Source organism: Primulina tabacum, chromosome 18 (genome assembly GCF_025594145.1).
Source record: "Primulina tabacum isolate GXHZ01 chromosome 18, ASM2559414v2, whole genome shotgun sequence".
In the NCBI taxonomy this organism is placed as follows: Eukaryota; Viridiplantae; Streptophyta; class Magnoliopsida; order Lamiales; family Gesneriaceae; genus Primulina; species Primulina tabacum.
This window is the reverse complement of record NC_134567.1, coordinates 31,587,479-31,696,930: the sequence shown is the minus strand read 5'-3', so window position 1 is coordinate 31,696,930 and position 109,452 is coordinate 31,587,479. Positions and strand designations below refer to the sequence as shown.

Here is a 109,452-nt window from a genome sequence, read left to right as displayed (position 1 = left end):
TAAATTCTACACTCATGTCCAAAATTCTTCACTTTATCTGTGCATGGCCAGCACGAGACACGGACTTTTTGCTGATATACTCATATACATATTTTCAGACTAACATTTTCAAAGTTTATTCCAAGTTGTATTCTTCGAATGTAAACTTCTTATCCTTAGTCTGGCTAGTCCCGCCGACTCAATATTAGAAATCGCCAAACCTTGTGGTCAAGCATCCGTATTTAGACTTTGCTCTGTGCGACAGAATTTTTATATTATTGAAAAAGGACAGAAAAGAGAATAGGAGAAAACATATTATTATTATTATTTTATTTTATCAGCTTCCACTAACTTAATTTTGATATTCTTTAATGTTCTTATTTTGATATAATCTCTAGATTTTTAAAATAAAAATCCACTGAACACGAAAAATAACGCACAGAAAGTTACTTATATGGTCACAATGTTTACTGACTAATTTTACTTGTAAAACATGGTATGTTTTGCTCGACTTTATTTTGCCTTTGGGACGAAGCAAGTAATTTTGTAGATGGGAGGCACTTTAAGTACAAAATCTACGTGAATGAAGTTATACTGTGGAAACCATATTTCACCCCTTTGGTAATATAATGTTATCTTCTTGTCCACGTACTACTTCGAGCCTTTCTTCACATGTTGAGGTAGGTGAGGGTCACCTCAAAGCTGTGTTTATATAAGTGAGTATAGTGGATTGATAATATATCCAGATTATATATATATATTAAGAATAGCTATTTAATTTTACAATCAAATCTCCTAAAATATTCAATAATAATTGTGTTGTACTAACACAAAATTCATATATCTAACAAGTCAATGTCAATTCATTGAAATAAACACAATTATTATTGAATATTTTAGGAGATTTGATTGTTATATATATATAAATTTTTATTTAATTATATTTGATAAATGAGTGTCGTATAATCGATGTTCAGTATAACATAGCTTAGAGCATGTCTCTTGTGATATGATCTCACAAATTTTTATCTGTGAGACGGGTCAACTCTATCGATATTCACAATAAAAAGTAATAATTTTAGCATAAAAAGTAATATTTTTTCATAGATGACTCAATTAAGATATATATATTATAAAATACGACCCGTAAAACCGTCTCACGTAGCTTTTTTATCATAAGTTTTATATAGAGATGTATGTTATTTATTTTTTTAAAAAAAATAACTATTTTCCAGCCCACCTTTTCCTTCTATTTAACAACTACTACCCCTCACAGCAAAACCTCTCTCTCTCTCTTCTCTCTTCTCTCTCTCAATCAGTTACTCTGTTTCTACGCTTCTTGCCCATTCGTTCTGTGTTTCTTCAATTATGCTCTTGGAGAGGTTTTGCTGATTCTTCTGCTGTCTCATTTTGTGTTATTTCTGGCTGTTACTCTGCCCACAAGGAAGAAATATCTTATGCCTGTTATCTTTTTGTACGAAGAAGAGTAAATCTTGATGCTGCAGGTATTATTCTCGATGTTTAAGATTCATGTTTCCAGTACTCAGTGAGATCCTCAGGTCCGGTTATATGATCGATTCCTCACTCGGACGCAGGACTCATCTTGTTCAGTCTTTCTCTGTTGTATTCCTTTACTGGTTCTACGTTTTCTCATGAAGAATTGTTGAATGTTGGTAATAAATAAAGACATCGCTAATTCTTATCGTAAACTATCACTCACGAAACGATTAAAATCAAAGACCCTTTTGTGGAAAAACACAAAAAAAATGGCTTCCTCAAGTGGGAACTCCTCCGGTTCACCCCCGATCCAAACGTCGGGTTCAGAGGGAGATTTCGTGCAGGTAATTGATCAGAAGAAGAGGAAGAGAATGGAATCGAACCGGGAATCTGCCAGGCGGTCTAGGATGAGAAAACAGAAGCATCTGGATGAACTGTTGGCTCTGGTGGCTCAGATCACGAAAGAAAATAACCAGATTTTGAGCGATATAAATTCCACCACACAACACTACTTGAATGTTGAGTCTGAAAACTCTGTCTTGAGAGCTCAAATGTTGGAGCTCAGCCAAAGACTTCATTCATTGAACGAAATTCTCAGTCACATAAATTCCTACACCGCCGGCGCATCCGTCTTCTCGGCCGCCCCCGCCGCCTCACGGAGCTGCATGTTTGAGACCGAGGAGTTTCAGCATCTGGACTTGGCTGATAATTTCTTGGGCAATTCTTGGAACTCAATGGCACTTATAAATCAACACCCCGTTATGTCCTCCGCTGATATCTTTTATTATTGAGAAGGAAAAAAAAATTAATGTATCTTTAAATTTCTAGTATATTTTCATCTTATAGTGATGGTGATAAATTTGATAATGGGATTGTTATTGGTTACTTTTTGTTAACATGTCAAAAAAAGATTTAAGACTGGCTTTTTGAGACGTTCAGGGTCCTCTGAATTGATATTATAAGTACCAAAAAAAAAAAAAAAAAAATAATAATAAACGTATGGTTGTAGCTGTATCTGCCCCTCAAAATTAGATAAAGTTGTTTGTATAATCTCTCATTTCTCCACCTATGTAATTGTTGACCCCATTTTTATTTATGCAAAAATTTGTGTGAAACGATCTCACGGGTGATATTTTGTGAGATCTTTTATTTGGATCATCTATGAATACATATTACTTTTTATGCTAGGAGTATTATTTTTTTATTGTGAATATCGATATGATTGACCCGTCTTAGAGATAAAGATTCATAAAATCGTCTCACAAAAGATCTATTTTTTTATTTATAACATACAGAGAGTTACACAAATCATTTTTTTATGTAGAATTTATAAAATTATTATTTTTTATGTTTAAAATATTATTTTTAATTGAAAAATTATTGTTGTTTATTTTTATGATGCATTTGAATTCTACTCGAGGGCAATAAAAGACGAAAGCAATATACTTTGATAAGGTGATAAGCTTTTTGAAAATTTGTGAGATAGGTAAAGTTGTGCAGTATAGTTTGGGGGTAAAAAAAAAAGGAAAGAAAAGTGGTGGATTTTGATAGTAAAACGGGCATATGTTAAAAGAAAGCAGCCAGCTTTTTAGAACAAGATTTTTGTTTTAAATCAAGATTGCATTAAACATATACAAAAATTTTAGAGTTTCCAAACCAACGTTGATTCAAAACCTCTAGCCTTACATTGTGCAAAAGTTCAAAAACAAATTAAAAATTTATACCGTCGAACTATTTAATTACACACTCGAATCACATCCGGAAAGGGCGATGATATGTACTCGTCCGGCGTATGCTTTCTATATTTGGAATTAGATTGCATGTCAAAGCTATGAGAAGACAAGAGAATGCATGTGGGAAGCCATCAAAATTAAGCTTTTCTTTTAGTGAAGGGTAAATGGTACCGGCAACAATCTTGTTATTTATCGTCCTTGAATAAGCAGTGGTTCACTTTCCTGCATAGAAACGAGAATCTAACATGCGTCCATTTTCTTCTATATGAATAAATGCACTACAGTTTGTGACCTTTATTACTAAAGCATACTTTAGCAGCTTTCATTATTTTATTGAGTGGTGTACCATTGACTCGAAATATGAATCGTCTGACAAAATTACATATAAATTAATTAAATGGGCAAGCATTTACAACTCAATAAACTTGATAGAATGGAAGTAGGCTGTAGTGTAGAGCTTCAAGGTTGAAATTTTGGCCAAAAAAATTGAACATATTTACACGTGTTATAAATGAATTTGAGAATGGTCGTGGCTTTCACCTAGTTGTCTCGTGCTTTTGCTCTTTTGTTGCATAATTTGTTGGCAAATTAAGCAATCCATCACAAGAGACAATTGTTTTGAAATTTCAAAATATACTTCCAAATTGAAAGTAAAAAAAAAAAAAGAGACGGATACAAAAGAGGTGATTAATGGGAGGGGGGTTATGTAACTGCAAAACACACAACCAAAAAGTGAAACAAAGGTATACGAGTAGTATAAATTTTTTAACCACATATTTGCATGCTAAGTTCTTCATGTTACCTGAATCGTACCTCCTAACTATTTGCCTTCCGCAAAACTTCCTTCGGAACCAAGGATATTCTGTAAGACATGTGATGTTCAAGAAACATTTCTTTGACCCGTGTGTAACCCTTCTTCCCCATTGTTGTCCTCGTCTCCACGTGTCTGGCTAGTTGAACGATATTTGCTGCAAGTGGTGTGATGCCATCTTTTCCAGCTGGATGTAACCGACCAGTGGTGCCGTTCACGACAATTTCCTTCGTACCCCCAGCTGCTGTACCCTAATATACAAGAAATTCGTATTTAGAGGTGCTCGGGGGATATTGAAAGTTGAGATGGATTCTGGGTAAGTCAAGACAAAGAAGGTTTAACAACCAGTTTTCCAAATGAAAAATTCATCCAAATTATGTACCAAGCAAGCCTAGTTGACAAAGTACACATTGATCAATAAATTATTGAGGCCTCTTAAAACTTAAATCCGATCCTAGGTTGAAATTCCAATTTTACAAGAGCACAAAACCGAGTCATTGCATTGCAATCTCAAAAATTCAAGACAATTGTCATGAGCAATAAGGACAGAGCTCCAAGAGGAGTTCAGGTCCCAGACAAGTTGTTCTATAGTCGGGACCAGATTGTACCTACATGGAGATATCATCTTCCAAAGCATACAAGTTTAATGAATTCCAATGAAATTGAATATGAGACAGGTGACAACCAGAAATTTACCAATACAGGGAGCTGAAAAGCCATGGCTTCAATAGTTATCCTTCCAAAACACTCTCCACGTGCCTACATGTTAACAAAATGTTATTCTCTGGTCTGCGTGATGAACAAGAACTAGATTCACATATATGCCAGCAACAATATTTATACAGCCACATCAACATTTTGAAGCCAAAGTAAGAATGCTAGTTTATATGGGATAATATCGAAAGAACTGTTGATCCAATCCTAATTGCCATATGCCTTGAAAATTATGATAGAATTAGAAGAGTTTTATCTCTTGAAGGTAGACAGATTCCTACACATGTCACTTTGCACTTGTCAGTTTGCAATTTTTTCTTTTATCTCACAGTTTTTAGCTGAACTTTGACACAACCATTGGCTTGTTTAACCAACACCTGAAGGATGTCAACATGTGGGGTCTAAATTGAATAAAACTAAAAGTAATAGCATGAAGCCAGAAACGGAAGGCATCCATTATATGACAATATGATCTCCATTACTTAACTTCAACATCACCCACTTAACAAGCTGGCCTGAGACCATAAAACTAAGCCAGCAGTTCAAAGTCCACTTCGATTTTAAAAGTTCAAGATTAAAGAGAACAAAAATCCCCTTCTGCTTAAACCTATACAGTCAATATATTTTCAAACGAAATCACACACAGAAAACAAAAATCCCCTTCTGCTTGAACCTATACAGTCGATATATTTTCAAAAGAAATCACAAAAAACAGAAAACTCAAATAAAGTTTTAGAATATACCCCGTCAGGATTTTCATTTGGTTTCACCTTAAAAAAAAATACTCTTACAAGTAAGATACCTTAGAAAAAGAAGCAAGCACAGATTAGGAGCACAAAAAGGAAAATATGCAACAGAGATATCTGACCGATAGTGTTGTCTGGTGTCTTACAGTCCAGAATGATACTAAAGTACCATATCTTGCTCAAGAAAGGATATAAATGACATTAAAACAGGAAAAAAACCCTTAACTTTTGAGTGTGAGCAGAACAAAACTAGGCATTGACAGGAGGTACCTGAGAGTTTTGGACAAGCCCATCAATGGAAGATAGATACGGGTTCAGAGTTTTGTTTATGAATCGCACTCTGCTGAATCTTTTTGTCAGCCACGAAGTTGCGCAGTTCCGTTTTAAATTTTGTCTGAGCGCTCATGTCACTTCCCACTATTACCGCATATACCGGAGGTACGTGCAATTTCTTCTCTGGGATAAGTTGTAGAGCTTCATAGAAAGATTTAAGAAATAGATCCTGTCCTTTATCGCGGGAAACACCTGAAGCAATAGTTAGCTTAGGAACTATTCATTTATGTTACCAAGATAACGGCTGCCATATAAGTAATCGGTTTAAGGAAAGCACAATGCATAAATTCACAACTTCTTTGTTAGTAAAGCATACTGTTGATAATGGTAAACAGAATATCATCTTTTCGGACTCCAAGAGATTCCCTTATATGCTCTTGAAGGACCCTTCTCGCCACACTGTCTTCAGCTACGTCCATCAAGTCTTTGCTATTCCCAAGGTGCACAACATAGGTCACAGGCATCTTAATCCTAAAACACTGAAAGTGGAAAACAACATACTAATTTTACATGACGAACCAAACAAAGAGAAAGGTATAATACAGACAAATAATAAGCCTTGACCCCAGGTACCCTTTTCTCATACTTGCTTTTATCCATTTTTATTTCCATCTATGCCGCTGCAGGCTTGACCCCATATTCCCTCTCTTTCGAATTTTCTCAGATAAGATAAGAACATCACCCAAATCCAGAGATACTCAACCATACTCTATACTAGCTTTCACAAAGCTTAGAACAATTCGTCGCCGTTCCTTGAGCTTAGAAGATACATGTCTCATCACTTAAATAAACTATTTTTCGTAAAGATATCCAAAATTATTCATGAATCTCGTACACAAAATGAATCGCGTATGTAAAGTAGCATACCCCAATCTCTCATGAGTCCTGTTCTTCCAATAGTCAGCAGTGGTATGTGAATCAATCATGGCACCTGCAACAAAAGGGAGGTGCATAACATACTCCAGGTTAAAGTAATGCCCTCTCATTTCATGAATGCACCACAAAACCTTTGGGAGCACACGAGGCACATTATCCTTGAGCACAGCATCCAGCCATTTCCCAGCCACGGCTGTACGGCTGTATTTAAAATGACTAAATCAGCTTTGAGAGCTGTGTCAACAGCTTCCTGCCCCTTTGCAGGCAAAACCTTCATGAACGAGAAACTTTATTCAGATGATTCTGATCCATTAGTGTAAAATGAGATTCAAACCAAAACTGCCTTAGCCATATCCCACTATATGAACCTCAACATACCTTCACTCCTCGGTCCGCCATTCTTTGCTCCAAAGTCCAAACTATGGATCACTTCATCGAGTTCCGTAGGCTTTTGATTGGTGATCCCGACAATTCTCGCGCCAACAGCTCTTAACAAAAACGCAAGTTCCATCAACAGTAAAGGCCCACCTGCGAAAAACCATCTCCATATTAAAATGGTTACCCTGCATTCTCTTACTCACAGAATCTTTGAAAATTATTAAACGTAATTTCAGTCTCAAATTCAAGAGAAAAAAACTCTTTAAGCAAAATTTTTAGAAAAAGAAATTACGATATTCCCAACTGAATCCTACTTGATATAACGACCGTCATATTTTTCATTAGAAAGGAAAAAAATGTGTTTTTTTCAAAGAAGAAAAGAATTTAACCAATCACACTTCAAACAAAAAGCCGGAACAAGTATTAAATCGATCAGTTCTAACCGGAAAGCGAGAGTTCGTGGCTTCGTGCGAAACCAGAAGAACAAGCTTCGAATTAATGAAACTGAAGGGATTTTCTCCTTTCTTAGCGCCGCCGCCACTCTCCGGTTCGACTGTGTCGACTCCAGGGCTAAAATTCCGTACTCGGCGGAATTTCAAGAATTGAACGAGGATCCGATGAAGAAGGCAATGGCGGTGGAGAGGGCGACGCAGATCAATATCATCAATGGCCATCTCTTCTGGACCGAAATCATCCCCGTTGTGGAATGCTTCAGCATACTGCTGTCCCAATTCCGGTGGACAACTGGAATTACAGCATTTTTTTGGGGGGGCCAAATTCGATGGCTAGGAATTAGAGAAGCTGGAGTCTCATCACTCACTGATTGATTTTGGATAAAACGACTCACACAAGGTATTCCAAATATAAATCTGTTTTTAGTTTTTATTTTATTTTTATTTAAAAAAACAATGCTAAAAATTCTATTTGGTAAATTATCTTACGAACTAGACCTTGTCACACGAAAATTCACATGTACGTGTCCAAAACTCAACCAAAAGGTATTGGTTGTCTGCAAACGGTTTGGGAAATGGGAATACAAACAATATTTTCAGTACAAAGTTTTTAAAGTAGCTTATAATTGTTTCTTTCATGAGAATTTCAATACGTTTAATTTTAGTCCAAATACAACTTACTTTTTAAATATTTTTGTTAAGAATCCGACCAATATCTAATATTAAAAATATATTAAAAAGATTATTAGTTGATAAGTTACGTAAAACCACACACACAACAGCCATGCACATGTTAAACCATACATATTCCAAAACTTACTCGAACCACAATCATGTCAAACTTTAATTTTAGTTGACTTTACGACATTTTTTTCTGGCTTCCCCATTGACACCCACGAGAGGGCTAACGTTACCCGCGAATGTCATGAAATAATGCTCTGTTGAGTTCTTCGATGTGGCCAATATATATCACTACAAATTTATATATATTAAATTGAAATAAAAAAAAAATTAAAATTTGTATATAAATTTTTAAAATTTATACATTACTATAACCTTCTTTGATCTGATCATGGCCCATTTTATCAACAATATTGTCATTTTAACTTAAATGTTGTATAATTTGTAACAGTGACACAATAATTTTCATTGAGCCAAATTTTTGACAAGTTAACCACTATGGTAGGCAGAGGCGAAGTATAACTTAGAATCCGAGTTATTAATACTTACCAAATACACAGATTAAGTTATATATATTCAACAGAAATCCCCTGTTCCCTCGGCTGTAGAAGTCAGCAATTCATCTGATTCAATGGAAGAGTCACCAAATTCCTCATTGTACATTTGTTCTATCATGGGCTTCCACAGACGGACTCTGGCATTTACGAACCAGTTGGAAACCTGAACCACAATCATTTCAAGACAATTCCTTATATTAGATTACAAAGATCGATCAATCATCAACAGTTCAACACGTTGTACTCAGAATTTTAGCTACTTTAACCACCAACTGGTAAAGGCACATAAAACGGAGATTTCTATTGCAAAATCTATAAGCTGCTAAAAAATTTCCCAATGTAAAGCTGCGCATAAGTGCCATTGGAATTTAAAGGAGTTCACCTGGTTCTTTGACAAGCCCGTTTGAGATGCCAACACAAGCTTTTCAGAATCATTAGGATACCTGGAAACAAAAATATAAACTATTCACAAATATTGTCACTGAAAATGTACGTCACTTTCGATGTGCAATATTTAAGGTGTTGAGATGCTTACGGATGAAGGAAGTGTTCGAAAAGCCAAGCACGTAGAATCATCACAGAGCTCTCCGGCAATCCCCGAATCAGCCTCCAACTCTGCGTAATTCCAAGCTGCTGCTGCAGTGTAGTTCTGTTATGTCTACTTTCTTGATCCAGCAGACTTAGTTGACCTAATCTTGAACTGAATCTTGGCATGTCTGCTTCCATCTTACATTTCGTGTCACGGATTTGAGACAATATTGAGTTTCTTAGGATGCAGAAGTGTTTGGACATGGCTTGAAGAGCAAGAGCAGTGTAAGATTTTCCAGCTCCTACCCCTGCTATTGCCTCAAAACTTGACACCAATTCCTCCATATGCTTATAGTATTCCTCGTATCTTCTTTCCACCTTAGTTTCATGGAAGAAGGATAAGAAAATGGAGGGTATATACTAGTCCCAAAATTTTAACTATATTTATATGTAAGTTCTCCCTCTGTAATACAAATGCTAGAGTTGATTACCACAGGTGTACAAAAACTAGTTTGGAACATTTGTGCACATTATCTATTTTATCACATATTTGAGACAAAATCAAGGCAAATATCTTAGAGGAAATAAAATTTGTTAAAAAGCTCTTTAACTGAAGTTATAACTAGAGCTTTGGCTCCTATATCCCGACATCAAGTTCAAACTAGACGAACCAAACTCTAATTTCAGCCGATATCAGCATAAAATAGTTTATCTTTTGAGCTTTGATTGAGAAGTCAGCTCTTTCTTGTCGAAGGAGAAAAATCATGCAATTAATTGTTTGAAGAATGTTTCAGTTCTAGCTCGAACACATGAACATGGCACGTGGAATGGCCAAGATGTTTAAAATTTAGCCGGACTAAAAATGCTTAAAAGGTTGGATTAACCTCTTGTAGTAATGCAAGAAGCTTTAGAAGATGAACACAAGATCCAGGTTTCTGAGACAGTTCTTCATTGTACCCGAAAGATCCACTTTTGCTGCGGCGGGATAATTTCTCCACATATTTCTTGTTGCTAATATCAATATCCTTGCTTCCAATATTAACCATTTCTTCAAGGAGGGTCTGAGCTGGTTTCAAGTACTTTGAGCTTCCAATTGCAGCGGATGGGATAAAAGCACATCCAGTTCCAGCAAAACAATAATCACTTGCGGTTCTGTGGAGCCCGGCATTATTATAAATGATGTAACCGGGATCCATGACTGAACCTAAAGAAAGTGAAAGCCCCTGAGCTTGGTGGGCTGCTGTTGTTTCAAGAAGATTCACAGACCTTGTACCATGTCTTAAATCAGATTCATTTGATAATTGTGGGGCATGGAGAAGGTCTACATGTCTAGGCATTCTTTCATCAAGAAATTGAATGTTTAAAGGTAGAGAGTGAGATTGTGTTCCACAAGCAACAAAATGCTGGTTTTCAAACTGATTTTGATCTGCCATGGAGTTTGAAAAAAAAAATTGATGCAGAATACTCGAATTTGAGTTTGAAGGTGAGTCTTCTGACACCGTTTCCAAACATTTACAGGATTATGCAGTTTGATTATTGTTGGTTTTGAAAATAATATGGATCTTGATCAGAAAACTTGCACGAAAAATAATGCAGACATTCCTTGGGATATGAAAGTGAAGAAATGGGTTGGCAAAATGTGAAGAACAAAAATACCTATTTCAGACTTTAGTTCATTCCATAGGAAAGCAATGATTCTCTCTATTGCTGCAATATTTTCTTTTTCTTTCTTTCTTTTTTTCCTGATGTCCACGGTACACTATACCAGCAAGCTGTAAGCTATAAAAGCTTGATCAACAGACCTCTGTCAGGACTTGATAAAAGAAGCATAGCTTTTAAACAAGTAAACATGCAGGGAAAAGTTTCAAAAAAATAATTTTTCTATCCTACTCCCTGTAGTTTCTCACCGTTAGATATGAAATTTTAGACTTTGGATGATCAACACATGATGTGAATTTTCATTAAAATGCGAGGTCCTCTAATGATGCTGAGACATGACAGATGTATTTGAGATCAAACATAGATTTAGCGGAAAACCGTCCCTTTTATCCAATCTCAGCGCTTTAATGGGCTTTAATGGCTGCTGTTACATTCTTTGGGACAATAAAAAAGCACTGCCATACCCTAATCTTATCTCTCATACGACAAACCGCACAGCAGAAAATAGCCAATATGGTAAATTTGTTTCTGCTGAGAAAAAGTAATCTGTCTTTTGCACCCTCCTAGTTTTAACAGTCTGGTTTGTGGATCTTTTTAACATGTTGGAATATCTAGCATGAAGATTGGAAACTCTTATTTGATTATTTATTTTTCGAAATTTCAGAACCATACTTAGTATACAAACTTGGAACTGACTTGGACTCCAGAGAAACGCACTCTGCGTTAATCGTTTAAATCTTATTCAAGGACAACTTAAGATCCTTGGCGCTCAAACTAAGGAGGCTGATGAAAACCCTTCTTTATTTGTTGTACTGATGAGATTGGAATTTGCTGGATAAAATGGTTGGATAGTTTTAGTACAAAAATAGTTTCCATTTTTGTATCTTTGTCTGTACCGTGGCCAGCCTCTGTTTTGTTGTTTTCTTTCTTAATTAAATTCCGAGGCCCACTCACTGATTAAAGTGTCTGAACAATCTGAATGGCCTTGTGATGTTCAAAAGGAAAGTTCATAACGCACAGGCACGATTCATTCTCCACCACAAGAATCAAGATTTCGGTGACAATGAGAAATTTTTACAGGAGTAAAAGAGATCCCGTGGGGTTATTATATCCATATCCTATAGATACTGAGATCAAAATCTTCACAAAAACTAAAGAACTCGTATTATGTCAAATTTCCACATTCTGAATGAGAAATTTTTACTTTCTGCAGAGACACAAGCACTGCACACGGACTGTGGTTCTATCGAGAAACTGCACAAGACATTTAACTATTCATGGCAATAATTATTAAGGTAACAAAGTTAAGAGAAACAACTTTGCAGCGATCACTGACAATGTTAAGAAACAGTCATATAATTGAATGGTTGCATGCCCTTTTTATTTTCTACAGTTCTTACTCTGCTGTATATAATGCATATTCGTCAGCTGTTCCATGTCTTATCGTAACAACCAAATAAAAGCTGTGAATTGTCGGAAAATGAAGCGACATACTCCACCCACGCACTATTTTAGCCCATGAAAAGAAATAACAAAATCAGTTACTTCCTCACCATCACTTCAATATAATATTTGTCTCTAATCTTGTATAAACAGAATATACAAAAAAAGGTATAATATTTGCTTTACAAACAATGTTGGTTGGACCATGCTATACAATGGAGCATCCAGTATCAACACAAGATACACACACGGAGCTTTTCTTTATTATATTTTACTCAAAATTATTGAAAAAGCCAAATACCTCTATATTTCCTGTATGTGTGCGCTGTCTTTGAAATAATATCTAATCCACCTAAAAGGTATCATAATACAAAATCAGACAACGGGTTCGGATTAACAAACCCGGGCTGATGATTTATGGTATCCTCATCATAGTATTCCAATCTGTCCACTCCCATAGAAGAAGATTCAGCACCGTTACCTTTCCATTTATTTTCAACCGATATTGGCTGAAAATCTCTCTCACTATGAGTATACCCGAGGGCAAGGGACATATGATTTCTCTTTGAACCACACAAGATCATATCATTGTGTCTTGAATCTTCATTAATGTGTTGTTTCTGCAAATGAGTTAACCCATAATTAATCTCATTTTCTTGAAAAACTCCTGCCTCATAGCACAACTCTGCTCTAGAAAAAACGGTGTGCCTCGACTCAATGGAGTGCGCCCAGCTTTTGCCATCTGAAGCAGCCGATATTAAGCTTTCTTGAAGCCCTTCCTCCGTGTCTTTAAGTGCAGAGACCTCTTGAGTTACCCGTGCATGTTCTGGTGAAGATTTGGGTTCAGTTTCTGCATCCCCAAACTCCTCCTTGTATATATCCTCAATCATCGGTTTCCAAAGTCGAACCCTAGCATTGATAAACCAGTTTGCGACCTGATTTAAGAAAGCTTATGAAAACTGATACTTTGATAAAATACCATTCATGCTAAGGCATTCATTAGTCTCTAGACTATGGCACCTTTTGCTGGCGCATGTGTATTTACCTGGCTTCTGGTTAATCCTGTCTGCCTTGCAAGAATGCTTTTCTCCGTGTCTTTCGGATAACTGTGCAAGCGTTGACCAAACATTAGAGTTAGGAGCAGCCTTCAGGGAGTCGTTCCCAATGCCAATAAGAAGTAACAAGAGGAAAAACATACGGGTGAAGAAAATGCTCGAAAAGCCATGCACGAAGTACTGAAACGGCAGTTTCAGGCAAGCCTCTCTGTGGCCTCCAAGGTTGTCTCATTACACCGAACTGCTGAACTATCTTTTGTTGCCTGAGTTTCTGGTCCACATAGCGTAGGCGGGATAATACTCCTGGACCATGTGAATCAGCATCTTGCTCCCCTAAGTTATTTTGTGTATCTTGAATTTGCTTCTTGATTGCATCACGCAAGCTACGGAACTGTCTGGATATTGTTCGAAGGGCAAGAGCCAAGTATTGTTTGGCGACACCACGCCCAACCACCATGTCAAATGATGAAATCACGGCTTGCATTTGATGGCTGTATTGTTTGTATCTTTTGTCAACCTACAACAGAAACAAATAACAAAGAAATTCCCAAACTAGTGTTCCTCGTAGGACAATAATGAGCAAGAAAACAGCTTATACAAAACAAACTTATGCCAAGGTCGATATGAAATCTAACTAGAAGATGTTCAAGTACACGTCACAACAAACATAAACAACATAGATTATGGCCATACCTCTTCTAACATGGAGACAAGTTTCATCATCTTATTCTGCAGATTATTGAGCTCAGAAGGTGAAAGTGAAATATCAGGTGCCTTTGTGGTTGATTCATGAAATTCAGCAGAAGTTTCACCCACTCTTGCACCTGTCTCTTTTGAGCCATCTGGACCAAGTAATTTTTCATCCTTACCTTTTCCTGATGTTTCTAGAGCTCTATGAACATTCACCACTTCATCTAGTAAATCTTGAGCTGCCTTCAGATACTTGGAGTTGCACAATGTTCCCGAAGATTCTGATGTCTGATGTAGAAATGGCAAAGAAATTGTGTCTTTGGAGCTAATCAAGTTCTGAAAATTGTTCACTTCGTATTTGACTGCATCTTGGTTCCCTTGAGACAAATCAAATGACAGGTATTCGACATTCTTAAGGTTGATTCTTTGAGAAAGATGGACCTCTGATTGCAAAACATGGGAACTTAACAGGGAACAGAGACTCGAGTTTGCGTACCGATTCATATTCGAAGTCATCTGATCCAGTGACTGTTCCTGAGATCCCAAACTAAGACATAAGCCATGGCTTAATGATTTTTGTTTAGGGCCATGGCCGTGCTCTAGTTCGTTAGAAAATGCACAGGGATTTACCGCTACTGTATCACAATCTGAAAATCGGCACATGAAATTCAGTTGTGTATCAACTTGCCGCACATCTGTGTGAAAACCCGTTGGAGGTATGATTGTCATTTCACCACTACTTCGTATATAATTGTTTTCAGCATGGTCATGAGCCAATATAGTGCTAGCGGACAACAAATTCAAGCAGGATTCCGAAACAGAAGGCTGGCTTACATATGCTTTACTATTAGGAAGACCTGATGAAGGATAAGAAATGAGCTTCTGACTTAGTGAATACGTGGTTGGTAGTATGTCTTCTTCATTGCTTGCATTTGAATAAAAGGAAGCCATGTTTTTCCAGTGAAGCTTCAAAAATTTCCCGTGCCAGTTGATGAACACCGAGCGGAATGCAAACCATCACAGCTGAGCAAACAAACTACAGAGAGGAAATTGATGAAAACCTCCGAAAGAGCGTGACAGAAAAAAACTGTGGCAGCTGTAATAATGTCATATAACCTTTACCAGACAGTCAAAAATTGAAAATTTGAAGGAAACATGCTTAGAGAAGACAGAAAAAGAACACAAACTACAGTTAAAAGAAATAAATACAATATCTTAACTCAGTTTCATATAAGAGGTACCTAAAAGAGCAAGAGTTCATCTTTGTTTGATCGAATATAAGAGGCCACCATGAATTAATTTTTAACATGCAATTCAGGCAACCGACAACAACCCACATAAGAAACATTTCCTTCATATACTCAGATCATCGCAAAATAGTATCAAGAAACAGGAAAAATAAATAAGAAAAAGCCCAGATACTCAAATACCTGAAAAAAGTTTTCGTGAGCCTTATATTTGGAAGGAGGGAATTCCCTACAGTGTGATCGAAAAAAGAGCTCAAATTGGCTCACAAAGGCCAAGTCTTCTCAACAAAAGGAGACAAAACTTACAACAGGGCAAATACACCAACCCTCCTTATCATTGAAACTATGAAACCAACCAAATATAAATAATCAGAAGAGATATCATTCAATAAAAAGAAAGGATAATAATTATGACACTCCAACCCCAATATGAAATTCATACAAAAACAATAACTTCCTTTTCAATCATGCCCCCTTTCTCACGTGAAGACAAGTTACCAGCCCAAGATTGCCTCGTAACTTTTCTCAAAAAATAATCAATCTTGTCAAACTGCCAAAATGGTTGGTCTGCAGTTGTTTGTAGATGCTGTTAGCCGCACAATAGGCTGTTAGCTTAGAGTTTAAAGGCATAACCACCTGTTGTTGGACCTAAAAATGGGTCTTAAATCTCCATTAGAAGAAGCACAGGTTTTTCAATAGTTGGTAAAGTTTATTTTATAACATGGGATTTGGCTGTATTTTGGTATTAGAAAGAGAACAGGTGCACACGATGAATATTTTGTTATTTTTTCATGAATTCTGTTGACTTCATTTTTTCTGCAATTACATTTCGTTGGTTATTTCTAATAATAATTTGGTGCAAAAAATGAACGTCACGCAAAAGAAAACCGAGAAGACAAGATTGGAGCTGCATTTTATTTTTATATGACAACAAACAAGTAGAAAAAAATAGGTTTTCTTTGCGTAGGTGGCTGCCAAAGGAATCTTAACACGTAGTCATGCATAAAAACATTGTCAATTGCAGACCAATGTACGATACTATCAACACAATCTTCCAATGTTTTAAATTTTCAGTCACTTTCTGGTGCCACCCCAGACATATAAAGACAACAAAAGCCAAAATTCCCTACTAGGAAATGGGTAACGTCCATTCAATGCCTCTATCGTTAAGAAAAAATAATTGACAACACGAAACAACAAGATATACCAGCTTTATAATGTCCTAAATAAATGTGGGTCTAACATAAAAATTTACTTGAAATCTTTATGTTCTACAATATTATTCTCCTCCAGGTGGGTCATAGTTAATACTACAATACAATCCATGAAAAACCACCATGAAATTTGCATCAATGTTGGCTGTTTAAAATGGTAAAGATTCAAGATTTATCCCACTTATCCATTAAAATGAATTTTCAAAAGCATAAAGCTCGAGGTACTGAGAGACAGGTTGAATCCAAACTAAGCTAAGATTTATCTACCCCGTGAGTTTTACAATGCCATATAGAGGCAGATCAGCAATCAACATTGATAATTAAATTGCTTTTATAAACTGGCAATTTCTGTCTCTATCTCTTCAGGTTCAAAACGGCCCAGAATCAAAGCCCACAATTTGGCAACCTTTTGCGTTGAGGCAGCAGGTCAAAAGCCATATACTCTGCTGGTGGTGCATCAAAGCAAATAAATTAGTCCAAAACTTTTCCTCGTGATTGAAGGAAAAAATGGAAGTGGAGATAAAATACAGTGGACGAAGCAAATATTCTTTCCAAGTTGCATCTAATAATCTATAGCTAGTTTGAAACTCACGTCTGAAAATATATCAAACTCAATTTATATCGTCTGAACCAAGTTGTTTCCCGAATTTCTCAAGTGCGAGAGAATATATTGCTTTCCTTTTCATTGATGTTTCTGAAGCCACCAAATTGACCGCCTGCATAGCATAAACTATACTATAATAAATAATCATCATCAAAATGCATTTCCATTCCCTATCTTTGCCGTTAATTGATAGGGTAATTTGTAAGGCAAGCATGCCCATACAATTGAATTGATTACTTCATTAACAACAGAGTATGGTACTCCAACATGCCCCATCAATTTGGTGAATCTTAGAAGTTCAGACAAGGTATTTAGTCTATAGGAGACTCCAAAAGAGCCATTTAAATGGAGCAAATATCAATATCCGTTCATAGTTTTTTCGAGTCTATCTGATCACATGAGAAAGCTACATAGAATCCCAATCCTTGATGAAACAAAACTGATAACTATAAGAATTTTCCCCAAGATAGTTCTGTTACCGCAGAAAGACTGACATTTGGACGTTAATTCTCCCAACTCATTCCCTAGTTGAGACTCAGAGAGAAGTTTGGCCTTTCTATTAGTAGTCCCTTCAATCATGAGTGTAATTTCATACTTTGGCTGGTGGGCTGAGAACGCTTCTTTGGCTTCTTCAAGTGTTCCCCGCCAGAACTAGTACACAGAATATATCTTCTTCATAGTAGTTAAACAAAACCTTTTTTTAAAAAAAAGGTGTGCAATGGAATTAATTTGCAAAATATACCCAGTCGTAAAGACAAAACCACTTGGGTCAATAACATATTCACACATTAACAGTTGGAAATCATACCACTTCATGCAGTTTGGTGATTTCCCGAGCAATGACACATTGCCTGTAAAAACAAAAATGCATGGTTCAATATAAAAAGGATCCCATATATTGTATTTCTTTAGTTTCATTTTCTATAATGGTTGTGTGAAGAATGCACAAGCATATGTTTCCTTTATGTGCTGATAACAGTGTCAATAACAGAAGCCAGTAGGCAAAGCAGCAGATGAATTGTTAAAGACTTTCAAAATATGTCGCTTCCTAACAAACAAAACTTAGAGATAGTCCATAGAATGTCAAGGTACAAGTTTCAAAAGCAGCAAATGTATATTTGCCTGTAAATTATTAAAAAAATATTCCTCTGTCATTAATTACCTAGATAGGCCAAAGATTAAAGAGGTATCTTCTAAAATCTGACAGAGATTGTGAGGAGGAACGAAGAATACTTGAGTGGCAGCACTATTTGCTGAGACCAACAGCCTCTCTCTTCTAGTTCCAGCATGTTTAGAAAGAAAGCCAACTGCACAATATTGCACACGATTAGTCTTTATAATTGAGCAGTTAAAAAAGAACCATGGTAATCAAATATTACCAAATGTGAACTCATTAGTAGGTAAACCGGATGCCAAAATAGCTGCCACTACTGCAGATGGCCCAGGAACTGGAATAACGGGTATATCTTTATCCACACACAGCTTGGCCTACACCACATGCAAAAGGAACATACGTGCACGAAGTCAATAAAAATAAATCAGCTTGATGAGTTTTTAATCTCTTGCAGCACATGTAGGCATTCCAAAGGAAGACTATGAATAAACAGTTGTGCATGTGTGTATAAGTACATGGATATGCAAACAAGCATGTCACACTTGAACAAGTGACTCACCAGCTCCACACCAGGATCGCTAATGCTTGGAGTTCCAGCATCACTAATCAGTGACGCAATTTCTCCATCTTGCAATCTCCTAAGATCTACTTGTTCTCGTTGAGATTCATTAAATTTGTGATAACTCAACTCAAAATCTAAATAATAGAATCAGAAAATATCTCATGTACAAGTATAATAATTCGTTTGAAAAGAACTTTCTAAAAGAAAAAGAAAGAAACGGGAGGGAATTCTGATAGTATAGCATTTGTGAAATTCAAATTTTTTTAAAGTGATTTTTGGGTCATCCATAGTCATAGCTAGAGAGAATGGATTGGAGAAAAAGGATAACGAAAGGGTGTGAGAGTGTGTGGTAGATGTTCCAGATAAATTGAATTAAGTTATTGAGAGTCTCACGTCTACAAAATAATTCGTTGCAGGAATGGATTGGCTAGAATACCATTGATTCTGTTAGTTGGATATTACCCTGGATATGTTGGATGTCTTGATTCACGAACAAAGGCAGCAACTTGAATCTCGAACCAACCGCAGCAACAATAAGATCAAGTCGAGGCAAGGAGTATCCTTTCTCCGCAAGACGAAATTGCCCGTATCAAAGTGCTATACGTTGCAGGCAATCGTCCCCAAAATACAACGACTTCAAGTCAAAACTTTGCAGCACTACAAAGTCCTGATAGCAGCGAACAATATATATGCAAGAGCTTTCAAATGGCAAACGAAAATATGCAGCAAGATGGTATGATAATCAGCAGAAAATTGCAAGAACAAGTGTAGTGATTTTTCCAGCAATTTTCGAAAATGATGGGAGGAATTATTTATAGATGATCACCGGATGTGTTGAAGAGTTACGTCTTTCCGGATCGGATGCATTGAAGGGCCACAATTCTAGCCAAAAAACACATTGTTTGGTGCAAAAGAAGCCAAGAACAGATGCTTCGAAGCCAAGGGACGCGCGTGCTTTTCTGAAACAGCGCAGCGCGCGCAGCCGCGCGCAAGGTACTGTCCCAGCGCACTGCGCGCACATTAGGGCGCGCGCGGCCGCGCGAGAAGCTGCGCGGCCGCGGTCCTGTTCTGGCCGGTGCTCGAATTCCAGCACAGGCGCGCATCCGCGCGGGATGTGGCGCCCCTGCGCGCATACCTCTGCAGGGCAAGGACATGACACAGGTAGGAAGTGCTATCATCATTCATCCCCTTTTTTATGCTTCACTTCTACTTGATTCAACTGCAGCGAGCTATCTCACCTTGGCATGGTTTTAACTTATAAGGATTCAACATTCGAAATAACCGGACAGATATGGTAGGAATGTGATAGAGAACACTCTGGTCTCTGAAGGCCATCAAGAAAATTGATAAAGTCGGAGTTGATCGGGAGGCAAGGCACCATGCCAAGAGGTTCTTCTTCCTCCCTGATTATTGCTAGCTTTGAAACGTTTTGTTTCGTAATATGTCGGTTTATATTCAACAGTGACTGACCCATATTACAATATTGGACAGAATGAAGGGAAAGAAGGCCAAGTTATAGGGAGAAGCAGCAAAGGAGCTGGAACAGAGCATTCACATAGTCAGAGTTCTCCACCAAGATCCCTCACTGCCAAAGATCAAGGTCCAAGTTTCCCAGCAGCAAACCAAGACCAACCGCACGGAGGAATAATTCGATGCAGTTGTGCTATTTTTTATATTTTATTTTACTTTCCCGGTTTCCTTTTACGACGAGTATAATGAAATTGAATTTTACATTGAACTCCTACTAATTCTGTCGAAATTGAAGACAGTCATCACAAGTTCATATAGCTGAACAAGTACACACGATTGATATTTCGTTGCTTTTAAACTTATGGTACACGTTTATGCTTGATAATGTATCTCAATGGCTGTCTATGGTTATATGTATATAACTTTCAATTATTTGGTCACGATGAAATCGCCACCCTCTAATTCTTGAACTTGTAAAGAGAAGACAAGAACACAAATACCAAGAAGATTCCATTACACAACAAGTATCATCCAAGTAATAACGACGTATTACAAGATTATTATAATTATGGAATCGAACTTATTAAAAAGATTATTATAATTATGAAATCAAATCAAAATTATTAAAAGTGCCAACAAGCCACATTTAACTGTAATCTTGATGCAACTCCCTCAAGCCGTAACGAAGGAGCCATACTTGTTGATTTTTTCCTGCAGCTCTTCCTTCTTTGCTCCCACGAGCCTGTCCACCTCCTTCCCCTCTTCGAAGAACAGAAAAGTTGGCATTGCCTCTACTTGGAATTCCTTTGCAACATCCTGAAGAAATTTGTACCAAATTAGCAATCTAATGATTATGGATGTTCAGAATGCAATTAGACGAAGTTGAAATTGAACAACGTATATTTCTGGAACCAGCAACATTCAAAAAGAAGCCGAATAACAATGCAAATTGCACGCAAAGTAGATATTACCTCAAGTTCATCAACATCAACCTTCAAGAATAAAACATGGGTTGTTTTCTTCGCAATCTCTGCCAAGATCGGGGCTATAAAACGGCACGGTCCACACCATGAAGCTGTAAAATCGACAACAACCTGAACAGAACATTTTTGTTTCCGGCGTTAAGAGCTTGAAACAACCTTAATATATAGAATGTCAGTGCCAAAACAGCTAAAAAGTTTTAACAAGGAGTTTCGATCATGCTCTCTAGTTCTTGCCAATGCAGCAATTTTTTGAGACCTAAACTCTCTGATCAAACGTACTGCAAAAGCCAAACTTATCCTGCTGATACTTAAACCAATACATAATTTTCGAAAACCAACATAATCCATGGACTGAAATCTTTGTTAAATCAGTGTAATGTTTTTGGCCATTTAAACATTGATTTCATATCATCATTAAAAAAAAAACTTCAATCAAACAATTCAGTTATACCACCCAAAAAAGAAGGATATATAAAAATACGAAAGAGTCTGTGACAAATCTTTCACCAAATTATGATTATCATCAAAGATAATGAATCAATAAAAAGCGAATAATGAATCATCTTCAAATAAGCAATCCAAAAGATCAAAAAACGTACGAGCTTTTTACTATCGAGACCCTTCCGAAACTGATCCTTCCACTGCTGGACGGAGTGACATCCGATCACTTGTCCCTCTACTTCCGAAGCCATTTCGCAGGTTTTCTTCCTCAAAAAGTGAAACCCAAATTCAGAATAATTGCGAGCTAACCGGTTTGTATGAATGAACAAAGAGAAGCGAAACTGTCCTTTATATAGGGGTAAACGAGACGATGTGGATTGACCAAAAGTCAACATTTATTAAACTTGATCACGAGGCCTCTCGGCTGCGTGACGTGTGGTGGGACGTAATCTTAACATTTCTTGGAGATTCCTCGTGAACGGACTAGATTCACCGACACAATTCACACGTCAAGTGGTTATAACTCTTACCTTCTTACTTTAAAAAAAATTCTTTAACTTCTACTTTTATAATTAGTTTTAAACTTAGAATTATATTGGTTCTAAATCATCGACTCAAAATCCCAATTTTATTTTATTGTATCAGATTTAGTTTTTTCTATGAACTCGTGTAATCAAATTAATTACGTATAAAGCTATCAAAAAAATTTAATTACGAATAAATAATATTTATGTGTGTAAATGTTTAATTAATTTATATATTGCTCGTCTTTTAAAAAACAGTATGATTCGTTTATACTTATCTATCTCTTGCCATTAGACAAGGTTCCAAGGAAATTTAGGATATTTGCAACTAGCATTCGAGCATTTAAAAGTTATTGTTTGTGTGGTTTTGAGTTCAAATTTTACTTATATAGATAGTAGTTATGTTAATCATTGTTCTAAAAAGCGGTAAGCAGATGACCATCTAAGCTATGTCTAGGCGGTTTTTTTACCTAATATATATATTTTTTGTTTATCTCCGTATTTCTCCAATAATTTATATATATATGTGATTCAAACTCAAAATTAATGACTTATTTTTCCTCTTTGTACGAGTAACGACTTTTAGAACACTGATATTAATTGGATAGAAAATTCTCTCAACCTCGTTGTTTAAAAAAAATACTACATGATTTTAATTAAATCATACACGAACTAACCCCTTTAATTTTATGTAGCATCAATGTAATACAATTTGAATCAGATGCACTCAACGCAATTAGAACCACTGCTCTTTTCTACATGGATGATAGAACATATTCGCCATCTCTGCGCTAATACACCGGGTGTTGTCTTCATGCATTGCCAGAGAACCGCACGTCAAGTGGCTCATGTATTGGCTACTAGAAGTTTGCTTACTGGATGTCCGTTGGTGTTTTTGATCGTGGTTCCCCACTTTATTACCAATGATGTAAATCAGGATTTGTTATCTTGTCAAACGAATTGTCTTTTTTATTTTAAAAAAAAATGGAATACACCTTTTGAAATGGCCAATTATTCCGTTTATATGTGATGCAAAGTAGAAACTTTACCGTGATGCAAAGCGCGCGTGTTCAGAATATTACATTTGCGGATATAAAATGATCGAAGTAAAAGTTGCAAGTAGTTGTCTTTCGCAGCTATATGGACGGTTTAATTCTTTGTTGCTTCCGGTTTTGAAATTCCCAATTATTTGCAAGCGACATTTGAGAATTGGGATGAAAATTTCACACGTGGTTCACCCGAAAGGTTCACAGCTATTTATCGGGTACGGTTTGAGGAAAACTCAAATTTCTCGAAATGGATATAGGGTGAGGATAGGATTGCGATCCCCATCTCCGAACCTCCTGAATATATATATATCGGGCCAATCTGGATTGGACCCAACGAGTTAGGGAAATCCCGACCCTTAAACGTATCCCATCTAGGATGGTTACGGTCCCGTTTCCAGGTCTGATTAAGTCGTTTTGTTTTTTAAAAAATTATTATTTGTTCATAAACATTTAAAGAATAAAAAAGATTATAAAAAATGGCTTACACTTATATAGCTATAACTATATAAGTTACCGACGTATCTTTTTTTAATGTAGAGAAATCAAAGCTCATGTAATTAGCTTATCTTTACATGTTTATCTTTAGGATTGATATTACTCAATCACTCACATTTTCTCTCGTTGTTCTGAATGTTCCCCTCGGTTTTGTCTTCTTCTTCTTACCACTTTTAATATCTTGTGTTCGGGTTACAGCTTTTGATCAATCATTGAGCAAACATTGGGCTTCCAAATTTTTCGTTCTTAAGCTAGAGCGTCTCTCATCTAATTTATTTACTCAGATACTAAAATTTTGCTCCACTACCACAGTTGAAACAAAGCAAGATTAATATTTTTTGTCATGATAGACAAAATTGGATATACTTGTGTTTTTTGCGACCACCATCGCAATATGTCAAAAATATCCTCATATGCAGCTCTAAAATCAAATGCAGCGGTAAGATATAACTCTTAAGTTCATGATTGAAACTTGAGGATCCTCCAGACGTTTTATATGTTCTTTAATAAAAGTTGTGTTTTAGTAAGTTTAGAAGTGATATTACTGGTGATAGTTGATTGTGCTTTATGTTGAACAATTTATGTATCATATTTGGTGTTATAAATATCATATAAATAATTAGTTCTGATATTAAACAAATCATGAGGTAAATGAAACTTTTTCCGTAATATGGTCTGCAGAATTATAATATAAAATTATCATTTCTTGTAAACCATCCAATTTAAACGTAGAATCTAAAACAAAAGAACATAAAAATATTTGAGGAATTTTTAAAATATATTTTTCTCATTTTGCTTCCGTGACATAAATACAAAAAATTAAAACATCATCACTAGATTTAATATGTTAAATAAAAATATATGCAATGTAGCGAAAAAATGTTAAAACTAAATGAGAAATAAGATAATAAACACTTGATGATTGATCACTAACATTATTAAACACTTTTAAAATTTCACAAAAACTCGTGCATATGTTTCATTGATTTGAAAATAAATAAATACAACTGGGCAGGTTTAATACGAAGTCGAGTTTAAACCTGGAAATGACTAGATCCGTTGTTATCCCTACATACCAAAATTTACATAATGGAAAGGATATTATTATTCCGAGTTTAAACTTGGCAATGACCCGACCCGTTGTCACCCCTAATTGCTATTAGGGATGACAATTTCCACCAACCCGACCCGAATGGAGGAGGGTGTGGATAGGATTTTTTACTCGATTAAATAAACGAGTAATAGACTATGAAGATTGAGGCGGATGTAGTAATATCGTTCTCATATTTTATATATATATATATATATTGTATTTATTTATATTAAAAATATTAATTCTAATTTGCTTTTGTTGAAAGATGGTAGTTGGATGGAACAAATAAAATTATTAGTATAAAGAATTGTAGGATAATGGATTTTGTTATTTTTTATATGATGTTTAGTTTGCTACGTTTTTATCTTAAACTTTTTCTTATTATTCTTTTAAAAATTTGATAATAAGTATAGTTTATCGAAATAATAGGCGAATCCACAAATATCCCAATATATTGGGAAATAGATCTCCAATTAAAAAACATAATATAAGAAGTAAATATTTCCGTTCACTTTTTGGATTACTCAATAAGGAAATCAGTTGAAGAAGTAAATATTTCCTTACACAATTAACTGTATCTTATCATATCTTCCATAAGTATAATAACACATTTTAAATGACAATAAATTAAAAACCTTCCCCGATATTTTTTATTTAATTAATCTTTTCGAGTTCTCTCCCAAGAAAGAATCCATTAACGCCTGCATACAGGTATGTCTTTATCATTGTTTTACCATCGGTTGCCTTTTTAGCTTTTTCAATGCTTCGCGAATTTATTCATATCAGAGGCTAGCAAATTAAGTGAAAGGGTTTCTGTAAATTTTCTTATGGTTTTTCTATGTATATAAATAAAAATATAACACACATACACGAAAATATGATTTTATCTGTATTATGTATTGTTTCAAGATTTAATTTTGATCCTCCCGTCGGCTACGCTACTGATATACAGTGTGATTTTTTTAAAATTTTTTTGCGAACAATACAGTGTGATTTGAATACATGACTTCTTGTGAATGCAGATCCAGATATGGGGAGAGCGAAATTAAACATGGAATTAATATGCAATGAAAAGTCGAGAAACGTAACTTTCAAGAAACGAAAAGAGGGGTTGGTGAAAAAAATACAACAATTGACCGTCCTTTGCGATATCGACGCGTGCATGATAATCTACGCTTCGGGACAAGAAACGGGTTTCTTTGAGCCCGAAATATGGCCCGAAAACACTGAAAAAATTCGACGTATGATCGACATTTACAAAGCCAAGAACAAGGATTCAATCAAGAGTTTTGGCTTGTCTGATTTCTTGCATGATAGGGCGAAAAAGATCGAGGATGAGCTTTCGAAACTTCGAAAAAAGAACATGGAAGCAAGGTATCCCACTTGGATGGATTTCTTGAATGGTTTTACAGAAGTGCAGTTGAGAGAATTTGCTGCGAATTTGAGGGTTAAATTAGAGGACGTTAGATCAAGAGCTAATAATCTGAAGAAAAGTCAAGAGGTTTTGGATGTGAATTTGACTGATTTTGGGAGAATAAACCCATTCCAAAACCAAAGTTTTTTCAATCCAGGAATGATTCAAAGAGGGAATATTGAATTTGAAGTTATAAACCAGCAAGCAATGTCCTCAATCATGCATTTCCCTAGTTTGGATCATAATCAAGAATTGCATTCTGTGAACCAGAATTCAATTGTGTACCATAATTCAATGATGATGCCTATGTGGAATGATGATGATCATTGTATGCAGTTCGGGGGTGCATCGACTAGTGGGAATATTTCGTGTCAGAATCAGGGTTTCTACGAGTCAACATCATTGGATCCTACGTTATATTACAGCCCCAGGTCGTTGGCGCGATTTTACACACCACCAGAGGCTCCAACACAATATATGATGTCGATGATGCTGCCAGAGCAAATTCCGATGGCTATGCCACCACTGCCGCCGCTGCCAGGTTTTTCAAAGCAGAATTGAGGAGGATCTTGTGCAGTATCAGATCAAGGACAGCAGCCCAATGTGAAATTTTTTCTGTAGATGGATTTTGTCTCTTTTTTGTTATGTTTATACATGGGATTTTGATTGAGTTTCTTTGTTCCATTTAAGGATGTTGATTGTTTTGTTAAAGATTATAATCAAATTCAACAGTATTATGGCTTTATATTCTTTCCTTTTATCCTTGGATTGAGTTATCGTATGGATTGTGATTTTATATATTTAATGGCACCTTTTGGTGCAAATGATGAATTTCTTGTCTTTGTGTCACCCGCCATTGACTCGAATTCTACAATTATTATAATTAATATTGATTGTATGATCGAACTTATCTTTCAATTTATTATTCTCACATTAAATATTTTCATAATCTCATCAGTAAAATGAAGCCTAAGATAAACTGAATAGTTTTTCATTTAGTCATAATTATAAAAATTTTAATTAGATCGACAAAAAGTTTTGAATGTGGTTGAGGTTTTAACCAAATAGTGTATGTATTCCACCATGATCTCAATGGCGGATCAACTAGATTTATTAATTTTTTATTTGTTATTGCATAAGAATATATTGTAAGAAAGACGAATTAATTATGAATAATCATTAATTACTTGAACTGAAATATTTACATATATCTATAATTGATTTCCTTGTCATTTTGAAATCATGGATCGCATATTTTATGCCAGAAAAAATCTTTTACGATAAATTCACTACGATTCTTTCGAGGGAAAAATTATTACACATTTTAATTATGGTTAACTTAGATTTTCTTTAGCATCTAATTTGATAAAACTTTATTGAGAAGTTGACTTATAAAACGTTAATATACATAAGTAGTATTCATTAAATTTGATAATAAATACATTCTGTTTATGAATAAATTTGACACATATTAACTATTAATTGAATTATTTAATAAGTGAAAAAAAAATTATTGATAACTATTTTCAGATATTGATATGCATGTAGTAATTGTTTGCATATATTATGTAATTAAGTATAAATTATGGTGTTATTGAAAATTAACATGAATATAAAATCTATACTATTTTATTAAGTTTGAGACTTTTAGAGTAACTAATTTTGGTATCATGGTCTGTTTTAATAATTATATATATTAATAAAATGTTAAAATTTGATTGTAAGTTATATGTAGTTCAGTGGATAGAGTCATTGTTTTTTGGGATTTAGATCATAGGGTCAATTCTTATTGATGTTATTTTTTTATTTTTTATTTAATTTATATATTAAAATTACAATGTAGTCCCTCAGTATTTCTTATAATTATATTTTGATCTTCATTTAAATATAAATCAAATGAATTATAAAAAATATTATATAAATACGCAACGCGTGCGTCAGCGTACTAATGCATGTAAAGCTCGAGTGGTAGCAGGATAAGGATTCGAATTCCTCTCCCAAAGCAACGGAAGCCGTGATGATCACAACGAGCGTCTGAACAGGCTGATACACCGCTACGAACACGTGCGGGACCGCCCTATGGATGCACCATATCGTCACGGCAATTGCTATCCATGATGCCACCGTGCCCTGCATCGCCATCATCGATTCAATTCCTTTTAGTTTTCCGGGGCAAAGGAAATTAATAAAGGTTTTTTGCTGAAGGCAATTACTTATAGCATAAAAAACACTGAAGAGCTCGGCGGGGGAATGCACGAGCCAAGCCTGAGGATCCCTCTCCACAAAGGCAGCAATCTCCAGAAACTGGTTCAACCCAAAGAAACACTGGTAATTAGAAGTGAAGGAGATCGTCGAACTGGGTATTTTTTGAGAACCGGAGCTTGTAACACGAGCCAACCGGACCAAGACAGTCGGTGACCGAGCAAGAATATTTCAACCCAGTGTCAAGTTCTTGCCCTTTGCATCGCCCAAATGAAGCACCGCCGGCGGAGCGGGCTGTAGATGGTGGGGCCTTTATATAGTGTGATGACGGATGCTCCCGCCACCTTTGAGATGCCATCTTTTCTATCAAGCCTCGCTTTCTCTATCATGAAATTTAACATTGATTTTGAAATATAAAACTAGGATATCGTCACTAATCACTAATGTATTAAAGTACTTTCCTGTTGAAATTGGTTGATTTTAACTTGCCTGAGCAGAGCAGCCAAGATAAATGTTATGGCTGGCACTGAATTTTGTATAGCTGAAGCAGAAGTTGGTGACATATTATCCAATCCTTTATATCAAATCCCTTAGAATTATTTAGATAAACAAAATTTAAGTAGATTTTTAAATTCACTTTATATCAAATAAACCAATTCCAACTGCATTTGTGTTTGATTTTAAATTAATAAACCTAATTAACACGTGTCATTTGAAATTCATTTCCCAAATCAAATTAATTCCTTTCAAATCAAATTCTGTATTTACACGGTTAAGACTAAGTCATGAAAATGACAAATGATTAATGAAATCGAATGTCATAATGTTAATTATTACTATCACTATATCAACTAACTCGATTAATTAGCACCATGCGTGTTTTAATATTTTCGGTGGACCGGTATCAATCTTTTTTAATGTTTGAATGCTGCAACTATTTGGGGCCGGGCCAAGAATTTCGCCTTCCGGAGTCCAGCCCGAGAGGGTGAAATGTTGATCTTTTTAAAAATAATTTTTTAAAAAAAACAAAGAATCATGCATGGAATATCAAAAGGAATTCCAATGCAATTCTTCAATGGATTTGGCCCAGAATTTTCGACATCTCTTTTTTTAAAAAAAAAAAGAAAAAGAAAAGGCATTAATATTGGAATATTGGCTTCATTGTCCAATGGCGTACAAAACAAAATTGGTTAATTAGACAGATTAATTTCATTGTCCAATGGCGTACAAGAACAATGTACGAATCAGTTATCATATGCTAAAATTAACTGTAGTTCATTAAAGTTCAGTATACAAATAATGCATTAATATTGGAATATTGGCTTAAACTCATGAATCATCTGCTAAAACTTCGTTTCATAATCGATGCTCGAAAAAACTCTCAATAACTCATGTTCATCCATAAAATATTGATGACAGAGAATTTATTTCATTCTAGTATAACCACCATACCAAAAAAGAAATAGATTCCTCACTTTGCTAGTTAGCCCAGTTTGATAGTATCCTTGTAGCAGGTTCTAATTGCAGCAAACATCTACTGGCTACTGCACATACATTTTTTTTTAAAAAAAAAGAGTAATGCGGAATGGGGGACAATCAGAGAAAAACGATCATACGAAAACTACAAGAAGTTTGTGTTGTTTCTTGATTAAGAACCGAAACATACTCGTACAAATATATATAAATATAATTTATATGTATATATGTGTGTTTATTTATATACAAGTCTCTCGATATTATTTTAATTTCGGTAAGGTGCATAAATTTCAAATACAGTGAAAGTTCAAAATTTTCTCTGTTTATTTTCACGTGTCTCAATACCTACGTGCCTTTTAAAAAATCAACTTTAATCTTACCATATTGTGTGTACTTCACAGGACTACAGAAGTATTTACATCCTTCCTATTTATATCATGCATTTATATGTATGCTAGCTGAAACATAAGCATCAGCATTTAAAATCCGCAGCTTCGAATTACTTTTCTTTTATAATTCAAATACATGTGTGTCAAGTATTAAGGCAAGTTTATTTCTTTTCTTTTTTATGTTGGTATCATTCGGTAATTTAGTAAATATGTCTTTTGTTTGTCGGAATGCATGATGACACAGTATGATACATGTCAGCAATATCCGAAGTTATGCATGTCACCAATATTCATTAATGAGTCAACACTTTAATGACATATGGTTAAAAGGCGGTTAAAAAAACTTATAAGACGAATATCAAATTTGGGCAATTTAACACATCGAAACAAGACATATATGAATTTACAGGAACAATGTTAATATTTTACCCCAGGATGAGCGTGGTTAAAGTTTTCTCAAAGAGAAATATTCATACTTTACTTAAAAAAAATTGAAAAAAATGAGACATTTGCATTCAACTGAATGAATGAAATTAAAAGATTCGTAGGCTGGACAAGTGGATTGTGAAGTTCATTTTGCTTTTAGGTTTTTAGCTGAAACGAGTGACCAAGTGCATCAGCTAGCCGATGCATGCAAGATCCTAGCTAGCACTGCAGTCCTACACGCCCATACTATACATTATTTTTTACTCGTACAAAATTCTGTAAATGGCTCATCACCAAGTTAGAATAACTACTCAATATTATGCCATCTATATAAAAGTTATAAAACATTTAAAAATATGATAAAGTTATGCAGTAAAAAATAAATTAACTTCATATCATCTAGAATTTATCAAGGTAGGCTCATTAAATATAATCCAAATTCTATTATAATAATATAATTCATGTATACATATGTAGTATGCGTGGTAATAAAAATATACATAAATGATCAGCGCTTTATTACTCAATTATTTTACGAAATAGTAGGGAAAATGATTATATGGGTAGAAAACGTAGGATGAGGGGAAAAGGCTTCATCGAGTTCAAAACCAACATAAAAACAAGCCTAGAGAAGAATAAAAAACAACACAAAGAATGATGCAAAAACATGGAACATGCGAAATGCACACATCCAGATGTTGCACAAAATAACAAACAAATGGTTATCGATAAAATAATATTTAATGAACCATAGATAGCACAAAATCATAATAGAAATTCGAACAACTAATAAACGTGATTCGAATTAACGGGCAGAATCCATACATTCAATGCTCAGACACTCGCTTGTAGTTTAGTTAGATAGAAAACAATAAATCTTTAGGATTATTGTCAAAGGAGGGGCAAATTCAACTTCTCAAGGTCTCGGTGGCGAGAAGAATTGCGTACCCGCCATAAAAGCATTCATTGGCGTAGGGTAAATGGAAGGATCAAGCATGGTGACATTTGATTGGCTGGCCGTGGTTGCCTCCGCCATGAGATGAAGCGGATGTTGCCCGGAGGATCCCGCCTGATCCCTACCACCACGAGGGTACCGGATTTCGCGGCCTTGATCGTAAAGAATTCCTTTAAAAACATGGCCTCCGATGTTAACAGAGGTCTGATAAGCAAAATGCTCCTCCGCATCATCCATTGCACTCACTCTTACGCAACGAAAGACAGCTGGGGAATTCACTTCTGGTGGAAAGTGTCCAAATTCAAACCCTAGCACAGGCGAAGTTAAGAAATAAATTATCAGAACATAAGAAAGCCATTAAAAATTACCAAAAGCAAAGCAACGATAATCCTGTACAAATATGATCAAACTGTATTTCTTGACTAACTTCTATAGCCATATTCTTCTCGCGTAATTTTTACTCAGCAACAGTAGAGAGGTAAAGTGGTGGTTGGATTTCATTCATGACACGCAAATAATATATACGTATATAGCTAGATGTTTTATTCGGGTATTTATATAGTTTGTCATTAATATAGATATGTAGCACTTGTACCAAGAGTATTTTTAATGTAATTTTCCTGTCATTTTGCAGATATTATAATAGAGTGTTACACTTACAGTTCTTTGGTAAACCCTGCATCGATTTCTACTCAACTTTCACACACGTTAAGCTATTCTTCAGTAGTTCAAAATATAAATGGAGCTCTTTTTCAGGAAAAACACACACGCACATTCCATTCCATCACCTAAAAAGAATAACATCACCTGATGTGGAAGCCGGAAAACGTGAAGTAGTAGCACAAGCAAGAGTGGAACCTCCTCCAAAACTACCCCCACCGTCGCCGCCGACTGGGTTCTCTCGAAACCGTTTGGGATTCTCCCCTTTTACAGTCAGCAATTGCCGATCCTGCTGCAACTCCGCGAGCTGATGTTGCCTCTCTCGACGTTGAGCCGCAGAAACCCAAGTGCTTTTCAAATGGGTTTGGCACGAAAACCCACGGCTCTTGCAGCAAGTCCTACATCTCAAATGCGAGCAATCTTTCTTAGCTTGGTTCCCACAATCTTGACAGTTCATTCCCGCGTTCGCACCTTTACCCAGCCTCGTCACCCTAAACCTTGATGCTGATCTGTAACTATAACTCGAAGAATCATCTCGAATATCACCGGAAATGACAATATTACTGTTCCTTCTGATGTTACTACCACTAGGACCAACAGAGAAGTCCACATCTTGAGAATTGTGATGCAGATTTTGCTGCTGAAGTCTGTGTTGATGCTGATGATGATACTGTTGCCATAGCTCGAAACCCTTGTTGTAGATCTCTTCGTTTTTGAACAATAAAAAGCTATCCTTTTGCTGTAATCCTTGGTCCTTACCACCTAACGAGAAAAACCCAGACATTTTCCACCCCTATAAGCTAATTCTAAACTCAATTTCGAAGAACAATCCATAGCAATGATAAGAAAACCACCTCGGGCTTCGGGGGTAGTGAGGAGGGTTACTACTTTACCATCAAAAAGTAAAGAAAATATCCATGTCAATGAGTGTGTTTTTGGGTGGGTTAATTTGTAAATTTACGTTAATGTAGTTAATGGGGTTCACTTCACTAAGTTGCTTCTCCTGTGCATAAAAACTCGTAGCGCGGAGAATGGGGGCATTGGACGAGTGTTTTGTGCTGACACACTTCGTGATTTCTGTGCGTGTGAGTGCGCGTTTGTGATTTCAGAAGGTTTTTTCCACTGTCTGCAGCTATTTCCCAGACCAAAAAAATTCGGGACACAGGAATGGAGAATTTAAATATAAAATTACAATTCAAATATTTTTGTTATGCTTGATATTTTTTTAAAAAAAAATATTTGTACGTATCAAAATAGCTATATTTCGAATCTTGCGAACATAAAATCTTATAATAATTTTTTAAACACATGCACGGTCATTATCGATCTTAATTTGATGCATTGTACATGATTAAAAATATCAATTTGATCATTCTAAAAAAAAAGAATTTAATATGTGTTGTCATCGTTGTTTATCCAGTGTGCAACGAAAGATAGCTAACAGTTGCAGGTTTTATCTTCGTAAATATGTGTGAGTGTGTGTTTTAGAATTTTTTATGATTAACAATTGCGGGTTATCATCGTTGTTTATCCAGTATTTATTTTTTACATATTTCAAATATGCTAAAATGTCATTCTAAATTTTTTTCTGATACATATAAGCCGCAGCTCTGCAAACGCCACCGCCAGCCACTGCAACCTCAATTTAAGACACACACAATTACCACTTCCCCTCAACGTTTAAATCAAAGTTCAGAAATTTAAAAAAAAAAAGAATATGACAAAAGATTCAATCCCAGCCCTTCACTACTCATCCAACGGCTTGTATACATTCGCTTTTATTTCCTCGTCGTGTTCTTTTACCGGAAAACACGAAGCTCTTTTTTCTTATTTCTCGTTTCTGTAACAATTGTTTCAAATAATGATTAAAAAAAATAATGTTTGATATTTGAGACTAAAATACATTATTTTTTGTAAATTAAATCTTGAATCCGAATTTCTAAAACCATAAAAAATTATATGCAGAAAAGTGCCATGAATCTGCCTAAATTTCCATTAATTTCAGTTAATTAAATACTATCGGCCTGACAACTGAAATATTAATAATAATAATTGAGGTGCAGAGTCTCAAATAAATAGAATAGAAGGCAATTAACCAAATGAGGAAAAAAAGGTTACAGCTATATTTAGTAGCCAAATCTTTCATCACCGACTAATCAGCATGTATAATTAAGTTTTTTTTTCCTGTTCTAAATGTGACACTCAATCACATTAATATCTTACATATGGAAATCTATGACTATTTATTACATGCTTGATTTATAATATGTTATATAATTTATTAAATATATCTGTATTAGATTAAATGAATTATAATATTATTTGTTATAAAGTTAATTCATATATTTAAATTTACGAAATTCCTTATAATAATATATAGGTCCTATTCAGTGGTCAACCCCTCCGATCCATCGGATAGAACATTTGAACGTAACTGATGTAACGTGAAAGAAGCAATAATATATAATAACAATAATAAATTACAACAACTAAACAAAAGAAATATTTTATAATATATCTACAGCATTTTTTATACTATATTATTATTATTATTATTATTAGCACATATATGCAGTGGTTCTAGAATATTTATTATCACGTTAATAAAAATGCGTGACTAATTAATGCACATTAAATTACAAAATATAAAACCAAATGCAAATATTTTCGAACAAAAGAATCTCACTCTCTATTAAAATTTTTTTTACTAGATAAGCAAATATAGTAACTCATGCTCTTTCTAGAGCCGCTTATTTTCATGCTAGTCTTTCGATTTATGTTGAGACTTCTGCCTTGTTTGATTGAACGTTTGGATATTATTGTAATTATATGCCTGATTAAAGAAATTTCCTTTAAAAAATCCTTAAATGTTGTCATAGAAGATTGATTAACTCAAGGTACAGTCCCAGGTAAGGCACGCACGACCAAAAAGAGTAAGAAGAAGATATAGGCCAGTGAAGTGCGCTTCGCGCAATTTTTTTTGCAATTGGTGAAAATTTGTAAATTCGTTTATCAAATATAACGAAAATTGATCTCGCAGCACCATATATATTTCGTTTAGCTCTAATGGTCTTCTCACTTTGCTTCTCCATTATAGTAACTTTCGAGTCCTCCCACCCTCTAGAATATGATTTAAATAAAAAAAGAAAAAAAAAAGGTATTTGTGGCCGTCTGAAAAGATATTTCCTAGAGAATGGAGATGCAAAAGAAAGAAACATAGATCGAAAAGGTATTAACTCTGCTATGGGCTTGGACCATTCTTAATCCAGACAAAAATTTGTATGAGACGATCTCACGGGTTGTATTTTGTGAGACACATCTCTTATTTGTGTCATCAATGAAAAAATATTACTTTTTATGCTAAGAGTATTACTTTTTATTGTGAATATAGGTAAGATTGGCCCGTCTCACAGATAAATATTCGTGAGACCGTCTCATAAAAAACCTACTCCTTGATCTAATCCCCCGACTTTATTAAATCATGACCTAATATTAAGTACGTTTGTTTTAGGGGCCCGAGGAGCTTCTTCTTTTCTTCTTCTTTTTTATTTTATTTTTTTACTATTTGACTCTTTATATATACATATTAAGTTGATTTTCTCTACTGTTTTACAGATACATAAATGAATCAAAATCTTTAGCATATGATTGGTTTAAACCCCGGAAACAAAACTACAATAAATGGTATTTGAGTCAAGTCCTTTGAAATTAAATATATATTTGATTTAAACTATTTTTAAATTTAATTCAGATTCACTCCATAAATAATTTTAAATTCAACCCTACTAGCTAGAATTAAGTGGATGATGCGTCGAAAATGATTAAAACATGAGAAATTACCCCAGACTGAATGAATAATTGAATGTGCGACAGTACTTTCATCGATCCCATCCTCGAGCCCTGCGTACGATTACCCCCTCTGATGCCGGGTTGACCCTCACCAATCCATCACTTCAATGAATAATTTTGTAATAATAAAACCAAAAAACGTCTATTCTACTAAACCATAGCTAAATTTAATTATTCTACTGTATGTATCTCTAGTGTATGTAATTTAAGTTATCTAACTATTACAAATCAAGATCGATTCTCACGACATAAAATATAAACAAAATTAAAATATTATTGATGCATAACCAAATGTTTCATTAAATCGAATCGGTCACCAACAGTCACAAAGGTGGAGCGGAGCCATGTTTTAATGCAGCATTTACAAATATTAATATATCTTCTGTGAGACGATCTTACGAATTTTTAAAAAAAATCCAAAAGACGTATCAAATACGCTGATATATATAATAATATGTCTATCAAAATTGACTCGTGAGATATTCTTACCTAACATGCACATGCACGTATGCAAATCAATAAATTAAAACAAAACAAGAAAAACGAAAAAGAATAAACAATTACTTTCGATTAAAATTAAATTAAAAACAATTATTTAAAAGTAGTTTGATATTGGGACGTATCAATCAAAACCTTTATTTGAATACAAAGTCGTAATTGAAATAGTTGAAGAGTAAATTCTATTATTTAAAATGATACATACAAAAATTAAGAATATATTTGTCTTCATCTTAGATTCTTTACTTGCGAATCTGAGTCGGTGTGGGGACTTATTTCACATGTTATCCGTACTGAATTATGAGGCAACCAAATAAATAATAAATTTTAGACTCAGCTTGCACCCTTTTTACTTATCTAATAATAAAAAAAATATTTGATATATTTTTATGCATTAATGGTTGGAAATTGATTTAACGCCTTTATATAAAAATCTCAGAGCCCACACCGAGATAGAAAGTTGGGCCAGGCAGGTTGGAACAGCCCAAAAAGTGTTCATGATTTTAGCAGGCCTTCATTGGATTTCAATCAGACTGAACTAGAAAAGTGAGCCACTCATTTGGGCTTATACCAAGGCCCTGTTAATTAATGCGTCTAGACCTTGTAATAAATCGAGAAATGAATGAATTGTTATTCTGAACTTTGAAATACAGTAGATTTGTAGTGACTGATGACGAAAAGTGACTGATTCTTAAATTACTTTATCGACTTCTGCCAACCCTTTTCACCATTTTAGCAAATATTTCCATTTTTAGCAACATCAAACTTCAATACCCCCTCGCCTTTCCTAACATATTCCATTCATTCTCACAGAATTTTAATTTCCCATCTCTTCCAAAATCAGCAGGAAAAGAAAAGATGGCTCGTGGTAAGATCCAGATCAAGAGAATAGAGAACCAAACAAACAGGCAGGTGACCTATTCCAAGAGAAGAAATGGGCTTTTCAAGAAGGCGCAGGAGCTTACTGTTCTTTGTGATGCTAAGGTTTCCATTATCATGATCTCCAGTACTCAAAAGCTTCACGAGTACATCAGCCCCTCTTTCACGTACGTAAGATTTGCTCGGATTTTGTTTCTTGAAAGGAATTCTTGTTTTATATATGTTTTTTTGTGGGCTCCGCTTTTTTTTTTTTTTTTTTTGGTTTTAGAACAAAGCAGTTGTTCGATCAGTATCAGAAGGCTGTTGGGGTTGATCTCTGGAGCTCTCAATATGAGGTATTTTTTTATGTTGTAAAAATGATTCCATCCTATATTTCTACTTATTTTTAAAACTTTAGGTTACTATCCAAATTTCGTTTGTGCAGAAAATGCAACAACAGTTGAATAAGCTCAAGGATGTTAACAGAAACCTTAAATCCGAGATTAGGTAAAATTCCCTCTTTTTTTTGGCAACTTATAAAAATTGGACTATTTTCTTGGATAAATTTTTAAACATTTTTTTTTAACTTCTTATTTAATCTATAATCAGGCGAAGAATTGGGGAGAGCGTGAACGATCTGGGGTACGATGAAACAGTAAACCTTATTGAAGATATTCATAACTCTTTGCACGTCATTCGCGAGAGAAAGGTAGAACAAATTCCCATTTCTCTCTGTCTTGTACTTTTATTTTTATGAAGAGAGAATAAAATTTAAAATCTAGGGTTTGCGTTTTTCAAATTTTTAGATCCCCAAATGAACGAGATTACTGGAACTAAATCTTGATGGAAGATGGAAATTAAATCCGAAATTTGGCCTAAAAAATGTAAAATATTTGCACCATTTCGAGAAGCAATACCTGCTGGCTACGACCTATAGTCAGTCTTCAACTACTTTTGATTTCAGAATAATAGATAGTACTTTGGACATGAAAAATTAATAAATAGAGTATAGTTATGTCATGCACACAGTTGATTATTGGTGTAGCCCGTGTTGTTCATCTCTACAAAACTCCATATTTGTTTAAAACTCAAGTGTACTTACTTCATTTAAATCAATTTATAGTATAATAAAGATAGCAGAAGTGGAGATATATATTTGGAAATGTATGTCTATATATGAACACACACACAAATATTCCAAGACATTTATGAAATCTTTCAATTTTCCATTTCATGTATGTTAAAATAGATGTCCTCATAATTTACCCGTGTAGCGCGAACAAATACGCTTATATGTTGTTAAACATATATAGTAGAAGCATTGTATATCACATATTTTTCATTTATTAAGGGTCCTAACCCTGTCGTAACGATGTTCGATAGATCGGAATATACTTTACATATCGATAGAAGAGTGGATCGATGTATATATTTAACCGTGTCTAATTGAGAATTTCTTTAACCAATATCACAGTACAAAGTTATCGGCAACCAGATTGAGACTGGCAAAAAAAAGGTACCTCATAATGTACATATTGCATAATTTTCACTTATTCGTCTTCTGATCATACGAAGGATTTTGTTGATCGGAGTCCTCTTTTATTTTTCTTTTGGGTGATTCTTTTTTTTTTTTTTTTGGATCAATAATATATATTATTATCATTTGTTTATTTTCAGTTGAGGAATGTGGAAGATATTCATAGAAACCTACTTCTTGAATTTGTGAGAACCATTACATTTACTTTCTCTATTTATTGTGGTACTTAACTATTATTACTTAGATATTATACACCAATATATATGTTTTTTTTAAAAAAAATAAGATTATATAATTATTTGACTGTGCTGATGTACGTATACAAGGATGCAAGACAAGACGATCCACACTACGGATTAGTTGAAAATGAAGGGGACTATAATTCTGTTCTTGGATTTACAAATGGAGGTCATCAAATTGTCGCGTTACGCTTCCCGGCTAACCAACATCCTTATATTCATAGCGGCGGCGGGGGATCAGGCCTCACCACGTTTGATTTGCTCGATTGAATTTCTAGAATTTTATTATATATATATGCTTGAAAACGGAGTTTGAATTTGCGTGGTTGTGGGTCGGTTTACTCGATCTGTTGGCCGACCCAGTCCGTTTGAACGTCTATGAATGAATGTTATGCTTGTATTTGGGATGAAGACATGTATAAGATATCTAAAATACTCTTTCGGGATAGACTATTTTAACTTTTAATTAGCTGATCCTATTTGTGAAGCATGCATGAGTATCCTTTTCTTGTGGCTTGACTGATTAGTTGCAAGAAAAGAGAGACGGATTTCATATGCATGGGCTTGTGAGTTTCATGGGCTCACAGGCCCAAACTGTCTCTTGGTCGAGTCGAGATCAGTTTGTTCAATAAAATATAATACATAGATTAATTATTATGTAGTTCTACATCTGTTACATTAGCCTCGACTTTTCGATTTAAATTCAAATAATTTTTATATCAAAAATCAATAATTTATAAATGGGTGAAACTATTTAAATTTGAAAATCCCTTAACGTGAAACATGGTATGAATTGCCACTCAAAGAGTCTCCCTCTCGTGAATTAATATTAAGTTTGCAAGAATTAATTTTACCTGCTGACGATGAATATGATATATTATTAATATAATAATAATATTATATAATGAAAATAATTAATCATGAATCAATATAATTTGAGGAATGATTTTCGATTCTCATCTTTCGTTATTCTCCGAGAAGAGAGAAATATGGGACTTCAAAAAGTATTATTTGTCTTCTAGCGTTTGATAAGTTGTCACATTTTCCTTTATTTGTTAATTAATGAGTCTTAAATAAGTATTAAAAATGGTACCTCGTTGACACGAAAAATTCATATTAATTTTAAAGGTCGTTTTGTTAGAAAGATTCTGTTTTTATATTGAAATTTTATAATATTTTAAATTTAGCTTATATATATATATATATATATATATATATTATATTAGTAAATGCAAGTTAGGCCACTCATTATGTTATGTACTATGTAACGGCATTTTTCATCAAATATTTTGAAATTTTCTCCTCAGCTTTGAAGTCAAATTTGCACAGCTTTCTAAATTATTCGTGCTTATTAATGACTCCACAATATTTCCTTTAAATCCGTCTATCACGTTTTACACATAATTTTCAAACTTTATTATAATTCACACCAAACTTTATTATAATTCGTTTCCCAGGTTGCTTCTTCAGTGCCATGACGAGTCCATTGAACTTTCACAAGTGGAATGGTCTTCGTTCTGAGCTGTTTTTCTATACGATCAATAATCTGAATCGGTTTTTCAATATAGCTCAACGTCTCATCCAATTCGGCCTCGTCTGGCTGAATAGCATGTCTTCCATCAGTAAGGTATTTCCTTAATAACGATACATGAAAGACATCATGTATCCTGGATAATGAAGGCGGTAACGCGAGTCGATATGCACGATCTCCTATCTTTTCGAGAATCTCATAAGGCCCAATATATTGTGGAGACAATTTCGCTTTCTTGCCAAATCTGACAACTCCTCTGAAAGGTGAATTCTTTAAAAATACTCGGTCTCCTGCCTCAAATACTAACGGTCTACGTCGAACATTGGCATATTTGGCATGTCTGTCTTGTGCTGCCTTCATTTTCTTTTGAATTAGCTTCATTTTTTCTGTCATATCTCTGATCATATCAGGTCCAGTCTCCGGAACTTCAAAGATATCATCCCAATAAAGAGGGGATCGACAATTCTTTCCGTACAACGCTTCAAATGGTGCCATCTCAATACTCGTCTGATAGCTGTTGTTGTATGAAAACTCACAAAGTGGCAATGCATCTTGCCAATTAGTGCTAAAATCAAGCACCACTGCTCTTAGCATATCTTCCAGTGTCTGGATAGTCCGCTCTGACTGTCTGTCGGTATGCGGATGATATGCGGTACTCAGATGTAACTTCGTACCGAGAGCCTGCTGTAAACTCTGCCAAAAGTGCGAAGTAAATCGAGGATCACGATCTGATACGATTGACTTCGGCATTTGTGTGAATTCATATCCTATACTGTGAATTAATGGTTTTTTGGTGCATAAAATTTTATTGAAATTTTGTGGGATTTGGAATCGGTTCTTTGCATTGAGGTCTCTTAGATTTAATTTATGGACACTTATATATATGTTATATGGAATGACAAAAACTTGTGTGAGACGGTTTCACAGGTCGTATTTGTGAGACGGATCTCTTATTTGGGTCATCCATGAAAAAATATTACTTTTTATGCTAAGAGTATTACTTTTTATTGTGAATATCGATAGATTTGATCCGTCTCACGGATAAAGATCCGTGAGATCGTCTCACAAAAGATGTACTCGTATGTTATTTATTTACAATTGAAAATGGAGGTAATTGACAAATATGTTAATTAAAAGGAAGATGAGCGTGCCGATTTGGAACTGCAAATCTTATTTTAAATGTTTTTAAACTAAGATGAGATTTCGATTTTTATTTTATGATATTTGATTTAGCTAAATGAAATAATTATGAAATTGAAGGAATTTGAATAATGGAATAAATTAAATTATTTATAATTATTAAATTTTTATAACTTAGTCATAAAATTTTAGTCTATTTTTCAAATTTTAAAAAAATTCAAATAAATAAAATAGAAAAAGTCAAAAGCAATTCATCAAGAATAAGCGAACTGATTATGATGAATCCAGTTATTTATTTATTTAATTTTAAGAAATTAAGATTTGCATCCTTCAAATATAATCACAAATATTCTTACATAATAATAATAATAATAATAATAAGTACTTTGGATATTTATTGATTTATTATTATTATTATTATTATACTATATAATAATAATAATAATAATAATAATAATAATAATAAGTACTTTGGATATTTATTGATTTATTATTATTATTATTATTATTATTATTATATAGTATAATAATAATAATAATAAGTACTTTGGATATTTATTGATTTATTATTATTATTATTATTAAACATTATTTTGTTAAATAAATTAACTAATCCCAGCTCCATTCCATCGCCATCCCCTCCTGGCTTTCATTTGTCCCTTCCAATTCCAAAAGCCCCTTCAATTTTCATTTCACTCCGGGAAACAAGAAACGATCTTCACACAAATCAAAGCAAAAATAACTAAAGAATAGGCCAAATGAAGATCCAGTGTGAAGCATCAGTCTTCTGCGTGGCGGATGAGGATGAGGCCGCGCTCTGTGCCGCCTGCGACCACCGTGTCCACCATGCCAACAAACTCGCCGGAAAACACCACCGCTTCTCCCTTCACCACCCGAGACAAGTTCCCCTCTGTGATATTTGTCAGGTTTTACGAAATCCATATATGTTCCTCCTCCTTTCCACCACCATTTTTCTTGATTTGCCACGAACTCTTGTTTTTTTGCCCTCCAATTTTTGGGTTGAATTAACATCTTTTTTCCTATTTACAGGAGAGAAGGGCTTTCTTGTTTTGTCAGCAAGATCGAGCAATTCTGTGCAAAGAGTGTGATATCTCAATACACAAAGCAAACGAGCACACTCAGAAGCACGCCAGATTTCTCCTCACAGGTGTAAAGCTTTCTGCAACGTCGACCCTTTATTCCGACTCACCATCTTCATCAGAATCTTCTGCGATAGCCCTCAAGATTTCAGATTCTGATCCAAAAGTCAAGTCCAAAGAATCCAAAAACAAGCCTGTTTCTGCAGGACCAACCCCTGGTACACCATTCACTGAGAAGCGTACAACGGTCCAAAGCACACCCGTAGTGGCAACAGAATTTTGTGATAAAAGTCATGGCCATTTGATGTGTGGAGGGAATTTGAATGGGTCAATTCCAACGAGTAACATATCGGAATATCTTATGGAAACTCTTCCTGGTTGGCATGTGGAAGACTTTCTCGATTCTTCTCCTCTTCCTCATGGTTTCTGTAAGGTTTGCTTTGCTGCCCCTTTTCATATTCACATCATAGAAATTTAAAGTACTTTCTTCATGAATTTGCATAGTTGGGAAAATAGTTAAACTTTGTTGAAATTTCAGACCGGGGAAAACGATGTGCTGTCATTCTTGGATACTGATTTTGAGGGCAGCATGTGTGCTTTTCCAGCAGGAAAAATGGGATTTTGGGTCCTTCCTCAAGTGTCCCAATCTTTGCATCAGACGCAAAGTCAATCGTATCAATCAATTGATATTTCATTCGGAGCCCCAAATGGGAATGTATTAAAGGAGCAAGCGATGGAATTTACTAAAAATAGCATCAAAGTCAGCAGAAGATTGAGCGAAGACAACTCTTTTGCTGTGCCACAGATCAGTCCACCTTCAACTACCTCCAAGAGACAAAAAAAAATTTGGTAAAAAAAAAAACAAAAGAAAAATCAAATTTCAAATATCCCCATTATTTTGAATCCACTGATCTGGTTTCCCTATTTTTAATGTATTTTTGTAGCTTTTTAGTTGAGTTTTTTTATTGATGTAGTTATTAGGCAAGTTGCTAATAACAAAATGAGAGAAGCAAGGAACAAAAGCAATATCGTGAAGATACAAATAGAGCGCATATTTAGGAGTCATCTTTATCTAATTTTATCCAATATAGCAATCTATAAATGAAAAGTTTTCGAATCACTGTCGGTGAGTAAGTATATTCATGTTCGGCAGAAGGAATTCATCCTTTGGGCATGCCTTGTTGAGGTCTCGGTAGTCGACAATAAAAAGCAGTATACGAAAATAAGCATACTATTGAAATTATGAATATCGTGTATAAAAGAACAATAAGAAAACAGTAAATCAAACCGAAACTTGTACGAAGTAAGATTTGTCCCTTCCGACAGTGATTCAAGGATCTGGACGGACAACTGCTTTTCCTAGAATACGACGACAAAAACTTGCAGCAACTTAGCACGAAATCACTACACCGGCGAACTGAAAAAAATACTCTCACTTTATCACTGAAATTTAACGGATGCCAAATGAAAGCTAACAATATGAAATATAAGAGAATGCTTGAAAGAGATCTTAAGTGTTTGTAAGAATCCTTTTCATGTGTATGAAACGAGGAAATGAATGCACTATTTATAAGCCCCAAAATACACACAAAGAGTCATGCAAGATTAATCCAATTAACTCAAGAATATGAATATCCAAAAATTTTCAATTAATGTGAAAAGTCAGAATATACTTCCACAATCATGAGCTACAACTAACTCAAAAATATGGATAGCAAAAAGACGCTATGACATTCAAGAGTCATAACTTTCATTCAAACTCTAAATTTGATTCAAATTTTCAACAGTAATATGATCCTTTTTTTCACCCACTTCGTTCACAAAGTCAGCTACTCAACTTGCCCTTTTTTCCTCCATGTTCTTTGCTGTAGTTGCATGGATCTTTTTGTCCGTAAATATCTTCTGTTGTATCCAATGAAAATAGAAGCGGGGTGTAGGTCTCATACTCACTTCTCTCCCTTTCTTTCCAAGGATCCATAGCATTTGTCAAAATAATTATTCTCAAATTCAAATAGAAATATACATATATCCATATATATATATATATATATATATATATCCATATTAGATATTTTAATTTTAGGAGAATGCCTTAAAATGAGAACGTGATAGAGCTACCCTCGTGCTAGCAAGGGTTGTCAGGCCCTCCGTCTCTCATCTCAGATATAAAAATTACATTTTCTTTTTCGTTTATCTCAAATATATGAGCAAATTTCTAGATTTAGTATTATCTCACTATTTAAATTCTAGTTATTTGAATGATTTTACCTGAAACAAATTCAAATTCATCCTCTTTTTTTTTTCAATTAACGTTTTCACCCCCCAAAATAAATCGATCCATTCACATCTAAAGCTGCTATTTATTTACACTTTGCTGGTAATTCTCAAATTCCGAAGGGTCGTTTTAATTAGGCCAATTTGCCATCGCTTTACATATTGTGGTGCAAAAGGTGTAAGATAACGTGGGAATGGCAGAGAGGTGACTGACCAAAAAGAGAGACAAAAGAGGCCTCCCTCAATGCGCGGGCCTTGATTTCTTCGCATCTTTTTTACCACGGTTTAATTAATTTGCTAATTACGTTACAGGGTAATTTTTATTTCTTTTTCTTAGTTGATTAAAAGTTGTCTAACTAGCTAGGTCGGAATGTGTGAATGTTGAAAAAAAAGGAAGTTAAAAAGTAAGATTGTGTCATCTTGTGCAAGTATTCAAAGTTTGAAATTCTTTGATTATGATATGGTTGACGTTTCCGCTAATCGAGCATGGAAAATGGATTAAATTTCTGCCAAAATATCCCGATGTATCCTATGGTGCAAACAACATTAATGACTTCTCAGCGTTTGCAGTGAGCTTTGCACGTACGTTTGTATACCTGCAATCATAGAAACAAGGGCCTCCGAACCTCATGCCTCGACACCTTCCACTAACCATGCATTTAGCAAATTCACCTATCAAATACTCTTTTTACTTTTTGAGACCTTCACCTATCAAGCTTGCGAGAAAAGGACGATTTTTTTATTGGCTGACGACGAATCCAACCATTTTCATTGACATTAGTTATTTAAGTTTTGATATAAAATTCCATATGCACTTTGTGACAACTTGAAAAGAGAATATATACAACACTCGAACTTTTATGGAAAAACTATTCATAAATACTGACTTTTTTTCTATTGATCAAACCAATTATCGATCCACTACTAGTGAACCAACAACCATAAAAAATCAATAATTTCAAGAAAAGTGCAGTGCAGCAGTTGCAGTTTGTTAACAGTGGGGCATGCATGCATAATGATATGAAAGAGGGCGTCTGGTCCATCATGTTCGGTAAATTTTAAAATATCTGTTTACGTTGTATATCACAACGAATGAAAAAACAAATTAATGATTAGTTTAGTCTAGTGTTTAAAGGACTCGTGGGCTTGCTAGGATGGCATATTATATCACAATCAATCAATAGCAATAGGAGTGAAATGTCCGACGAGATATTATGACCGATTCTTGAATTATGTCACGCTGCGCGATGATCAAAGAAGCAACTCTCACTTTCAGAGAAGGCTCGTACTTGATCAGATTCTCGACATGCATTAACATTTCTTGTCTAAATCGAAATCGATATGATGGCCTGGTAGCTTCTTTGATAACCAATATATGTATTCAAATGATTCACGTTCTTGATGAGTTTAACTAACCAAGAGAGTGATTGGTGGTGCTAACTTCCAATTACAACCCACTGTATATTATAACAAGTGGAAGAGTATCCATCACAATATATTTTTTGTTGGCCTGAATAATTCAAAGCGAATCATGAAAATTAGCAGGAAACCTGATGTTTGTACATACTATTACCCCAATCCGACATGCTCCAAATTAGTAACTCAATAGCCTAGGGTAATATAGAAATAATGGATTAAGTAATAATGTTTTTTTCCCAATTTCCATTTTATATTATTAATCTTATATCTATACTATATAAAAGTTTTCTTTTAATTTATGCTGTTAATGGAACTCACGAAAATTGATTAAAAAAACTATATAAACTGCAGGTTGAGTGAATATGATAACTAGTATTAGAATAATCGATTTTTAGTTCAAACTATTTGTGCACTGAATATATAAATATATATTCCTTAGAAACGGAGGTGAAAGCACAATTTATCAGGGTAACAATATTTTGGATCAATGTAAAATTTGAACTTCGACCTTATTATACTTCCACTTTCTCAGAATTAAAAACAAACAAAAATTGTAACCTACACAATACAATAGATGTCACGAGCTCATTTTACTTGATAAGGAACCAAATAAAAAAATTGTCTCCCATAATCAGGAAAATTTTGACGAGTCTCGAAAATAAGGTTATTTCTCAAAATTTTCGAATTGCACACAGGTTCTATTTATGTGAAAATAAAATATCGATACATAGTGGAAAAAGGATCCTCGAAACATTTCACGAATTATGTGATCACATGCAGCTAACAACTAAACTTAGTCGTTATATGACTTATGTCATCTTTGTAAGAGTTCATGTGTTGAAAGTTGCAAGAGTTCGACTTTTAAAAACACGTTTTTCATTTTATTTCTTCATTCTTCAAGGTGGATACGGTTTATTCCGTTGTGCTTGGCGGTTTATTTCGTGAGTCACGTGTTTTCCTGTTTCTCTTCACACATTTAACCACGTTTTCTCCTATCCTTTTGTGAACCCTTAGAATCTTACGTCTTACCATAATTTAAGGTTTGCCACATTCTTAAAAGAGCCCCTCTTTCTCTCTGCTATCTTATTATTGTCAACACTTCAGCTAGCCATTTCCATTGGCATTTAAAATTCTTGATTTGCTATATCTTCATTTGGAAGATTTTTCCTTGTGGGTTTTCCTACGAAAGATACATTTTGTCTCTACATTTTATTACGGTGAGCCAATTTGTTCATCATGCATCGCAATCCGAGCTTCATCGATGTGTCATTTTTATTCTTTCATACAAACAATAACAGATTCAGCTTTGAAAAAATTCTTTAATATGACTTTACTTTTAACGATAATTGTAGCACTTCTTCTTTATGGGCCTGTCATTGCTAAGGTTCGTGCAAATGTTGCCATTTTGGTTATTTTGTTGTACCATTTACCTGATGACGTTAACTTGGACGAGGAAGATTTTTTACAGTGCGAGATTTTTAAGAATTTGTATTGTATTTAATTTCAAATATGAGTAGTTGTTCTGTTGTACACGAGATTTATTGTCAAATTAATGAATTTACCTATTTAAATACCCATTTCTGAATATTTATCTGTTGCAGAGTTAAACCTTTGTCCTGCAAAGGAAGTCCCTCTCTTTTCAGAAAGAGAGGGAATACATGAAAGCCGATAGCTTGTTGATTCTCTTCAAGTGCATTAGGGGGGCGAAAATAAAAGGGGAGTTCGAGTATTCAAAATGGGGTCGATTAGTGGAGATTCGTCGGTAGATTGGGATCATGATTCAAGTGCACATGAGGAGAAAATTTTTGTTTCGGTTAGGTTGAGACCAATGAATGAAAGAGAACTTGGAAATAATGATGTTTTGGATTGGGAATGCATCAACAACACCACCATCATTTTCAAGAATAGTTTTCAAGAACGATCTATGCATCCGGCTGCCTATAATTTTGGTAAGCCCAATTTTTCTTTGAAAACAATACATGTATCTCGTGTGATTCCTTCCGTATAAGTTTCATCATATGTTGAAAACCAATAGCTCCTAGACTCGTATTATATTAGATATGTTTGTCCTAAGAATCATTTGCATAATTTATCTTCTTAGTAATCCTAATATGTTCGATTCCATGCAAATGCTATGTCTTTCAAATTTATTTTTTCTCGTTCATCTTTTTTCTTGGGGCAGACAGGGTATTTGGCTTCGACAGTTCCACGAGGGAAGTATACGATGAAGCAGCAAAAAAGGTTGCTCTTTCTGTTTTAAGTGGAATGAATTGTGAGTACAACACCAGCCGTTACCATATCCGTAAATTTCATTTTCATACATATGTTTGATCGTGTCTGAATTCCTTTTCCAGCAAGTATTTTTGCATACGGGCAGACAAGTAGTGGAAAAACATATACAATGGCTGGCATTACTGAAAACACCATAGAAGATATATACGACTATATAGACAATGTATTTCCAATCCAAATACTTCAAATCTTTTTCTTGATTTGATTTATAATATGTTGTCTAAAAGTCATCTTACTACATTACAACCGAAAAAATACAGCATCGTGAAAGAGAATTCGTGTTGAAGTTTTCTGCAATGGAGATTTACAATGAATCTGTCAAAGACCTCCTCAGCACCGATGGGGCTCCACTTAGACTTTTAGATGATCCAGAGGTAAACATAAAACTTAAAGATTTAACTTTAAAGGCGACCGATTTCGTCAAACATACATCCACGTAATTTTTCATTGACTCTAATGATATAGAGAGGGACTATTGTGGAGAAACTCACAGAGGTGACCTTGAGAGACATAAACCATCTAAAAGAGCTTTTATCGATATGTGAAGGCAAGATCAATCATACGCATCTCATATTTTTTGTGTATGCAAACAACAAGAATTACCCTTGATAGGAGTTCGTACATTTTACAGCCCAAAGGCAGATAGGAGAGACTACCCTCAATGAAATGAGTTCTAGATCTCATCAAATTCTACGCCTAGTATGTTTTCTTTTACTAGTGTTTTGGAAAGTACCTATTTCCTGTGTCCAGTTTCTCACATAATTGATGTTACTGTAGAGTGTTGACAGTGAAGCACGTGAATCCTTTGGTGCACTAAATTCAAGCACGCTAACAGCTTCTGTGGTATGAATTCTAATGTATTTGATTCTGCAGTATACTTAGAAAATATATGACAAAAAAGTAACATATTTTCATGTTCTCAAGTGCAGAATTTTGTTGATCTTGCTGGGAGCGAACGTGCTTCTCAAACATTATCAGCTGGCACTAGACTAAAAGAAGGTTGCCATATAAACAGAAGTTTGCTTACGCTCGGGACAGTGATCCGGAAGCTAAGGTACATTTCCTATTCACTCTCACCTGTCTAACAATAGTTCGTTCTCTCTATAACACAGTCAGCTAATTCGAAACCAATTGATTTTTGCGTTTTTATGCAGCAAAGGAAGAAATGGGCACATCCCATATAGAGATTCGAAGCTGACACGTATACTACAGAACTCATTAGGAGGCAATGCCAAGACAGCCATTATATGTACGATGAGCCCTTCTCACAGCCACGTTGAGCAATCAAGAAACACGCTCTTGTTCGCTAGCTGCGCCAAGCAAGTTAGTACCAACGCACAGGTTAATGTGGTTATGTCTGAGAAAGCACTAGTGAAGCAGCTGCAGAAAGAACTAGCAAGACTTGAGAACGAGTTGAGGAACTTGAGCTCTCTTGCTGGTCCGTGTGATTCTGCAGCAGCACTAAAAGAGAAAGAACAACTTATTGAAAAGGTGATATTTCATAGAGAAATGACTAAGTTTCATAAAACACATATTTTTTGGAAGAAATGTCACTTTTTCTATCACTTGAATTCTGCAGATGGATAAAGAGATTCGTGATTTAACTTATCAACGGGATCAAGCTCAATCACATATTGAGAATATGTTAAAGTCTGAAGGGGAATATCAAGCATCAAAATCATGGGTTTGTAGACATGTTAATTTAAACTCAAATTTAACATGAATTTCAACCCTTTAAATCCTTATTCGGGATGATTCTGGTGTGTTCTTAAGGTTGATATGAATGGCCACGAAAAAGGATCCTGGAGGAATGAGTATTCGGCATATGAAGCATCAGAGATAATCGATCCCTTTCGCTCTGATGGAGCTTCCATTACATCTCGTTTTTCAGATAGATACGAAGGTGTTAATTCCAGAAGAATTGAAGATCAGTTCGTTGAGAGTTCTGAGGAGCAGTTTCTGTCAGATGACACATCGCCAAGACTATACATAGACAAGTACTTTGGTCCTGATCCATGTCAAGGATGGGAGAAGATTAGTCAAGAAACTGATAAGACTCTAGAAGAAAACTGCAAGGAGGTTCAATGTATTGAAATCAATTTCACCAGAAGAAATAAAGTTTCCCATGTGACGTCTGAACAAAATGGAGATCTGGTTCCAGGTTATATTCGTTCAGAAGTTATGCTTTATAGGCGGATGAAAATAATGAACTGATTTTCTTGTTTCACACGTAGGGAAACATAAAAGTTCACCTGACACGGATGTATCGGATTTCAGTGCCAATGTATCAAGAAGTGTAAGCTGTGAAAAATTACTAACTACTATAACAAAATCTTCGAGTTTTGAAGGTGAAAAAGAACCCGAAAATACATCACCAATTGCAGAAGATACTCAAGGAAGGATCTCTATCGTTGAGCCAATGACGTCTACAGAGATATTGAGTACAAAAAATGACCGAAGTTCAAAGAAGAGTGACAACATGAATGAAAATGATCACAACATTAAAAATTTGGATAAAGACTTCCCAGCCAAGAAACAAGAAGTTTATGTCACAGAAATCAGTGAAGTGATCCGGTCCGAGTCACTGAAGCAGTTGGTGGATGATGTGGTATGAATAAATTCTTCCCTCAGACGAGTGACCTAATCACATTTATGCTACTTCCAACTCCTTTTCTAGTTTCTAATCAAACTAATTCTCTAAGAACTGATCTATTTGTATTCTTTAGCATATACTTCAATAGAATTCTTGCAAAGATTGTTCTTTTCCATATATCTATCTTTTCTCATAATGTAACTTTGCTAGCAGGGTATAAAGGAGGCAAAAACAATCAAGAATTTTGAAAACAATGCAGATGATGAACCCAATAAGTCTCAGAATATAATGCAGTCTCCGTCCGATTGGACAACCGAATTTGAGAGGCAAAAAAGAGACATAGTTGAACTTTGGAACACTTGCAACATTCCGTTGTTTCATAGAACCTATTTCTTCTTGCTCTTCAAAGGAGATCCATCAGATGGAGTTTACATGGAAGTTGAGCTTAGGCGTTTGTCTTTCCTCAAGAACACGTTACATGGACTTGCCAAAGACGATCATTTTACACAGGCTTCAAGGTACTCTCTCATTTCTATCCTTACTCTTTGCCATATAATAAATTTTTTCAAGAATATATAAAGCCAAATCCGATTAAACATCTCAACATTTCAACTAGTATTTTATCTACTATTTATGATAACCTAAAATCTTGAACATTTTCTGGGCTCGCTCACAGCGCTAAGGCTCTAAATCGTGAGAGAGAAATGCTATGCAGACGAATGATGAAAAAATATTCTGCAAAAGAGAGGGAAGCTCTGTACAAGAAATGGGGAATCGGCTTAAAAACAAAGCATCGAAGACTCCAACTTTGCCGCAAACTATGGACAGATGCCACAAACATGGAACACATCAAAGAAAGTGCTTCCATAGTTGCAAAAATAATTGGGTTCAAGGAGACAGGAAAGGCTCCAAAAGAGATGTTTGGGCTCAGCGTCTCAACAAAGCTGGTTAACCTCAGTTCATTCAGCTGGAGACATAGCTTGCCTTCCATGATATAAGGCCAAGCTGTGACAGTGAAATGTGAATTACAATTACCTAGGAAATGTGTCTTTAGAACTAACTCCGTTAGTTTTCTGAATTGTACGACTCCTGTACATGGTCGAGAATTGGATCCTAAGGAACTCTTCATTCCAGTGCTCAACTTCACTCATCGGGGAAAAATGTAAATAAGCTATCGATATCATGTAATTGTTCTTTCTGTGTTGCTTTGAGAATTAAGTGAACCATGGATAGTTTCATGTCACATAAATAAAAAGGAGGGGAGATACTAAGTGGCCCCCCGATTTGCTAGTATCCACACGATGAACTCATCACCTTTAGATGTCAGTTGAATCAAATTCGCCAAGCCACATAGGTTTCTACCTAAGTGGCATATGGATTTGTACATGTTACCTCCTCAGTGGAAGCAGTATGTGATTCCATATAGGAAATGTTTTTACTTTCTTTATATTTTTTTAATTTCGACCACAAGTACCTTATGCGATACTTTTTTAGAGTGTTCAGCCGATGTCTTACCTGCAAGAACACAATCAAACACCAAAATTCTGTATATTTGCAGGCCAATATTCCAAGTCCATTCACCAGGTTTAGAGTATTTTGAAATATACAGTAATTTTGGCGGAATGATACATGCCATGGTTTTACAAGAATCAAATATTGTTGTTCGTAACATACCATATAAAATATTAGGGAACTTCTTCAGGGATCAAAAAACTTCTCGCGTCAACAATTCAATACATTTGAGCAACAATTTTATGCATATATAAAGCTTGAACTAATAAAACTGCGACAGCCAAACTGCCATCTAGCCACAGAAAAATGATTACAGTACTGGATAGCAAGAAGTTGCAATAGTTGCTTACAGAAACAAACTGTTTATTCTGCTCGAGATTGACCAGCACGAGAGGAAAGTATGATTCCAACAATGATACCATATAGTGTCAATGCTTCAGCAAATATAAGGATAAGAATCATCCCGACAAAGAGCTTTGGTTGTTGAGCATTGGCTCTGTACAGATGATAAAGATTATGGTAATAAGTATGGAATCTTATTGAAAAATAATAAAAACAGGGATACTTGAATGTAACGCACATTTCCATACGAAACACAACTGAGAACTAGACAAATCAATTCTGAATTTTCAATAATGTGTCATTCTATCAGAAAACGAATTATCACTTTCACTGCTCATAAAGTAATAAGATGGCTCACAAGAAAACCAGAAAATAATGAGTTGGAGGAATGGTGCTCAATGTAGACAGGACACCAGGTTACTAAAGAAAGCAAAAGCCCGATGGGTAACAACCAAAGCAACTTCCAGTCAAGTCACAGTTAACCTTTCCAAAAAATCCAAGCAGCAGCAATATGTTGCACAGAAAGAAAATTAGAACTCCAGAACATAAAACTCAATAACTACGTCTACATGCCAATTCACCCCCCAAAAAACAAGAAGTCTAAATCACAACACACAATTATTCAATATCTTATGCGAATCAAATAGAATTCAAGGTACTCGACAAGTAGCATACCTGACACCAGCATCTCCGACGATGCCTATGGCCATACCAGCAGCGAGGCCAGCAAGACCGCAAGAAAGTCCAGAAGAAAGATGTGCATGCCCATCAAACAAGTAGTTGTAAGACTTGGCCTTGGGGGTTAATACTAGTACTGATAATGACAGCGATGATCAAACCATAAATACCCAAGACACCAGCCATAACTACCGGGCACAATGGATTTCATCACCAACTCTGGCCGCATCACACCCATGGATGCCACACCAACAGCACTCTTTGACGTGCCGTACGCGGATCCCATACCTACAAATACAGAGTTGAAATAATCGAAACAAAAGCTTAGATCTGAAAAAATTGGAATGGGTCGTGAAGCTTGGCTCACAGGAGAATACGAGAGCAGCGGCGGCAGCCGAGGAAGCCAAAGAATGGCGTCGTTTCATCGCCGCTGAAGGTTGAGGACATTTTCCGATCGACTTGGAATGGATTTCAGGAGAGATTCGGATATCGCAGTGTTTTTTTACATACGGATAGTCGGATATAAAGATGCTTTAGGAATAAGTTGAATTTTTCCAAGTGGAAGCATTTTATAAGCGAATGAGATTTGACCGTGAATTTACATATTTGCCCTTTGTTACAATATAAATTACAGTTGACTTTTAAATAATTAAATTAAATTTGATCCTTTTCAAATTTATTAAATTGATGTTCTCAACTCGTCTTTGTTGTTGTGATTATGCATCAGCCTGAATAATCTGTGGGATGTGATGCAAATTTTTTGGTCTTGAGACTTAAATTATTTTAAATTAAAGTCGTAATACATGAAAATGACAATAAAAATCAAGCTCGGAAAAATTTTCACTGGTTTAATACATTTGACCGGTCAAGTTCTTTTCCTTGAATAAATCTTGATATAACAGATATATTTTTTAAAAAATAAACACTTTTTTGTAGTATAGAGCACCCACATTGGTGCATTAATGAGTAATTATTAACACCAATTAATATTAATACACTAATGTGGAGATATACATTATTAATCTTGGCTGTCATGTCAGCATAAAAATTCATCAGAATTAATCTCATTAATTCACGTAAAACAAAAAAGTCAAATGGCTCTTTTAACTATATATATTATTTATTCTTTTTATTTTGTTCTGAAAAATAAATCCTCGCAAAAAAAATATTTTATTTAAAAAACCAAATGATATCAAAGAGTCCAACTGTTTTTTCATTTTTTTAATAATATTTTAATCGATATTGAAATTAAGTTATTTTTAAAATAATAATACTATTTATTTTCAATAATATTTATTGTAAATTTTTAAACAAAATTAGAAAGATATTTAATTAATATAAAATAAAAAAAATGAATAAATAGACAGTGGATCCATAAATAATGAAAGTTGATATTAAATGAATGTGGGTGTGTATTAATAATGAGAAATGATTAATATAATAATTATGTGGCTCGTAGACCCCACACTTTTTGAAGAGATGAAGAGTTAATAACATACATTAATTACTATGGATGTGGATGCCCTCACGACAATGTAGTAAACAGACCGTTCTATTCCTATTCCTAGTCCTAGCAGTATAGAATAAAAATATAATTGTAATATATATTGTTAGCAATAATCAAAGTTTTAAAAATTAATTATTATAACCCAGTTTCGAAATTTAGACACACACAATTTTCGGCCTCCATCGGGCCCAAAGCAAATGTAAGATCCGGCTGCGGACTGCGGTTCTCACCAATCAACTGTTAGGTGTTTGGATATGGAAGGATGAGAGATCTCCTCCAGAAACAATTAACAAACATAACAGCAACGGGCTCGATTATGAAAATGCAGCATACTCTTTGTCTTAAGTGTGATATACTCGATGGATCATCGTACTTAATTTATGTTGCACTCTTCAGCTTCTTCTAGTTCTATGACAAAGGAACTTGGTTACGATCACAGGCCGATGGAACCATTCAAAATATGCCTTAAATCAAAGACATTCCATTGGGGATGGTTATCTGATGGTTACTTTCCTCTTGATGTTGAAATCAAAATATATTATCAGATGTTGAAATCGATGTAGTTTACTTTTGTAGCTATTTTTTTATTGGAGTCAAAGTTTTGTTGCAAGAAATCTGAAACCTGCTCCCAATTTAAACAATAACCCCACTCCATCACATGTTTGTGTTGGTTTTTGTCTGAAATCTTGATTACATCGTTGTCACATATAATACTTAAATATTATATATGGATATATTTTTGTACAGAAACTCAAGTATTTGTGGTAAAAAAAAAAATTAACTTAACGTTTTATTTGTACTTTATCATCATGTAATAAAGCTTATAAAAAGCTAGCACTTTCAAAGGGGTATTATTTTTCATCGAGAAACTATTTTTTCACAATAAATTTAGTTTTCTTGGAATCATTCAATCATGTATAGTTTTAGTAAAATAATCTAACGATGCGTTTATATTGAGGAATCTGAAAACGGAGGATTTAAAATCATTAACAAAAATTCACTCAATTTGTTGGGTAATTTTCATTCAATAAATTTGTAATTGCTTAACTATTTTACTGTCTTTTTTTATGACGACAAACCTCCATGTTAATGCACTAGCATTACCACACTAGTCAAATAAATCGTATTGAGCAAACTCTATGTGATATACTCATCCGAAAAATTGTTGATAAGATTATATTTATTGCTATTGGTCAAAAACTCGCTCACATATTTTATTAACTCATACACTCTTTTATAAGAGCTTCTGCAGTTACTTTTTGCACTATAGCAATGATTCGGTCATTTATAATTAATGAAGTAAATTGAATTACGTTCTTTTAGATCAATTCATCTAATCAAATAGAATTATTCGAACATACTAAATTTTCTTTTTTAAAAAAATAAAAATAAACTCCCCATTATTCTTTTCGCATATTCAAAAATCAATCTGCTCCGTTGTAGTGATTGGGACTAGCATGCATGCACATTACTATGTGACTTTTTCGTCAAGGAGGTGTGACAAGAACGTTGCATTCACTTTACATTTTGCAACCATTCGAGCTTTTTGCTCATGACTATGGCTCCACAATTTCTTATCTTTTGACAAAGGTTCATTTTATGATGATAATTGGCTGTGGTACATCAAAAAAAATCCAAATTATACAGATAGATAGAACATATTTCACGTACAACTAATTCATCATTCCATTTTGACATTCGACCATCAATCAATCTACCTGAATTTAGGAAATCTAACTTAAATCTTGTAACTCGGAATGCTAGTTAGTTGTAGATAAAATTTTCCAGATTTGATGTGAAGTTTATTGTGACGATTATTGGTTTATCATTTAATTTTAAAATTTATTGTCGGGTTTCGTTTGTAGTTATTTTGAGGTCGGATAATCTATTTTTTAATGACATGGAAACCAGCGGCCGCTATCTTTCGATACACATTGGGTAAACATCTAGGTCAACACAATAACCTGCAAACCACGCTAGTCAAATAAACCACACTTGGCAAGCTTTGTGTTACAAGCCAGCACGAGAAAATTTTGGTAGAGAAACTCGAACTTCTGATCATCGGTCAAACGTTCACACACTTCACCAACTCGAACACATCCTTTAGAGCTTGAGGTCGGATAATCTTATCCCTCCAAAAAAAAAAAAAAGTAGTGAATCTTCGTATAAAATTTGAACTGCTTGCTTTTTCTTTAGCACTTTCTTCGCTTCGCCATGGCCATGGGGACGAAACTTTATCGCTACGCGAACACAAAGGATAAAAGAAGTAGCAAAGGTAGGCAACTTGTTGAAGCAAAAGAAGACAAAAGCAAAACAACTAATGCAAGAATCTCACTCCAGTATTAAACAATTAATAAGTTGAACCAATCTTATCAATTATAAAAATAAACAAACTCAAATAATTCGATGCCATGTTAACAACCCATCCACCACTTAGATTTTATCCACTGCCGCTATGAGTAAGTACTGTCGGCGAGCATATATGGACAGCTAATTTAAATAAATTCAATTTGATGGCTCGTTTGACATATATGGGAAATATGTCTGCTTCTCCACATACAAATTTTACGTACGTATCAATCATTTAATTGTGTGCATATATAATTTCTTTTGTCGCTGCGAAAGAAAATCTAGAATAAAGTCAATACAACTCCTTTAGTATGTATTTCAAGCTTCAAATATATGTTTTTAAGAATTAAAGAAAGGATGTGAATGGTAATATCGGATATAATATCATAACATTTTACTTGGAAAACGATATGATCAAGAGTATAGGAATTTCGAAATCAGACATTTACGAGGTATATAAATTTGAACCTTCAATTATAGATTTTAAAGCATTATTTAAATTCGATTATAAAAACTTGATTTCCATTCAATTAAAAGCAGAATGATAAAGATCGATGGATAATATGAAAATCATTGGCATGTAAAACATATCAATCAAATAATACATTTTTACTACAAAAAAATCGTGATTTCATGACGTCTCTCGTGCTTCATCTACACTTGTTATTAGGGGTGCAGTCGAATCGAGTCAAATATCATACTACTAGAGCTCGACTCAGAAAAAAATTTAAAATAATAGAACTCGAACTAGAGCTCGAAAAACTCGATTTTCAATTTATTTTAATTTTAAATAAATAATAAAGAAATATATGTATAAGCATATAAAAATAAATAAATATAATTATATATAATTAAATATATATGTAATCGAGTATCTCGTGGGCTATTGTAACATCCTCATCAAATACTCGAGCTCAATTCAATTACAGGCTCGAGCTGCCGAACTCAACTTGGTCATACCGAGCTCGAGCTCGAGTTTTGACCGAGTTTAGTTCAGCAGCTCGACTCATTTGCACATCTACTTGCTATATATGTATGATTTATGCATGCACATATATGTATCTAATTTTTTAAACTTTAGAAACCCGCGGCCGCTATATTTGATGTGTTTTTAGTAAACCAAAAAAACCAACATAATAACCTACTAATGATGACTAGATGAATTGGGTTTGAGAGAAGTGATCGCGATTACACTGGGTCAGACTACTTTCTGTCAGGATATATTGGATCTTGGATGGGGTTTACCCGAGCTCTGATATATCTACATACTTAAGATAATAGAGATCATTAGTGGGGCACCGGAAGATTTTCCGACGTAGCCACTCCATCGCTCAAGTCAATCAAGTGATTTACAGCAAGAGAATGTATGTTTTTCGCACAAGAATATATATTTGAATGCATTAATATCAAACAAACCAGATATTCATAAGAGAGAAGTCAAATGATGACTTTGTTTTCAGTGTTCAGCTGCTACTTATGGTGAGATGGTCGCTCATGCTATGTACCGACACTGTTAAGTTTGACAATCCATGCTTACTTCGATTTAGTCACATGACCCCTACGTGCGCCGAAAGACATACTAATGATGATCAAGTAATTGTGCACTATACCTGCGAATTTTAGAGATGACACCTGTACCGAAGTGTTCGGGTGGACAACCATAATGTGGAGTACTGTTTACCTGATGTACAACCCGAGCTCTTACTATCCGAGCTCAACTGTGTGTCTGGTTCTTTTTAATCACTGGTTGGTTTGCTCAACTTTCCTGAGAATTGATCTGGATTAGGGGTATACCTACAAATCAATTAACAAGCAAATGTGTATCCAATTATTGAAAGTCGAGGGATCGTAGTGCCGCAGCTAAATCGAACCCCTAAGGCGTTGACATGTAAAATATAGTGGGCCGAATACCAAATGCTAGACTGAATTATTCTGACAAATTTGAGGCAAACAGCAACAGATTGGACATGGGAATGTTTCGTATTTCCCGATAAACTTGTGTTTTGTTATATGATATGAATAATCGCTTGAATGCCCTCGAGGTAATTAAACCTTGCATTGTCTGATCCCATATGCAGTGTAACAATATGTCCTCCTATTGTTGAGTCATGGCACGTGCTGACGAAGTAGTTGTCTGTCAGAGAAAGGCCTCCTAGATATTCTCGCATCTTCTCTTTCGTGGCCTACTACGTATACATACATACATACATACATACATAACGCATTGATTATTGGTAAATTTAATTTAATTAATTGACATAATCAAATCATTAACTAACTATAGTTTTTCATATTTACTTGTCTATCCGTTCTGGACCTCACATGAATCATTCCCAGAAGGGCCACTGCTTCTATCTATCATAATGTTTTCCATCACTCCTATTAATTATTAGCTTAACACCACAATTAATAGCACAAAAAAATTTATGAGTTTATCATAAATCAACTATAGCATAAATATTTTTTGTCATTTGATTGATGACATGATCGTCTGTATTACATATCCTGTTTAGTTAATAAAAAAAATAGTTAATAAAAAAAATTCAATAAATAAATGATTCGATATATATATATATATATATATTATATAAATACATATAAATATATATATATAAAACGAAACTTTAACTGCTAACAAAACATCAAAATAGTTTCCTCGATATATACAACTGGCAAGCGATGGTTATTTAAATTGCAATTACAGCTAATGATGTCTTAATTGTCAAGGATTGTATTATTACTATTTACCAAATTTAAGGGGATTAGTTGAGTAAGACACCAAGATCTGAGGCGTTGGCAGTTAATTCGTAACTAACAAATGTTGGTGCATAAATATATCCAATTCGTAACTAACAAATGTTGTGCATAAATATATCTCAACTATATATATATATATATATGTATGTATATTAATTGTCGATTGAACTATTTTTATTTATCATCTTATATAACAACCATACCAAAAAGTACTTAATTATATTATACAATATTGTTTAATGAAAACTTTTAGAGAGTGAAATGACAGTGTGACCTGGTAATCCTCAATCTATACTACTTGATTGCATGAGCAGATGAGTCGAAGAATTAAAGTAAACCATCTCCTAATTTCGAGTATGCATGCCATTGAATCTCGCACTTTGTGTTCCCTCTAGCTTGTTGTGTAAACTCTTATATGCACTGTCAGGCTCCGCCCGAACTAGAATTTTAATCTCTAAAATTTTTAAATATTTTAAATTGATATACCCGGGTTACAATCATATTATTTTAAAATTATACAAAATTTACCTATAAATTTTTTCAAAAAAAATTGGGCCATCCGGGCTTTACAAGCTAATGTCCCTCCGCCCCTGCTGTCATGGTACTTTGACAAGCATATAGCTCTTTCTTGATGCATATCAAAACACTGTCTTAACTATTTACGGTCAAGATTATGAAACTTCAACTCAAAATTTAGCTAAAAAAAAAACTTTCGTTCAAGTCATATATAAAACTATCAACTGGATTGTCTCAAGCCGTCTCTACTCTCTTCTGCAAACCACTAAAAAACACTTTTTTAACATGAATATGTAATGACTTGCTAATATGGTTTTTTTCAAAAATATATTTATTTAATAAAGAAACGCATAAAATGGTTGGGAGGGCGACTTGTGCATCTAAATCTTAATAAATACACGCACATTTGTCATGTATCTCGTGACCCTACGATCTTTCACTGTCAAAACATCAAAATAAAATGACAAAAAAATAGAAATATATCCACGTCACTCTCCAACGGATATAACGCGGTACCATCCAAAAAGAAGGAAGAACCTCTTTTAGAAAAGGAAACGGAACTCCCCCGCCTCCTGCACCTTAACACGGAATCCAAATCCTCGAATATACCAGATTTAAGGATAGAAATTGACGTCCGCATACCTTCACTTTATTTATTTATTATAATTAGTATATTATTATTTATCCGGTTCAATTTCCAAAATAAACGTCTGATAAAGTACTACATATGTTTCACTGTGAAAGATAGAAAATCAAAATTAGAGAGAGAGAGAGAGAGAGAGAGAGAGAGAGAGAGAGAGTGGTTCTTTGAAGTTCTTTGAGCGATAATGGTGAAATCAAGTGGAGCATGCTTTAAGATAATTGCCTGCGGAAGTGATTCAGTCGATCACGAGGATTTCCAAGCACCGGAAGTGTGTATCTGTTCATATGTTGTTTGAATCTGCTGTTTTTGTAGAATCTTAGTGTTTTTATGTTTATAATTTGAGTTTTCGAGTTCGTTTTTGCTCTTGAAGTTATTTGTTCGTCCGGTTAGTTACATTTTCTTGGATTTGTTTTGACTTGATTCGATGCCTTTTTTGGTTTGTATTCTATGTGGAGAAGGCTTCTCTGCTTGATCGGTTGACTGTTCGATGCTCGAATCTATGGTAGGGTACTAGGATCTGTGAAACTGGCTTTTAGATGTTTTTCCTGAACTAGACTTTGATTTTGGTATTATTCAACGATGTGAACGGATTGCGCTAGCTCAATTAGTCTGCTTGTTATTATAGTCGATTGAAACATCGAGTAACGATTTGCATTACCGGAATTGACGAGTTTTTGGTTTGATTTGTTTTTTTTTGTGTACACGTGATGGTCGATGATATTATGGTCACTGATGTCTTTTTTTTAGAGGTGAAATTGTGACTGCATATGATCGGACATGCGTCTTTACAATGTGGAAACTCTTGTTGGTTATTTCGAAAAATTGAATGCTTCGTGTAATTCTTCTTCTATTAATCACACCTCGTCCCACTTGAATTTAAGGTTGCATTTGGATCAAATCTACTCAAATATTTTGATCCAAACGTGAATCTCAGTTGTGTAGAAAATGCTGGCTGTTGCTGCTGGAACAAGGACCCGTGGCCGCCTAAGTGTGTCTCGATGATATTTTAGTCAATAATGAATATTTTTGTTATTGAATAGCGTAATTGTTTTAACAAACTGGGTTTATCTTTTATGTAAATTTTGGTGAGAAAAAAAATTACGGTTGTTGAGTGTAAGCTATTTGCTTCTTTTCATATGTATTTTTTAAATTTGGTTAGCTGGTACATGTTCATTTTTGTTTTTCACTTTCTAAATGAGACAGTGGTTACAAACTTCTGAATATTTCAGAGCAATAGTTCAAATGAGAGGCGTGGGTGGAGTTTTCGAAAGAGATCTGCTAGACATCAAGTATTGAGTAACACCATCATCTCAGAAGCTCCTTCATCTGTGAAAAAGGAAAGTCCAGAATCTACAGATGTCAACTTCCTTGTGCAGTCTAACTTGATTATTCCAGAGAAGTCCTCTGCAATTCAAAGGAAAGAAGAGAAGACTGAGTTGTCTGCTCAACCAAACATAAAGTATTCAGACACCATACCTGATAACCTGGATGACTCTGACTCTAGTGCTGATACAACCTATGATGAGTCCAGTGTAATTGTAATCCAGGCTGTTATCAGGCGATCTCTGGTGTGCCTACTTACAGTGTTATAATTCTTATCTCTCAAGTCTGTTGGGCAATATTATATCCTATTCTTGTTATCACTTGCTAGGCTCAAAGACTGCTATCAAAGCAGAAGAACATTATAAAATTGCAAGCAGCTATACGGGGACATTTAGTTCGAAGGTATGCTGTGGGAACTCTTAGGTGTGTTCAGGCAATTGTCAAAATGCAAGCTCTTGTTCGAGCTCGCCATGCTCGCCTACTTGTTGAAGAATCAGGTGATTTTGAGAAGCAAAATGCAAGCGGAGGAAAGGATAATCCCAATCCGGTAGTGACACATAATTTGTTTTTTATTTTGTCAGTATCACTTTCAAAAAACCTCTGCCGCAATAGTATTTTGTTCTTTGGTTTCACGTTGTTACTTCTGACAATCCTAAATGCCTGTAAACCCCTAATTTTAAGTTGCGGTGATTGTGCAGTGACTCAGTGATATTCTGCATGTCCCAAGGCAGATGAGCAAGTGTATTGATTTTGTATCATGAGAGTTCAATTGTTTATAGTGATGCAAATTGTCTTTTAAATTAAATTCTAAATTTTCAGAGATAAGATTTGTGTCAAGAATTTAAGTCTCACCACCCTCTCTATCAAACTAGATTCATGTTTCCTGTGGAATTGAGTCATATTTTCTGATACACAGCTGAAGGAGAACCAAATAAGTGTCATTTAATGTCCCTTTCTTCTTTTTTTCCTTGGAAGATACAGCTAAATTATCCATAATTTTTTTGATAGTGCTACGTTCTCTTAATTTCAGAGGAGCGAAAGAGAAGCAAAATCAAATGTTTCACACACTTACGTTTCCATCGAGAAACTACTTAGCAATGGATTTGCCCGTCAGGTATTTAAATGAACACGGACACCCTTCTATATTTTGGATTTTTTTTTCCCATCTATGCTACAGACATTTATGTATATGGACCCTGATGTGTGTTCCGGATTTTAATGTTAGCTGATGGAATCAACACCTAAGTCTAAATCTATCAACATCAAGTGTGACCCCTCAAGATCAGACTCCGCCTGGAAATGGCTGGAAAGATGGATGTCAGTTTCGATGAGCAATGCCGAGGTACTGGAATCTGGATCAGCCGCAGAGCTGCTACGAGAAGAATAACCTTGAAAACTCTGAAGGAAAAGTGGACTCTGTAGTTCCATCTGATTACTATCCCGAGCAAACAAACGTATCTGGGGTGGTGATATCATTAGTCGAAGCGTCTGTAAATGACGACAATTTAATCAGTTGCGAGAAAGGCCACGTAGATCTCCAAGTGTGCAAATCAATCTCGCCTTCCTCCAGTCATCCTGACCTACAGAATATTGACAAATCAGATTTGACACATGCTGTAACAGAAACAGATACAAGAAGTTTGGAGGCTGAAACAAAATCAGTACCTGCTTCGGATGAGATAAAAGAAACAGGCTTGAATTTGGAGGTGGAAGCAATATCTCTCCCTGATAAGGAGGAAACAGTGTATGAAATTGACTTGCCAGATGTGAAAAATTTGGCCTCTGAGCAACCTGAATTTGAGACTCAGAAATTATCAAGGAAGGCAAGTAACCCTGCTTTTCTTGCTGCCCAGTCAAAATTTGAAGAACTGAGTTCAGCTGCCAATAATGCTAAGCTAGAGGCCTCATTCAACCCAGATCATGGTATCGAGTCCGACCTAAAAAAGGTTTCTACTTCTACTGATCAACAACCATTTAGGTCTCAGGAGATTGAATCATCAGAAAATCCAATTTCCAATGCTCCAGCTGTTCAAATAGGTGGCTCTGAATGTGGGACTGAACTTTCTATTTCATCGACCCTCGATTCGCCTGATAGGTCAGAGGTTGGAGTCAATTACATTGAACAGAACCCAAAAAATGCTGATGAGTCTGACCATTCTACAAGTGGAGAAAATTTTGTTCTTGACATCGATGGGACATCCAGCATCCTAGGACCTGATCAATCACACAAAAATATGAATCATTTGCCTAGGGATGATAGTGGTAACCCAGCTATTGTTGAATGTGATATTTCCGTGCTTCTCACAGACTCACTACCAGTAAACAAGAAACCAGAACCAGATCCAAGTGACCTGCAGCTGGAGCTGGGATCTGAAGCAAGCCCCCTGGTACACAAGCAATCCCCCAAAGTATCTCCAAGAAGCCATACAACTGTCACTGAATCTCAAGCAACACCTTCTCCCTTGGTTTCTTCAAGAACGAAGAAAAAAAGAGGTGAAAAAAGTGAGTCAAGTCGCAAAAATATGTCCTCGTCAGCTGATAAAAAATCCCTTCTGAACTCCAATCAGGATGCGTCTTCAAGAAGTAGCATGGAGCAGTTACCGAAGGAGCACAAATCTGTAAAAAGGCGAAACTCTTTTGGTTCGGCAAAACCCGATAATGCAGATCAAGAACCAAGAGATAGTAGTAGCAGTATCTCTCTCCCAAGCTACATGCAAGCAACTGAATCTGCAAGAGCCAAAGCTATATCAAGTGGCTCTCCACGATCTAGTCCTGACGTGCATGAGAAGGATATCTACATAAAAAAGAGAGAATCTCTACCTGGTTCAAATGGAAGGCAAGGATCTCCTCGTATTCAGCGTTCTTTGTCTCAGGCACAGCAGAATGCTAAGGGAAATGGAACTCATTCTCCTCAAGGTATCGTCTAAATTTTCTTGTGACTAAGCGACCTTGTGTTGAAGGATAAGAAATTATTTTAATCCATTTTATTTGTTTAGATGATTTTGATTTGGGTAGATATCAAATCTATTCCTCCATTTATTTTCTTGCATTAACAACGTAATGGATTTTATATCATTATATGCATCCAACTTTAGTGTCATTTGAAATCCTTACATGAAACACTTTCATTCAATCAAAATATTTTATTCAAATTGCAAAGTGAGGGAGGTGCATTTATATTGAGTCACATTGACACAGGATTTCAATGTAGTAATTTGGATGCTTTTCACATAAGGGAATTTCAAATTATTTGATTTCAGTTTAAACTCTTTTGTTTGTTACTATAGGGATTTGAGAATGGATGTGAAATTTAGATTAAAATGAGGCCCATCTTGGGTGCATTTCAATCCATCATAATTACCATCACGTTTACATAAATTACCTATATGTGTTGTCTACATGAATCGATGATCCACCTTAGATAACCAAACTTTACCTCTCCGTTAATTTACTGGGAATCAAATGTGTAAATATTAATGTTCATCCATGTCTGTAAGCCTCAAAGGCAGTGAGTTGCACCATGATCATAAATATCATTTAGATTGTGAACACTATCACCTTCATTTACTGTGGTCGTCTTCTTGAGCCACGCAGACTGCGTTGTATGTCCACTGCGGAGCGCACCGCTCAATACTGCGCAATTGTTTCCTAATTGTTACTCCGGGTAACTAAATTTTGAGGTTCTTGTGTAGAGCTGGAGTTGGTTATAGTGCGGCCATAGATTTATTCTTCGCCTACTGAATTTTATTCTTCGTTGCATCTCGCCCCTATTGAAATTAAAGTCTTAAGCATCCAAGATCGTTGTATTGATGATTAGTAACATTGATCTGTTGGCATCCAAAATTTACTTCTTTTGGTGTCCACCCTATCTGCTTACTGCTCGTCCTAATCGTTTCAGACCGCAAATGGAGGAGGTAGTCTGAATCTCGGGTACACCGTGTAAATCTGAGATGGTATTACGCGCAGTGGCTTCTTGATGGAGGAAAGATGATGCATTGATATCATATTATTTTCTTTTTCTTTTCCCGGTTGGAGATATATAGAGCTTCAGAGAGGGCATGTAATTTACTACTCACCACTTACGATATTGTTATTTGTTTTTTTAAATTTTTTGTCCTTTGTATCTGTCTGAGAGTGGCTTGTTTCTCCCAAGAGCTTGATTGTATGTTAACTTGTGTTTGGCCGCCGATCGCTAATGGCTTTTAGATATCTTGTATTGACTTAAAAGTTGAAATATACATGAAATATCGCCAAAACAGAATTATGTTTAACTTTGTTACAGTATATTAATTATACCGGCGCAGGATGCTTACATGATTCTGCAGATTTGGTTTACATATCTCTAGAAATGAACTTCAATTATTTAACAATAACTTGCGATCTTTTTATTTTCATAGGTCTTACATGCTGTCTTCTATTTTCCAAGTAAAACAAATATGTTTGTTTCGCTTGTAGACATGCGATTAATATCTACTGATATTAAACGAAAAATGAAAAGAAATAATAATTTCATCAACTAATTTGGTCGAAAAAGTTTTAAGTATGTTTTCGAAAAAATATAGATAGATTATTAATTAAAAATCGGAATTTGATTAATGATATCAAGTAACGGTAGACATTGAAGAAAAATTTTGTACGGTATATTTTAAAGAAAAAATTAGTTGTTATGCTTAGATATAAAAATATTTATATTTATTTTTTTTTAAAATCATACTTTATTTTATACGATTCTCCGTCAAATTATACTACTTCAGAGCTCTCAATTTTTATTTATTTATCTATTATTATTATTATTTAGTAAAAACTTGTGTAAGACGGTCTCACGATCGTATTTTGTGAGACAGATCTCTTATTTGGGTCATCCATGAAAAAATATTACTTTTTATACTAGGAGTATTACTTTTTATTGTGGATATCGATAAGATTGACACGTCTCACAAGAGACTTACTCTTATTATTTTATAATGTAAAATCCACAATCGTTATTTTTTTGTGTGCACTACGTAAATCATCGGATTAACATAATAGTTTTAAACTACGCTAGTCAGGTAAATAAAGTTTTTGATAATTAAACATATGGTTGAATCGATCTATCTTAAAATAACTGTTCAACAGGACATTCGGATCATAATAATATTATATTATATTATATAAAATAATAATATAATATAATAAATAATATATTTTAAATTTTAAAAAATTTATATTTTTATATAAATAACAATATATATATATATGATTATTTGAATTTTATTAAAAATATTATTTTAATAATATTAAGACTTATTTTATTTGTATTTTTTATTTAAAATATATATGTAATTACATCTTATATTTTGATTATATGTATATTGTTGCTTAGATTTTAAATTTGAATTTTATTAAAAATATTATTTTAATAATATTAAGACTTATTTTATTTGTAATTTTTTAAAATATATATATGTAATTACATCTTATATTTTGATTATATGTATATTGTTGTTTAGATTTTAAATTTTGAAATATATATATATATATATCCAAAATAAAATTTAAGATTTTAAATATGAGAAACAATTAAATTTTAAAAAAAATTAAAAAATTAAAAAATAGTGAACTGGTTTGATCAGTTCTCGACTATTTTTATTGATTGTTACTGGTTTGATCGTTGAACTGTTTTTAAGTGTGATCTGGACCGAAAAAGTGGTCATTTACTAGCTTTCGGTCGGTACGATCTTAAAACATGGAGGTAAATTAGACTGAAAAATATATGTAATAAGCTTGTTGTGTTAGTAGGAGAGAATCAAACTCCTAATCATTGACTAACTGTTCTTTACTCTATCAACTCGAACACATTTGTAAACAACTCTCAGTTATTTTTAATCATAAATATTTTTTGGTTATAAGCTAACATGGTCATAGTACTGCTATTTAAAGAAAATATTTTTATTCTAAAGTTTTTTTTTTCATCTTGAAAAATATCAAATATTCATGATGAAATCTTACAAAATTTAAATTATTTTATATAGGTCAAATTAATAAAAAATAATGAATGTACGTTTCATGGGAAGTATGAAATTCAATTTTCTTATCCTGCATGTCTTTAATTATATCATTTATCATTCATCGAACCAACCAAACATGTGCATCCGTTTCAAGTTACAATAAAAGGAAAAAAAAATTCAAAAGAAGTTTTTCCCCAGGTTACCACGCGCCCTACTGGAGCGTGTCTTACAAACAAATTACAATTATATAAACGACACGCAAGGACGATAGCGTGATAAAATGACGGCAAAATGCCAAAAAGGAGAAAAAGTAGATTAGAGGATCTAGGGTTTATTTGTATTTTCACTCTCCCCGTCGTCTCTGTTTCTCTTCTTTGTATTTCTGTGTCAATGTATAGTTGCACAAAATTGAAAAGCAATCGATTAAATTTAATCGTAAATCTGTGTTGTATAAGTGATTGCTAAATCGGAAGTTGGGTTTTGATTGCAAAAAGCGATCGAATTTTTATAAGACATCTATATATATTTCAAATCCAATTAATTTATTTGTGAAAAAAAATGGGAGGATCGCAGAAATCGAAAAGGGTCTCTTGGGCTTCAGATGTTAATCTTTGTCAGGTAAATCTTGTGAAGATTTTTCAGTTACTTCGTCTTGCTGAATGATTGTTTTAACTAAATTTTATGGTATTTTTATCCAAAAAGGGGTAAGGATTGACGTTTCTGAAACTTTAAAAATCTAATTAAAGGTTGATCGAAAATAATTATAGACAGTCTGTATATTCTGTTGTTCCGTGAAGACATTAATTGGATAAAATGTTAATTTCAACAATTTGCTTAATTATTTGATTGGGACATTGTTAAAGAGAAGTAAATGGATTAAATTTCATTTCAATTCGTATCTGAACTGAACGAAATTTTGGAAATAAAGGGGACATTCTTGCTGAAATGGCCTGAAAATGAAATGTACAGATCCATTCATCATCGATTCATTATCAAGTATTGAGACAAGTACATTTATTTCCTTAAATGTTTGTTAATGATTACGTGATGTTAATATATAGGATTCAGTGTAGCTAATTATTGCAATATCGTTCTTAAAATTTTAGTACATCAAATATGAGTCGAAAAAAGTTGGGATGACAAAAAACTCTTCTGAGCTACTTATTAAAAAGACGGCATTTTGTTACTGCCAATTTTGGATACAAGATTAACAAACTAATTTCAAGTATCTAGGAAGGTTGGTTGGCTGTTTCATACCGACTCCAGATTGTTATGCCTTGTTTAGCTTTTTATATCAAATTTTGAGGTTGACAAATGAAAGAAATGCACTAATAAATTGTGCTGGTTAGTACATGTATTGATTGAGTTCAGTTCTTGGGGGGCACAGCAGGTATATTAATGGCTAATTGCTGTCTTGTTTTCGTTGAAACATTATAATAAGTATTGGTTTACGAATGAATAATCAGCTATAAATTTTACATTAAACTTTTCGGACAATGAAAGAGATAATGTAACGCACTTCTCTATGAGAGATGTATAGTAAAAATATTATCAATTTAGCCTCCTATGTTCCTATACTCACATCCACTCGATTCACGATTGCCTTTGAGAGTTCTTTCCTTTTGGCTGTTTCGTTCGTTGCTGTATTCTGGATTTATGCGACATTTGCAATTTCCAATCATTTCATCCTGGAAAAAGCAGTATCGATTCCCCGGCTCAAATTTAGTTGGAGTCAAATTGGTGTCTCGCTCCAGCATCTCATGCGTGGCTAGTGACATAGACGATAATTGTGCATCTCTAAGAGAGAGGGAGATCTTTCTTTCACTTGTGATATCACTGTGATGTGTAGTCTTTATAGTTTCTTGGATCCTTACTTCATATGCATTTCCTAGCGAATGTGCCATTCTCATGCATTAGTTTGTGATATTTTGTGTTGTCTTCCGTCAATTATGTATGAAATTCTGTGTCGTTGGTTCTATGTGTGTGGGAAGGTGCGGAAAGTGTGTTCCAGATTGGAGCTTAGACTCAATTGGACTTTCAATGACGTGATTTGTTTTGTTGTCCACTTTGTTGGAACATTCATATTTGCCCTTGGTCGTTGTATCAGATGCAACTTTGTGTGCTTATTGTAGGTCTACAGTTGTTTTCTCTGGTAAAACTAGTAGTTTCTACTCTATCTTCTCATTGTTGATGTAGCCTGTAGAGTTTGCATCCAATTTTTTTATTATTGAGCTTTTCATTGTTTTTTTCCACCAGTGAAATGAATACACTGATAAAAGAAAAAATGTACAAATACCCTAGGCGTTCACAGGAAAAAAATTTCAATCAAGTCCTGTTAAATAACTTTGTCCATTATAGTAGTTAGTTGAGTTACAGATTTACTAATTCTCACCCTGAATTGCTATGTAATATACTTGTGCCGTACTTTTGGTAGGTAAGGTTGTTTTTGTCCGAAGAATCTCCCTCACAAGTGGGATTGGGAACACAAGATCACCTCCAGGCAAAGACACAGTGGCCAGACCAGTCTGGGGATACAGGAACTGATTACAATTTACCTCCAGGCTTTGAAGGTATCCAGCATGCAAATCTTTGGAGATTTAATCTGTCTCAAGCACCCCTAGTTACGTGGAGATGGCCTCCAAGAGTAAGTCTACCATTTTTGTCTTCTTTCTCCATATATTTGCTGAACCATTATCTTTAAGGATGTAGATACTCATTTTCATGTTCCTCAAGAGCTATTTGTTCTGTTATAAATTTGACTTGGCAGGGGTGAAGCTGGGATTCTCTAACTTAGGATCATCTTTAAGAGAATATCAAATTCTCCATGTGATTTCCTGTATAATTTCACACTACCAAGTACCGACTTATGTATGGTGATATGGTGTTGGCTTGTGGAATATATTGTACTTATTACTCCGGATTTCAATCCTAAATCTTCAATGTGTTGTGATTTCAGAGTTGAGTTTGGATTCAAAGTGTATATTTTGTGTTTACAGTGTCATAATAAGAACATAGTTGACTTCCTAAGCCTTGATTTGTCAATACAACTATCAACCCTCTCGTCAAGTGAGTAGCGTTGAGGATAGAGAGATTAAGTAAATCGCACTTGTGTTCTTTCATTGTCGATGGTCACTGGAAAAGTTGAGCTTTTGCATGTGAGTAGTGCTCATATGTGCCAGGGATGTGGAAGTATTGTATTCTTCTGAATCTCACATTTCTATTCTTCGCAGTTTGAAGTGAATAGTGAATGGGCAGTGGTTGCAGGGGAAGAGAGCACAGAAATTGAAGCACAGAATCAACGAGAAATGAGAGTTCTAGAAGCCGTATATCCACGCCTGTCAGCTATTCCTCCAAAGTACGGTAATTAGTCGGTAATTGATCTTTCATGCTTCCATGTTCCTTTGTTTTGTGCATGAATCATTAAGCTTCTATCTTTCATCAGCCCTTCCGCATTAATGTGTGCTGAAGACTCAATTGTCAGTGATCAAAACACTCCTGTGGTTCCTATCACACCAATTGAAGAAGAGGAGGCTGCATTGGATAACACAACATTTACCTCTGAGGCCACCACCACCAACTTGACAAGTTCACATCCCCAGCACATTTCCCATTCGTCAATTTCATCTCATGGCAGTGCCACAAATGGAATTTTATCTACAGATGTCGAGCCCGATGTCGTCTCTGCTGCACAGGCTGCCTTGACTTCAATCTTATCAAATGGAGATCAGCATAATCTGATCGATCGGGAGTTACTTCTGAAAATTCTCAGCAATCCAAAAACGGTCGAGCAACTCTTGACAAACCATGCTACATATTCCAGTTCGCAGAATACGCCATCATCTGGAATGCCTAACATGCCTTCCTCCAAGTTTCAGGGTCAGCCAATCATCGGTGGACAACCTGGTACAACATCCAGTACACAACTTATGCCATCATTTCATACATCTAATTTGCCATCATACAGCCTGCAGAATGTGCCGTCCATTGGAGTGCATAATACGCCATCTACCAGTACACAGTACACACCCAATTTAAGGTCTCCACCCAAGAATTCATTTGATTATGTCAATTTTGCCACCGACAGAAGAGAACCACTTTCTACTCACCTTTCAAGACCAGAAATCAGATCCCCTTCAATGGCTACAGCAAGTACTCACCTTTCAAGACCAGAAATCTTCTCCCCTTCAATGGCTACAGCAAGTATACCTTTTTGCCCCTCGATCAGGAATGTACGGCCTTCTTTACCTGATGTAATAATGTCAGCACCTTCACCGGGAGTTCCATTGGTGAAGGACGCTAGTTATTACAAGAGCCTCATTCAGCAACATGGAGAAGAAAGACGGGAAAGTTTGCCTCAATTCGCAAATCAAAGCAACCAACCACTGGGAACAAGTCAAGAGCCGATACATGTGGCAAAATTAAAAGACTCGAAACAAAAGATAATGAAGCCTTGCATCTTTTTTAACAGCGCAAGGGGTTGCAGGAATGGAGCTAATTTCCCATATCAGCACGATGTGTCGTCCCAACAAAGGATTGGTGGTATTCCGGAGGTTCAAACTGCCAAGAGGGTTAAAATTGACAGAGAGATTACTGGTACTTGAGCATTCAATATGCATCCATCTTCATGAATCTATCGAGTGATGGTTTATTTTCATGTCCATTTTTTCATCTTCTTTGCAATAGAATTAATTCATGTGTATGAATTTATTTATTTTTGTTTAGTCCAAGTAGGGAAACATTGTGCTACCTTTTGTATAATTTAAGCTGGGGTTACTGACTCATTTGGTTTTGCACATCATGAGAAATGTTCTTTGTGAAGTACTAAAATTTATTGGTTTTGTATATTCTTTATCGTTGTATTCTCTCTCTTGCTTTCTTTCTTATTTATTTTTTTTTTTTGAAAAATTGTACACATCCACAGTAAACGAGTAGAAGTAATTAAATATCGGTTTATTTAAACTTGTGCTGAAATTTTTATTTATTTAATTAAAATATGATATAAAAAAAATTGAAATTTGAATAATTTAGACTTTATATTCAAGTTTCTAGTGAAAACGTGGTGCACATTTTCAAAAAATCAATTTTTATTTACTCAAATTTTGATTATGTTTATCAATACATATTAAAATGAATAAATCCAGTTTCTAAATAAAATTCGATATTTTTACATTCAAATTTATTAGTTTTTTTTATCATATAATTATAATATTTTCAATATTTTATTGATTATTTAGGTTTAACAAAATTCTTTCATATTTAATTTTGATAATATTATTATAGTGGTTAATTTTAAAATTTTTAACATTATTAATACTATTATTTTTATTTATTTAAATAATAAAAAACAAATATAATTTTGATAATATTATTATAGTGGTTAATTTTAAAATTTGTAACATTATTAATACTATTATTTTTATTTATTTAAATAATAAAAAACAAATATATTTATCAAAATATATAAAAAAAATGATAAATCTAAGGAGTTGGGGTTTCAACCCCCGTCCTTCATTCCTTCTCTAGCTATGAAAATTACATATACCTGCAGATTTATATCAATCTTATATTTACACTCTTTTAACTTTAAAATTACATATATCTTATACCTCACATGAAATATATGTCAATCTTTCAATTTCTCATTAAATAAGTATTCAAGAAATAGTTTTATTTTTAATATATTTAAGTAAAAAGTCAATAAAAAATTAAAATAAAAGCAAACAACAAATTAAAAATTCAAATCATAAATATTTTTTGGCTTTGTTGTATGATTTTAGTTTTAAAATACATTATTTAAAACATACTATTTTGTAACTTAACATTCTCAACCAAATAAAAAATTTCATTTTGGTTTAATTTTATTTTTATATTAATTTTTTTGTATTTTTTAATAATATAATTTTTAAATGTTCGTGTTCTTTAATGTTCGGAGTGGTATTGTAAGGTAGATAAGATTTAAAAAAATATTATGGGTGTGTATATGTATATTTTTAGATAAATGGATGTCATTTAAATTTGATACAAATTTAAAAAGATGCACACGTAATTTTCGAAATTAGTTGAATTTTTTTATATATATATAAATTTCTGGGAAAGTATATATAATTAAACGTTTTATTTAATTAAAAAACCCAAACAAATGTTCTCCGCTCGGTGACCCCTGTACGCTTCTCCTTGCTGAACCTTTGGAGAGGGAAGAAGATGTTGAAATTTTTGTCGAAGGTGAGGATCGAGTTTAACGCACTGGACCCACGCATAGCATCGTGCATGGAGTTTTTAGCTCAGTGCAACGCTCGCAAGGCCAAAGAATCGAACCCAAGTTGCCAGGTCCAGGTCAAGCGCCGAACCGACGATTTCCCGCCCAAGATTACAGTAACTTTCATCAACGGCGTCGAGGAGACCTTCGAAGCTACCTCCACTCCTGCGCAAAAAATCCGCAACCTGATTCTCGAGAAGGGCCAGTTTCTCGAGACTGAGCAGATGTTTCGTGAAGCCGGTGAAAAATGGCCCGTCGTTATCCCCGAAGAAGAGATCAGTCAACCGTTTACTGGAATTAAGGTGATGGGATACTTGTTCTTGTGTACTGATTTTTGTTTATTAGATTATTTGCCGTGGTTTGGAGCGGGATCGGAAATAGGTTGTGGTTGATACCATTTTGATGGACAATTTGGTGAGCACGTGGTGTGCGACCCTTTCTTGGATAAAATTCATTTATTTTTGGCCTTTTTTTTTTAGCACAAATCAATAATTTTATGATAAGTGTGACATGGCCGTGGAAAATTAATCTCTTTTCTTGTTTCTTTTTCCGAATTTGCAGCCAAGAAAAGCAGAAGAGAAGCAGCAATAACCCATTCAGCATTAATTTTCTGGACTTTCAATCGACTACTCAATTAGCAAGAGATTCAGAGGATGCATAAAGAGATGCAATTTCAAGGTTTTACTCCTCTGAGTTTGAACTTACTATCTACTTAATAAAGCTTTCATTTTTTCCTTACCTATCATAGGCAGATTACTGGAGTATTACAATTTGATCTTCATTTGGTCATTTGGTACCTATTTTCAAACTAATATTATCTGGTTGGAGTATTCATATTTCACATGGATTCTTTCTTTCTTTTTTTCTTGCTTATTGATCTTAATGCATTGTATTCAGAAGTTTGTTCCGATGACCAAAGCAATTAAGAATGTTATGATTGATGTGATGTTAATCTTGTTCACCTTTCAACTCTGGTTACCAAGACAACTCATGTCATTATATATACCAGCAACTGAAGCACGCACATACGTGGGTGATTTTTCTTTCATTTTGTTGATTTCAAATGGCCTTATTACACTTAATTTAATGAGTTTAAACAACACAATTTAATGTAGTATCATGAACTAAAGATAACTCTATATATCAACCTAGTTCTTTTAAAATTTATTTCAGTAAATTGGAAAAAATATGTGCCAAGAGACCAAAGTAAATTTGTTTCTCACATTATCAAGTATTTGTTTCTCACATTATCAAGCTATATTCGATAGGTTTGTAGACATGAGGTTCGTAGATTCGAGGTTATATAACAAATAACGTATCTTGCATTTTCAAGATCAATGGTTTTCCTTGCATTGAATATGAGAGAAGCAACACTCGATGAGTTCAAAGCAACTCTCATATCCTACATTTTTGCGATCCTTAATGGGAAGACCATACAGTTGCAAACATTACATGGTCTATACATCAAGACAGACAAATATGCTCATGATTCATTGAATTTCTAACGAAACGAGTACTTGTAAGTATTATTATGTATCTCGATCTGATATTCATGTAAGTGTACACAATGTTGGATGATTATTTTTCACAACATTATCTGGTTCGATATTTATTCCTCGTTCTTCTCTCTTGACTGCGTGAGGATTCGACATCATGTCCATCATCATCTTCTCCGGTGAATCTTCCCAGTTAGCAAATGTTTCATGTCCACCTGAAAGAATTTCGATCGAAGTATGGTCAAATGTCACCAATCTCGCAGTAAATTTTTTTAAAACCAGCAAAAGGACTTATCAATCTCAAGGCAAAAGAGGCCTTGATTCAACCCAAAACTCAAAATTGCCTCGGAAGCCCGGTTTACAATCCCTTTCAAAATCGCCAAAGCTTTCCAAATGTGCCGTGTTGGTGTTGTCGGACAAATAACCGATAATTTCCTCAAAAATAGCCTCATCGCATGGAATGGCTAAAGGCCCAGTATTAGCGAACCCACGCTCCTCCTCAGCTTGGGCCAATAGGCTTTCAAACACTGGATGGTTTAAATACGTGGCCTGCACCACAAAAGTATGAGTAATCAAATTCTTATATATTGATCAAACGTCCATCAACTGGATCACATGTCTGTCCGAAGCAAGAATACACAGATAATTGGTTAGATGAGTTTGTTGCCAAGCGGGCAAGAAAAATGGGCTTAGCTCGAATAGTGTCCAAAAATGGGTCAGCCCAAAGCTATATCTCAACACTTAAGTGGGCTTAGCAAGACATCTTTTGGGTCTGACCCAGAGGCAGATCTTGAATTCACGTGGGCACATGATTGTGTTGGAACTTGGCACATGTGAACCACTCAACACATGATTAGGGTCATCTCATTTTCCAACATGTGAAGGTGACACCACAACACCGTGCGTGCAAAAACCCTCATATCTCTTCATGCAAAAACACACACATCCATTCGCAACAAAACAAATAGAAAATCCCAGAATTCATGGACCATTTTTAACTCATCGTAACGAAGAATATGAGAAATAAGACAAATTCCCATCAATGGATTCTACATAAGGTTTTATGGTAAGTCGGCAATTGATTTTGTAGGACAGATTTTGGATTTAAGTCTCGCCTAATCAATGCAAATGTTGAAAAATAACAACCGAAACTTCGATGATTTATTTTTTTTTCCCCATTTAATTTGTATAATATTTGATATTGATGTACCTTTCCAATGCCAGCTGAATGTCTAATTTTTCATCTTCTTCTTCTTAATTTTTTTTAAAAAAATCGCGACACAATTATATCATGCGGTGTTTTTTTTGCCATCACTGTTCCCGTATCGCACAAACAATGACACACGAGCGATATTTTCGCACTTTCTTTTTCTTGGTTGCACAAAATTGAAGCATGAATCATTTGCGAGAAATTCCATGTCAATAATAACAATTAAACCTAACAACTGTTTCGAGTCAAAATTATCTTTCAGACAGTCGTCCATTTGATCGGCAGTCCGATTCATCAGACAGGATCCAAGAACAATCCTATTGGGTTTCATTTGACAAAAAAAATAATAATAATGTAGTTGTTTTAAGTCAAATTATCCAATCACACAAGTCTAACCTGTCATCAATTATGTTAATTAGCATGTCTTAATCGTCCCATTTAGTTACTCTACCATTGTCAAACTAACATCTTGTTAATTAGCTTTGAATAATTAATTAGGTACTTGAAGAATTACTATAACTAAACAGGTTAGATTATCTGATCAAGTCCTTACCTAATGATTCCCCCGTATTATGGAATTCGTCAAATTTTTTTGGGCATCTTTAATACTTATTGTTATAGGTAATACAGGGAAAGATAATGGCATACTATCTAGTTGGGACCAATTTTTCCATAACAATGAATCGAGTTTGTTTGCATCCAATTATAACAGAAATAATTCATTCGCCAATAATTTTGAGGTACGAATCTAATTTCCTCTGAAGGTACAATAACAAGTAAAGGCGATGCATAGAAATTGTAAAAATGTCGAGACATTTATGGGTTTGGTGTTTACCGAAGGCAAAGTCGAATCCTATGTAAAAACATGATGCTAGCGGACTAAATTTGTATCGAACTTGTGGGTTGTAGGGTCCATGAAACAAGGCAAAAACTTGTGTGAGACCGTCTTACAGGTCGTATTTTGTGAGACAGATCTTTTATTTGGGTCATCCATGAAAAAGTATTACTTTTTATACTAAGATCAGTATTACTTTTTAGAGTAGATCTCTTTTGAGACGGTCTCGCGGGTCTTTATCTCTGAGACGGGTTAACCCTACCGATATTCACAATAAAAAGTAATACTCTTAGTATAAAAAATAATAACTTTTTATGTATGACCCAAATAAGATATCTGTCTCACAAATACAATCCGTGAGACCGTCTCATACAAGTTTTTGCCTACTTTTTATTGTAAATATCGATAGGATTGACCCATCTCACATATAAAGATTCGTGAGATCGTTTCATAAGATACTTGTTCCTAAAACAATTATAATTATATATATTCCCTCCAGATCTTATCCCTCTTTTATGCTAATCAAAGCCCTTTTCCGCAAAGATTGAAAGTTTCCATGTCGATGACTTAAAGAAATTGTGGAGCTTCGCCAGTTCCTCGTCCCACTATTCCCCAAGATTCATTCTATATTTCTACCTATCATAAATACATCAAACCCTACACATGTACATTTTCTTTCTTCATTTTATACTTATTTCAGGTTCTCTGTCTTCTAACGCAAGTGTATTACTTGATACCAAAAAAGGCATTTTCTTTCTTCATTTTGAACACGGGCCGAATCCGTATGCCTATTTTGGGTATCATTGTATATCATATCGGTAATAATTATGTTTGGCTATGTTTGTCTTTCATTTTGATCACTCGTCATTGCTAGCAAGAGGGGAAAAAAGGTTAATACAGACAGAGACTGCAGCTTTCAAATTCCATGAAACATTGGGCAGCAGTACATTACTAAAAAAAACATTATAATCACGCGTGTTTGGATTTATTTGTTTTTAATGAAAATCATGCTTGATAAATTTAATGATACTCCTCACAATTTGTTTGATGAAACTTGTAACAGAAGCAAAATCAATTTTTATAAAAATGATATGATTCTATCACTCTAGCTGGATAGAGGAATTGAGTTTTCTATTTGAGCTAACCCATACCTAACCTGATCCCTTTGTTTTTATTGGCAATTTATTGATTTATTTTTCATGGCAAATTAAATAAATCAGCTAGTGGCTAATGGGAACCTCTCATTTATTAAGCAAAAACTCATGTAAGACGGTTTCACGGGTCGTATTTTGTGATACGGATTTCTTATATGAGTCATTTATGAAAAATAGTATTTTTTATGCTAAGAGTATTATTTTTTATTGTGAATATCTATAGGGTTAATCCGTCTCACAAATAAAGATTCGTGAGACCGTATCATAAGAGACCTACTCATTTTGTTAAAGAAAAATGGTAATGATAAGCCTTTGAAATGAAACATTACATGTGAATTATATATATATATATATATATATATATATTCAATTTCGTTTGAATAATTTTAAGTTGAAATTGATGAGTCAGATACCCTAGTTTGACTAGAGAGAAAACATTCAACAATTTGAAGCTTTGCATTTATATGAACAAGATTTTATAGATTTTAATTTCAAAACATTAAACAAATGTTATTAATCAGCGGCCTTTTCATCATAATAGTTATTAATTTAGTCATTAATTGAATTTATTTATTTATTTACTCACACCCAAATCCAAATTTTACACCTTCATTAAATCGTGCAACTATTTTACTTTAAATGGTGGTTTGTTATTTTTTATGGTACTTCCTACTTCCTTCCATACTGTTGGCGTAATTGTTCGACTTCAGCATTAAAAATTGTTAGAAAGCAATTTAATAGGTTTTAATTGAAGTAATTTTCACCAAACCACAACCATAAAAACTTTACGTTTACTACTTACGCTTAAAACCAACTTAAACTTAATGAGTAAAAGATATATAATCTTTATGGATACGAGATTTTACGTCGTGCAACATGATAAATCTAGCTACTTTGTGTTATAAGTTTGTGATAAGAGTAGGATTCTTGTGAGATGGTCTCACGAATCTTATCTGTGAGACGGATTAACCCTACCGATATTCACAATAAAAAGTAATACTCTTAACATTAAAAAGTAATATTTTTTCATGGATGACTCAAATAAGATATCCGTCTCACAAAATACGACCCGTGAGACCCTCTAACACAAGTTTTTGCCTTGTGATAATTGCAATTATAGAACCAAAATTATAATTTTCCCAAATATGAATGATCTGGCTTGAGCCACATTTGATATTATTAAACAAAATAATTGAATAATATATATTTATATAGTTTTGATATGTTGTTTATCAACTGTGTCTACCTCTGTGGTCATTGCTGATATAGGACTCACCTAATGGATGCATAATTTTGATATGTTTTATTACGTGTACTAGGTGAGTGTCATTTATCGATGGATATAAAAATGGACGCAACAGTTTGTGAGATTTGGATCATCTACTGTTGCTGAAAACAAAGCACCGTCTTTTTACACGAGATGATTAACTGATTATCTCGTTTCATCAGATAATTTTTTAAATTTATCTGATATTGTGTGTGGTCCATCAGATGATCAACTGACCATCTCATATAAAAAAACAAAGCATCAGGTATTGTGTTTCAACTAAATCCCAGTACGTGGAGACAAATTGGAAACTGATTAAGAAATGAGAGAGATAAACTTCCTTGAGATGCCAGCTTCATATTTTAGCCAAGTTGGTCAATTATATGTTCGAATAGGTTTTGCCTCATCATACTGACTAATTTAAATATTAATTTTAAAAAGTCAAAGTTTTTATATATATATATATATATATTTGTTTTATTTATAAATCTATCTGAATTCTTGTCAGTTTTTTTTTTTTTTTGTATATACCGATTAAACAAACTGATGGTGAAGATAGAAAATACACAAGTCGTGTGTATCTATTTTATAAAACAATTGAGTAAAATTGACTTCTCTTTATTTCATTAAATGGTTAGTTTTGTGTATCCTCGAACTAGGCGCCGGTGACGGTGTACTGTGTTTTGCAGCTGTCAACATACAATTTAATATGAATGCGACGGTGAATTCTATTTAAGTAGCACCTAAAATGGTTACTCATTTTAAAGCAAAACAACCATTTTTCCCTATTAAAGTGCAATATTAATTTATTATTAATTATTAATAATTCAGTTGCTTCTTTAAAAGATACTCTTTTTTGTATAACTGCAAAAGTAGAGCCTTTTTCGAAAAGAGTGTCGTAATTTGGCCGAGAACATAACATGACACCAACAAATTTACTTTTGCCTATGCCTTTTATAAAATAAAAAAATGTATAAGTTTTACAATGAAAAGAAACAATTAATATAACCAAAAATTTATAATCTATGTTGCAACTTTCCTCCACAAAAATTGTAAGATTTTTTGTATTCTAATTGTTGCCGGAGTGTGTGATCATTTACTCAAATCTGAAATTTAGTTAATTAAATGGTACAAGGATATGAGCACATAACCAATAATCGAGATAGATTAGGTCTCTTGTAAGATGATTTTACGAATCTCTATATGTGAGACGAGTCAACCCTACCGATATTCACAATAAAAAGTAATACTCTTAGCCTAAAAAGTAATGTTTTTTCATGAATGACTCAAATAAGATATATGTCTCACAAAATACGACCCGTGAGACCGTTTCACACAAGTTTTTGCTATCGAGATAATGTTTGGGTGAAAGGATTCCATTCGAAGGGAGAAATTATATCGAAATTATGGTTACATTTACAGTAAACTAACAAATTGGTGGCTTTAAAATTCACAAATTATAACATCATTCAAACAGTTATGTTAAAACCCATGGATTGAAATACAAGAAATTATAGAGTGATTTGTAGAGTAGTCCAACACATAACGATATACATTGACTCTTATATTGTCTTAAGATTGAAATTTTAGACCTAAATCGACATAAAAAGTTAGCTAAAGTAGGAATTGTCCATATTCATATATATAAATCTTAGACTTGATCTATCGATACAAGACATTTAACATACTACTCTCACGCTCTGAATTAACAATTGGAGTGTGAAGTTTACAAGACACCGTCACATGACTCACAAAAAAACCCAACATAGAATAGTGTGTATGAATCTGATACCATATTAAAATTAAAATTTCTAGCTCAATTCAACCCAAAAATTATCTCTACTTTGCGCAAATCCTAATATAACCGACAAACGCTCCTCCCTCTCGCCAATTTAGAGTTTAGCGTAGGAGATAAAGCCAGAGGATGGTCACAACCCCGACGCGTGTCGTGTCGGCCTCCTGTACGGTGGAAGCGACGAAAGACAACTCCCTGGTTAGCGGTCCCCACTCAAATCAATGAGACTGGGGCTCATTTATTTATTTAAACCCCCATTGGGTCTGTATATGATCCACAAACCCCCGTACCAGACTCCACCTCAACTGTCTGAAATTTTTACTAATTTACACCATTTAATTTAATTAAAACCCGGGGTGGATCATCCACCACCACAGTACAAAAGAAACCATTAAAAACAAAACTTCAATTAAAAAGAACAGGAGACGGATCTATGGCGTTTCTCCGTATGATCGCGGACTGCATAAAGTCTTTGCACCTTCGGATATCTTGATTCGAGGTTATTAATGACTGGGAGATGAAGGTGCTAGTTGTGGACCAAATGCGTCTTCACCGCTAAGTGTTCGCCCACATATATCGTATCGATGCAGTGGTCCAACTTATGCATCAACAGCTGACATAATTTGAAAAATAATTTTGGCCAAATATTTTTTTTTATTTAAATAAAATAAAATACATGTGTAAAATCTATAAAAATGAGACATTTTCGGGTATATTTAAAAATAAAAAGAATCCCCGGTGGTCTTCTCCATTAATTGGTTTTATGTTGCTTTCAATTCGACATATTATGATTTGCTGGTTAAATATTTCAATTTTTGAAAGACGCTATTTATTTTGTCGAGGGAATTGATCCTATATGATACAGTCAAATTCTTTCAATGTCCTAGCATTAAATTCTCATCATGTGAATTATGTACGAGTTTTGAAAATTATATAGAATTCAAATAAAACATGTAATTTTTCAACTAATAAGTTAGAATATCAATTTTCTTCGGATACACGTGGGTTATATGTTGTTGGTGTGTTATATTTTAGACATGCATTTCTAATGAGTTATTATTGCTTGAATAAAATAAATCAACACAGGAAAATATATGAAATCTAGTTATTATTCAAATAGTATATAATATTAACGAAGTTTTATTGTGAATATCGGAAGGGTTGACCCATCTCACAGATAAAGATTTCGTGAAAACGTGTCAACAAGAGATCCAATGTCAGCACCCGCCGAGTTAAAGTCCGGATGCAGGCTTACCAAACTCCAAATACACCCGATTGCTTCACCCACATGCAAATTGTGATTTCATCTCCCATCCATGGCCAATCCTGTCATTAAACAAAGACCCAAGAACTCTCCATATAATTTATTATTTGTTCAACAATTACCATGTTAAGACAGCAGGAGTTAAATTTTTTTTTGTACAACTGAAATCTTGTAATTTATTAAGAAGAAGATAGGTCCGTAATTATAAGTTTAATCAACCATAAAGAAAAAGATTCATGCTCCCAAACAAAATGAGAGGAGGATGAAAAAGCAAAAGTAGCAACCGAGTGAGTCACCCGGTTAGCCGATCTCCTAACATGAAAAAGATGAGGGCTCTCGAGTGCCTCCATAAGTATGCTAATATCCGCAGCAATAGAACCCACATAACTAAGATCATCTTCTAGTCTTGTGAGACTGCTTGCACTGCAAGAAGAGAGTCCGAGGTGATTTGATGAATCTAATGTTGTGCTGCCTAGCGACTTTCAAGCCAACCTGGATGGCAAGAAGCTCGGCCATTGTAACAGATTGGGCCTTGTCAATCAATTCTCCGAAAGCCAAAATCGGTTGTCCCTCATGATCACGAATCACTCCACCGGCTACACAACTAGATTATCCCTCTTTACAAGCTGCATCCACATCCAACCGGAATTGGTGAACTAACGGGGCAGACCACTTGCTTTGAGAGCTGATCAAAGTTGACTCTGTGCCGCTCATAACTGAATCACGTGCCGCACGGAATTCCCGGAGCAGATTTTCACACCAATCAGCATCCAATTCTCGAGCCTTGCCATTACATTCTTGAAGATAGCGAAGCCTCTCATTTCAAGTGGCCCAAGTACGCATGATAAACAGTTCGAAATCAGGTTTACTCAGCTTCTCCTTCATCCCTAGAAATATATCAAACACGTCTAAGTGGCGAAGCTGCTTAAGAGACGACCAAATCCAGCTTCTTTTCCAACAAGATTTCACAGCCGGGCAAGAAAATAGGGCATGACTGGAAGTATCCCAGTTAAATTGACACAACGGACACCTTCCAGTAACCGGAACATGATATGCAAGTAGGTTTTGTTCCGTTGGGATAATATTATTAAGCGCTCTCCACCAGAATATTCTCACTTTTAGAGGAATCGATAATGACCACAGGAACTTCCACCAGCCCTTTTAGGAGAGGGGCCGAGCACAAGGGGGGCTGTTCATAGAGGCCTTGGGCAACCTTATACCTATCCCGTGTCGTATATATATCTTTCTGGTCATATTTCCATAATCTCGCATCCTTTCTACTTGTCAGAGTGATGGGAATAGAAGTGATTTTTTGAGCAATAAGTGGAGAGAAATTCTTTTGTGAGACGGATCTCTTATTTGGGTCATCCATGCAAAAGTGTTACTTTTTATGCTAAGAGTTACTTTTTATTGTGAATATCGGTAGGGTTGACCGTCTCACTGATAAAGATTCGTGAGACCGTTTCACAAGAAACCTACTCTAAAGTAATTTGGAATTAATGATCTTGGATAAAAAAAAATTACCATCAGTTTTTTTCTATTTTGTTAATTATCACAAAGAAAACATATGAAATATACTATATTCTTTTCTTCCAATCATAAAAACACTTTAAATATAGTTTAATAATATTTTATGAGCTCAAAAATTAAAAAGAAGGCTAACGTACTGTTGGACCTTTCCTTCGTCTTCTCTAGCAAGTGACACCAAACACTGAAAATACATTCCTCCACCACTTTTTTCTCTCTACAAAACCCGCTCAACAGACACCGAACCAACCTGCATTCTCAATCCCAGATCCTGTTTTTTCTTTATTCAATCTCAAATCCGCCGTTTTCATCGAAAGCCGCATTGCTGGAATTAACAATACTGACCAGTAGCTCGTAAGTGGTTTGAATTTGACGAATACACAAGCAAAAAGACATGCACGGGTTGCGTATATCTGATTGATTGCCTTTTACATTTGATTTTTTTTCCCCTGGTAGTTTTTGCTGATATTATCCTTGAGTGGGGAAGGATACATTATTCAGAGGCTGGTTCCTTATTCTCGGGTTCGCTTTGTTTTCTGTGCCGTGGAAAGCAATATTTTCGGTCTTATATTTTAATTATATTTCTTTTCTTTTTCCCATTATGAGACTTATGGGCTTCCCTTTTACCGCTGCCGCTGCATCTTATTTGCCTCCTTTTACCACATTTCTTGGGACTTTGCTTCTGGGTTTGTGTTTTATCTGATTTTCAGCTGGACGGTTGGAGATATGCTTCTGTTTCGTATTCTTGTGAATCGAAATCCTAGTTGATTTGTATTAAGATGCCGTTGTCTTATTTGATTCCATTTTTAGCTAACTGCATGATTCATTGAGGATGCGTGTATATCTGTAGCATATTGTTATTGTCTGTCCTCAACCACGAAATAAAATATATAATAGAAAAAATATGTTTTTTCTTCGTAATTTCGTAGTGATATATTTATGTAGGGTACTTGGTTTTGTGAGTTTTTTTTTTTTTAAATTGTTGTTTGATATCGAGGATATGGAATTCTTAATTCTTAACTATTACATGTAACTGAGGTTTGACGCAAGAAAGTAGTTGCATCTTTTGGGTACTTTTATTAGAATGCAGCTTAATGGCTGAAATTATTCTTCACGCCGTTGAAATCATATCTCAGTGGTTTCCTTGTAATGATGTGCCACTCCAATTTAGACCAATTTCTGCGACAGAGTAATGAGACCTGTTTCCAATTTAGCCAATCTCAGTGGCTGACACTGTTTTTAACTCCGACTTTTATTGTTTCTGGTGGCCTATCCTTTTTTTTGTCCTCGCTACATTTTTTTAATTATAAAGATTTGTTGCTTGCTTTCATAGTTTCCACAGTTTTGTAGTACAGAAAATGCATTGAAGATTTAAAAGTACGTTATCTGTCGTTTGCTTGTCTGGCCGTCCAATTATCACCCTTAGAATCTGGGAATGTTCATAACTTCGCAGGTCCAAGCTTCTTCATCGTTGATGGCCTTTTATCCTTTTTTTATTTCACAAATCAATTGCTATATATCTATTATTTGGATACTATCGTTGGTTGCGAAATTCTAAAGGGCGGAAAAGTTTCAATAGTAGTTTGTATTTGTATAAAGAGAGTATACTCTTACTTTCTTTTGATTATTTCCAACTTGTTCATGGGAAGTTTGTTGATTTCGTCTCACTCTTAAATTTAAGTTCATGTCCCGAATGACATGCGTGAGGTGCTTAAATAAGTTGTGGCTCATAGGTTTTTTTGGCAGATGGAGTTAGTTTGGTTGGCCATTGCTAATACATGGGCAGATGGGCTAGATTTAGATAGTCGAAACTTTCAAAATCCATCTTCTCTTGGTAATCAGTTACATACGTTAATTAAGAAAGTTAGCAGCATTGTGGACACTTGAGATGGCATCTTTAATGCTTCCATAGATCTCCATAAACACGACATCGGGTCAAAAAGATGTTTAAAAGTCTTCACTGGAAATATTTATGTTCCATGACGTGATTGGCGTGGTAAAATGATTGTTATCAGATACTAGATGAACAAAATGTGGTTTGTTCCCTGGGACCTGTACTTTCTATTCCTTGCTGTTTGTTATTGCCAATTAACCTTTGTCTTCATTTCTCAGTTCAAGTGATTTAGATCTTGGCCTTTCTTTTAACTTTTTGTTTCACAACTTCTTTGTATCGACAGCCTACTATGGATAAAAGGAGTTGGCCCTGGAAGAAAAAGTCATCTGACAAGCTAGCAGCGGAAAAGGCAGCCGTAGACTCTTCAGCCGTGCCTTCAGACGTAGGTGCAACTCAAATCAACAAGGTCGATCCATATTCTTGTAGTTGATTCTTTTTTTTAACGACACTCAAATGAACAAGGTTGATCCATATTCTTGTAGTCAATTCTTTTTTGTGAGTACAATCTTTTGCTTGTTACAATTGCAACGCGTTTTGAATTTCTAACCAGAGGATCAGTTACTGGTATTCTCAAAGAGTGTTTCTGATGGTCTCGATTTCTTAGTTTGAACAATTTCATTTTTCTACTGCTTAAAAGTTGTGTCGATTAAATCATATGATACAAATCTTTTGTATTTCTTCCTCACCCCTGTTTCATTTATATAAAATATGGATTGCCTGAATAATTTCCTTACCCAGTTATTTGTACTCTTTTTTCCTTACTAGCAATTTATTTTCTTTATTTTTTACTACAAATTAGAAGCTATGGTTCATTTTTTGACGAGATTTCCTATAGATCGTTAGTTTTCCATCCACTCCTTGAATTGTTGCAACCTTTTGGTGTTTACTTCGCTATATCTGTCATACATTGTATTGTTCTGGTAACCAACAGGATAAACAAGACAATAATAAAAAGCAGAAGTATGTTCAAATATCGATTGAATCATATACCCATCTAACTGGGTTGGAAGATCAAGTGAAGTCTCTTGAGGGAGCAGTAGAGGTCTTAGATAATGAGGTGAAGGAACTAAATGAAAAGTTATCTGACGCTCATACTGAAATTACTGATAAAGAAAACCTTGTGAAACAACACGTCAAAGTTGCTGAAGAGGCTGTCTCAGGTATCAGCTAATTATGACACATCCTTTTCCTTATGGAATCAATCACCAACTACTATTTGAACAGGTTGGGAAAAGGCTGAGGCAGAAGCTGCAACTCTGAAAAATCATCTGGAATCCGTTACTCTGCTAAAGTTAACTGCCGAAGATCGGGCAACCCATTTGGATGGGGCTCTCAAGGAGTGCATGAGACAAATACGAAATTTGAAGGAAGAACATGAGAAAAAATTGAATGAAGTTGTTTTGAGCAAAGCAAAGCTGTTTGACAAGATGAAGCATGAGCTCGAATCTAAAATAGCTCACTTGGACCAAGAGTTATTGAATTCTGCTGCTGAAAATGCTGCACTATCGAGATCTTTGCAGGAGCGCTCTAACATTTTAATCAAGCTAAGTGATGAAAAGTCACAAGCTGTAGATGAGATAGAACTTTTGAAGAGCAAAATTGAGTCCTATGAAAAAGAGGTGCATTCTCTCAAGTATGAACTTCATATTGCTAGGAAAGAGGTGGAAATTCGCAATGAGGAAAAGAACATGAGTTTGCGATCTGCTGAAGTAGCGAACAAGCAGCATCTGGAAGGAGTAAAGAAAATTGCTAAGCTTGAAGCAGAGTGTCAAAGATTACGAGGCCTTGTTCGAAAGAAATTACCTGGTCCGGCTGCCGTAGCTCAAATGAAACTTGAAGTTGAAAACTTGGAGAGAGATTTTGGAGAATCTCTCATAAGAAGCGCTCCTGTGAAGTCTCATTCTCCACATTTGTCCCAACTGCCTGAATTTTCATTTGACAATGCACGGATGTATCAGAAAGAAAATGAGTTACTCACAGAACGCCTACTAGCAATGGAGGAAGAGACGAAGATGCTGAAGGAAGCATTATCGAAGCGCAACAGTGAATTGCAAGCCTCTAGGAGTTTGTGTGCCCAGACGAGCAGCAAACTTCAGTGTTTAGAAGCCCAACTGCCACATAATGGTGAACAGAGGAGTACACCAAGATCAAATGCTCAGGTCGCTTTCGAAAGTTTGTGTGAAGAAAATAAGTAGTAATCCACGTAGTTTCACCTCCATGTCTGAAGAGGGAAATGAAGATGTTGTAAGTTGTACTGATTCATGGACTCCGTTGTTGTTAACTAAGCAATGTCATCTCGAGAAGGGAAAGGATGCCGGTAGTCCATGTAAGCCTCAAAACACAAATCACCTGGACCTTATGGATGACTTTTTGGAGATGGAGAAAATTGCCTGCTTGCCAGCTGAATCTAATGGGATAGATTCAAGCTCAAATATATCAGGTCGTGCTGTAAATATGTCTCATTCTCAATGTGGTGTGCAACTTGTAATGCAAGCTCTGCTTTCTCCTAACGACGATGCCACTTTAGCAAATTCTCAACTACAGGCAGACCCACTGATCTTTGTGAAGCTTCAATCTCAAATACAAATGGTACTTGAATCAATGCACAAGCAAAATGACATTGAAAAAATTGTTGAGGATGTTAGGTGTATAATGCAGGATATGCTTGAAACTTTGCATCACAAGTCGGTGAGTGGCCTTTCTACCGGGGAAGGTAACTCGTGTATCAACACTGTTCAAACTGCAAGTCAACAATTAGAAACGGCTCTTTCTCAAATTTATGACTTTATTATAATTCTTGGTAATGAGGCAAAGATTATCCCGGGAACATCTTCCGATGGTGGACTGAATCAGAAACTTGATAGGTTCTCTGCCAAATATAGTGAAGCTATAAGCAGTGAGATTAATCTCAATGATTTTGTACTTGATGTATCTCATGTATTAAATAGAGCTAGTGAGCAGCGCTTCAATATCCTGGGAGTCAAAAATAGTGAAGTGGAAACTGGCAGTTCTGATTGTATAGACAAGATTGCCTTACCAGAGAACAAGGCTGCAGCAGATTCATCAGGAGAGAGGTATCCAAATGGCAGTGCCAACTTCTCTAACGCGACATTTGATCCTGATATCGTACATTATGGGAATCTTGTTCCGACCTCTGAATCCACCGCCAAATCATGGAAATGCTCTTTCGAGGAGTTTCAACAGTTTAAGTTGGACAAGGATAGTCTTGCTGTGGAGCTTGCTGAATGCAAAGAAAACTTTGAAAGCAAGAAATCTCAGTTGCTAGAAACTGAACGGCAACTATCTGAAATTAAGTCACATTTTTCATCAGCTCAAAAGTCCAATAGCTTGGCTGAGACGCAGCTCAAGTGCATGGCTGAGTCATACAAATCACTCGAAACACGGGCAGAGGAATTACAAACTGAAGTTGATCTCCTTCACGAGAAAATAGAAAGTTTGGATATTGAGCTACAAGAGGAGAAAAAGAGCCATCAAAATGCACTAGCGAAATGTATAGATCTTCAAGAGCAGCTGCAAAGGTAACTATAGTTTTCTTCTCCTCGTACGATTCTGCACTAGCTCGATTTTTCACTTACTGAAAACGATAGTTCTTGCCTTATTTTGTAGAGCTTGATCTCAAAGTAAGAAAGATTTTTCTATTGTATGTTTCTTTTTTATCTCGAGTATGTTTTCCTGATTTCTATATTATCTTTAAATATTTTTTAGCGTGAGATAGCATTGTTACATTGCAAGGTCTTAATTTATCTGTCGTCCTGACTCTGATCTTGATTGACTTCATGTTACATTTCAGGATCAAAAGTTTTCCGTCAGCTGATAATGGTGACAAGACTAGCCAGGTTAGGCTTATGCCATATTGCTTTTCCTATTATTAGAGATCCTACAATCAACTATCCCTTTAGGAGACAAATGTGCAGCGAACAATGGTCATCTGGGTTCCATTCCTGGAGAAGAAAACCTTTTTTTCCCTAATTTTTAACGTTGTATACCTCCCCTAGGAAACCATTAAATTAGAATGACGTTATCTGATTTACTTAGATGTTGCATATTTGCATGGCGAAAAGTACTTCAAATGTGTTTGACGATTTTAATAATCTCATTTCAGTTGTTTCCTTCATCGAATATCAAACCTCAGGATAAGGATTTGGCTGCTGCAGCCGAAAAGTTGTGTCAAGAAACAATATTTCTTCTTGGTAAGCAGTTGCAAGCATTCCGTCCCCAAACGGAGATTGTCAGTCCAGCAAGAGATGAGAGGGCTCAAAAATTTGAAGTCTCAAACGATGACGAACCATCCATAAGTGGCGCGAATTTGCTAGCATCAGAAATGGATACTGTCTCTTCTTTCGGTATACATAACACGGGAAAAGAGTCCCCCATGGATCAATTCAGTAACATGTTTAATCCATCAGACTCTGAAGCTACCAACCCACCAAGGTCTCCAATCAACTCGAGGCATTCAAAACATCATCCCTCAGAATCAGGTTCCTCATCTTCTTCGTCTACCCCAACACCAGAGAAACAAGGTCGCGGGTTTAGCAGATTCTTTTCGACAAAGGAAAAAAATGGCCGTTAATGTTTGCATTTAGTAGCTTGTTAATCCGTAAAATCTTTGGGAACGATTGGTGCTATATCTCCTCCTACACAAGTCCACCTAGCGGTTACTAGATCCTTATAATTCGTCCAAGGGTAACAGTGGGATGCTTGATACCAATAATGTGTAGCTGATGCCGGTTTTTACCGTTAACTTTTATAATAATAATAATAATAGATTATTGTATTGTATATAAATGATAAAAGACTCGTCACGATTTTGTTTGAAAATTTAGAGATTCTTTCAATCTGATTCCTGGAATTTGAATCTGGCTTGATTTGCAAAACAGTTGGTTTCTTGAAACTAATACCGAATCACTTCACTACAAAAAAACGCTACTTTAACGACAGTTTTTCTACATTAGGTAAAACTTGTGTTGTGTGTAGTTTCACACCCATTTATTAACATGCATAAAAGGATCATTAATAATATATATTGCAGTCTATTAGCAGGTTTACTTTATGCCTATATATTTTGATATATATCGAATTAATTTTCACATTATATATAATAAGATATACTTTATGTAATATTTATGATTGGATAATATGAATCCGGTATTAAATATACGAGTTATATGTATATATATTATATTCCTAATACAGATCAGAACCCCACCAGGGCCCACTTTCGCATGGTGAGGAAAATTGGTTCCATATAACTATGCACTAGCTATTCGATCTCTAGGTTTCTACCATTCTGTACCTGTTAACGTTAAATGTCACGTGGCCTAATAAATTTGTCCGGAAATGTGTGTTTATCCCACGTGAATAATTGGCCCATTTGTTGACAAACTCGACAGTCCTTTTCATGTTACGTGCCTACAATTCCAAAATCAGGTGCGACCACAAGTTTTAGGAATTTTAATTTTTGGCGTCACATGGAAAAGCTCCGCATATAAATCTAAAAATAAATATATGAATGAAAAGTTAGTTACAGTTTTTTTTTTTTTTTTTTTTTGTAGATAGAAAATCCACAAAAAATTTCATCATTTATGTATATGTATTATGAAGGCTGAAATGGATGTCGGACTACATGGCGAAGGGACAACAGCCTGTACAGCATCGTACACTATTTCCAACTTTAAGCTCAGTTGCTTGTATTAAAGGGTATAAGCCCACATGATATGAAGACCAAATTTAAGAGAAAATTGTATTTTCAGTCTGTTTTTTCAGATTTTGATTATTTATATTATCAATTTTCGGAATTAGTCCATAATATTCATTTTTTTTTTGACTATTTTAGTCTTGACGCTATTGTAATGCTGAAATATACAATGTCATATTAACACTCTCCATGAATAAATCAGCTAGTGGTATATATATATATATATATATATGTATGTGTGCACGCGCGCCCGTAACATGTGTAAAAGTTAATAATAAATAGAAAAGGAAATGACATTTAAATGGTGCTGGACCGATGGAGTGTTTTTTTGCATGCAACCACCAGACAAACTATTGTGTGATGCGTATTGAAAGGCTATTAGTTGCGTGGTCTGAGCAAACTTGCAAGACTCCCAGTTTTTTAGACTGTGTTCGCAATTTTTTTTAAAATATATTATATTTTTTAATATAAAATTTTACAAATTTTTTAAAGAGAAGTCCATAATAAAATTTTAAATTATTAATTTGTAAACACCAATTACATTACGTTATTGAGGGGGTCTCTTGTGAGACGATCTCACGAATCTTTATTTGTGAGACGGGTCAATCTTACCGATATTCACAATAAAAAGTAATACTCTTAGCATAAAAAGTAATACTTTTTCATGGATGACCCAAATAAGATATATGTCTTACAAAATACGACCCGTGAGACCGTCTCACACAAGTTTTTACTTACATTATTTAGGGAAGTAAATAAAATATATACATGCATGCATATGTATATCCCACCATATGACGTTCGTTCGATCCTGGGTGTGGGGCAGTGCCCACACCCCATATGAATGGTTGAGATTTCACTTCATGAGAAAAAAAAATTAAAAAAAAAAAATTGGGCCAGAAAAAATTTAGGCCGTTAAATGTACTCTTGCAGGCAGTGCATGCAGGGGTAGGATGGAATAATCACCGTATGATATGTCTTGCAGATTAAATTTTCCACCTCGTATACATAGTGGCCAGCTAGGTAGCTAGTACGTACATTTCCCCAGCTGTAAAATTACAAGAAAAAGTTATGATGGGATGCTCAGAATTTATTGTATTTTTGAACATGATATGTGGTAAAATCAGGGATAGAGCTAGTAGCTATAACTTTTTTTGGTGGGGTTGGTGGGCAAATCGCATTTTTTTAAAATAATTAATCAATAAAATGCTTAAAATATAGATATAGTATTTAACGTTTACTAAAAAAAATAGTTATAATAGTATTGAAGTATTGAATAATATTTGACCAAAATAGAACTTCAATCTTTCCAAATCAGATATTAAAGTACAAGTTTGAAATTATAAAAGATAGATGTATATTTTCAAATACATAAAATTTTAGATAAAATTGAGTAAATATATGTGATACTTGTTTTCCGCGACATGTTTTGTCATTATTTGATCTCTCAACACGTTTCTTCCCGACTAACATCGGCCGTTGATCAAGTGATCAATGTTTTTTCTACTTTTGAACTCTTTTTAATTATTTCGGTTAATGTTTGACTCAAATTTTATAAATAATTAAAATTATAAATCGTTTATATGTATCATACTAAAAATATAAGGGGCTTAAAAATATTTGTTTGCGCAAATTAAGTAAGATTGTCCCCTCCAGATTTGTATAATTGCAAGTTTGACGAAATTAAAGCTCCAAGTGAGATCTGTGTCAAATATTGTAGTAATTAATCATGTCATGTGCTTAGAAAAATAAAATTGGACTTCAGTTCAAAAAAAAAAAAGGTATCATGGATCATATATAGCATTAGTTTTAATTTTTTTTTTAGTTTTATTTTAATATATAAAATAAAATTGATTAATTGGTCTTGTAACAAATTTAATATTTATTTTTTGGGTTTTGTGTGTATTATGTGCTAATTATTAATGATCAGAATCTTCTGATCATGTTAAAAGCAAAATGATTATTATAAAATGTGGATTATTTCAACATGAGCGGCCAGCTAGGTTCATCTATCTATAAAAGAAGCAATTAGAGGTGTCAATTCAGGTGAGCTGGGTCGGGTTGAACAACAGTAGTATTCAAAAATTCCTCAACCGGAACCCGGGCCAACTCGAAAACTCTCAACTCGAACCTGAACCCGAATCAGCCTAATAAACTCGTATAACCTGATTTTGAATTTTCATAAAAATTTTTTAAAGAAAATTAAATAAAATTCAAAATAAAATAATACTAATATTTTAATTTAAACACATAATAATAAAATACCTATCATATATATTACTTAAATTTGAAAATCTAATTGTATAAAAATAAAGAATATTTACTAAATTAAATAAACAATTATTTAAAAAATAAAAATGTTCAAAATAAATAATAAATTGTGAAAATTTATGATATAAATATACAATAAATATTTTTTCAAACATACAATATATAAAAATATAGACAATATTTATTAATTATAATTTTTAAAAAATTTAAAATTTCGGGTCAACACTGAACCCAACCCGATCATTTTTTTCAGGTCAGCTTTCGAATCCAACTCGATTTGACTCGAACCCGAAAACCCCAAAACCAAACCTGATTTTTTTCGGGTTGAACCGTATCGAGTTGATGGGTCGTGTCTGATATTGACACCCCTAAATTTTATAATACTAAACTTATATTATGTCAGATGGATAATTTGGAGGATGAGTTAAGTTTGGGACGTCCGGTTAGTGCAAAAAATTTATGGCCCTTTAATTTTAGGGTTTTGTACAAATTATGTTTCATATAATTTCGCGTCGGAAATTTCAGAAAGTTTAAGTACAATGACAAAAATTACTTTTATTTGACAAAATTAACTTATATAAACTCACGATCAATATTACTCGACAAAATTCCACCAAACGTTGATATTAGAAATTAAATAAGATTGAATTTTGGAAATAATATTATTTGGGTTTTGCTGATATTTTTCTTTGGGAAATAAATATGGTTCGCCCTACAGATGGAAGGACTTTGGGAAGTCACAATCCCACTCCATTTACGAATCATCCAAGTGCCGACCTAGCTACCTATTTTTTTAACAATATATTTGCGGTAGAAATTTTTTACAAATGAAATACAAATGTTTTTTTTCTAAAAGATGAATATACTTCGACAAAATTAATTTTACATAAAATCTTGGAATTGAAAATAGCACTTTCAGGGTAAAAATGGAGTGGTGCGGAAAAGCGCAATATGCTCAAAAGGGATCTTCTGTTCAGTGTCAGAATTCGGAAAGTACAACAATTGTAGTCAAAACTTTGGTCAAATCATTATCATTAATTTAAGAAAAAGATTTGAAGGGATAATTTAAAAAATATATATTTGAAATTCAGTTGATTTAAATTAATATCTATTTCCGGGTTTTATTGAATATTTATATCGTATATATGCGATCTATAAAAGTACCATATGAGGTGTGAATTAATCCATTATCCGTCGACATAAAATTATGTTTCTTGTATAAAATTATCCTACTCTGACTTTGTCTGAGTTATATTTTCTTTATTTATTTATATTAATTATCCTTTACACATGACATATACGTACATTTATTTTAAATTTTAATTAGAAAACATGGTTATGTGCACAATAAACCTTTTATTTGAAGTGTTGATATTTATTGAAATAATTGTTTTCCTATTAAATTAATCTTGTTTTGTGAAAACTTATATGTATTTTAAAAAAAGGATTTATATGTATTTTGAAGTGGGGAAAAAGGATAAAAGTGATGTATTTCGATAGATTATATTATATATACATTAAATTCTCATAGATTTCGTCATTCATGCATTCATACATACACACACACACACACACACACACACACATATATAACTCCACATGATGTAATCCAACGGATCGATCAGGACTTAACTGATTTTGAAATATATAAAAAAATTACAAGTTACTATTCATCCAGGCCAACGGATCGATCAGTAATCAACTGATTTTGAGATTCGAACATTATATTCCCCCAGTCTAAAATATTTTTTTCTTTTAAAGATCATTCTACCTAAACGATGAGATCAAGGACTCAAAGAACTCTTCTTGACAGGGAAGAGTAAGCCCCATGTTCTGCTCAAATCCAAACTCTTCCTCCGCACGCTGCAGCAGACTTTGGAACTCAGGTCTGTTCAAGAAAGAAATTGGGACAATATATCTGCTTCTGTTATCCCCTACATACACCACAAAATGCCCTTTTGTCACATCCAATGGTAGCCCTTCTTCGTTTTCGTACCCATGTTTCTTCGTTAAGTTGGAGCATCGCTTCACTATCTGTTTGATCACTGCTTTTTGTGAGAGTTTGCTTGAATTACTGATGGCCATTTCTGGTGAAAAATCGATCTAAGAACATATAATATGTGTGAATCTCAAAGGAGTTGTGGATTTTAATTCTATGGAGTACAGGGTTTTGGGGAAGAATGACAGTGATTATGCTATATATATATAATGGGAAAATATTTAATATAATTATTTATTTCTTTACAAGTAAAAGGGCATGTGGTGTTGTGGGGGCAAAGAAGAAGGCACAGGTGTTTTTGGGCATTGTGTATTTAGGCTTAGTTACATTTTTTTGGGAGCCAAAGTCATCGGGTTTAATAACCTTTGTACCTTTTGATCAGGGCATTAGGGCCCCTCATTTTGGTTTTAATCCTCACCACAAGAAATATTTTATTGCTTATTCTTTTAATTTTTTTTTCAAATCAAGTTTAAGGATTTTTTTCATGACGATGAAACTTATAATTGTTATTTTTCGATGTGCATCAGATAAACCACAACCTAACGCAATATCATATAAATCATGTCAGCCAGGTAAACTGCATTAGACGAACTTTGTGCGACAGACTCGCCCCGAGAAAATATTGATAGAATGAATCATACTTCTGATAGGATGTGAATGACTGTTATTAAGTAGACATTGTGACGATAGACTCGTTTTGAATATATACACAGACACAAAAACACTAAAATGCTAAGCTATTTGCGTGTTATTACTTTCGTACTAGCTATTACACATGAAATTGTTAAGTTGTAACCATGAGGTCATGTCGTATCCATAGACCTGACCACGGGCCAGGTTCGCATATATACGATTATAATGTATCCAAGACATATATTCGACATATAACATAACATTAATTTGTTTGTGTATGTGTATACTGACAACTTATGAATATGAAAATGAATTGTCAAGTGAGTAGGAAGTGCTTTTGTTCATTATTATCTATGTCCGTGTAAAATTGTAACGAATGCATACACGTATGTGGTATGACACTTAGATGTACATAGATTTTAATATTTTATCCATAAAATTGATAGTACCAAAATTAGCTTTCGATTTTTTGCATTTTAATATATTTTCATCGAAAGTGCTAAAGTAACACTGCACAAGTCAATTCTAAATCGGTGCTACATTAGCGTCACATTAGAAACATTGACTAAAATGTTCAACCAAAACAACATAAACAAACAAAGATAGTCAGTCATCAGCTAAGATTGAAATTTGATAAAATAAATAACCAAAATGAAAAGATACAAACATAAACAAAAAATGAAATTCTACCATCCAGTGTAAGGGCTAAACCTTAAACAAGGCACGAGCTTTAACTCGCTAAAGAAATCAAGAAAAATTAAAAATATGTGTACGATCCCATTCCCATGTTTAATTAATTTCAATAATATATATAATATGAAATAGCAAAATCATAATCTACATTGAAAATTTTCACATCGAACGATCAAGGTTCGTGATTAGTTCGCCTCCAACTACTGATGAAAATTTGAACACGACCCTAAAGAAAACAACAAAAAAAATGGGTTTGAAGAAGTAGATAATTAGGCAAATGTGAGTGGGGGCAATGAACAGACCCATTTTCAATGCCATCCCATGTTCTGTGAATGAAATTTGTTGCCTTCTTCGACCTTCTATGCACTAAACGAAGGCCCCACCACCTCTTGCCGAAAGACATTCGATTCTTGTTAAATTCCATGCCGTACCTCCTATTGTTGTCAAACCCAATTTAGGGGTAACCTTTTCACTTCAAATTCACAATCATTAATTAATTAATCACTCATTAAAATGCTTCTATTTCAAGTGGATTTTCAATATATTGTTTTTTTAGGGTATATATATGTTGCATGTCGACTCATAAAAGCCATGTTACTTTTGCCTCCCTCTACTCCCCCAGGACAAGAAGGCAAAGAAATTGTCGTGTCAGCTAGTAACCTCCTCGCCTTAAAAGGTACAACTATATTATATGCCAATTAATCAAATGATCCAAAAAGGAAAAAAAAAGAAAAGGGAACTCTATAAATTTCACAAAGATTGTATCCACTAGTTACTATAATGAGATATACGAGGGGTCGTTCATGTAAATTCGTAAAAACTCTTATGTAATAAGTCTCATGGATCAATTTTGTGATATGGATCTCTGACCTGACACAAATCGTGTTGGCAAAAATATTATTATTCATAGTTGTGGATCAAGTCAATATGTCATACGGATTATAGAATCATGACTCATGAGACCTTCTCATTTTTTGTTAAGTTGCTAGGTTTGTCGCCATCGAATTTATTTTAAAATATCTTAAATTAATTGCTTTGATCAAGGAAATGTACGTTGGTGATTTAATAGGGGGATTTGGGCCTTTTAGCCCACAAAAAGAAGAATCTGGGCCTTTTAGCCCACAAAAATTACATACCGTTAGACGGTCAAGTCCAATAAGTGTAAGAAATTAGCACGGCATAGCTCCTTGCAACTTAAAGTGCTACATTAGTTGTTAATGAACTAAACTCTCAATCATTGGGAACACGTTTTTTCTCTGAGCCAATATGAGCTAAAAGAAGTGTCGGGCCGCCAATGTATTGTCATATCTAATAATCTAAACAACGAACATCAATTTTTTTTATGATTTTTTTTTTGAATTATTCACTAAACAAGTATCGACGACTGGAGAACCATTATTATTATTATTTATTTTGAAAATTGGAGAACCATTATTTTTTATATTCAATCTTTCACAATGATTTAAAATAACCAAAGTTCAAGTTGGAGTCCGAGGGAATTGATCAGATAAACTAGCTAGTTATAGTTTATAAGTTTATAGCACAAATTAAATGCAAAAACTTGTGTGAGACGGTCTCACGGGTCGTATTTTGTGATATAGATCTCTTATTTGGATAGGGTTGACCCGTCTCACAGATAAAGATTCGTGAGTTTATCTGTGAGACAGGTCAACCCTATCGATATTCACAATAAAAAGTAATACTCTTAGTATAAAATAAATACTTTTTCATGGATGACCCAAATAATAGACTTGTCTCACAAAATACGACCCGTCTCACAAAATATGACCCGTGAGACCGTCTCACACAAGTTTTTGTCTTTTTTAAATGTATATAAGTAAATCGATATTATTACAAATAAAGATTGATATACCTACAATCAACTCCCAAAATACAAACTTTATTATTATTTACTTAAAAGGGCTTGAATGAAAAAAAAAAAAAAAAACCAATTATGTCGATGTGAGTGAAAGATGACGAAAAGGAAAAGCACCAAAACAAGCAAGAAAAGTACAAAAAATGACCATGTTCCAGGTTGATTTAACGAAGATATTGCATGCTCTGCAGGATCGATGCACAATCCCACGATAGTCAAAGTGGCATGGAGCCCGTAGCCAATCATCCAACCGTGTGCATGCAAATACACTACTTATATTGGTCGGATGGTGAGATAATACAGTGTCCCTATTTTTAATATTTTATTGCTATTCGATGTGAAATAACTTGTCACGTAGAGACTGCGTTTTGTCACAAATTAAATCTCGGGTCCAGAGTGTTAATGCTTTGATAATTGTGATTTGAAATAAATCATTTTAGTGAACGACTTTTCGTAATGATATTTCTCAAGAAACTTACAAGCCGGCCGCCTCGGATTTTATCAGTTTAGAGCACGACTAGGTGGTGGTTAACGAATCTTGAAAAGACAAGCACTACGAATTTAATAAAATTTGAATTTACTCCATCCCCCGCATGTATCACAATATTATGTTTTTTTTATTGGAATATGATGTGTCAGCCATATCCATTTAGATTTGGATATATATACATATATATATATACTCTTTTAGAACAAAGAACCAAGTTGTAATAAAATGACTTGGTTCACTCGAGAGAGTAGTAACTAAAATTTAAGACTTTTAGAAAGAGTAGAACAAATCCATTATATTTTGTATTGGTTTTGTTTCAACTCATTTGATGCTTAGACTTGACAATATAATCTATAAATAATTATTTTAAATTTATTGATGTAATTTAAATAATAGTTTTAATTTCTTGATAGTACCTAATCCATATGTAACGCATCATATTCGACGACTATCCTCACTGTAATAAGACGAGTCTTCTCAACATGCTTATGTCCTCCATCACACGTACCCTAAGAAACTTCTCAGGGTGTCACCCATCTCAAAATTACTCTAAGTTAAGTACGCTTATCTTTGGAGTTCTTATGTGATAAGCTAACGAAAAAAAGATTACCCTTCTTGATGTTAGTAGTACATATCAAATCTTTTTAAGCCCTCCTCAACTGTACAGTTTCATACCTGAAAGTTTCGAAATTCCTCTCCTTCCGATGTAAGATCGGTTCATGCATGTTCCTTTCGCCTAGAAGCCTGCCAGGAACCGCTCATTGTCCGTGCAACCTCATGGCACCGACGATCACCCCCGCCCTCTTCGACCCCGAGCCTCACACCATACACTCAATAATTCCTTGGATATTGGAATGTACACGATTCTATGGTGTATATGCGAATCACGGGCAGTCTTCCTTTAGTAAAAGAGAAGATGGATTCGAACCCTAGTTTAGAGGAAGGACAGTGGGTGAGATCAATCGGACTAAAAACCGTTCTCCACGGTCGTCTTTAAAATATGTAAAAGTTCGTTATATATGTATGTAAAAGAATTCTATTTCATTAATCAATTATTTATTTTTTGAATACATGCCATATAGAAATTTAAACTTCGTTGTATTTACTTTAAATTTCCACTCTTGTTGTGCTGATTTTTATTCGATGTGCACGCGCGTAAGATTTTATTATTATTATTATTATTATTATTATTATTATTATTATTATTATTTTGTGAATCTTCCATACAATCATTATAAAGGGTCAATTACGTCGAGAAAAAAGTAATGAAAAATGACAGATATTTATTTATAAATACACATCTTGAAAAATTATAGTATAAACTAAGATGATTTATTTATAAATTTTGAGATAACTATTTGTAACTGCTGCTCGCATCACGCGAACTGCGTGTTGCACAAAATGAAATATATATATCCCAATTGGGTTAATGAGATCCTACTTATGTGGGCACTACCCTCATTTCATTTCAACGGGTAAGATCTTGCCACACATACAATTTCAAAAAAAAAAAGTGGGTCCTACATATGCATGGGCAAATCTTAACCATCAATCATTGGCCAATTTATCCATATATATAAATTATGATGCTTCCTCTTTCAAAGTTGGTAAGCATTAATGTGATCAAGTCGGCAGCCATTGTAGGAAGTGGGTTGTTGATTACAACCCAATTTTAAATTAGTTTCTCTGATCTTTCTTAGGAATTCGTTTATTTCTTTTTTAACTTGTGTCTCTTAAAAAGTGTGTGAAACGGAGATTACTTCATGTTTTGTATTTCTGCGTTTAAATATTGATGTTGCATATATAAACCAAACATGGAATCACATGCGACGCTTCTTACGTTATAATCAAATTTATTTAAAGTGAAACAGAAAACACGGCAGAAACGCGAACCACCACCCATTTACATTTAATTTAAATAATTAAAAGTTTCGACATGTTTAATTACTGAATATGGCAGTATAGCATTTCTTTTTTAGCATAAAAGTAATACTTTTAACATAAAAAGTAATACTTTTTCATGAATGACCCAAATAAGATATCCGTCTCATAAAATACGACCCGTGAAACCGTCTCACACTAGTTTTTGTCTTTCTTTTTTAAATACATATAAACCAAATATCATTCTTTAAATTATGTAAAAGGGGAAAAAAAATAAACTGAATTATATGTGATTATATATTTCTAACTCCTGTAGTATAATTTTCTTAACGCAAAGACGATTAAGAAATAATTGTTATAGGAACTCAATGTGGTTGTATCCATGTAGGCTTGGGTCCGGGGCATGACAAATAACAAGTATTAACACTTTTTTTTAATCAGTTAAACAAGTTAGTGTTTTCAGGAAAAGGTAACATGCATGTTGGATAGCCTGAAAAATTAAATTATCGAAGGGGATGCAATTTGATTTAAAATATTATTATATTTGAAAGGAAGAAATCAAGCAGTAGCTGATATTTTGAATATTGTAATGGATGAAAACACGAATTAAGGCTTAATTAATGTCTTAATTATATTCTCTTGATCTATCACTCCGGCACGTCGGCAAATCAAGGCAAATTTGTCGGCTCACCTTTTTTATATAAAAACAAAATCACAAATTTAAACGACGCAGTTTAGCATAACTTAAGGGTGATTAGTATTTTGTTGAACAAATCTTAAATATCTAAATTAAAATCGTGAGGATTTTATATTATATTCAAATATTTAATTTTTAGTTATTTCTAGTCAACGTCTTTGCAATCCTCAAGAAATTTTTAGAGTAAGTAAATTAAGGACCAAAACTGTATCATAAATTAATACTCACTTTAACCTGAAATCGACCTTTTTAAAAGAAATAAAATAACGATGTCCGCAAATTTTAAATTATAGATATAAGATTAAATTAATAAGAATTTATATAAGCAAAGGCTATTTATTATGTTTCTTCCAGTAAATAATTTATCGTTAATGTCAACTTCATGTTGGTCACAGAAATCGGCGATCGACAAACAAAAGTGTCTACACAATTTCTCTATCCCCTTTTTAAAAGTACAATATATTACGATAGATCAAATTTTTTTTGGTATTAGGTCTTTTGTTAGACGATCTACGAATCTTTATTTATGAGACGAGTTAACACTACCGATATTCACAATAAAAAGTCATACTCTTAGCATAAAAAATAACACTTTTTCATAGATGACCCAAATAAGAGATATATCTCACTAAATACGATCTATGAGACAATCTCACGTGAAATTTTTTGCTTAACTGTGAAATATAAAAAGAAAGGATGATGCATTTAAGTTTTGGACCCAAAAAATACAATCAATTTCAATAGTCCAAATTTAATTTCCGTTTGTGGGGGTGGTTGGGCTTTTTTTTTTCCTTTTTCCTTTCTCCCACCTTCTAAAAGATGTGTTCTTTTCCTAACCACAATCTGATGAGATTTTTATGAAATAAAATCGTCATTAAAATATGGTTTCTACAATAATAAATGTTTTAGTTAGTCAAATGACAAGAAAAACCCATTGATAAATGTTTTAGTTAGTCAAATGACACAAAACCCATTGATTTTTTTTTAAAAAAAAAAATCGGCATTGATTGATATTTTTGTAAGTATATTTAAATATTACAGAAACAGACGGATTGTGCGTGAGTTCATGGCTACATGCTCATGTGCATCACTTTTAGGCCACAGGATCCAACCCAACTTTTACTTGACAAAGAAAACGTTGGAGGGACGTATTAGTTAATGAAGCTGTTCTATTATACTTTATTTTATGTACATAATATAATAACTCAGTATCATGTGATATGATGTATATTTGTGTTGGATTTGTAATTCGCAGTTCAAACCATCTACGTTTGTCAAATTTAATTAATGACTGCATCACTACAAAACTAAACTTTTATATTAAAAAATATAAATGCAACTTGATTTATATTATTATTTAGTGTATAACACGAGGTTTGGTGAAACATGGTGGAATATTAATCAACCACAATGTTAATCTATATACACACACACACACACACACACACACACACACACACACACATACTAAATTATAAAGTAGTTTCAGCATTTTATAAAAATTGTTTTGTTCGGACTTGTTTACATCGATATCAAATTCTATGTATAACTCTGAAAATAATTATTGTTAACTAACAATTTATGGAAAATTATTATAAAAATATCTTCTTTCGAATTTACTATGCCAACTGTTGTAACTTCTTGTTAACATCAAAATTCCTCAACTTTCATTTCTTATAATCCTCTATTCATTTTATTCTCATTTTTTCTAATTTGATGATGATAGAAACTTTATTTTTATTCGTTCGTCTATTTTTTCTAAAAAACGACAATATTCATGTATTATATTACACATGTATAGTATGAGATTGGTTACTAGTATATGTTATTAATTAATGGTGAAGGTAGCTTGTGCAATTGGATAAGAAGCGTTGAATTCAAAGGAGAACATTAAAAAAAAAAAAAAATTTGTGTCTATGTTTTATAATAAAAAAAAAGGTGGGTTTAAATCTTGGGACACGGCTGGATTAAAGGAGGCAACATTTGGTAGAAACGGAGATACTACCACGTGCACACTCTTATTCGAATTACCCCAACCATCACTTTATTTTTATTATTATTACTATTATTATTTCTTTTTGGACAATTGAATATATCTTTCACATATATATATATATATATATATATATATATGTAACATTACATAATATAAGGAATAACAAATGTTACCGATGGAGACTATGACTTCACCTGTTTTCACCATATAATAACCTAAACACCATATTTCATTTCTTCCATGGCCAGGGATAATTATTGTTTCCTATAATAATATATAAATGTGTGTTTGTATCTGTATAATATTTATTAAAATTTAATTGACATATATTTGGATTTCATCTTAAATATGTATCGAACTATATATTCACGGGCATGCAAAACTTTTGACCCGCTCAATTTCTGAATATATATAGGGTTAGTCTATATTATAACGAGAATGTTTCTCTCTCTATTTTAATATCATTAGATCATTTGAATCTCTCACATTTTTATAAAATTGACATATATGTTGATGAACCAAGAACCTAACGTTTGATCACATCATTAAAAAATAAATACGTCATGTCATCATGTATATCATAGAATAATATGAGTACTTTAATTTGTTGCATCAGAAAAAAGAAAAGTGAAACATGACTTTCTTGCCTTATATCCTTAAAAAAAAGAGTAGTTATTTCACAGTTGGAATATTCCTCTAAAGAGAAGAATGTAGGCTTTGGTAATTAAGACAGATTCCTTTGTTCGCGCTACTTTGTGTCATGAAGAGATGTTTGAGGTCAAAGTCGGTACCTTTGTGTTTAAGTTTTGCCAATGTTGTTTTCAGTCTTTTACAAAACTAAAATTAAAGTTGAATTTGAATTACTGTGGTGCTATATAATTTAACATCAGCATATAAAACGACATCCAATAAAAAAAGAAGAACCAAACATCAGCATATAAAACGACATCTAATTTCTAGTTTAAAAAAAGGATCGACAAAATTTATTTTATTTTTACTTTTCCTGCTGAGCTTTTTACGATATATGACTTTATTTATACTTTTTTTTTCTTAATTACGTATTCTCAAACCAATGTTTCACACGACTTTACTACAAAAAAATTCTAATTTGTAAAGAAAAAGTTTTCAAAACTTATATATATATATATATACACACACACACATAAAGAGACTTATTCTCCGAATGGAAATATAACACAAGGTTATGGTTATAATTTAGTGGATTAAGTAAAGTTTGACAAGCTAATCAAGAAAATAAAAAGATGTGGAGTGAGTATTAATTAAGTTATACAAAATATTTGTTAGTTAAAAAATAATATATAATAAAATATATCATAATATCACCGTGAAAAACAATCACGAAAAAGCTACATCAATGTGAGACAACTAGTATACCCATGATTGTCTAAGTTCATATATACAACTCTCAATCTCTCATGGATAAACACTTAGAAGGATTGTTCAAGTTTATATATACAATTTTCAGGGATTTTATCCAACTAATGTGAAACAACTAGCACACCCAAGAATGAACATCTGAAGCGTGAAGTTTACAAAACAACGAGCAACCAACTATCAGTTCAATACATAACGGTGAAATCTGACTTTGATATCATGTTAAGATTGAGACTTACTCTAATATCATATTAAGATTGAGATTTAGATTTACGTCAATCCCAAAAATTAGCTCAATGTGATGTGAGATAATAAATAAAGAAGAAAAAACCTCCCATTTGAGCACTTTTACTCAACTTTCCAAGCATGCTTGAAAAATTAGTATATATCCATCCACCCAAGAAATCAATAGCATTAAAATTAATCAGTCTTATCTCCATTATAATGGGAAGAATCTTCTAGGAAATCATCGATGATATACTTTAGCCAACTAATAATCTTTTCAAATTAATGGCTCAAATGTACGATACGTAATATGATTAATTTATTTTATTTTATTTTTATCGTGGCGTTCAGTTAGTTGCTAAGCAATTATATTCGAGGAAGCCCACTCTATTTTTGTTTACTATTTAATGCATATGTCAACGATTATTTCAATAGCCTAAACACAACTTGACCTCTGCCGCGCGCGGGATGGACCCGATGTACACGCAACACTGCAAATCTTTTATTATATATTTCACATTTGTAAACTAAATTAATCATACATAATAGCTACTTTTTTATGAATACGATTGATATTTGTATAAATTATAATCTTGAAATGTCAGTTTTAACTAGGGAAATATTATTCATTTTGATGCTAAAATATCTTATAGCATGAGAATATTCGAGTTAATACAGTGACAAAAACTTGTGTGAGACGGTCTCACGGGTCGTATTTGTGAGACGGGTCTCTTATTTGGGTCATCCATGAAAAAGTATTACTTTTTATGCTAAGAATATTACTTTTTATTGTGAATATCGGTAGGGTTGACCCGTCTCACATATTAAGATCCGTGAGACGGTCTCACATGAGATTCACTCTAATACAGTTTAAGGGCATCCGCATCCGTAGTCATTAATCTATGTTATTAACTTTCCATCTCTTCAAATAGTGTGGGATCCACGAGCCACATAATCATTATATTAACATTTTCCCATTATTAATAATACTCACATTCATTTAATATCAACCTTCATTATTTATGGATCTCACTGTCCACTTATTCATTTTTTTTATTTATTTTACAATAAATATTATTGAAAATAAATAGTATATTATTTTAAAAATAACTTAATATCAAAATTGATTAAAATATTATTTAAAAAAATGAAAAACTGTTGGACTCTTTGATATCATTCTTTTAACTTATAAATTATAATTATTTAAAACATTATATTATTTAATTTATAATAATTATATATATATATATATTAATGTGAATTAATTAGATTAATTCTGATGAATTTCTTTGTTGACATGACAGCCAAGATTAATAATCTACATACCTATATTAGTACATGAATATTAATTGATGTTAATAATTACCCATTAATGCATCAATATGGGTTCTAAATTGAAGGGCTAAAAGAACGTGTGTATCTTTTAAGCTAGTTCAAAAAAAAAAAAAATATTATTGCAAACGGTGTTACATCAAGAAAAGGATAAAA

General features: G+C 34.1%; 14 protein-coding genes, 2 long non-coding RNA genes and 3 pseudogenes across 24 annotated transcripts; 10 read left to right on the top strand and 9 right to left on the bottom strand.

Annotated features, from left to right (window-relative positions):
* The first annotated feature begins 1,219 nt into the window (after positions 1-1,219).
* Positions 1,220-2,366, top strand: LOC142532841 (bZIP transcription factor 44-like). Its single transcript, XM_075639358.1, has one exon. It carries the CDS (start codon positions 1,647-1,649, stop codon positions 2,265-2,267), a length of 621 nt encoding a protein of 206 aa, XP_075495473.1. The 5' UTR covers positions 1,220-1,646; the 3' UTR covers positions 2,268-2,366.
* A 709-nt stretch (positions 2,367-3,075) lies between these two features.
* LOC142532581 (uncharacterized) lies at positions 3,076-7,212 on the bottom strand. Its single transcript, XM_075638885.1, is given in 9 exon segments — positions 3,076-4,271; positions 4,717-4,779; positions 5,751-5,820; positions 5,822-6,005; positions 6,130-6,284; positions 6,681-6,892; positions 6,895-6,960; positions 7,068-7,106; positions 7,108-7,212. Coding segments are annotated over 9 exon segments (1,128 nt in total). The 5' UTR covers positions 7,201-7,212; the 3' UTR covers positions 3,076-4,025.
* Positions 7,213-8,673: 1,461 nt separating this feature from the next.
* LOC142532582 (BEL1-like homeodomain protein 11) lies at positions 8,674-11,654 on the bottom strand. Of its 4 annotated transcripts, none has more exons than XM_075638887.1 (5): positions 11,193-11,654; positions 10,170-11,073; positions 9,293-9,663; positions 9,140-9,200; positions 8,674-8,920 (listed from the first exon to the last, which is right to left on the bottom strand). In XM_075638887.1, exons 2-5 carry the CDS (start codon positions 10,716-10,718, stop codon positions 8,777-8,779), a joined length of 1,125 nt encoding a protein of 374 aa, XP_075495002.1. In that variant the 5' UTR covers positions 10,719-11,073; positions 11,193-11,654; the 3' UTR covers positions 8,674-8,776. The 4 variants fall into 4 exon arrangements, with proteins under 4 accessions (XP_075495002.1, XP_075495004.1, XP_075495003.1 ...); XM_075638889.1 differs by having other exon boundaries at positions 10,170-10,489; positions 10,942-11,653; XM_075638888.1 differs by having other exon boundaries at positions 10,170-10,551; positions 10,942-11,651.
* An 849-nt stretch (positions 11,655-12,503) lies between these two features.
* On the bottom strand, positions 12,504-18,570 carry LOC142532580 (BEL1-like homeodomain protein 3). 3 transcript variants are annotated; one of them, XM_075638882.1, is made up of 8 exons: positions 18,360-18,570; positions 17,677-18,048; positions 17,186-17,309; positions 15,374-17,039; positions 14,136-15,168; positions 13,586-13,959; positions 13,433-13,493; positions 12,504-13,322 (listed from the first exon to the last, which is right to left on the bottom strand). In XM_075638882.1, exons 5-8 carry the CDS (start codon positions 15,081-15,083, stop codon positions 12,750-12,752), a joined length of 1,956 nt encoding a protein of 651 aa, XP_075494997.1. In that variant the 5' UTR covers positions 15,084-15,168; positions 15,374-17,039; positions 17,186-17,309; positions 17,677-18,048; positions 18,360-18,570; the 3' UTR covers positions 12,504-12,749. The 3 variants fall into 3 exon arrangements, with proteins under 3 accessions (XP_075494997.1, XP_075494998.1, XP_075494996.1); XM_075638883.1 differs by having other exon boundaries at positions 15,563-17,039; XM_075638881.1 differs by having other exon boundaries at positions 14,136-17,036.
* A 12-nt stretch (positions 18,571-18,582) lies between these two features.
* On the top strand, positions 18,583-20,933 carry LOC142532584 (uncharacterized). The gene is made up of 2 exons (XR_012816562.1): positions 18,583-20,262; positions 20,365-20,933. It is a non-coding gene; the product is annotated as an uncharacterized LOC142532584 (long non-coding RNA).
* Positions 20,831-22,130, bottom strand: LOC142532583 (thioredoxin H-type 1-like). Its single transcript, XM_075638890.1, has 3 exons — positions 21,926-22,130; positions 21,315-21,437; positions 20,831-21,159 (listed from the first exon to the last, which is right to left on the bottom strand). The coding sequence occupies exons 1-3, from the start codon at positions 22,016-22,018 to the stop codon at positions 21,016-21,018; spliced, it is 360 nt and encodes a 119-aa protein (XP_075495005.1). The 5' UTR covers positions 22,019-22,130; the 3' UTR covers positions 20,831-21,015.
* Positions 22,131-26,090: 3,960 nt separating this feature from the next.
* LOC142532509 (uncharacterized) lies at positions 26,091-26,903 on the top strand. Its single transcript, XM_075638789.1, has one exon. It carries the CDS (start codon positions 26,091-26,093, stop codon positions 26,901-26,903), a length of 813 nt encoding a protein of 270 aa, XP_075494904.1.
* Positions 26,904-27,699: 796 nt separating this feature from the next.
* Positions 27,700-30,703, bottom strand: LOC142532508 (protein WALLS ARE THIN 1-like; annotated as a pseudogene).
* A 950-nt stretch (positions 30,704-31,653) lies between these two features.
* On the bottom strand, positions 31,654-33,431 carry LOC142533330 (protein SHI RELATED SEQUENCE 7-like). Its single transcript, XM_075640066.1, has 2 exons — positions 32,598-33,431; positions 31,654-32,098 (listed from the first exon to the last, which is right to left on the bottom strand). Exons 1-2 carry the CDS (start codon positions 33,232-33,234, stop codon positions 31,752-31,754), a joined length of 984 nt encoding a protein of 327 aa, XP_075496181.1. The 5' UTR covers positions 33,235-33,431; the 3' UTR covers positions 31,654-31,751.
* Positions 33,432-37,480: 4,049 nt separating this feature from the next.
* Positions 37,481-39,884, top strand: LOC142533037 (floral homeotic protein DEFICIENS-like). 2 transcript variants are annotated; one of them, XM_075639627.1, is made up of 7 exons: positions 37,495-37,843; positions 37,945-38,011; positions 38,101-38,162; positions 38,265-38,364; positions 39,130-39,171; positions 39,333-39,377; positions 39,519-39,884. In XM_075639627.1, exons 1-7 carry the CDS (start codon positions 37,656-37,658, stop codon positions 39,699-39,701), a joined length of 687 nt encoding a protein of 228 aa, XP_075495742.1. In that variant the 5' UTR covers positions 37,495-37,655; the 3' UTR covers positions 39,702-39,884. The 2 variants fall into 2 exon arrangements, with proteins under 2 accessions (XP_075495743.1, XP_075495742.1); XM_075639628.1 differs by lacking the exon at positions 39,333-39,377 and having other exon boundaries at positions 37,481-37,843.
* A 2,832-nt stretch (positions 39,885-42,716) lies between these two features.
* On the top strand, positions 42,717-44,319 carry LOC142533878 (B-box zinc finger protein 21-like). The gene is made up of 3 exons (XM_075640792.1): positions 42,717-43,028; positions 43,153-43,635; positions 43,741-44,319. Exons 1-3 carry the CDS (start codon positions 42,861-42,863, stop codon positions 44,053-44,055), a joined length of 966 nt encoding a protein of 321 aa, XP_075496907.1. The 5' UTR covers positions 42,717-42,860; the 3' UTR covers positions 44,056-44,319.
* Positions 44,320-47,960: 3,641 nt separating this feature from the next.
* LOC142533204 (kinesin-like protein KIN-7F) lies at positions 47,961-53,164 on the top strand. The gene is made up of 15 exons (XM_075639886.1): positions 47,961-48,112; positions 48,497-48,844; positions 49,078-49,167; positions 49,250-49,350; positions 49,448-49,561; positions 49,653-49,734; positions 49,819-49,886; positions 49,965-50,030; positions 50,117-50,241; positions 50,342-50,678; positions 50,767-50,871; positions 50,961-51,348; positions 51,422-51,795; positions 51,991-52,298; positions 52,457-53,164. The coding sequence occupies exons 2-15, from the start codon at positions 48,631-48,633 to the stop codon at positions 52,776-52,778; spliced, it is 2,694 nt and encodes an 897-aa protein (XP_075496001.1). The 5' UTR covers positions 47,961-48,112; positions 48,497-48,630; the 3' UTR covers positions 52,779-53,164.
* On the bottom strand, positions 51,014-51,423 carry LOC142533206 (uncharacterized). Its single transcript, XR_012816695.1, has 2 exons — positions 51,293-51,423; positions 51,014-51,195 (listed from the first exon to the last, which is right to left on the bottom strand). It is a non-coding gene; the product is annotated as an uncharacterized LOC142533206 (long non-coding RNA).
* A 218-nt stretch (positions 53,165-53,382) lies between the features above and the next one.
* On the bottom strand, positions 53,383-54,859 carry LOC142533205 (V-type proton ATPase 16 kDa proteolipid subunit-like; annotated as a pseudogene).
* A 7,333-nt stretch (positions 54,860-62,192) lies between these two features.
* LOC142533654 (protein IQ-DOMAIN 32-like) lies at positions 62,193-67,678 on the top strand. The gene is given in 7 exon segments (XM_075640494.1): positions 62,193-62,352; positions 63,314-63,652; positions 63,736-63,954; positions 64,438-64,521; positions 64,633-64,782; positions 64,784-66,323; positions 67,306-67,678. Coding segments are annotated over 7 exon segments (2,436 nt in total). The 5' UTR covers positions 62,193-62,268; the 3' UTR covers positions 67,326-67,678.
* Positions 67,679-69,654: 1,976 nt separating this feature from the next.
* LOC142532649 (zinc finger CCCH domain-containing protein 6-like) lies at positions 69,655-74,245 on the top strand. 3 transcript variants are annotated; one of them, XM_075638986.1, is made up of 4 exons: positions 69,655-70,012; positions 71,829-72,038; positions 72,650-72,749; positions 72,837-74,245. In XM_075638986.1, the coding sequence occupies exons 2-4, from the start codon at positions 72,026-72,028 to the stop codon at positions 73,993-73,995; spliced, it is 1,272 nt and encodes a 423-aa protein (XP_075495101.1). In that variant the 5' UTR covers positions 69,655-70,012; positions 71,829-72,025; the 3' UTR covers positions 73,996-74,245. The 3 variants fall into 3 exon arrangements, with proteins under 3 accessions (XP_075495101.1, XP_075495102.1, XP_075495100.1); XM_075638987.1 differs by having other exon boundaries at positions 69,655-71,183; XM_075638985.1 differs by having other exon boundaries at positions 69,656-70,012; positions 72,625-72,749.
* Positions 74,246-75,515: 1,270 nt separating this feature from the next.
* LOC142532930 (uncharacterized) lies at positions 75,516-76,619 on the top strand. The gene is made up of 2 exons (XM_075639479.1): positions 75,516-75,952; positions 76,212-76,619. Exons 1-2 carry the CDS (start codon positions 75,596-75,598, stop codon positions 76,239-76,241), a joined length of 387 nt encoding a protein of 128 aa, XP_075495594.1. The 5' UTR covers positions 75,516-75,595; the 3' UTR covers positions 76,242-76,619.
* Positions 76,620-86,896: 10,277 nt separating this feature from the next.
* Positions 86,897-92,940, top strand: LOC142532854 (filament-like plant protein 4; annotated as a pseudogene).
* Positions 92,941-97,754: 4,814 nt separating this feature from the next.
* Positions 97,755-98,252, bottom strand: LOC142533429 (protein SMALL AUXIN UP-REGULATED RNA 51-like). Its single transcript, XM_075640188.1, has one exon. It carries the CDS (start codon positions 98,162-98,164, stop codon positions 97,847-97,849), a length of 318 nt encoding a protein of 105 aa, XP_075496303.1. The 5' UTR covers positions 98,165-98,252; the 3' UTR covers positions 97,755-97,846.
* Between the last annotated feature and the right edge of the window lie 11,200 nt (positions 98,253-109,452).

Excerpts from the sequence above, each read along its gene's own strand:
- LOC142532580 (XM_075638882.1), bottom strand. The coding sequence starts at position 15,083 with ATGGCTTCCTTTTATTCAAATGCAAGCAATGAAGAAGACATACTACCA. Across the intron at positions 13,494-13,585 it reads TTCGAGCATTTTCTTCACCC|TTATCCGAAAGACACGGAGA; the intron begins GTATGTTTTTCC and ends ACGCTTGCACAG. Across the intron at positions 13,323-13,432 it reads CAGGATTAACCAGAAGCCAG|GTCGCAAACTGGTTTATCAA; the intron begins GTAAATACACAT and ends TTCTTAAATCAG.
- LOC142532509 (XM_075638789.1), top strand. The coding sequence starts at position 26,091 with ATGATAATCTACGCTTCGGGACAAGAAACGGGTTTCTTTGAGCCCGAA.
- LOC142532841 (XM_075639358.1), top strand. The coding sequence starts at position 1,647 with ATGTTGGTAATAAATAAAGACATCGCTAATTCTTATCGTAAACTATCA.
- LOC142533037 (XM_075639627.1), top strand. The coding sequence starts at position 37,656 with ATGGCTCGTGGTAAGATCCAGATCAAGAGAATAGAGAACCAAACAAAC. Across the intron at positions 38,365-39,129 it reads ACGTCATTCGCGAGAGAAAG|TACAAAGTTATCGGCAACCA; the intron begins GTAGAACAAATT and ends CCAATATCACAG. Across the intron at positions 39,172-39,332 it reads TTGAGACTGGCAAAAAAAAG|TTGAGGAATGTGGAAGATAT; the intron begins GTACCTCATAAT and ends GTTTATTTTCAG.
- LOC142532582 (XM_075638886.1), bottom strand. The coding sequence starts at position 10,718 with ATGGCAGATCAAAATCAGTTTGAAAACCAGCATTTTGTTGCTTGTGGA. Across the intron at positions 9,201-9,292 it reads TTCGAACACTTCCTTCATCC|GTATCCTAATGATTCTGAAA; the intron begins GTAAGCATCTCA and ends TTTTGTTTCCAG. Across the intron at positions 8,921-9,139 it reads CGGGCTTGTCAAAGAACCAG|GTTTCCAACTGGTTCGTAAA; the intron begins GTGAACTCCTTT and ends ATTGTGGTTCAG.
- LOC142533204 (XM_075639886.1), top strand. The coding sequence starts at position 48,631 with ATGGGGTCGATTAGTGGAGATTCGTCGGTAGATTGGGATCATGATTCA. Across the intron at positions 49,351-49,447 it reads TATACGACTATATAGACAAT|CATCGTGAAAGAGAATTCGT; the intron begins GTATTTCCAATC and ends GAAAAAATACAG. Across the intron at positions 52,299-52,456 it reads CATTTTACACAGGCTTCAAG|CGCTAAGGCTCTAAATCGTG; the intron begins GTACTCTCTCAT and ends GCTCGCTCACAG.
- LOC142532583 (XM_075638890.1), bottom strand. The coding sequence starts at position 22,018 with ATGGCTTCGGAAGTAGAGGGACAAGTGATCGGATGTCACTCCGTCCAG. Across the intron at positions 21,438-21,925 it reads GTCTCGATAGTAAAAAGCTC|GTTGTTGTCGATTTTACAGC; the intron begins GTACGTTTTTTG and ends TGTTCTGTTCAG. Across the intron at positions 21,160-21,314 it reads TTGATGTTGATGAACTTGAG|GATGTTGCAAAGGAATTCCA; the intron begins GTAATATCTACT and ends AAATTTCTTCAG.
- LOC142532649 (XM_075638985.1), top strand. The coding sequence starts at position 69,953 with ATGGGAGGATCGCAGAAATCGAAAAGGGTCTCTTGGGCTTCAGATGTT. Across the intron at positions 70,013-71,828 it reads CAGATGTTAATCTTTGTCAG|GTAAGGTTGTTTTTGTCCGA; the intron begins GTAAATCTTGTG and ends TACTTTTGGTAG. Across the intron at positions 72,039-72,624 it reads CGTGGAGATGGCCTCCAAGA|TTTGAAGTGAATAGTGAATG; the intron begins GTAAGTCTACCA and ends TATTCTTCGCAG.
- LOC142533878 (XM_075640792.1), top strand. The coding sequence starts at position 42,861 with ATGAAGATCCAGTGTGAAGCATCAGTCTTCTGCGTGGCGGATGAGGAT. Across the intron at positions 43,029-43,152 it reads CCCTCTGTGATATTTGTCAG|GAGAGAAGGGCTTTCTTGTT; the intron begins GTTTTACGAAAT and ends TCCTATTTACAG. Across the intron at positions 43,636-43,740 it reads TTCCTCATGGTTTCTGTAAG|ACCGGGGAAAACGATGTGCT; the intron begins GTTTGCTTTGCT and ends TTGAAATTTCAG.
- LOC142533429 (XM_075640188.1), bottom strand. The coding sequence starts at position 98,164 with ATGGCCATCAGTAATTCAAGCAAACTCTCACAAAAAGCAGTGATCAAA.
- LOC142532930 (XM_075639479.1), top strand. The coding sequence starts at position 75,596 with ATGTTGAAATTTTTGTCGAAGGTGAGGATCGAGTTTAACGCACTGGAC. Across the intron at positions 75,953-76,211 it reads AACCGTTTACTGGAATTAAG|CCAAGAAAAGCAGAAGAGAA; the intron begins GTGATGGGATAC and ends CCGAATTTGCAG.
- LOC142533330 (XM_075640066.1), bottom strand. The coding sequence starts at position 33,234 with ATGTCTGGGTTTTTCTCGTTAGGTGGTAAGGACCAAGGATTACAGCAA. Across the intron at positions 32,099-32,597 it reads TTTTCCGGCTTCCACATCAG|GGTTTGAATTTGGACACTTT; the intron begins GTGATGTTATTC and ends CGCCTGTGCTAG.